Source organism: Castanea sativa, chromosome 12, assembly GCF_040712315.1.
Source record: "Castanea sativa cultivar Marrone di Chiusa Pesio chromosome 12, ASM4071231v1".
NCBI classification, from domain to species: domain Eukaryota; kingdom Viridiplantae; phylum Streptophyta; class Magnoliopsida; order Fagales; family Fagaceae; genus Castanea; species Castanea sativa.
Window position 1 is genome coordinate 7,145,114 of NC_134024.1, and position 119,480 is coordinate 7,264,593.

At 34.1% G+C, this 119,480-nt stretch overlaps 10 protein-coding genes and 1 pseudogene across 13 annotated transcripts; 8 read left to right on the forward strand and 3 right to left on the reverse strand.

Annotated features, from left to right (window-relative positions):
- The first annotated feature begins 726 nt into the window (after positions 1–726).
- LOC142620004 (sm-like protein LSM5) lies at positions 727–8,024 on the forward strand. Of its 2 annotated transcripts, XM_075793436.1 has the most exons (6): positions 787–840; positions 2,153–2,190; positions 3,483–3,564; positions 3,684–3,807; positions 7,243–7,315; positions 7,576–8,024. In XM_075793436.1, exons 3-6 carry the CDS (start codon positions 3,531–3,533, stop codon positions 7,606–7,608), a joined length of 264 nt encoding a protein of 87 aa, XP_075649551.1. In that variant the 5' UTR covers positions 787–840; positions 2,153–2,190; positions 3,483–3,530; the 3' UTR covers positions 7,609–8,024. The 2 variants fall into 2 exon arrangements, with proteins under 2 accessions (XP_075649550.1, XP_075649551.1); XM_075793435.1 differs by lacking the exon at positions 2,153–2,190 and having other exon boundaries at positions 727–840.
- A 5,520-nt stretch (positions 8,025–13,544) lies between these two features.
- LOC142621343 (uncharacterized) lies at positions 13,545–14,533 on the forward strand. Its single transcript, XM_075794663.1, has 3 exons — positions 13,545–13,671; positions 13,766–13,818; positions 14,092–14,533. The coding sequence occupies exons 1-3, from the start codon at positions 13,608–13,610 to the stop codon at positions 14,221–14,223; spliced, it is 249 nt and encodes an 82-aa protein (XP_075650778.1). The 5' UTR covers positions 13,545–13,607; the 3' UTR covers positions 14,224–14,533.
- A 5,916-nt stretch (positions 14,534–20,449) lies between these two features.
- On the reverse strand, positions 20,450–25,339 carry LOC142621176 (protein phosphatase 2C 57). The gene is made up of 11 exons (XM_075794494.1): positions 24,920–25,339; positions 23,779–23,907; positions 23,545–23,647; positions 23,139–23,249; positions 22,556–22,635; positions 22,372–22,425; positions 21,592–21,708; positions 21,354–21,408; positions 21,185–21,217; positions 21,041–21,087; positions 20,450–20,697 (listed from the first exon to the last, which is right to left on the reverse strand). Exons 1-11 carry the CDS (start codon positions 25,240–25,242, stop codon positions 20,574–20,576), a joined length of 1,176 nt encoding a protein of 391 aa, XP_075650609.1. The 5' UTR covers positions 25,243–25,339; the 3' UTR covers positions 20,450–20,573.
- A 6,069-nt stretch (positions 25,340–31,408) lies between these two features.
- Positions 31,409–31,774, forward strand: LOC142620102 (uncharacterized). Its single transcript, XM_075793529.1, has one exon. The coding sequence runs from the start codon at positions 31,409–31,411 to the stop codon at positions 31,772–31,774; it is 366 nt and encodes a 121-aa protein (XP_075649644.1).
- Positions 31,775–34,904: 3,130 nt separating this feature from the next.
- Positions 34,905–35,312, forward strand: LOC142620104 (putative mitochondrial protein AtMg00860). Its single transcript, XM_075793530.1, has one exon. The coding sequence runs from the start codon at positions 34,905–34,907 to the stop codon at positions 35,310–35,312; it is 408 nt and encodes a 135-aa protein (XP_075649645.1).
- Positions 35,313–46,501: 11,189 nt separating this feature from the next.
- LOC142618704 (protein PLASTID TRANSCRIPTIONALLY ACTIVE 7) lies at positions 46,502–49,123 on the reverse strand. Its single transcript, XM_075791693.1, has 4 exons — positions 48,915–49,123; positions 48,612–48,668; positions 48,435–48,494; positions 46,502–46,947 (listed from the first exon to the last, which is right to left on the reverse strand). The coding sequence occupies exons 1-4, from the start codon at positions 49,116–49,118 to the stop codon at positions 46,612–46,614; spliced, it is 657 nt and encodes a 218-aa protein (XP_075647808.1). The 5' UTR covers positions 49,119–49,123; the 3' UTR covers positions 46,502–46,611.
- A 6,924-nt stretch (positions 49,124–56,047) lies between these two features.
- Positions 56,048–61,711, forward strand: LOC142619555 (RNA-binding KH domain-containing protein RCF3). Its single transcript, XM_075792693.1, has 8 exons — positions 56,048–57,020; positions 58,374–58,847; positions 59,147–59,395; positions 59,887–60,147; positions 60,482–60,552; positions 60,743–60,851; positions 60,938–61,064; positions 61,178–61,711. The coding sequence occupies exons 1-8, from the start codon at positions 56,340–56,342 to the stop codon at positions 61,195–61,197; spliced, it is 1,992 nt and encodes a 663-aa protein (XP_075648808.1). The 5' UTR covers positions 56,048–56,339; the 3' UTR covers positions 61,198–61,711.
- Positions 61,712–63,135: 1,424 nt separating this feature from the next.
- LOC142618428 (uncharacterized) lies at positions 63,136–67,256 on the forward strand. Of its 2 annotated transcripts, none has more exons than XM_075791367.1 (6): positions 63,136–63,275; positions 63,632–63,806; positions 63,899–64,033; positions 64,558–64,668; positions 65,565–65,669; positions 66,876–67,256. In XM_075791367.1, the coding sequence occupies exons 2-6, from the start codon at positions 63,663–63,665 to the stop codon at positions 67,038–67,040; spliced, it is 660 nt and encodes a 219-aa protein (XP_075647482.1). In that variant the 5' UTR covers positions 63,136–63,275; positions 63,632–63,662; the 3' UTR covers positions 67,041–67,256. The 2 variants fall into 2 exon arrangements, with proteins under 2 accessions (XP_075647482.1, XP_075647483.1); XM_075791368.1 differs by having other exon boundaries at positions 63,139–63,275; positions 63,644–63,806.
- Positions 67,257–68,908: 1,652 nt separating this feature from the next.
- LOC142618647 (uncharacterized) lies at positions 68,909–76,050 on the forward strand. Its single transcript, XM_075791615.1, has 9 exons — positions 68,909–69,022; positions 70,079–70,312; positions 70,566–70,839; positions 71,466–71,616; positions 73,717–73,939; positions 74,038–74,129; positions 74,491–74,626; positions 75,219–75,550; positions 75,770–76,050. Exons 1-9 carry the CDS (start codon positions 68,976–68,978, stop codon positions 76,018–76,020), a joined length of 1,740 nt encoding a protein of 579 aa, XP_075647730.1. The 5' UTR covers positions 68,909–68,975; the 3' UTR covers positions 76,021–76,050.
- Positions 76,051–85,371: 9,321 nt separating this feature from the next.
- LOC142619816 (uncharacterized) lies at positions 85,372–91,315 on the forward strand. Of its 2 annotated transcripts, none has more exons than XM_075793108.1 (3): positions 85,372–85,530; positions 86,690–87,623; positions 90,594–91,315. In XM_075793108.1, the coding sequence occupies exons 2-3, from the start codon at positions 86,704–86,706 to the stop codon at positions 91,057–91,059; spliced, it is 1,386 nt and encodes a 461-aa protein (XP_075649223.1). In that variant the 5' UTR covers positions 85,372–85,530; positions 86,690–86,703; the 3' UTR covers positions 91,060–91,315. The 2 variants fall into 2 exon arrangements, with proteins under 2 accessions (XP_075649223.1, XP_075649224.1); XM_075793109.1 differs by lacking the exon at positions 85,372–85,530 and adding an exon at positions 85,683–85,836.
- Positions 91,316–92,831: 1,516 nt separating this feature from the next.
- LOC142621134 (receptor-like protein 14) lies at positions 92,832–100,249 on the reverse strand (annotated as a pseudogene).
- Positions 100,250–119,480: the final 19,231 nt, after the last annotated feature.

Consider the following 119,480-nt stretch of genomic DNA (forward strand, 5'->3'; position numbering starts at 1 on the left):
TATTAGCATTAATTTATTCTTGATTATAATATCTATTATTGAATTTTTAAAAAAATACAAAAAATTAAAAAATTAATGCTAATAATGCATCGTTGTCAACTTTTAGTATTAATATTCTAACTTTTAAAAATTATTGAACAAAAAACTTTGGCCATCCTTAAGTTTGAATCCTGATTCTGTCTCTGATCCCATCTGATCTGCATTTTGTCGAAGTATGAACTACCAAGTCATCCTTGGGAGCTAGTTGTTAATATTTGTTGCTTAGCTTTTGGGCTTTTTAGTTTTCTATTATTCCTTTTTAGGGTACCCAAAAAGAAAAAAACCCATGCATAATAATAGTACTGTTTCATAATTCATATTAAATATTATAAATATGTACTTGTGTAATTTTTAAGGCAAATATGTATTAATAAATTTTAGTTAACTTAATTGATGAAATCTCCTCATCGAATAAGAGGCATACAGTTCGAACTCTACCTCCAATTAAAAATCGATTGATATTTTAATTTGGTTGACAAAAAACAGTTGTCATGGAATAAACACTGTAGTTGAAGCCGTACTTATGTCTGTCTATATCTATAAAAAAAAAATTAAAAAAAAACAAAAAAGACACAATCTAATTCATGGGCTTGCCTCTTGGGTGGACTGTGTGACCCATATGTTGAGAAAGCCCAAAAGTTTGTTTGGTATTTTCTTTATAAGGGTTTGTTTGGGCTAAAAGTGAGAGCCCATGTTAGAGAGTAGAAGCCAATATAAGGAAACGAAGTCCACTCTCAAACTCTCTCTCAGTCTCACCCGTCGATCACTCACTCTCAAACTCTCCACCGTTCGACACCGACTGTAAGCTCTCTCTCTCTCTCTCTCTCTCTCTCTCGAAATGGGTATTTGAAAGATTTGATTTTGATGGGTATTAGGAACTGAAATACATGAATTTTTTTATTTTTTTATTTTTTTGGTTAATTAGGAACTGGAATATAATTAGGAACTAGAATTGATGTACTGTATTATAGGTTGTTTTGTGTGTGTGTGTGTGTGTGTGTGTGTGTGTGTTTTTATATTATAACTAGTTTGTATGTTTCTATGATGAAGTTACATGTTCTTGTTGACAGCTGATATTTGAATGTTTGGTTGAAATTATAGTTTTTTAGTTAAAAACAACCATCTTTGTAAAGTGACACATGCAGTACATATAGTTTTTTAGTTAATAGCTCCTGTCTTAATTCTTATTACAGTGGAGGAAACATACTTCATGTGACATTGCATCTGTTTGTGCTTTTGAATTCTTTGAATTGGTTACCCATATTTTTAAGTCTGCACGAAAAGTGGGAACTATCCCACATAATCAAAATCCCACCTGCAGCACCCACAGAACCCAAATACAACCAATCTGCATAATGACAACCCCATAGGCTTCTTATAAACGCTCTAGTAATCACTTGCGTCTTCATCTCCTGCAAACAAATTATATCTACCCGTCACATTTGAATAATCAAGCGTTACTAGGGAAATGGCCATGGAGAGTGGGGGTATGAAGTTACTCACTTGTGGCGTTGGGTGATTGCATCCATATATGGGGTGGATAAGGGTAGACGGGCCGCACAAGTTAGTACAGGTATGCACGGGTGTAGTTTGTGGAGGAGTATTGGAACAGTTTGGGATAGTTCTTTTTTTGATGATTCAACAGTTACAAGTTGTGGGATTTGAACTCTGCCTGTTTTAGTGGGAAATGCTAGGAGGTGCCAATTGAGTTATGAGGCTCTTGGTAGAGCAGGTTGGGATAGTTTCTTCCAACATGTGGCTTTCATGGTAGGTGAGGGAAACCAAATAAGATTTCAGTATGATCTTTGGAGTGGTCATCTTCCTCTTAAGTTTATTCTTTCTATGAGCATGTCTCTGCCAGGATACCTAGGGGGGAGGGTGAGGATATCTTGATTTGGCAGTTGAATTATAGTGGTGTATTTGATGTGCGATCCTTTTATATTGCTTTACTGAAAGCCCCTTATGTTTCTTTCCCTTGGCAGAGCATTTGGTGTGTAAAAGTACCTAAAATGGTATCTTTCTTTTTATGGATTGCTGTTAGGGGTGGGATTTTTACAATAGATAACCTTGCTAAGAAGAACTTGCCCTTTGTTAATTGGTGTTGTCTATGTAGGTGTGATGAGGAAATTGTGGATCGCCTTTTGCTTCATTGTAAGTTTGCATATGCTTTGTGGAGTGAGGTCCTTATTATGTTTGGAGTTTAGCGGGTGATGCCGGATACTATTGTTTCTCTTCTTTTTGCTTGGAGGAATTGGTTGGGAACTTACTCTTCAAATGTTTGGAATATGGTACCAGCTTGCCTTATGTGGTTAGTATGGAAAGAACGCAATGTCCGAACTTTTGAGGACATTGAGATACCTATAGATCTGTTGAAGAACCTGTTTGCTAGCACTTTGTTTGAGTAGTCTCGTATTTGGGGTTTTACGCATTGTAGTTCCTTATCTCTATTAGACTTTCCTTTTGATTTGATTGTATTTATTTCAAGGGCAGTGAGTTTACAATCGTAAACGCATTGTTCTTTTTCATCAATAAAACTCTTATTACCGATAAAAAAAAAAACCCGTTGGAATTTGAGATTCCACAATCATTACTGATAGATGGAGGAGAGGGGGTTGATAGGATGACATGGTGATTAAATGGGAGTGGCAATTTTGATATTTGGTCTTACTACAAGGCCATTTGTGGCACTAATCTTTCTTGTCCATGGAAGAGCATTTAGCGAGTTAAGGCCCCAAAAAGGGTGTTTTTCTTCTTGTGGACAGCAGCGTGGGGTAAGATTCTCATTCTTGATAATCTAATCAAGAGGGCTTTCTCATTAGTATGTTGGTGTTGTATGTGCCAGTGTAGTGAGGAAATGGTGAACCATTTGTTACTCCATTGTGATGTTGCATATTTTGTGGAGTGAAGTGTTTAGGATGTTTGAGATTTAGTGGGTGATGCCATTGACTATCCCAACTCTATTATTTGGTTGGAGAAATTGGTTTTGGAAACATTCCTTGTATGTATGGAATCTAGTGCCAGTATCTTGATGTGGATAGTATGGAGGGAACGGAATAGTCATACGTTTGAGGCTGTCAAGGGATCTCTTGATCAATTGAAATCCTTGATGATACGTATCTTAATTGATTGGTCTTGGGCATGGGTTTTTACACTTTGTTATTCCAATTTTGAGTTCCAAAATTCCCTTAGATTTTCTCCTTGATATTCTTGTAATTTTTAAAGATACTTTGTGTTCACCACCGTGACCATATAGTACTTTTCATTTTCAATAAAACTCTTCTACTTATATATAAAAAAAGAACTATAGTATTTATCATGCACCATCTACTTTTCTTGATGCATCTCTTTTATATCAAGGGTAGAATAAATGTATTAGATTAGTTAGTGGCAAATGCATGCATGCTCCAAAACTGATGGTTGTTACTTTTTGTTTGTTTTGAAAGGATTTCTAGGAGTAACTCTTGATAAAACTCCATTTTCGATCACTCTCCATGGCCAACAATCCTTCACAACTGCTCCCATCAGGTCCTATTCTGTGTGTGTGTGTGTGTGTGTGTGTGTGTGTGTGTGTGTGTGTTTTCTATTATCTTTCTCAAGAGAAAATCATTAGAATATTAAAACTTTAATTTATTTATTTTCTTCAGAGCTAATTGATAGGTGCATAGGGTCGAAGATATGGGTGATAATGAAGGGAGACAAGGAGCTTGTTGGCACTCTTAGGGGCTTTGATGTCTATGTCAACATGGTCCTTGAAGACGTCACTGAATAGTATGCCCCTCACTCATTTCTTTTTTTTCTTTTTCTTTTTTTTTTTATAATTCTCACTCATTCCTTTCTTATATTCTCTATATATAGGCTTTTTTTTTTGTGCTAATTTATACTAATGCCATTGTGTATAGCAGTGGTAATTTAGTTTCATGTTCACTGATTTTGGCTATTACTGTTGGTAGAGGATTAGGCAAGAGAGAGAGAAAGAGAGGTCAAATTGGTGATTGGTTTTACCTATCAAAAAACTGTTGGTTGGTTTTTTCTTGTAAGAAGGTGAAGGTTGTGTTGGTTTGGGCTTAGTAAATGTAAAGGGACCATGAGAGGCAAGGACAAATTTATGGAGTGTGTTGGCTTTGTAACTGAGGGTGCCTGTTGGTGAAATGTTCTATGTGGGATGGGGATGTAGTCTTGGGGTTTGTCTCACTATATCACACCAGTAAAGTAATGGTTTTAAGGAAGTTGGGGTGATGGTTTATGCGTATTTGGCAGTGAGGTGGCGCATTAGGCAAAGTGGTTGATTGTTAGGAAGATGACAAGTTGAGGCAAGCCCCAAGGTAATGCGTTTTTGAGTTGTTCAGGATCAAAGTAGAAGTCCTCTTTGATAAGTAAAACTAAATTTATTAGGAAGATGAGAGAGTTTTGATACACAGAGTGTATAAAAAATGATGGATTGTATGATATATTATTTTTTATTGGTAAGTTACACATGCATCTGGTCACTCTTCACTTTTCTCTTACAATGGAAGGGGGTGTGATTTGAGCTAGTGCTCATTGACAATTGTATGATATATTGTAAGTATCTAATAGGGTCAGTATTCTTCAGGCTGTGGCATGTGATAAAAATCAAGTCTTAGAGCATTTGTCATTTTGTAGTGTGATATAACTTTTGTTCTTGGTTGGAGTACTTTGTTTTTCGGAAGTCAGTCATTGGATTCATAAACTTATTCAATTGCCTTCCACAAAAATTGTAGAGCAGTATGATTTATTTTAGTCCCAATTGTAACATATCAGTATGCTTAAGAAAAAATTTTGTTCCTTTTTGGTAAATTCACCTTACCTCAACCCTTATAGACATTCTAGATTGTGACATATCAAGTTTTAAAATTTTTGTATAGATGTCATTGGAATATAAGAGTAAGAAGGAGAATGTGAATAGATTCACCATCGTGTTGATAGACTGTTTCCAGAGATACTGCTTTAACATGTAGAGTTGAAGATTTCATTGAAACTTAGTAGATTGTGTCATGGCGTAATCTTGAGCATGTAACTTTTATAGTTTGACAACTCTTAATTTGCCAGTTCATGTGGGACAAGGGCCTTCTAAAAGATAATGGAGGTTATAGCCAATGAACTCTAGCTTAAATGTTACTTCCTCCTTCCATAATCATGGGTTTAAGAACCAATTGGTGAGTGTAACTTATTGTTCTAAAAAAGAAAAAGATAATGGAGGTCATAAATAGCTATCTAGGTACTATCCATCTGCTAGGGGAGTTTACAAACAAATATAGATTTTTGGTATCAGTCTCCCTCTTTATGGCCCACCATATGATCTATTATGTGAATAGGCGAATACTCCTTTCCATTATACATGACTTCAAATCCTAGCAGGATTTGGAGGGGAAGGATACTCACTCTATGGTAAATATACAGAATTCCATAGTCAATCTCATAGATTAATATAGAATTATGTGTTATGCCATATTCATTGTTTTGCTTGGCCTTTTTGGCAAATCCTGTTTGGAAGGCATTTGTTTTCAGTTTTCCTCAATTATTTGAGTTTTTTCCTGTTCTCCTTCTCTTCTGCTGCTCCTCCCAATTCTAAGGTTTTCACCTGTTATTGTTGCCTTCAAAAATAAAGACTGCAAAATTGCTTTCAAATAGGAAGTTTTGTGACTGTCTCATCTCTTTTGTGCATAAGATGCCAAAAGGCAGGCAAAACAAATGATCTTACTTCTTCTTGATCTTGTCTAATAATTGAAAGTATTTATTCCAAGCGGCAATTTTCAATCTGGCCCCTGTGGAGGATGTCATTCTTTTCTAAATTTTTGCAGGATCGTGTTATAGTAGGTGGTTTTGCAATTGCAAGAAGTTCCATTCTTGGTTAGGGCCATTGGGACCCTTGTAAAAATTTATTGGTGCACGGAGTTATCATTTTCATATGAAAGTTTACTTATTGAAATTTTTTTTTAAAAAAAATGCAGGGAAAAGGAGCACAAGTTTTTAGGGTATCTTTAGATTCCCTAGAAGAGAGTGCATGTGGTGTTTTTTTTTCCTGGATCTTGATGCTTTAATTTTATGGTGTCTTTCTGGAGCTTAATAAATTGTATCTGTGTTTTCCCTTTTTCTTTTTGGCATGAAAGTAACTGTATTTTTATCCCCATCATTGAGTTTAGTGACATCCTTTTCATGACACATCTTTCAATTTAGTTGGCTACTTACTCTTAGTGAAGTTTAATACAGTAGAAAAATAATTTTTAAATGTGTGAATAGTGCCGTGAGACCTATTTTTTTGTGTGAATAAAGTAGTTGTGGGTCCTGTGAACAATGCATGAATAGTGCACTTTGTCTCCTAAAAGCTGAAACGTGTGCATAAAAAAAAGGAAAAAAAAAAAGAGGAAAACGCAAAACAACAGACGCAGGAAAATAATTCCTATCCAAACGTATACTTCATTTTCCACTTTGTCCAAGCCTTTGGTGTTCAGATGTCAGGGAGATAATGTGATTGAAACATAAGGTCCCTTGATTAAAAAGTTGTTATTGAAGGTAATCACTCAAATGCTGCTAAAAAAATTTAAGGTAATGTAGATTGAGTCTGAAGTATTAAAATTTTGTGGGAGGTTGATAGTATTTGGACAACCACATACTTTTTGTGTGGGTGAAAGGGAAGCAGGTTCTGAGGTGGGATTCTTAACCTGGGGAATTTGATCTTTGGATGAAAAACGGGAAATGTAGCCTTTGTTTTTGCATTTTGTGGATGTTTAGGACAGTGCTCATTTCACTGAAAAGTGCCTTCTCTTCCTCTGTGAATTTCTATTTTCAACAAACAATGTGAATTTCTATTTTCAACAAACAATATGAATTACAAGGATGAATGTCTAAGGCTGACAAAATTACAAGGATGAATATCTAAGGCTGACAAAATTACAAGGCGTGGAAAACATAGCACTATCATCCTGAGGAAAAAAAAGGACTTTTGAAAGATTTAGCTATTTATATTGTCTTTGTTATACAATTTGAAATTAGTTTCTGTATCTTTCTTCATTTTTATTCTCTTAAAAGAACTTTTGTTGATCTAGTATGTTTAGCTTCAGTCAGTTCAGCACTTCAGTGTGAGCTTCAGTTCCTGTTCGAGATTTTAAAATTTTGTTTTCATTTGTTAGCGAACAACTATAGAGGTCTTATTAATCACTTTATGGTTTGAATATCATGTCACAGTGAGATCACTGCTGAAGGGAGACGGATAACAAAGCTTGATCAGATTTTACTAAATGGAAACAACATTGCCATTGTAAGTGAGATACAATGATTTTTTTATTCATTATGCTTGAGTGGTTTAGTTTTGTTTTCAAGTTTGCAGAATGTATTTCCTCTATCATTGATACAAAGAATGTATTTCCTCTATGTTTTTTAAACTACTTTCTGCAAGCCTTTAGTAAGCTGCTTATTTGCCTATTTTGATTAAATTTAAATGGAGCCATAATGTGAAAAATGGGAAATATATGTTTTAAATATCTAAATTGCCTTTCTAATACTTTTGTTGGAATGCAGCTGGTCCCTGGTGGTTCACCTGATCCAGAATGAGTGCAGCTAGCCTCTACTCTGTTATTGATTTCCTCCTCCTCTACTGTGGTTGGGGTCAGATTACTCTTCTGTTTTAATGAGAATTCTGACCACCAAGATGCTCTTTTTTCCACCACTTTGTTATTCATTAGTTATCATGATTGTTGGATAATGGTGGTGGGTCTATCAATGATTATAGATTATGATGGATTGTGTTTGTCCTAATAGTTAGTTTGTATTGCTAATCATAGTTAGTGTGCCATGAGCTCTACTCTTGCTTCAGATGATATTGTATGGTTTCAAAGACAAAAGTTAACTTTATCTGCTGCCGGTTAAATCAATGCTTAGTAGACTTCTGTTAATTGTAATGCCATTTGAGCATAGCTTGTTGGCTTTAATGATATTATTCTGGTCTGAAGTTGTGATGTTTGTTGAAACTTGAAAGACTTTTTGGAAACCTTTGGATTCAAAGTTTCAAACAAACCTCTTCAGGGCTACTAGTTGGTCTAAAGGGTTTGGTTGGATACTAGAGGTTTCATCCAAATGCGTTCTCAAATTGTGAACAGTGACTGATATTGGGCAAAGAGCTGGTCATCCAAGGCTATGATCTTCCTGAGTTAACTGTCAATTGCCAAAGTCTAAGAGAGCATTTGGTTTGCAGTTTGTTGTCAATAGCCCTTGTTTGCACAACACATGAAAGAATACCTTTCTATATATATAGAGAGAGAGAGAGAGAGAGAGAGAGAAATTTAACAGAGTTTTAGGTGGATGATGAGGCTATGGATTTAAGATCTACAAGTACATGTTTAACTCACTAATTAACAAGTAACCACAAAATGTCATTATAAGTAATAGGAAAATTCAACACTTTATAATGTGACATGGTGTCCAAACCAAACTAGAAAATATTAAAAAGTTAAGGGGTGCAATACACTGTATGTAACTACAAAAAAGAACTAGATGAAGGGAAAAAAAAATTAAATGGATTGAGAAAGTGAGCATCATAGTGAGCATAAAGTGATATGGGAAGGGATATTAGAGTATTTGCAACAGTGTAGCTATATAGTTATTTTAGCTATAGTAAAACACAATAAAATAAAGAGAGTTGCAAAAGTAGAGCTAAAGATAAAATTTTTACCTTCATTGCTACCGTACACATCTATTTATGGATGTGTACGGTAGCTGAAAGCCCAAAAAAATAAAAAATTTATTCTCCAACAAGATTAAAATAATATATGTTTGTTTATTTTTTTATATTCATTTATTCTCTAGCCAGATTAAAATCTTCTTTCCCTCACCTCTCCTCTTCTCTCTGCAAATTACCACCATCACCTGAGCATGAGAGACCCATCAATGGAAGCTTTATTCAACACAAGATTCCAAAGAAATCAAATCCAGTACCTCTCTCTTCTCTAAATCTATAACCCAGTAAGACAAGAATTAAAAGAATTTAAAAAAAAAAAAAAAAAAAACCCTGCTGTGAAAACAACTTTCCAAATCTATGAATATTAATCATTATTAAATGAAACAATATAAAAATCCGAAGACAAACAAAGAAATCTGGCTTTTCAGATCTATGAATACGAATCATTGCTTTGAAATCTGGTTTTGAATCATACCCTGCAGCGTGGGTTGCCTTTTCAGATGCTCAGCGACAGCGGTAATGTTGTAGAGAGAAGTGCACAGCCAAAGATAGAAAGTAAGATGAGAAAAATAGAAAATTGAGTTGGCTTTTTTTTTAATAGTCGGATATATTATGTTATTGCATAGATATATTATTTTATTGTGTTGTTTATATATTTTATCATGTTGGAAGTTAAAATAAAATTATTGATGTTGGATGTTTTGTGAAGTGAGTTGGTGGCGGCGGCGAGTGGTTGTAATTGTTGTTTATTATAGTGTATATATTATTTTATTGTGATGTTTATATTATTTTATTGTGTTGAAAGCTAAAATAAATCTACTACTGCAGAATGTTTTGTAAAATAAATACGTAAAATAGATAAAATAACTTTTTATAATGCTATATTTTTAGTTCGGTGCTGTTGATGATCTTAGGCTTTACTTTTAAGGTTGTACAGAGAAAGTGCCGTAGTACCCCTTAGTGATATGACTCCCACCTTCCATATCTAACAAAGCCAGTGGGGTTAGATAATTTCCCTATTTTTGTTCTTTTCCTAGTGCTGTTGTGTACATCTATCTCTATATATGGCTCTATCACTCTATGTGCTTGGGGTTTCTCCATGACATAAATACTTACAAAATGCAATGAAAAAGAAAAAGAAAAAAAAAAAAGGAAGAAGAAGAAGAAGATGAAGAAATCAAGAAAGGTTGGACAGTGGAAGAAAATGAAAGTATTACAGTAAGCATCCTAAATGAACAGAACCAACCACTTTGAGCAGTCTATGTAGTGACTTCACAAAGTGCCCTTCAGTGCACTTATCTCTCTCTCTCAGTCTTGCCCTTGTCAATACTTGGTCCATAAAACGAGATATAAAAACAAAATAAATCCTAAAGATACAACAAATTTTACCTTATAATCTTTTACATGTTTATGAATATGATTAGTTGATATCAATAGTATTATAAATGAATTTATTTTTTTGTGATTAATGACACATCAATTTGTAAAAGTCATGTAGTAAAGTATGTATCATCCCTAATATCATTCAAAATTAAACTAAATGTGCTAATGTAAATGAAACTAGTTGATGGGCTCATACTACTAAATTTGCAGTAGTATCGCTAAAAATAAAAAAGATGAGCCCATAAATGAAGTCGCACAGTGCTAAGAAAAGACTAAGGATAATGATTATATTGAATAACTAAGTTAAAACAATTCAAGATGGAAATGATTTTGAGCAATATTACAAATATTACATTTTATTATTTAGGTATTTTAAACTGATGTATCAACTTTTAAAATAGAAACAAACAATAATTAAGTATTTTATGTATCATGTCGTTGATGTGGCACTGGTCACATTCATTTTTTGCATCAATTATATGTCTTTTTCTTTTCTTTTTTTTAATCAATAAGTTACACGCACCCATTAGGTTTTAAATCTACAACCTGACCCTCCACTCAGAACTTTTTAGGAGATGATATGCTAGTTAAGTTAGAACTCATTCACATTTATAAGTCTTTTAAAGTAAAATTAGTAATGCTAATTGTCTTATAACCCAATAGAGATGTCCACGGTTCAAATATTCGTTATTCTCCTCAAAATTACCGAAAAAGGAAAAAATATATATCATGACACTGAATACACCAACCACCATATTGTTATTGCTTAATCACAATTAGAGGCTAGACATGGAGGGGCAAACCCCATATTTCATCTTTATCTTTTTTTTTAATTATTATTAATCTCAATTTTCACAAAGCATAGCACATGCCATTCGTCACATTTGCGTTTGCACATTTTTTAGCATTGTACGAATGTAACTGACCATATCAGTAAACTGTTTCTCTCAACAACCTAGAACCATTGCCAAAAAAAAAAAAATGGAGTTTTTTTAGTAAGTTTTACGAGAAATGTTATGTTCACAATATTTTTGTAATAAATTTTAAGTGTCGGGTTGCTATTGGCAGCTACTAATTAGCAAAAAAAAATTTCAATTATAGGTTTAAATTAAAACTAATAACAACTTATGACTTATAATTTATTGTGAAAATGTTGTAAATGTACCATTTCTTTAAGTTTTATTAGTCAATCACTACCTTGTAAACATCATAATTACCAAAAAAAAAAATTATATGTGGTCTCCAAGAGGACTGATTAAAATAAACTTTTTTTTTGTTTGCTTGTTTTAATGTATGGTTAAGGTAAAACTAATGTCGAGAGTTCAAAATGTTTTTGTGTGTCCCAACTTTTAGCTAGTGCTCCCACTAATGGCCTCCAAGGCTCCAACAAATTCAACTCTCCTAATACTTTATAATTTGATTTCATCTGTAGCCCACTCTTCATGTTCATTGTCTCTAGCTATTGACTAAGAAAAGAAAGTGTGTGATGAAAGCCGAAATATGAGGACCAAAAGCACCGCACACTAGTGGTGTTTGGTACCACGGAAAATGAAATCTAGGAGAAGTTTTTTAGGATAGATCCCACTACCTAATGATCAGAGAGCATAAGATAGGTGATGAATGATGATCTCTTCAGAAATATAGTCCATGTTTCTTATTGCTTCATCACTGTCCATATATTGTAGTATCATTATTTTAATCTCATAGCCTTTGGAAGTATTTTCATATACAAGGCCAGACAAACTTAATGGAGTTTTGTATGCCACATTCATATCCTATTGTGCTTTCAATTTATAATCAAATCATCCAAACATGTGGCGGGGGACAAGGGAAAGGGCCCCTGGTCTTTTGAATACCTTCTTTAATATTCATGGTTTATAACATTTTACTTTTACAAACCATCACCTCCATTTGTAATAGAATAAAAAATTGACTAATCTGACAATTGTGACAATCAACGATGAGGGTTCACCTTAAAAACCCAGCGATAGAGGGTCTCTTCCTCCAAAATCTGACAAGACCCAATTTGATAGAAAAAACCTATTTCTACCCAAATTTCCACCTAGATTGGTGGAGATCTCATGATCTTTGGTTAGATCTACCAGAATCTTTCCTCCTGATCATTTCTTTTAGTTTTGACCAAAACTAACCACCACCGTGGACAATTGACCTTGACTGACTTGTTATTTCTCTTCGGTTGATAGCAGGTCTCATTTTCTATAATCTAGAGGAATTAGGTTGAGTCCAAATTGAGCCCAAACAAGTCTGGATCTCATTTTCTCCATATTATAATCCTAAAATATGAAATTAGGAATGTTTGTATCCATGTTCTTCTTAATGTTATTTTTATTGTTAAAAATATTATATTCCAAGACCCCAAGCTTATCCTAATCTAATTGTAATGTAAGTACCAAAATCCAAAGGTTAGCAACTGCATATAGTATATACCCTACACTAAGCTAATAGTAACACATAATTTAGTACATTAATAAAGATGCGCTAAGGACTATCTTGTACATAGGCCGCTAGGATACATCACGTTAATTCTTTTACTTCTATTTTCTCTCTTCAATATTTTATTTTCTTTGTTCCATTTTAACATTGTAGGATAACATTGTCTTATATCTTCTTATGTTATGTTATTTATTGCTATCTTCTTATATATTGTTATATTAGTAGGTTCTAGTTAGCTCAACTAATAAAGTCACTGATAGTTGAGTAAGAGATCTGATGTTTAATTCCCGCCCATATTAAAAACCGATTAGTATCTTAGTTTGATAATAAAGAACTATCAATATATTAAGTGATAGTCAATCGCTACTTGCGTTCATAATTCATACACGCTGCCGATTTGTTTCAAACTCATGCATATTACATGTGCATTGAGGTGGATCAAGTTTGAACAGGTGACCACCTTAGCTAGAATTTATTTTGTCATTATATAGCTAGGCCAACCTTTGAAAAACCTTTCTGACTCTGCTGCTAATCCAAACAATATTGACATTGCCGTTTTCAAAATTTTATCAAAAATTGTATGCTATAGGAAACCTAAACAATCCAAATGAAAAAGATAAGTGATGAGCCTATGGCACATGTTATGTGTGTTGAGACTAGGGAGAATGAATGCATATTGACTTGTAAAAAAGGTGAAAATACCCCCTAAAAGCCAAGCTGAAAGTGTCTAGAGTTTAAGAGTTTAAGCCATGCAAGGTACTGTTTGCAGTGTCCACATGCGTACAAGTTCTTCTCTATTGATGCAAAATAAAATAATGCAGTTGACTTTAGGGTTGTGGCCTTGAAAGTTAATGCATATTATCATCATTCTGTTGCTCTTAGCTTGGTGGGGGTGCACCATGACAGCATCTTTGATGATGGCACATTTTGTACCACCGAGTAAGCATAAAAGCAGGCCTTCCCTCCACCATTTTTCACGCTAAAGCCATAGCTCACATTCCTAAGTATCAAGCAAAATAACAAGAAGAGAGGATCGGCCATGAATACTCCTAAAATCAAGGCCTTTCTTCTGCTTCTTCTTGTACTGCTCATACCCTTATCAGGTTAGCTATAGTTCTCAATATTATTACCTACACCTTTTCCAAACATTAACTAATTAAGTTATTGCTTAATAACAAATGCTCTCTTTCTTTGCAGGCACGGTTGAAGGCTTCAAGGATGGCATGACTCCCAATCACTCGCGTCACAAGGTAGCCTAGCTATTACTCATGCAAACTTTATAAGCAATGAAAGTCACATTATTAAGACAAAAAGAGCTAGAGATAAAGATGAATAACCTGTTCTTTTACAATTTAATGTTACACTCATTTATAAGTGAGTGCAATTAACTAGTTACATTTTATGATCTTATGTAAAACTAAGATTTAGTTGGTATGTCATACTTCTTCACCTCTCCTAGACACTACACAAGTGAAATTATACTTCTTATATTGCTAACAGATGTTAATTATTTCTTTGTTAAGGATGGTATCCGAGTGAACTTGAGGAAGCTTCCAGAGCTTGATGCACTGCTGAACGATTATGAAGGTGCAGGACCCAATACTAGGCATGACCCTAAGAAAAAACCTGGAAATGATGGTGGCAGGAACCCTTAAGTACTGCCTTTTGGGCCCTAACCTTATAATAGAAACTACTGTCTCTCTGTCTCTCTCTTGAGGTTTTGATAATGTATGAGGAAACGCTAATATATAGCATTCTAAATGAGTTTCTTTATTAATATATATATATATATATATATATATATATATATATATATATATATATGTGGTATCGAACCCTAGTAGTGGGTGTAGTAAGGTCTTAAAGTATGTAGGACCTTTCTTTGTATATCAGATGTTTCCCATGTCTGCAGTTCTGCTGCTATTGCTTATTCTGCTATAATACAAATAAAACAAGTTTATGCTATTGTGACAAAATTGTCTTCCAAATCGATTTAGATGAATCTCCTAGGCTACTATGATACTCATGAGCGGGGCAAGCTCTTCTATTATGGTTCATGGTTTCTTGGCTATATGGTTCATCTGGGGTTGGTGGAGAGATTGAGCTTCAAAAGATAGTGAATGGTCTTATTATTACACAAATTCATTACTCCCCAAGAATTTCAATTGTTCTTATATTCATCATTATTGGAATTGGGTTCAAGCTTTCCCCAACCCCTTCTCATCAATGAACTTCTATTGTATATGAAGGCTTGTAGGTCTTAACATAAGGTTAAAAATTTATCTCTTTCAAAGTGGTATTTCACTGAGGGCTCAGGCCCTAGAAGGGGGTCTTCTTATCAATTGTTTGATAATTATTAACCCCAATCTTAGTAATTTTATTCCTATTGGTGAAATTATCAATATCAACCCAAGCCTTAATATTGATCATCTCAATTCATTGGGTGGCAATTCATAAAATTATTTGCATATAGTACTAAATAATATATCTCATTAAATTATTTAAATAAAATACACAGTCTTTAAAAAAGTTAGTTCCAGCTGCAATGAGTGATCAGCTTATGGTCAACTTAGGTGCTCAATATTACAGCTCCAATGAGTGATCATCTTCCATAAAATAAATAGTCAGCTTATGGTCTAGAGGTTTAAAACTGAATTTTCAAAGGCCATAGGAGCTTTCCTTGTATATCAGATACTTCGTATGTATGCAGTTCTGCTGCTATTGCCTATTCTGCTATAATAAAAACAAATCAAGTTTCTGCTATTGCTGTATGCCTGTAACACCATAAAATATACAAAAGACCTTATTACCAACAAAGTTTTCTTTAGACCAGTTTAGTTTTATTTGACAATTCATAATACTATTTACGTGTACTCTCTCTCTCTCTCTCTCTGTCTATATATATATATATATATATATATATGTTTCATTAATTTATTTAAACAAATCATATGACTCATGAAATAAGATATGCAACTAAAAGTTTTCATTAATATTTTATGAATTGCCCTACATCACGCAAGAGGCCATGACCCCACCCCCTAGCTCAAAATTTGTAAATAATTTTCATGAATTAGCCCCTAAAAAAAAGTTTTTTTAAAAAGATTGTAGTATCTCATATAAAAACAAGATTACAAATGGACAATACAATTTTTATTAAAGTTCCACTCAAATTCATTATTTTTGTAAAGATAACATGAGAGGTTCTAATAAAATTATATTTAAGGCATTTGTTTTCTTAAATTTTTTTTTTAAGAAATCTGGCTAAAGAAATACATTGTCATACCCAAAACAAAATGTTGTCTGGTATTCACACGCACTAAAATAGCTAAAATGCTATTTTTTAGCACCCAAAACAATTACCCACTACATCAAAGGTGTCAAAAGTAAAAAATTTTAATACCTAATTACAAAAAACTATCATCTTTGGCATAGTTGGGTGTTAAACACACAAAAACATTATTTATATGAGAGAGAGAGAGAGAGAGAGAGAGAGATTAATACCTAATTACAAAAAACTGTCATCTTTGGCATAGTTGAGTGTTAAACACTTAAAAACATTATTTATATGAGAGAGAGAGAGAGAGAGAGTGTGTGTTGTTGTGTGTTTAAAGTATTTGATATCAACATTGATATAATGTGTATTGTAAAATGAGGTATTAAAATAGATAAGGTAGTTTTTTGAGTTGCTAAAAGCTAAAAATTTTAGCACCTTTGATGTGAATGCTCTAATGAGTTTTTAGCTTTAGTCAAACAAGTTCTAACAATTTTTGAATTATGTGTTCAATATGCTCAATCTTTATAATAACCTTGAGTTCTCAATATTTTTTTTTTCAATTTATTGATATTTTCTTATTTCTACTATCTTGTTTATTTTTGGGACAGAAAAAAGTGCAAATTGATATGAGATTAGTTCAAAAGAAAATTGAGTTTTTTTAGAGATTGATTCTTCATTTGGTGTATTTTTTTTGTTATTAATTTGTGGGTCAAACAATTGTTATATATGCTATGTACTTAGTGCATTCTTTATTTTTTCAAAATAAAATTTTAAAGTTCAAGAAGTTAAAAGTTTAGATACATTTAAATAAGTTAAAATTATATTACATATACCATATAAATAAATGATTAGATTATATTTTTTCATATAAAACTTAAAAATTGTAAATTGGTTCACGGCCCAATAGACTCAAACAATGGTCCAACAAGCCCACAACAATAGGTTTGTTAGAGAGTGAGTTTAATATTGAACGTTCAACAAGTCAAGTAAGAATCACTACAGGTTAGTTTAATATTGGAGTAAACAAGAATAACAAGTTGAAAAGAAAAACACACTTCGGTCAAATCCAAGGATAGTATGTTCTTTTATATATATATCAGACTTATACAAATATTCAAGTTTTTAGTTACACAAAGGTTTTCTCTCTTCTTTTTTTCTCTGGTCCCCCTTCTGTAAGGGAATCATTTCCCTTTTATACTCTTTTCCCTCCTCTCATCTTAGCCTTCCACCTATTGATCAAGTAACTAATCTCCTTGATAGTTGTCCCATCAAAACCTTCTTGAACTCTTTGGTGGGTAGCTATAAGGCTAGAAGTCATTGTTCAGGCATTACCTCTACATTAATGCGGCTAGTTGGTTAGGTGCAAAGTATTCAATGCGGTGGTAGCAGTTTTATTCCCAGATATTTCTCAATTCTTTGTTGACTCTCCTCTCTCCAAAGTTTATCATCTTTCCAAGCATGGTTGTCCCATTCCTAGTACTTGTTGGGTGATTGGACTTCAAACTTCCACTCTGTTTCCCAAGGAGGTTTGTCTCCTCAAACAACATCACTTGCTTGTCTTGACTAACTCTCATCTTCGGTCTAATGACCTACTTGCCTTTACTAATATTTGTTTGTCTAGAGGCTCTTTGACGTCCTTGGGCGCGGCCCGCGGCCCACGGCCCAATGCCCTTATCCTAGCTATTTATTCCCACACTTTCAATTACTCAATAATAATATATTACTTATTTGAATTGATATGAACTCAATAATATATGACTTATTTAAATTGACATGAAAGATTATATTTAAACAAAACTTATATATTAAAAATATAAAAAATAAAATGAATTAAAAATCTCTATAATTTTAATTTAGTTCTCTCACAAAATATGGAAATATGCAATCATAGTTTTAGGCAAATAGCAAACGCATGGTGTGTGTATATATTTCTGATGATTTTAGTTTTATACAATTTCATTTTGATCCTACAATTTGGCCCTTTTAAAAATGATTTTTAATTTCTTCATGTGAATAGTCACATAATAAATTTGAGGAAAGAGACTTAGAAGTAAACTCTATCCTTGTTAGTACAAGATATAATTACATAAACAAAAAGAAAGGAATAGACAGAAACAATTGGCATTCAAGATATACTTGGCTAGAATGGCCATGCACGACGTTTTCTAGTTGACCAATCTTAATTAACAGTGAATTTTCCGAAGTAATTATTACTCAAATATAATAATTACTTTGGAAAAATGATTATTATATTTGAGAATCATTACTTTGTTCAGAATGCTCTAGAGAAGATGTATGTATATATACTATATAGTACAGTCAGAATTGAAAACAAATGGCCAGTTATTTTGTGACTACAATGCAAAGTCAAAATATGATTACAGAAAGAACAAAGCACCTACAGTTGTTTCTGTAAGAGCCAAGAGCCAAGAGATCAGAAAACTCACTTTTAAAATTTAATGGCTTTTTTTTTTTTTGGACATTTTCTGTAGTCTTTGTTCTCACCGTCCAAACATTTCTTTCTTGCAATCATTCCATGTTCTGACTGCTTTGAGAAATTGGGTTTCAGAAATATCAAGTCAAGAATATACATCCTTATGCACCTTGTAGTTTTCTACTTTCTACACAACACAAAATATTTAAGTATCTATTATTAGTGCCTAGAAGATAGTGGAGGTGGGGGGTCCCCAGTTGATAGAAGCATCCTTTGGCAAGTTAGTTCCATCCACTTTCATCAAAACCATTTAACATTTGATTTTTTTTTTTTTTTTGTCCAAATTGGTGGTCAAAACATGGAAGATTTTGTACATCAATAATAGGTAATATGCCTACTTAATTGCTGTTTTCAACTATGGACTAGAACAACATATGACAATAAAATAACAGAAACCATGCACATGATATGATTTTGGGAATTTAAAGATAGTCTTTTCAACAGAGAATCCAATGGTCTATTTGACTGTGACTTTAAAAATATCATTAGGCATCAAACTTCTTAATTACCAGCAAAAGCTGCGAGACTCATTTCTTTTTAGAAGTGCTCCTCAGTGCTGACTTTGTTTTTTCATCCTCTTCTCTGTTACAACATTTTTATTGGAACTCATTTATCTAACACAATTCAACTTCACCATTACACTATGGCTGATCATAGCACACTTAGATTACTGGATACCTCTAGAGCATGTCTAGTCTCTTTCTATGGATAGATTAGTCCTCTCTAATCGAAGGCACAGAATATCAATAGCACAATTACTCTGTGGTTTCTCAACCGAGTTAGAACTGCATACATAGTCTACGCACAATCATGGATGGAACTTTTGTGAATTCGACTTGATAGTGACATCTACTCCCTTAAAAATTAGGTGGCCTTAGTGACAAAAAAGAATTCCCACCCCCCTTTTTTTTCTCTCTCTTGAACATGATTTCTCATGGAACTTGGATTAGTCTCCAGTAAGTTCTATTTGACAGGATAAAAAGCTCCCTCATCTCACATTTCTTGTGAGAAAGAATATAGCCCTTTTCTTCTTGCAAAAATCATGGTTCCCATTTCACCAATTGATTCAAGTAAATGTCCAATCATTAAGGGAAGGGTTCAGAGGGTAAACAATGACCAAGCTTTCTATAGATTGGTCCCTATCCACAAAGTAAAAGGTCCAAAACTAGCTGTTTATTTGTTGTGCTTATTATTTTCCATGTCCATTATTTTTTGGATGAATTACACAAATTTGAACAAGTAACAGTAAAGACAAATAAAGAACAATATGTACACACAATAGAGATAAGAATTTACATGAATTTGCCTACATCCATGGAGAGAAAAATCAACTCCACTATTCTCGATTAATATATCAGTGCTCAATCTCTCACATAGCTGCCTCACAACAAAGGCTCACTGACTGTGATTACTCTCTTTGTTTCACTCTAAGTTCTTTTAAAAGTCTTTTCCTCTCCCGCATATGGGAAGACCTTATGGCCAAAACCACCAAAACTTCTATTCCTTCATGAACACGATATATAATATTACGCCTTGATAATGAATACCAATTGTTTCTTTGACAATGAATAGATTTTAAAAGAGGTAGCCAAGTCAACTTCCATTTTATACCAAGAAAACCAAATAGGTAACCATGTCAAAATAAGAACTTGAAACAATTCCTATTAATTACTCTAGGTATTGTCCTTATGTTAAGAAACTCTGATACTTACGTGTATGTTGGTCCAAATCCATGTTTTCCTATAAAAGAATGAATTATCCATGTTGTATAAATCTTTTGTCCAAACAATGAATAGACTTTTGGATATTATAATTGTTTCTTTCAGTTCTCCTACTGGGCTTAATACTGATGCATCTTGATACTAAGATGTTCTTTCCAATCAGTGAGGAGATATAACAGGATCAGTCCTATTAATGAACTCGATCAGCTCATTCTGGTGAATGAGAATAGATTTTCTGGGCAGGTTTTAACAGACCAGGAATGAATGGTCAATCCTTGAGATGCATCTCTCATAAATCCTGACTTAAGTTTAGCCATCACTATGTTGCAGTAATTACAATTACTGAACTTCAGAAGTTAAATATGACATTAACAAAGGTCCTAGCATTCTTTTTAGACTATTCTGACTTTCCCAAACTAACATTATAAAGGTATAAGACATGTACATTTAAATTATACATACAAAATGTGTGGAAATCTATGTTGATTTATTTACATTTTGAGAGGTTTAAGTTTATAAAGACAGCTGAGATGACATCCAAATTCCAAGTGACACGATACCAATTGTAGCAAAAGCTTGGCCCAATTCAAATACAAACTTTTGTTGCTGAAGTGGCAAACTTTGCCAATCTGTCCGCCTATGCACAAGTCAGAACCAAGGCAAAATGAGAAAGATTAACAGAAATAGTCAGAAGATGGTAAAATTCCATCTCTAAATAATCAAACAAAGTGAATAACTATACACACAGTATTACAAGAATAATAGGTGCCAACAAAAATTTTGGACCATATTTTGAACTTTAGCTCATAAACAATTAAACCTCCAGTTGGAAAAGAACATTTAACTGTGAATCTTGAGATCCATTGTCATTTTAATGATGTATAAATTTTTGGTCAGAGGATGAATCAGATTTATTAGTCAACTCAAATTGGCTTCACCAATAAATTATAAAAGTTATATATGAACGAATAGGTGCATACCCTAAATCAGCAATGATAATGCTAATATTATCTTCTGATCGTCGATCCTGCAGGGCATATGCATTTTTAGGTCATTATAAGTTCCCAAGTAAAATACCTAACCAATCTGTGTAGATTAAAAAAAATGATCATTTAATGCATTACCAGAACTGCTTGAGCCAGTGCTTCACAAGCTAGCTGAAATCAGAATAAGAGGAAAGTTAACACTGCCCATGATTAAAATATAAATGAAAAGAAAAGAATATGAAATTTATACAGACTTTTAGGTTATAACAATGCTATGGAACTAGTATAATAAGTACTAACACAATACCTGAACATCTCCATGCTGTCGAAGTTGATTTCTAACAAAATTAACTGCATCTGAGCTGAAAAGCAATAGCAAAAACGTTAAGCAACTGTATACCAGCCAAAAAAAAAAAAGCAAAAGTGCTAAGTGATTCTCCTCTGTTAATGTTATCAGACAAAGGAAGCTAATTAAAAAAATTGCAGGTGCTTTTAACTTGACCGCCTAATGAAATAGCCAAGAGTAAAAAGGAGGCCCAACAGACCTGTTCATGTAATCCCATAAGCCATCAGATGCTAACAGTACAAACTCTGCATCTGACCCAAGAGTTACTTGAAAAATATCAGGACATGCAATAACCAAGTCTGCATTGAATTGCACACTGTACAAAGTAAATGTGTTAACTGTCAAATAAATCTTATCAAGTCTGCCGGATTCTATCAACTGCTATCATACTAAAAAGGGAGTATCCAACTTATGCCAAAACTATTTTAGAAACCTCATGAAATAAGAACTTAGAAAAGATACATCCAAATCATTATGGTGGCAACCAAATTCATAATTTTGAATCATTATATTCAGACCAAGAAAAGATACATCCATATCATTTGATAAATTTAAATGGTTTTTGATTTATGGGGAATAACATGAAAAACTGTTTAGGAGAAGAATGGTTCCTCATCCATCCACTCTAAGGGGGAAAAATCAGATATTGGATTCTCAACCATTCGATTGGTAACCCTCAAGCACAAATTGAAGCTCCAGGAGCACTCAAATAATGACCAAATTACATATAGCTTGTGGCCTTTTGGGACTAATGCCTTGTTGTTGTTTGTGGCCAAGAATGGCCATATAGTTCATTAAGAGTTGACAACAGATTAAACTTTGTGTTTGATTTCACCCAATCATCTGATATGACTGAAAATGTGAGAACTTAACAATGAGGGCAATCCACTACAGACATATCACAACAACAACAATAAGCTGGTCTGAAGTATATGAGTGGAAACACACACATTATGAAGAAATATATGAGATTACCTACCGAGAAACAAATTTTTCAGACCATCTCCCTTCTACTACTCCTTTCTTCAGCATCCTTTTTTGTGTTAAAACACACAAAATCATCAGCAGATGCATATAGTGGTAGGCCATACATTTTAAGTTTAAAGGAAAGAATCATAATTGATAATTTTGTTCTGAAAAAGAAGATAGGAGAAAGACCGAACTCATTTTTCTTTGTCTTGAACCGCATGTCACCAAAAGCACGAGATACAGCAATGTCCCCACAAATCCTTCCATTGCCAATCTGTAGACACCATAAGAACACTTGTTACATGACATGTAATATGGATTAGATATGAACTCCAATAAAACACTGGAGTTTATATTAATAATCTAAAAAATTTGAAAGATATGAGGTTTTAATTGCAGAAACGTCAAAACAGTAAAAGCCATGTAAAGATGCCAATTGAATTAAACCGAGGATTGTCAACCAAGAATTGACATCTTAAATGTCTATTAACATTCAGGTGCTCCAACTTCCTAGTATATGGCAATCTGAGAATACAGAAGCTATATAAATTTCACCTTAGGTTATTGGACTCAGGTTCCTATTGTAAAGCTAAATAAAGTTGCGGAGAGGAGTATTGTTGACCTCAAATTCTTGGAACAAGGCAAAATCAGTGAAGATGAGATGTCAATTCAAAACATCAACCACCCCGGTTTACTAAGGTAAATGGATTTTTGCACTTCCGTAGCAGTTTCAAAACTTTCTTTATTATTTGGAAGAAAATGAACAGAAAGACACACCCATCCACCTGCATCTCTAACTCTTTTGATTTCTTGAAGTGAGGCTCTGTTGCTTCCATAAGGCCTATGAGGATTGGTTAAGACTTCTGTTTTTCCAGAACGAGATAGAGCCTGCATCAACGAGTTCACCAAGAAAACGTGAAAAATCATTAAAATAGTCTAATCTCTTCTTTCATTAAGCTCAATCTAATTCCTGAAAACTTATAAGAGGAAAAAAATTCTTGGAGTCAGCTACTTTGACCCTTTTTTTTTTTTCTTTCTGTTTTTGGTTGTATTTCCCTTGCTTCTCGTATATTTTAATGGAATCGAGTTTGAAAAAATATCTATAGATAATTCTAAATTCCTCAAAAAAAGTGCTGGAAAACATTCATGGGCTCCTAAATTAATGCTAGGGTGGGATACATACCACACATGAGTCACCAACATGTGAAATAAACAGTGTGTCATTGCCAAGGAACATAACAGTAGCTGTTGATCCCGATTCGTCTTCCTCCCCAGCCATTTCAAGCCTTTACAAAATGAAACACCATCTAAACCATCAATGCAATGATATTGAGTATACAATCATATTGAGACTATATGGTTTCTATGTGTTAGGCTGACCAAGACAGATTTTTGCCTAAAACATTTATTTGCCTACCAATTTAACAACTTTGCATCAGCTTTTGCAAAAGCCTCCTGTAAAGCCTCTCTAATGGTTTTGAGATCTTTTCCACTCAAAAGCAACCCGCCTTGTAAAGCTTCAACACACTCTTTATAAAGCTCATCCCTGTGATTGGTACATAAAATCAGATAGGATGTTGCAAAGATAATTTAATTGAGAATAAATTGCTCCTGATTATATTCCAGAGCATTCTTTATAAAAAATCCAGGCATAAGCAAGGGGCTCAAGTATGAATTCAGCATGACATGTGATGATAAAATTTTATTGAGTGGATATCATACCTCCAAACAATAGTGTTGTTTAAACCCTATACAGAATAAGATAGAATGTTCCATTTATCCACACCATGTATAGGTCAAGTAACATTTATTCTATTTGAGATACTTGGATATAATTTGAGGAGTCCCTCCTAATATAAAGAGGATACATTTAATTTACTTATTTAATGAAAAGGTCAAGAAAAATTCTGCAAATCAACTCAAAATTTTCAAATCCTAATTGCAATGCTTACACCAAGAGCCTTGTAGTTCAACTGACACCTCTTGGTGTTTCTAACGGAGACGTCCATTTATTATACCATTTGAATTTTTGCCTAATATCCAAACTGATATGTAGAACTAAAATGGTGTTTCTAAGACATGTTAAATACATGGTTTCAATGCTACATATTAGTTTGGATATTACACACATCTCTAAGGCAAAAATTCAATAGTATTCATGCTATACAGAAATCGTGTCCTAGAAAGACTATTTCAATTCTATATATCAGTTTGGAAATCAGACAACCAAATCTTTAAGGTTTGGAGATCTCTAACACAAAAATTCGCATAGTATTCATTTTATGCTGAAATCTTGTCGTAAAAACACTATTTTAGTTCTACCACTTGCTCCAAAAGCTTACACTTTTAGGAAATGACAGATTTAATCATTAAAATACCATTCTAACAAGAAGAAATCAAGAAAATACAAACAAAGCATGGAAACCCACCAAGCCCATCAACATAAATGCTACTCCAATATTGCATACAATATAAAAAACAAAACATTAAACCATACAAACAAGAAAAGAAACCTAATATTCTTCTACTTTACTACACAAATTTCCATGTAGTCTAACCTGAGGAAGTTGACTGAAGACAACCCACCATGGCCATCAAACACAGCAGCAAAGTAGAAGCCATCAAAGCCATCAGACCTGACAAGAATATCATCTTCCATCTCTTCCCTGCGACCCTGCAGAGCCGTTGATCCCCATCGAACACCGGCTACACCACCAGTGAGTGATGATGGTGCATCTATAGCAAGAGCAGAGCAACATGGGGCTCTTGCTTTGGTAGTGGTACTACTACTAGTATATTTCTTAGGTGGCTTGAAGCTAGAGCTACAGTGGATCAGCTTTGTTAAGAGGAACTTCTGTAACTGTGGGGTTAGTAGTGCCATTAAACTGAGTTTGAAACACTCAGTTGGATGTGGGTTCAAAGTGCTTGGAACAGTTAGTTGTGAGAGAAGTGGGGGTGGTTTGGTTTTTGTGGAGGATAAGAGAGAGTGAAGGAAGGCCTTTAACTGATTTAACGGATTGGATTCAAGATGTGGTGGAAATCACAGAAGCCTCTGATTTTGCCAAGTCAGATGTGACCCAGTAGTTGGTGGGTCCAATAAAAATTCACTTTTTGTTTGTGATTTTTTTTTTTTTTTTTTTGGGGTTTTTGGTAAAAATGAAAATGTTTTGATAGAGAAAATTACATTTTCTGAAATGGTGCTTGTTTCCAATTTGAGCTCCCAAATTGCCACAAATTTTTACCCTAGGATCATTTTTCATGAATGAAAGCTTTTGCTCATATAATTATAAGGAATTTTAATAAATATTAATAATTTTTTGTGCGGGGCATATGATAGAAAATATTTTCTGACTTACTCAGATTCACAACTAAACAATCAAAGGGAAAAACAATCAATTTAAAAAAAAAATAAAATAAAATTTAGAAATCATTTAGTATAAAAAAAAAAAATGAAGAGTGGATAAATTCATTTGATATTAAAGGAGGCTGAGATTCAGATATATTATTGGGAAATTGTCAAACATGACTATTTGCTTTTCTACAGAATGCTTGGCTGTGGTTTTTCTTACTCTTTTTTTTTTTTTTTGAGAGAAATTTTTCTTATTTCTTAGAAAATTATAGGCAGTTCTTTTCTTCTTTTTTTTTAATAAGAGAATTATATAGGCAGCTTAGAAACCACAATTGGTTCATCGTATATTTGATTTACCCACAAGCTTTGCTTCTGAAGAAAGAACATGATGAGTACTTCTTTAAATAGTACTGCTTCAAGTTGATAAGAAAATGAAAATACCTTTTATAATCCTTTCATTAAATCTCAAAAAATGAGTTTTACAGTGCTTATACGAGACTGATTGAATCCATCATCGATTCATAATCTTATTCTCTTCTATTGTTTACGAGAAAGAAATTTCATTTGATCCAAAATTCGTAACTCATTAGGAAGCGTAAAAGAAAATCTGTGTTAGCACCAATTTGCTTGGCCAAAGAAATGACCAGTTATTTGCACCAGATGTTATGTTTCATTGATAATCTGTATAATATGAAGTGTAATATTTATTGTTGTTACTGTTGAATCACATCAGTCTAGTATTTCAATATACTTCAATTTATTTATAATAATTAGTAAATTATCCGTGCTATGCACGGATAATATTATAATGTTTTATATAAATTTGTTTTTGAAAAATGTTATATATATATATATTATAGCATATTTATTGTAAAACTTTATTAGTAATGAGTTCATCATAAAAAGTAACAATTATAAATTGCACACACATGTCTATTATAATTATTTTGTTCAAGTAATGAGCAATAATTAAAACGACTTTGGAGTAATGTATAATAAAATTTGATAAAAGCATATTAATTCATTCTATATTATTGATTTTTATTATGTGATGTAATAAAAAACTACATTACGAAATCTTTTTTTTTCTTCAATACTTTGTTATTGCAGTATGGTGACGCTTGTTATCATCATCAGTTTCTTCATCTTCAACGTTTGAAGTTTAGTCTATCTATATTTGTTCAAATTTTGAGCTTTCATCATTTTTTTCCTTTTATTGCATCATTTGTGTTAATCACTAATGAATTGGCACCGGAAGATTCTTGATTGAATCTTACAAAGTTTGGACTTTGTTGCTAAGATTTTTTGTAGGTATTTGCATTCACATTAGATTTCAATAATGTGACAGTTTTTTGTAAAAAAAAAAATTAATTAATTTTGGAATAGTGCAGCAAAAAGAATTAATATAACATATTGGAGTGTGTATAATTTTTTTTTTCTTCCATATCTTCTGGTCATTTGAAGGTGCATCAAAAATCTTAGCAACTATGTAATTTTCAAAACCATCCATTAAATTGAATTCAATCAAATGAAGTAGAAAAATCCATTTTTTTCCTTTTTTTTTTTAAATCACCTGGTAATTCTTCTCTGATATCAATAGTTTTACAATAATTTAAATAAGTTGTACATCAATTTGTTTTTTAGCAAGATCTCGATCAAATATCACGAAAATTATTTTGTCAGTTGCATCAAAAACTTCAATTTTAATCTTGTATTTGAAGTAGTTTGCAATGGTAAATATATATATATATATATATATAGTTATAGTGAGATAAATATATTATAAATATTTGGAGAGTATGAAATTAATGTGAGTGTCTCTAACTTTGGGATAGAAATATTTGTTTTTGTTTCACATTTTGCACACCAAAATGATCATACTTGTAGTTTGACATTCCTTTCATAAATCATGCACAAAATGTAATATCAACTCATTGTTGTATCAATGTTACTTATTGTTGCAATACCCTAGTAATTCACATCTTGCAATGAACTTTGAAATTAATATGTATTGATAAGGATATTTTCAAAGGGAGATAAACTCATTGCATACAAAGAAGCTGACAAGTTCATTAAGCCCGTCAGCTTCATGTACGTGAGAAGTAGCACAACGAGTCCATAAGCCGACGACGTCGCCCCAATACTCACGGCATCCATGCAAGACGGCGAAAGTAGAGAAGTCAACGGGATGAAGAACATGACGAGTCTAGTGTGGCCTTGCTTGACCTCCATGAATATTTATACAAGGAAATATCTTGTGTCTCATGATTAACCCTAATCAAGGGAATCCCTATAAGGAGAGGATCCTGCAATATACACGTATTAATGAGGATCATCCTTGCAAGGAAAGACCCTCTTCGCCAAGAAACGGATGTCAACTCTACGATACTATAAAATCTCAAAGCCCTCATAAACCAAGGTACGCATAATTCACCCTAACTCTAGCACTCTAGAGTTGTGAAAGTTTTCTAATTTGACCTTCGAAGGGTATGTGGCCGGTACCACACCGGTACTCTCTATAGGGTCTTCATCTTTTTGTATTGTACAGGTTTTTGTCTAGAGTACATGAGCATTGTGCAACTTACTGATGATTTTCAGCATCATCAGTTAGCGCCGTCTGTGGGAACAAAACTTTGTAAGCCATACTACCACTTCCCGAACAAAGAGTTACATGGTACTTACTCGCTCGATGGTGACCACCAACAACAATTAAGGAGACAAACCACGTACCACCGCCCTCAAGAGACAGGTTCAAACTCTTACCACGGCCGTAGAATGCCTCACCAAGCAAAACCATGATCTAGAGGATGTTGAAAATCTAGTTTTATATCTCATAAAAAACACACAGCGGAAGCAACAAACACGAATCTACTTCATCCATGATTGATAACATACACTATGTAAATTTCAGAATTTAAGAACAAGAGAATGTACCTTGGTGTGGTGAAATTCAAAAAAAAATATTAGAAGTACTTGGAAACACTTTTAATCTTCACTTCAATTATACTTTACGCCTAAGAAGTGTGATATTTCAATCAGTTTCCAAGGGAGAATAATCGAGTGACTTCTACCCACACATACACACCATTTCACAATAATGTATCATCTATAAAATTCTGTATGTTTCTTCCTTTATATCTAACTGATTATCTAATTGGACTAACTATATAAATATAATTGCACTCTAGGTCTTATTAATAGATTATATCCCAAGACTTTATTATACATGCAACTCCTTCATAATATATTCGTAGTAATACAAAGTCATGAATGTAGACTGCCCCTTTAAAAATTACTACATCTTAATCCTTGAGTACCCGATTTAATTTTTTAAGTTATTCATTATATATTTATGAAATCCAATTTTATAAATATATACTTTAATATCTCCTTACTAAAGTGGTTAGGCCCAACACTCTGAATAACTAAATCCAATAAACTTATCTTAAGGGAATATTTTATATCTCCGTTAAGAGATTATGAATTTCATCTTGAGAATATATGTTCCATCAACACTAAATGTGGTTGTCCAACGTACTGAGGTTTTGATCGTGACTTTAGATCTCACTCTTGATATATCAAAGCAACCTACACCTCATGATTAGATTCTTATTCTCTCAGGATTAAGAGTTTATGCAAATAGAAGTCGTGAGATTTATTATTCATTTGACAATCATTAGGAGAATAATAAATCTCACAGCGGTCCAATTCAATATGTCTTAACTCTTAAAATATATCAACATATCAACTAGAAGTCTCCACTTCCATGATCAAGACAAATCATCTTAATTGATATGTTATAGTCTTTGCAGATGAAATGCCCAATTTCGTCATCGACTACGAACCAAAATTCGAAATGTACAAAGAACTCGTGATCTATATCTTTTGTGACTAACACATAAATCACATACTATACATCTCATGGACTATATGATAACGTCCAAATATTCATGTTACCATTATTTTAGATAATAAAGAAACAACTTTATTAATCATAACATTAAATCACACATAATGTCATACATAGCATCATACAATAGAATTTAAGGGCACTAATCCTGACAGAGGAGCAACTAAATCAAAAGAACATAGGGCTTAACACTCAAAAGGAGGACCAAGAAGGCACCAGCGCTGAGAGAAGGGACCAAGAGGGGCCGGAGGGTAGCAACGCCCCAACCAGACAAGAGCAACAGGATACAAGCCGTCCATTTACCACATATACAACTCCACCATACATGGTCGCGAAAATGCAGATGATGAAGGAACGGATGGATTTCTTGATGAATGCCTTCAGAGGACAGATGTCTAGCGACCTTGACGAGTTGGTCCATCGAACTAATTCACCATTCACTACATTCGTCACTTCGTTTCCCCTTCCACCAAAGTTTTGCATGCCGCAGGTAGAAGCCTATGACGGATCCAAAGACCCCTTAGATCATAGGTAAAAAGGACCAAAAAGGGCCGGAGGGTAGCAACGCCCCAACTAGACAAGAGCGACAGGATATAAGCCGTCCATCTACCGCAAATACGGCTTCACCATACATGGTCGCGGAGATGCAAATGATGAAGGAACGGATGGATTTCATGATGAACGCCCTTAGAGGACGGGTGTCTAGCGACCTCGACAAGTTGGTCCATCGAACTGATTCACTATTCACTGCATCGGTCACTTCCTTTCCCCTTCCACCAAAGTTCTGCATGCTGCAGGTAGAAGCCTACGACGAATCCAAGGACCCCTTAGATCACCTGGAGTCTTTCAAAACCCTGATGCACTTGTAAGGCGTGATGGACGAGATCATGTGCCGGGCCTTTCCCACTACGCTGAAGGGCCCTGTTAGGGTTTGGTTCAGTAGGTTGACGCCAAACTCCATTAGTACCTTCAAGGAGTTGAGCGCCCAATTTCCCTTGCACTTTATCGGGGGGCATAGGTATAAAAAGTCCACTGCATGCCTGATGAACATCAAGCAACGGGAGGATGAAACGTTGAAGTCTTACATTACCCGCTTTAACAAAGAGGCACTCTCAATTGATGAAGCTGACGACAAGATATTCGTGGCTGCTTTCACAAATGGGTTATGGAAGGGGAAGTTTTTGTTTTCCTTATATAAAAACAACTCGAAGACTATGTCAAACGTGCTTTATAGGGCCACTAAGTACATAAACACAGAAAACGCGCTACTTGCCCGAGAAGAGAAGCCCAAGAAGAACGGCTGGACAAGGGAAGGAAAACAACTAGGACTAGAAACCGATGGGAGGATAGGCGCTCTGAACCCCCCACTAGGAGGTTCGCAAGCTTCACCCCGCTCAATGCCCCGATCGATCAAATTTTAATGTAGATCAAAGATGAAGGAGTCTTGACGTTTCCTAGCAAGCTGAAGCGAAACCCTAGTAAGAGGTCCAAAGACAAGTACTGTCGTTTTCACTGTGATCATGGTCATGATACATCCGACTGCTATGACTTAAAGCAATAAATAAAAGCTCTTATCAGACAAGGAAAGTTGCAGAGGTTCGTCAATAAGGAAAGAACAAATGGGCTACAAGAACAGGCTGCCCGAAGGAAGAACAAGCGTCTTAGGCTGCCCCTAGGAGACATAAGAATTATTGTGGGAGGAACTACAACTTCTGGCTCATCTAAAAAGGACCGAAAACTTACCTAAGGATAGTTTAGAACATCCAGCTGACGGGCTTCGTCCCAAAGATGGCGCAAATCGACAACCCCATCATTGGATTCTTAGAGGAAGATGCTCGACGTCTCCACCACCCATATGACAATGCACTCGTCATTAGCGTACGGATAAGGGACTACAACATACACCATATCCTGGTTGACAACGGAAGCTCTGCTGACATCCTCTACTACCTAGCATTTCAGCAAATGAGGATTGAAAGAGAACGGCTGGTTCTGACCAACGCTCCGCTCGTTAGGTTCAGAGGAATAATAGTGTATCCTCTCGATGCAGTCACATTGCTCGTAACGGTTGGTGACTGCCCACAGCAGATCACTAAGGACATAACATTTTTTGTGGTCGACTGCTCATCTACCTACAATGCCATCCTTGGATGACCCACCTTTAACTCATGAAAGGCCGTGACTTCAACTTATCACCTAATGATTAAGTCCCCACTGAGTATGGAGTTGGAGAAGTATGTGGGGATCAAGTAGCGACGCGCAAGTGTTACATAGCAATGTTGGAGATGGACGACCATCTACAGCCCATGAGCATAAAAGAGCAGCGAACAGTTGTAGAACCCGTTGAAGGATTGGAAGAGCTATCCCTCGACAACTCCAGGCTTGAGCGGACGACCGGGATCGGCACCCTCGCTAGTCCACCAATCCGATAGGTGCTCACGACATTCCTAAAAGAAAATCAGGATGTCTTTGCCTAGAGCCATGAAGACATGCCTGGGATCGATCCTTCAGTTATGGTGCACAGGTTGAATGTGTCACCATCTTTCCCCCCTATCAACAAAGGAAGTGCGTGTTCGCCCAAGAATGAGACCAAGCTATAGCAGAAGAAGTCCGCAAGCTGCAGGATGCAAACTTCATTAGAGAAGTATATTGTAACACCCCATAATTTTGATACCAATTTAATTATTATACATAAATTATAAAAGATGTCTACAATTAAATGGATTAAATTGATTTGGGCCTATGATATTAAAAATAAGATAAATATTATGGGATATGAAGCCCAAGTGAGGTGGCATAAGTAAATATATGGGCCTTGATAACCCTAACCTTTTACCTATTAAGTTACACGTGTATGTACATAAGAGAGTTCCTTTTTGTTTTCAGCTGCCACACACGATTGAGCTATTTCTTTTCTTTTCTACGGCTATGCACAAGTATTTCAGGTATGGTTTGTCTTGCTGTAATTTTAGAAAGTTGAAAGATTTAGAGAGTTGGAATTATTTTATGGCTAACAATTGTCCCCACGCTTATAGGAAGACATGGGTCTTTGCATCTGTTATGTTGGTACCAAGTAAAATAATTGGCATTAGGTTCATGAATCTAAACATACTGTACATCAACTCCATTTAACAAGAGAGTGGGCAGCCTCATTGGCTTCTCTAGGGAGCCACCTATAAGACCAAAAAAAAAGGGAGTTTGGCTTCTCTAGTCGACCTATGACTTATTACAATATTACAATAGGAATTGTATGTATATAGCCGTATGATCTTCCATAGGCTTTGAGATTGATTAGGTAAGAATAGTATGTATAGCCATATGGTCCTCCATAGGCTTTAAGATTGATTTGACAGAACTATAAAATGTGACTTCTACTATTTGATTAATAGATATAAATATTAGGTTGATTCGATATGTATATATATCATGTGGTTTCTAAGGAATAGTAGAATATATAGGCTAGACTTATAGTGAAATGTTTGAGTTTTTATAGAGTTGCAGTACAACCATGCTTATTAATAGATAGAAAGAAAAAAAACATGAAACAAAACAATTAGATTAAAGCTAAAAGTGAATAGGAGAGTTACATAAACAAATGTAAAATTTTGGAAATATCAGTGTTGTCTAAGATTATATTGTCTAAGTATGAAAATAGATTTTAGGGGGAAATTCGTGTATTGATGGACCTATTTTTTTGGTGTTGCTAGGCTCTAATTATACTGATTCATTGTGACTCAAGGGTGATTGATTCATTTTATTTTTGCAACTAAGAGGTAAGTGGTGTTTACTAATTTTAGGGATTTTCCCAAAACAGTATTGATTATTAAACTATTCTATATCAAAGAAATATGTTGATATTCTATATATAAATCGATATTTTATAAATGTTTGATGTACACATTGACTATTTGTTTTATGAAAAACTTGTGGGACAACCTAAATTTATTTAAACTTGTATGTGTGAATATATCTTTATATTTTGAGAATTATGAATGGATTATTTTTGTGAGCATATTGAAATGTGTTTTGAAAACCTATGGCAAGTCGTGATTAAAAGCTCAGTATTGTATTTAGTCCTTAGCAAGAGACAATCATACTGCAACTAGTCCTTAGCAAGGGACGGTCCCAGAAAATGGGACAGTGCACATTTGATAGCTCCTTAGCAAGGGAGTATACTATTAAGGATCAAAAAAGGAAGCTCCTTAGCAAGGGGATGCACCTTTAGGTTCCAAATGAGACATCCTTAAGAAAAGAGATGAAAATGAGGTTCTAGTCTCAAAAATGGGACAGCACAACACTGTCAACGGGGTGTAAACGTTAACCATGAGAAAAATCTAGGAAATTGTTTATATGATAGTGTTGATATATATATTATGATGACTCACAATATAAAGATATTTTCTTTTATGTGAACTATTTAATGACAAAATATTGATGAGTTACAAGTTATGAATTTGTTGTAAGAATTATTTATTTGAAAGGTTTGTTCTCACACCCCAATGTTAGTAAATTCCACTTATTGAGTTATCTCACCCCTCCCCCTTCCATTTTCCCTTACAAATACATTAGAGGGATTATTGGAGTAGAGATTCTTGGAAGACAATAGTCACGAATTATTTTGTGGAACTGAGGATTTTATTATTATTTTTATGGCATTAAACTTTGTATTGGAGAATTATTTTGAGGATGTTTTGTCTTTGGTGGATTAAAGCTCTGACATTTATGATGAATTTTTTTTTTAGGTTGCTGGTTTCTTTTATTTAATATTTTTTTTATTTATGGATTATTCAGATTAAATAGACTTTTATTGCTTATGATTTTGGGGCGTTACATATACTACCCCGACTAGCTGGCCAACATGGTGATGGTCAAGAAAGTCAACGGGAAGTGGAGGATGTGTTTAGACTTCATGGACCTGAACAAAACATGCCCCAAGGATAGCTACCCCCTACCGTGGGTTGACGTCCTAGTAGACTCTACAGTCCGACATTAGTTATTGAGCTTCATGGTAGCTTTTTCTAGTTACAATCAGATCAAACTAGATAAAGCTGATCAGGAGAAGACTTTGTTCGTCACTAGCCAAAGCCTCTTCTGCTACAAAGTAATGTCGTTCGGCCTTAAGAACGCGAATGCAATATATCAGAGGCTAATGAACAAGATGTTTGCATATTAGATTGGAAGAAATATCCAAGTTTACGTTGACAACATGTTGGTAAAAAGCCGAAAGGAGGATGGCCATTTGGATGATCTTAAGGAGACCTTCGACATCCTCCGCTCTTAAAACATGAAGCTCAATCCGAGCAAGTGTGCATTTGGAGTGACGGTTGGAAAGTTCCTAGGGTTCATGGTGTCTCAAAGAGGTATTGAAGTCAACCCCGATAAGATCCAGGCAATAATGGAGATGGCACCACCAAGGAATGTGAAAGAAGTGCAAAGCCTCAACGTCAAGGTAGCCGCGCTGAATAGGTTCATATCAAGGGCGACAAACAAGTGCCTACCTTTCTTCCGCACACTGAAAAAGTCTTTTGAGTGGACGACCGAGTGTCAACAAGAATTTGAGGAGCTGAAGGCCTACCTATCTTCACCACCATTATTAAGTCCCTCAAAACCAAAGGAAGAACTATTCCTCTACTTGGCTGTATCTCTAGCTGTCGTCAGCGCAGCCTTAATCAGGGAGGAAGACAGGGTGTAGAGACCTGTATACTACACTAGCCAAGCACTCCGTGGTGCGGAGGAAAGATACCCACCGATGGAGAAGCTCGCCTTTGCTTTAGTCACCGCTGCCTATAAGCTCAAGCCATACTTCTAGGCCCACACTATGGTCGTCCTGACTGACAAGCCTCTACAGCGAGCAATGAATAATCCTGAAGCTGCCTGGTGGATGGCACTATGGGTAATAGATTTAAGTGAGTTTGACATACAATATCACCCATGAACTGCTATAAAAGGACAAGTAGTCGCCGACTTCATTGCAGAGTTCACCAATGTAGAAGGCCAAGGGGCAGAAGAACATCCTTAGTGGAGCGTCCACACGGATGGATCGTCTAACATGCAAGCTAGCGGAGTCGGTGTAGTGCTCCATTCCCCAAAAGGATACGAGATCGAATGCATGGTTCGTCTCGACTTCCCAACAACCAACAACGAAGCAGAATACGAAACCTTAGTGGCGGGGCTAAACCTTGCGAAAGCCATAGGGGTAACAAGTGTGGTAGTATATTGCGACTCTCAGGTTGTCACCATTCAGGTAAACGGTGACTTCAAATGCAAAGGGGAAAAGATGAAGAAGTATTGGAGCAGGTGCAAAAACGAATAAGGTGAGCTGCAGGCCAAGTTCGTCCAAGTTCTTAGAGAAGAAAACGAGAAAGTTGACAGCCTTGCCAAAGCCACCTCAATGGAACACATGCTTGCCCCTAGTAAGGTACTCTCTTTTGTTCAGCTCTCATCTTTGATAGATGATATCGTTGTGCAGGAAATAGACTCAATAAGTAACTGGACTACACCAATAGTTTCCTATTTGAAAAACAGCACAATACCTGACGGTAAGGAGGCCGTGAGAAACTGAAGGTTCAAGCAGCACGATTCGTTCTGATAAAGGATGTCTTATACAAGAGAAGTTTCTCCCGCCTGTACTTAAGATGTTTAGGCCCTAAAGAAGCGAACTATGTCATGAAAGAAGTCCATGAAGGGATCTGCTTGAACCAGTCGGGGTCACAGTCATTGATGCACAAACTGATTCAGACTAAATATTACTGGCTCACTACGCAGAAGGATGCACAGGCTTATGTCAAAACCTACAACAAATGTCAAAGGTTCAGCAACATTATCAAACAGCCGACAAAAAAGCACACTCCAATGACAGCTCCATGACCTTTAGCTCAATGGGGATTAAACATCATGAGCCCATTCCCAATAGTAATGAGATAGCTGAAGTTCCTAGTGGTCGGCATAGATTACTTCACCAAATGAGGAGAAGCTGAAGCTTTGGCCACCATCACAAAAAAGAACGTACAAAACTTCGTCTGGAAAAAAATCATTTGTAGGTACGAGATTCCTAGAGTCTTGGTCTCCGAAAACAGAAAGCAATTCGGCAACGACTCCTTCAGGGACTTTTGCTCACAGTTAAGGATCAAGAACCACTACTCTTCTCCTGCCCACCCACAGGCCAACGGGAAAGTTGAGGTCACAAACCGATCCTTGCTCAAAATTATCAAGATTCGGCTTGAGGGGGCAAAGGGTATATGGCCAGAAGAGTTACCAAGCATATTATGGGCATACAGGACAACAGCCAGAACGCCTACAGGAGAGATGCCATTTCGGTTAGCATACAGCAGCGAGGCAATTATCCCTGTTGAGGTCGGACTCACAAGCTATAGAGTGGACAACCATGACGAGAGTAGAAACGACGAGGCCATGCGTCTACAGCTTGACCTAGTGGATGAAGTCAGGGCAACAACTGCACGAAGGTTAGCACGATACCAGGATCTCATGGTCAAGCACTACAACTCCAAAGTTAGACACAGAGACTTCCAAGTTGAAGACCTCATCTTGAGGAAGGCGATGGGAGCTACTAGAGATCCCTCTCAGGGAAAACTCGACCCTAATTGGAAGGGACCCTATAGAATCACTTCATGGCAGAGAAAAGGTACCTACCACCTGGAGACGCTGGACGGGCAGAAGTTTTACCACCCATGGAACACAGAGCACCTGAAAAGATACTACTAGTAGACGACGGCACAAAGAACAACATTCCTCATTTCCAGTTTAGTTTCTTTTAATTAATTTTTATTATCTACAGTACTTTTTAAGCCCAAAGGGCAACTTTTTATTCTTTCAAGAACAATTTTCTACTTATGCACGCATTTATCACAATAAGAGGAGTTATTCAAATATGACATGTGTATGTATATGTCTTTACAAAACTACATATGTGATTAGGTCTATAAGTGGACGAGTTCATCCCATGAGGATGCCTTGAGATTACCTAGTCCACAAGCGGATGAGTTCATTATTGGGTCCACAAGTGAACGAGTTCATTATTAGGTCCAAAAGTGGACGAGTTCATTATTAGGTCCACAAGTGGACAAGGTAATCCCATGAGGATGCCTTGAAATTTCTAAGTCCACAAGTGGACAAGTTCATTATTAGGTCCACAAGTGGACGAGGTCATCCCATGAGGATGCCTTGAAATTACTAAGTCCACAAGTGGACGAGTTCATTATTAGGTCCACAAGTGGACGAGTTCATCCCATGAGTATGCCTTGAAATTACCAAGTCCACAAGTGGACGAGTTCATTATTGAGTGCACAAGTGGACAAGTTCATCCTATGAGAATGCTTTGAAATTGCTAAGTCTACATGTGGATGAGTTCATTATTAGGTCCACAAGTGGATGAGGTCATCCCATAAGGATGCCTTGAAATTACCAAATCCAAAATTTGGACGAGTTCATTATTAGATCCACAAGTGGACGAGTTCATCCCATGAGGATGCCTTGGAATTTCTAACTCCACAAGTGGACAAGTTCATTATTAAGTCCACAAATGGACGAGGTCATCCCGTGAGGATGTCTTGAAATTACCAAGTCCATAATTTGGATGAGTTCATTATTAGATCCACAAGTAGATGAGTTCATCCCATAAGGATGCCTTGAAATTTCCATGTCCACAAGCGGACGAATTCATTATTAAGTCCATAATTGGATGAGTTCATCCCATGAGGATGCCTTGAAGTTATCAAGTCCACAAGTGGGCGAGTTCATCATTAAGTCTAAAGGGGACAAACGGATGCATATCACAAGATAGAAAATCAACACATAACAAGAGCTTACTAGAAAGCGACGGGTATAATATATTAAATAGACACCATAAATAATAAAAATGTGTTTACAACAGAAGCCCAAAAATAGAAGGGCACTTAACATCGTCTGAAAATAAGAAACAAGAAAATTGAATTTTTAAAAAGAAAACTAGGCTGAAGGGACATCCTAAGCAGGAAGGTTCTCGTCATCTTTAGCGGGAGAATTATGGGCGTCTTGAGCAAGGTTCTCGGCATCTTTAAGAGGATCTTTAGCAGACGAGATCACGGGAGTAACGGGTGTCTCCAGGGCAAGTTGAGCAAGCACCACACCGTCATCCTTTAAACCCTGCTCAACGGGAGTAGAGTCTTCAGTCTCCTCATTGACGGTATCGCCATCAGCAGGGGTCGTCGGCAATGGATCATCCATGGTGATGTTGGATAGGTTAAGATTTGGGTAAACGGACCCAACCTGCCTCAAGCAATCGTCAAACCTGTCACCATAGTACACTACACACGCATCAATAAAGGGCTGAGAAGCCCTGAACTCCGCTATGGCATCGGCCCTGGCCGTCTCCACCTGCTCAACAAGAGCCATCAGCTCATTCTCCACGCTCACCTTTGCCTCTTCTACCTTTCTTCGAAGACTGGCTTCCTCCGTCAGCTTCTCCATCAAAGTCATCACCTCCTCATTAAGAGTACAAACGGCCGCCTTATATTGCGCTTGTTCATTGGTCAACGTTTCATTTCGCTTCCTAAGACGAGTGATCACCCCCTCCTCGGCGATGCTCCTATCTTGAAGTACCTTCATACACACCAACGCCTGAAAACCAAACAACCGTCAGCTAGTGAATAAACAACGAGATGACAGAGAGTCTAAGAAAAGGACGTACCCTTGAAAGGTCAAAAAGACCCGACGCCCCCAGGTCTTCTGTCTCTTGCTCAGCACAAGGGTCCAAGTCTGTCTCCTTGATGATTGACTTAGCCATCTCAACAGTGTATCCCTTATGCGTGAGAAGACGGTGAGTGGTTCCCTGGGTGATAGGGCTCGTCGCTGTCATTAAGCTTTTACCAGCTCCATGTCTTGGTTTGGAAGGTGACAGCTTCTTTGACTGCTCGTCGCCTATGAGAGTGACCGGTCCTTTTTCAAGTGGACATTCGTCCTTCCCTTCGCTCTTCGTTTGGGTGCTCCCTTGCTGACAACTTTGGGAGCCGACAAGGACGCCCCCTCCTTCTCCTTCCCCTTCTCCTTCTGCATACGCACCGCAGCTGACTCCCTTGCCAAATTTCTTTGCCTAGCTGCCTCCATTTTTGCAACCGAAGGAAAAACGTTAGGTAAATGAATGTAAGTATTAAGTAGATGGAAGAAGGAAGCAAAAAGGTAAAAATTTACGTTGATGGGAGTATTTGTTCAGTCTACGAGCCTCAGGTGTCAGCATAGGACCACCACAATAAACGTGCAGTGTATCAAGTGTGATCCAATCTCTGCACTTTCGCTCGTCAAACGAGATGTTAAGAACCTAACGGATAAAAGCCTCTTGCTCGTCAGTTATGCTCGGACGAACACTAGTTAAGAAAAATGGAAGCAAACGACTTTAGAAGCGTAACAAATAAGCAAAGTAAAAAATGAAAAGACTAACGATACCAAACCTGAACCCTTGACAATACCCCAAGTATTGTCAAAGCCACGGGGCATCGTCACCCACTCTTCTCGTCAGCATACCCAACCTATCCCTTGGACAAAAAATTATCTACTCTTCCAATTCCTATTGGAGTCAAGCATGTCCAACACTAGCCTAAGTACTTTCTTCCTTGCCGCAAAGTGGTATATCCCTTGAGACAAAACGATATATTGAGGTCTATAGCACCAAAAAAACTTGTCAAAGGTAAGTTAACGGTTCCCACCACTAAGACGACCCCAAAGGATTTCAGCCCCTATGAAAATCCTCCAAGCATTGGGTGCAATATGGCTGACAGATAACCCTAGGAAATTAGCCAACTGATGGTGTAGTGCCGTTAGTGGCAATCTCAATCCTGCTGCAAACATGGCGTCATACATGCTGACATCCGCGGTCTTCCCCGAGTAACACTTTTCAAACTTCCCAGGCAAACGGATTGGGATATTTTCAGTGATTTGATAACGATCCTGAAGCTCCTTAAATATTACGGCCGTCATCTTTAAGTAAAAGTCATTGACCATCCACAGTGCAGGAAGAATGAAGGGCGGGTTCCGTCGTCCTTTTGACTCCCTGAACCCTTAGAGGATGTTCCCTCATCATCCTCACTCTTGTCCTCATCATCTTCCTCTACGTCCTCCTCTTACACTCCGTCCCTTTCTCCCTTATCGCACCCATTCTCCATATCTCCCTCTACTTCCTCTCCGTCAGAATTTTCCCCTCCTTCATCAGGAGAATGGGCAGACGTTTCCCTCTCTGACGACCAGGATAAGCCCTCTTCAGGCCCATGACCTAACGGGTAGACTTCGTCGTAGCCCGCTCCCGCACGAACGGACGACGACTTCTCACTCGTCGCCTCTCTATTACCTGACATCTATTCACCTAAAAGCGACAGAGATATTCTAAGAACCTATTCGAGGAGTCTTTCTATAGAAGTGACGACTGACTAGAAAACAAAAGGTAAAAAGAAAAAGAGAAACATGAGAAAAGAGCTTACAGGATTAGCTGACGACTCTGTAGAAGCGACGGGATCTGCAAGTTAATGGCAGCAAAGGTGACGTAACAACAACTCTCCCTCTTAAAAGACTTGTAAAGATGAAATAGAGAAAAATGAGAGGAGGAAGAGAACTATTTATAGAATGAAAGAGCACGGGAAACAAAACGACATCGTTGTTCAGAAACGAGGCCAACCAGCCTATGCCACGTGTCCAACATTTAATAAAAGTTGCTCAGAGAAGTCATTAATAAGCACTCTTATTTTTTTCAAACAAATAAATAATAAATGAAAGGAAAACTACACTCCATAACCCTTCGGCTAAGGCCGACGGAGTCATGGAGTAAGGGGCAACTGATAAGGATAGTTTCAAAAGGAGATAAACTCGTTGCATACAAAGAAGCTGATGAGTTCATTAAGCCAGTCAGCTTCATGTACGTGAGAAGTAGCACGACGAGTCCGTAAGCCAACAACATCGCCCCAATACTCGACAGCATCTATGCAAGACAACGGAAGTAGAGAAGCCGTCGGGATGAAGAACATGACGAGTCCAACGTGGCCTTGCTTGACCTCCACGAATATCTATACAAGGAAATATCTTGTGTCCCACGATTAACCCTAATCAATGGAATCCCTATAAGGAGAGGATCTTGCAATATACGCGTATTAATGAGGATCTTGCCTGCAAGGAAAGACCCTCTTCGCCAAGAAACGGATGTCAACTCTACGCTGCTATAAAAAACCCCAAAGCCCTCATAAACCAAGGTACGTATAATTCACCCTAACTCTGGGACTCTAGAGTTGTAAAAGTCCTCTAACTTGACCTTCGGGGTATTTGGCCAGTACCACACCAGTACTCTTTATAGGGCTTTATCTTTTTGTGTTGTGTAGGTGTTTGTCTAGAGCACGTGAGCATTGTGCGACTTACTGACGATTTTCAGCATCATCATGTATTTTTTTCTAATGTAAATAATATGATGTGTTTGTTTTTTATGCAAATGATGAGTATAATTTGAAATGATTAACAAACATGTTTCGTAGGATCTCATTTAATGCATTTTATCTTTACTATTCAATGTATAAGATCATGTTTTTGACAATTCCTATCATTGAATTTTTTTTTAAATAAAATATTAAGTTAATGGTATTTTGTGAGATAATATATGCTATTTATTAGACTTTTTTGTTATTATAAATTTTAGAAATATGCATTTGTCAATTATTTCAACAACCTCAAGGATCTCAAGATTTATATATATTTTTTGTTGCATTGGTTGATGACAAAGAGAATTTTCCTACATAAATTGTATAGAACGTTGATTTGAAATTGGGGAAAAATGAAGACATGATTTCATGAGAATGAAATTTTCTAGAAGTATCATCTATATGTGGGGGAGGCAGAAAAGAGTTTGTAACTGGGTAAGAAAGGCTTTAATTTACACGTGGGAATGATCATATTTGGTTCATAATATATAAGGTAATAACTGGGCTTGGGTTTTTCATAAGATTTGATTTATTTTTAAAAGGTAGTCTATTTTGTAGAGAATAACTTTTGGTCTAATTGTCAAGAGCAGCCCATATTGTATATAATAGTAAAAAGAAGTTACTATGATCTATTAGGTAATAGTAAAAAATGCTAAATTTATATAATTGTAAAAATAAGTTACCATGATCTATTGGGTAGTAGTAAAAAAAATTAATGAAAAGAGGTAAAATAGGCTAAATGCAACATTAGAGCGCCACGTGGCAAGACCTCATGCACTCTCGCATGAGGTCTCTGCTTTTATATATATATTAAAAAGTAGCCCATATTGTATATAACAGTAAAAGAAGTTTCTATGATCTATTGGGTAACAGTAAAAAAAAATTTAATGAAAAGAAGTAAAAAAAAATTTAATGAAAAGAGGTAAAAAATGCTAAATGCAACATTAAAGCGCCACGTGGCAAGACCTCATATACTCTCACACGAGGTCTTTGTTTATATATATATATATATATATATATATATATATATATATATATATATATTGATAGTAAAAATTAGTTACTATGATCTATTAGATAATAGTAAAAAAAATTTAATGAAAAGAGGTAAAAAAAAAAAGTTAAATGCACGTGGCAGGACCTTATGCACTCTCGCACGAGGTCTCTGCTTTTATATATACTAGCATTATACCTGTGCGATGCACGGCTTTATCAAAATTCATGTGTAAACAATTTTTATTATTATTAATTTAAATTAAATTAAATAATAAAATAGATAATAAAAATAAATGAATATTTTACTCTTAATTTACATAATGAAAGTATATTATGTGTGAGACTAAGGTATCACACACACACACACACACACATATGTATATATCTAAAATAATTGAATGGAAGATGGTAGATAACTATATAACTAAAATAAAATAATTTTGAATAATACATTGAGCTTTAAGGCTCCCGTAATCACCAATGCATACTTAAATGGAAAAACCTTGAGATATGATGAGAATTGAAAAGTAATATCGAGTAACATCCCTTGTGAACAACAATCTATATTATTTGATCTCAACCTCTATCTTTCTATTATCAACAAAACAAAATAAGTCGTACAAACTAGCCGTACATATATATATATATATATATATATAACAATTTAATGACCACAGTCATAATTTATAATTAATAAATTCTATATTTGATTTTAAAAGAAAAAAGTTTTTAAGTAAAAGCAAATAAATGAAATCAAGAATTAGATATAAATCATATGTACTAAAAGCAAATTTAGTAAATTGAGCTGGTGATAATATGAGAATAACAATTAGTATTTTAAGAAATACAAAAGGTTAGAATAGAGTGACTAATCATATATGGGCAACTACTAACTAATATACAACAATTTTGGGCCCAAAAAAAACAAAAGTAGATTTAATTAATTAAAAAAATGTCTAAATAAGTGTCCTCCTTTGTTTTCCATGTCAAATTGATAAACAATACTATAATTATTCACCTCATAAAGAGTTTTTTGTTCTCTCCACATATCTGATCAATCTCGTTGCATAGGAAACCTACAAATACCTAGCAAGGACTCAAAATCAAATTATGTATATTAATTATGTATTTTACCTACCACATAGAACGCAGCGAGAATAATGGCCCATCAGCATCAAATTCATAAATATATAGAAATATGAATAAGAATCATGCATTATTTACCTCAAAAAAACCATGACTCACAAAGAACAACAAATTTTATTTCAAAGTGAGACTAATAAATCAAGAAATAAGCATTTTATTGAGAGACTCAAAACGTCAAGGATATGGATTTTATGAATGGTTGAGGAAAATTGGTGGCGCTCCATATGTTGTTCTTTCTATGGTTTATATATTATTTAGCATTGGATGTTAGCAGCTCCAACGGAACTTAGCTAAAATAATCCAATTAAATATGTTCGTTTAAATGTGTGAATAGTAACATGAGACCCATTTGGCAAGATTATTTTTGGTAAGATTATTTTTGCCAACTTAGGGTTCGTTTGGATACAGCTGAAAAATTGAAAACTAAAAACACTGTAGCAATATAATTTTTTAAATGTGTGAATAGTACCGTGAGACCCATTTCTAATGAAAAAGTTGCTAAAAAGTGATATTTGTGGGTCCTATGAACAGTGCACGGGTGTACTGTTCACGTAGAAAAGTTAAATATTACAGCTACTGTTCATGAACAGTGCATGAACAGTAGCCGTAACAGTGAAATTTGTCGTGCAAAAAAAAAAAAAAGGAAGGAAACGTGAAACTCAAAACGCAGACGCGCAATAAGCCCAATCCAAACGGGTACTTATATTACTATTCAGATTATTTTTACTACTATTTATGGGTCCCACTGCACTTTTTAGTACTATACATGAGTCCCACTATACTATTTTAGCTAACTTTTACCTTTATCTACAATACTTTCAATAAAAAGTTTTCAGTTTCAGTAAAATAAGAGAATCTCAAACAGACTCTCATATTGAGGATATGTTTCATTCAATTACTTTAAGGATATGTTCATTATCTATTGTACTTTTTATTAATTGATATATAAATAAAAATTATCTAAGCTAAATAAGAATTTCAATTTGACTATAACTCATTCATCACAAACCGAGCACTACATGCATATATATCTAGAACTAAATTAATTTTGATTTAAATGAAGATACTTTTTTTTATATAATCTAAATGAAGTTACTTTTATCTTAAAAATCTTATCTCGTATTTATAGCTTTTCCAATTCTAGAATCTCTCACAACTCCATAATTAATTAACGTTAAAAAATTACATCAATTATAAAATATGAAATAGCTGGTATGTGGTAAACTTTTTAACATCAATTATAAAGATGAAGTAGCTAATATGTGGTAAAAGAAGTTTACGTAAAAATCAAATAGGAAAACACAAATTGCTACTTTATCCCAAAAAAAAAGATTTGATAAGAACAAAATTTGGTGTAGGCATGTAGCTACTTAGCGCAACCACAACTTCTAAACTTTTACTGTAATTTGGTGAAGTCACTTGGAAAATTTTGGATTGTGATCAAATTATCAACTTAGAAATTATAGGAGAAGAAGATAAGGACAAAAAAAAATGTTAATTTTAAAAAAAATCTAACAAAATTTCTACAATTTGGTAAAGGCACTTAACGCAACCACGAAGTCTAAGCCCAACATTTATTAACTTTTACTGAAATTTGGTGAAGCTACTTGGAAGAATTTGAATTGTAATCAAATTATCAACTTAGAAATTATAGGAGAAGAAGATAAGGACAAAAAAAAATATGTATATTTTTTTTAAATCTAACAAAATTTCTTCAATTTGGTGAAGCCACTTAGCGCAACTACAGCTTTTAAGCCCAACTTCTATTATATTTGAGAATATAATAAAAGTTGGGCTTAAAATACTTTCAAATAACAATATAACAATATAAATAGGTTAATTTTAAAAAATATATATTGCATAAACTATATTTTGTTAGAAAAATAATCACATCATTTTTAGAAGGGTTTGGACTAACACTTATAAGTCTCATTTATTATTTTCATTTTTCACTTAAAAAAAAAACAAATTGTCAAATTTTCCTACGCACTGTGCGCTTCTACTACTGGTAATATTAATAGTTCAGATGAGTTTGCTGATACCAGGTAACACTAACCCAATAGAGCTGGATGGTTATATTTCCCAATTCCCATATGCATTTCCAAAGAAATTTATGTTTCATGTACTATTTGCCCAAATTTTCAAAATTCACCATGAATGTAAGCTTCCTAAACTTAACTCAAATGGCACTTCCTCCTTCCATAAGAATATGTGGATAATAAGGTCGTGGGTTCAAAATCGAAACCCACTGGATAAATGTGTACCTTACCGGGGGAAAAAATGTAAGCTTGCATGCATAAACAAGAAGTAAACAACCATTGGATGGAAAGATAAGAATACACTGACAGTCTTTAAGGAAACTAACAATTACAACTTTCAGTAACATAATGTATCAATTTAACATTATGTATAGAATTCCTTCATATAATTAGGCCCAGGCTTATAGGGATCAGATTCCTCATATGCATCTTTTCGGTAAGCCCCCAAATCGTTCACACGATTACTGAGCACGTGAAGGGCTGCTTTTTTCTTACCTCCATACTCATCTGGGTTGTTCTCAACGTAGCTATTGGCCTCGGCAGCTACCTCATTCACAAAAGCAAACCGGTTCTCCTCTGATAGCAACAATCTTTCAATGTCCATAGTCATTACCTTTCCCGATTCCTTTATCTTCCTCTCCTGCTCCTCAAGGAAAGGAACCCGCTCCATTTGGTAGCGCATTACGTCATCCTTCTTCGTCTAAAACAAAGAAATTACTGCATGAGTACTACTAGACAATGCTAATGAGCATGTGAGAGAAGGTTTTCCAATAACATCATCACAAAAATTATTGTCTTAGCAAGTCTATTAAATCGTGATTCAGTCACAATTTCATTTCTCAAGCAGATAAACAATAATGCATAAGAAGCAGCTGCTGCAGTACCAAACTGCTCGCCTAGTATCTTGCCGTAGCTATATTCAATTGTTACAACTAGTGGGGGAGGAGGGATTCAAACTCTGATTCCCCTTATAAAAGAAACCAAACAATGCCACTGAGCTACAAGGCTGTTGGGAGTATCCTTCCCTTAGCTCTAAATAATGCATTATCAGGATTAAGAGGAATAATCAAAGGATTTCTGTTTGATTATAGGGAATACAGACTAAAAGCTAATGTAAGGCACTCCAGTTAAATCAGTAGTAGGAAAACGCCCTTTCCTTCTGGTGTCAAGTTGAATTTTATAAGAACAGCATCCACACCAGAAGTTTATTTCCGTTAACTTATGTTGAAGAATAAAATGTCCTATCTTGCACACGAAATGGCTAATTTGCAATCCAATTCAGTTGTTAAACATCTAAATTTTTCTGACTGGAACTCTTAAGACTTTCTCTGATTCCCCAACTCCCAAGTCCTGGTGGTAGGCTAGAATTACTTCCCCCTTTGTCATTCATGCAAGGTCAGAGCTTCCTGTCATACTCTCATCAGTATTTAGCTTGAACGGTAAAATACCCATCTAGCCATTCTAGCCAATAATCAAGATATAGAAAAATACACATTACCACATTAGAAAATGTACAAGCCACCCATAATTCTTAACAACAGTATGAAGAGTTGCTTCCTTGTTATTTGAGGTATACAGCATGAATCACGTGTTCCAATTTAATAAGCAAGAGCAAGAGAAAACTCTTATCAATCCCCATTTAAGCCTCCCTTCATCTGTTAGATTTTATCTAAAATGATAAATCCACTCCTCAAGCTTTTGGAACCCTGAATCGTGACTACTTTTTCACCAATGCAGACCACCTTTAAACAGCAAATTCTACTCCCCTCCTAACAATCAGCACCTACCCCTTAATTTTACTACAGAAGATAATCGTCTCTAATCTCAAGGTCTCCACCAATTGCTACTATTTCCTAGCAGAGTTAAAGTTACCAATGCACTAACAATCCATTACTACAACAACAAAAAAACCTTAATCTCAAAACAACAGGGTCGGAAATGATTCTCAACAGACTAATTAAGGGTTTTTTTTTTTTTTTTTTACAAATCCTCATCTCTGTCATTCAATGATATCCAAACTAGTGTCTTTTTAAACTTTTTCTACTAGTGTTACTTCGGGTCATCCTCTAAGCCGCGACACACATAGTTAGTCAAGGTCAATCACATGTATTCTTTTCCGTCATTCTATCATATTATCTATAAAAAACATAATTAAAATATAAAATAATAGGGAAATTTTCTAAGTACCAATTTCCTTCGCCGCCACACTCGCCGGCCACGACCATCCTTTTGCATTTTCGACATTACCTACACATGATTTACACATGAAACTAATAAATTACATTTTTTTAAATTTAAAAAAAAAAACAAATTTTACCTTAATTTAATAATTTCTAACATAAACAACAAAACTAAAATATTAACCTGCGAGCGAATAGAACAACTCAGCCTCCATGAATTTCCAGCTCCTATCTCAATTCTCTACATTTCCGATAACAACAACAACAAAAAAAGCAACTAAGGACTTAACCTAGTACCAAACAAAAAAAAAATCTAATGAATGAGAAATTAAAACACAATAAGATTTCGAGTTTTAATGTTACAACTTACTTAGATTATAACATTAACACTGAATATATATATATATATATATATATTTATTTATAAGCTTTCTAGAGAAACAAACAGAAAATTATTTCTAGGAAAGCGAGGGAGAGAGAAAATTACAGGTGGAGCTGAAGAAGAAGAAGAAGAAGAGAGAGTGAAGAAGGGTAGTAGTGTGGAAATCGCCATTGCTGGACTCTTCGTTATCTCTCTGTGTCTCTCTCTTTTGCTTTCTTTACTTATTGCCACCGAATTCTTGCCTAAACTACGACAATGCCATCGCCGGTTGGGCTCGGGTATTTGACCCGTAACTTTTAAAGGTAACATTTGCGAACCGGACCCATTTTGTTCTTAATAAGGTGGATCATATTAGTTTTTTTTTTTTGAGAAACGTGGATCATATTAGCTAATATAAGAATCTACTTTTTTTTTTTTTCTTTTTTTTGTTTTTGTTTAACCATGTTTCAAAACACCAACGTCATATTATCTATTCTAAATTCTATTTCTTTAAAAAATATTTATTTTTCTCTCTTTACACGCTACATTCATCGTCTACTCTCCATCAATTTGTTTTCACTATCCGTTCTGATTTGTTTATTGAAATATAATATTTTGATATTGTTTATGGATTTTTGCTAAATACATATATAATACTTATATTTACTCATCGTGGATTGAAATAATAAGAATCAAATCAAAACAACATAATTTTTGTGTCTTTTAAGAGGAGCAAACCATAATTTTATTGGAAAAACCAATTGGAATCGGTCTAATGCTCTGTTTGTTTCAATCGAAAATCTTGTGTAGAGATAATTTTTCGTATTTTTCAGTGTTTGATAGCATAAAAAAAATAATCAATAGAAAACTATTTTTACTCAACATAAAAAGTATGGCTTATTTTTAGATATTATTTTCCACCTTTTTTTTTTTTTTGAAAACAACACTATCTCATAACAAGCTAAATAAGGGAAGTTTGCAAATTGTTTTTTAACTCATTTAGGGTATGTTTAGATGAGGTGAAAACAGGGAGGATAAAAAATAGGGAGAGGAAAATAGGGTAGAAAATGATATTTTCTATGGTTTGGTTCTGGAGAGAAAAAAAAAAGACAGAAAATAGGGAGGAAAATAATCCATCCGGGCCCACATTTTTTTATCCTCCCAATTTGGTAGGAAAAGAAGTTGAATGATGTAATTTACACAAATACTCTCACTTTATTGCACTCACCTGCCCCTCACACTTTCCCACTCACCTGTGACCTAATTTTGCCTCTTCATCCTTATCACTTTCTTAGCACCTTCACAACACAGCAATGTAACAATGGTTAGATAATTTTTTTTTTTTTTTGAAAATATCTTCCCAGTCTACATATTGTCATGTGGATAAAGTTTACATAATCAATTTTTGTTGCCCATAAATTTAAAATTATATATAATAATAAAGAAAAGTAATATAAATATATATGTATTTGTGTTAATTTTTATATTATTGAGTGTAAATATATCTATTTATTATATATTATATAACAAAGACATAATAGTCAATTTATATAAATTATATTTTCCATCCTCCCCTTTTTCTCTCCAACGAAACAAAAAAAATTTCCACCCTCTCACTTTTCCACCCCTCCAACCAAACACACATAAGGGAAAACTAAATATTTTATATCCTCCCACTAATTTTCCATTCTCCCTACATAGGAAAATTATATAGTTTTATAGAAAATACTTTTTGAAAAATGACTCATTTTCTAAAAAACATGATTGCAGAAACAAACAGAATAACCTAGAATGACCATAATTTACCCTGAAGTGGAATGAAAGGATTTCTTGTTCCAATTTTCTTAACAATGTGGTATTTTTCAACCATTTCGACCATAACAAAAAGGAATCCACAAGAATGCTTGAAACTACTACTTACGTTGTGGGTTGGTTACATGGTATTATAAAAAAGGAAAAAAAAAATCTCTTTCCTCTAACTTAATCTCTTACGAGCATACATAAGTGTTTTTGGAATATTGTAACTTAGAAATTTTACTCATTTGTATAAGATTTTGATCGAGATTATTCACAAGGTCTTGATCAAAAATACTATTGTAGGGGTCAATGGGCCAAAGAGTATATATTGGGCCAAAGGCCCAATCCGAGGACACTAAATGGTCCGAGGATGTGAGAATATCAATTCAAGAAGCAGTGTTGATGGATAAAGAGGCGGAGACTAATCAAAGTCATCTCGGGAGGTTTTCCGAGGAGGAGTCCGTCCTCGGCTATTTAAAGTCGAGATAGGAAAGGGTTACCCGATGTCCAAACACGATGATCTAAAAGATCCTATAAGTGAGGATATGCATGGTGGGTGTACCAGATAAGAAGAAGGGCTAGGAAATATCCAAGATAAAGCTGCTACCACCGCATTGAATGCTCTGTAGCTAAACCTCTGGCCGCATTAATGCGGAAGTGATGCTTGAGCATCAGAGTTCAGCCTTACAGCTACCTCCAAAGACTTTAGGGATTGACAAGTATCCAAACCAGTAACTTGATCCATACGTGGAGGATGGAGAGAGGAAGAAAGATGATATAAAAGGAGGAGAAGACATTCAGGAAGAGGGGATCGAAAAGAGGGAAAAGAAAACATTGTAGACATTAAGATATATCTGTAACTTGTCTTTAAGAAAGAGAAATACAGAATCCAACCCCCTCGGCTTGAGTCCGAGGACAATTTTTGTTATATAAACTATCCCATTTGTATGATGTTGCAATTTAGCTCATCATCTTTGATATTTAAAATCACTAGAACCTAGATTTCAAGCCCACTCTTTACAAATTCATTGTATTGGGCTTTTTGGGCCTATCCCAATCTTATTTTTGGGTTTAGGTGCAAATTATGACCTTACAACTATCACTATGGGAATCTTTGTATTACCCACTTCAATTAATGTAATTTAGTGTTTGAGATTTATTACTCTATCTGTATTATGTTATTTATCAAAGTCCTCTTAATTTAGACAATTTTGAACTTATTTGAGGATACCAAGTTAGTTTAAGAAGTATTTTGGGATGAAATAGAGGGTTTTAGACAGCCCATGAAATAAAAACCCAAGTGGGGGATCTATAGATGTTCATTCAAGAATATTGATTTATATTCCAATCTCAAACTCACTCAAAAATCAAGTAGTTTTATACAAATAGAAAGCAATAATATTTCTGCCAAATCAATTTCATGCCATTGTTTCAAAAGATTCGAACTCATGACCTACCTGACACCAATGCCTTTACCTTTAGGTGATTGATCATTGATTTCAATTAAACTTTCCTCAAAAGAGGTTTGTATGCACATCTTCTTTTACACGCAACATTATCAAAGTCAAACTAATAAGAAAGTAAATGAAAGTAAAAAAAAGAGAATATTTATTTACTATTAGTAAACAAAGTATAGTATTTAATCTGAACTTTATCATAAAACATTCTTAAACACCTCTTAGCAATCCAAATAAATGAGTTAACAATTTAAAGCTATTAAATAGTATGATATCCTTTCTCAAAAAAAAAAAAAGTATGATATATTAAATATTTATATATTAAAAATAAAGGGTTTTTTTTTTTTTTTTGGGAAAGAAAAAAAAGGGACTTGTTTCATGTATTTGATTGCAAGTTTGCACCTTTGAAAAAAAATTATAAAATCATTAAGTTTTTTTGAATATTCATCAATATTTGGTAGAATAGTAATAGTGGTAAAATGTGGTGTGCTAGAGGTAGCAACAGTGACAATGGTGATGACTTGCCAACAGCGTTGGTGTCGATGATAGTGGTGAAGGTACTGACGGTAGTAATTGCGGTAGCATATTTCATATTGGACAAAGTCTTACTCTAGACGTATTTTAAGGAATCTCTTCAAATCTATTAGGTGATGATTTGTAAAATTATCCACATGTATTATTTAATAAATTACACAATTTATTAAATATGTCATATAACTAAAAGTACAACTAGGTGTTTTTATCACTTGCCACATATTAAGTTAGGGGTAAATTTTTTCCTTTCAAAGTGGCGGTTTCAGAAATTTTTCTCAGGGTGTTTCTTAAGAAGTATAAATTATACAATTTAATAAAAAGAGAAATTCATATATTGACAACAACAACAATAAAAAAAAAACACACAAATACATAAAGTTTACAATTATTTTCTACGAGTTTTCATATTTTGAAATCGTTGCATGATAGTTTCATTATCAATGCTACAAGGCATAAGCTACATCTCTTTCAATCACTGGCGGTTGCACGTTAGAGTCAGGGTGGTCACAGGCCACCCTGGCCTAGAAAAAAAAACCATTATTATATATAAAATTTAAAAATTTTATGACTTTCTTACCTTAAAAAAAATGTGTGACCACCCTATATTTTTTTTAGGTCCAATATAATTAAACTTTGGACAAAGTCTAGTAACAAACTTGGTTGTAGATTAAGGCTACAACTCTACTCAAATTTTTTTTTTATTGGATATGAATTTTAACAATTCTACAATTAGATTATATTTTTTTTATATCCTCCATGCTTGCAAAACTTTAAGAAGATTAAAGATAAATAGGTTATGTTATCAATCAAATGTTTAATTTTTGAGTTTTTGTAGTCTAGAATTATATACAAAAAAAAGTTTATGGATCAAATAGTGAATAATATCTGATTAACATGAAACTTGACATGTGTTTTAAGCACATAACAAAAATATACAATTCAACAGTTAAATTTTCAAAATATGTATTCATATTAATTTGTTTAGTGAAAGTTGTAGTTTTAGGCTACAATAAGTTTGTAGTCAAATTTTGGTTATTTTAACAATATATTGAGTCTTTACCAAAAAAAAAAAAAAAAAAATTAACTAAAATTTTAAAAGAGATATAGCGTGCAGCATTGATAATGAGATATAACTATCTTTTTTATTAAATACTGTATAATTTAAGTTTTTTAATGACCACCCTGAAAATAATTTATGGAGCCGCCACTGCTTTCAATATACATAACCAAGCAATCATTTATCCACTGAATGTAGTACAAATTATGGAGCAAAATTTAATTTTATTGGCATAAAAAAAATGAGGGTGTTTCTAATTTTTTTTTTTGAAGGGTAGACAAATAAAAAATTTTAAATTATTATATATAAATTTTTTTTAGGTCAGGGTGGTCCTAGGACCACCCTGGTTTTTTCAGGTCAAGGTGGTTCTGGGACCATCCTGGCCTTAAGGTGGCGCTACCCCTACCCTTTCACATTTTTTAAAAGTTATTTTATGTTAATTTCAAAAAATATTTTTGGTTAATGATTTTCTGGGGTGTTTGATGGCAGAATTTAGGCACATAGATTTGAATTTGAGTGATTAATATTCAAATACTTTGTTTAGATAATTTACAAAGAGTTAAGGATTTGAGTTTGATAAATCGCCAATAATTTCAAACCCTAAAATCATTAAATTTGAAATAACTTCTAAACTCATAAAATGTTAGGAATTCATATTACAAATCTAAATCCAAATTTAAGTATCCATATATAGATTTAAAATTAAGACATTTCAAATTCATTACTTCAAAATCTAAATCAAAATTCAAACATAGGCAATCGAAAAGTATAATTCAAGATATTTCCTCAAAACCAACGGAATGTTTCTTCCCCAGTTCCTCTCTCTTTATAACTTACTTTTTAAATATTGAATTCCAAAAGTACGTTAGTTAATGTTGATTCATTCAACACTGTTTTGTAATTTTGGGCACTGTCACTATGAAAGCTAATAATCTGTCACTATTAAAGCATAAAAAAGGGTACCCCATCATGTGGAACTAGCCAATCAAAATCGTCAAAAGCAGCCCTTCCAACGCATTTTGCCGATGATCTGGCTTTGCCTCCTTTTGTCCACAAACCCATTTTCTTCTTATCTCTTTTGTCTTTGTTTACTTGAAAGTTTTCGTTGGTAGGTACAAGTTGAATTACACCGAAACCACACCCATCTCTAATTTTTTTTTTTTTTTTAAGATACAATAAAATTTTAATATATAGTATCTATTTTGTAATAATATTTTTATTATCAATTTTGGTATAAAATGAGTAAAAATTTTAAAATTTTTTATTTAACGATAAGAGACTTATCAATTAAATTAACACGCTTAAAGTGGTATTTATTTATTTGATCGAGAGTTCTATTCATTTGAAGACTAATTTGACTACATGGGTATGGGCCATCACCCATGGCAATGGCATTAATTAAAGTTTCACTTTCTATGTCTGCTAAGTCCAATGAAGATTGCTTATTTGTATTTGGTTTTGATTCTTCCCAGTAAGCATGACAAAAATGCAGTCAATTTTCCAGCTATAAATAGAAAAAGCTTGAGTTAAAAAAAATAAAAAATAAAATCACATAAAGACAGTGTGATGCATATTCAGAAAAATCCAACTCTCACTCAAAACTTCAAATATGATCAATTTTTAGTTATCATTAATGATGGATGGACAGATGACTACCTTTTTATTCTTTTAATAGCTTCTGTAACTGGTTATTTATGCCAATCCAATCATTTTGATTCATGAAGTATAAAGGCAACAAAATGGAAGTAAAATTTACACTATAATTATTTTTCTCATAAAAAAAATATATTATTATCAATTTATCATTTATTACCACCGATCGCCCGGTTAAGATATCTGTTAACTCAACTACCACCTCATAATATTTTCAATTATCAAACTGCTCAAAAATTTAAAAAACTAACTCGTAGAGCCTACTGAATATCAATAATGCCATAAATACAATAAATTTTGCAGCAAACTTCATAACTACTATGATAAGTTATAACTAGTACAAAAACCCATAAAAAAGAATCTAAAAACCCAAAAAAAAAAAATCAGAATCTAATAAAAGTCTCAAAAATTTTTTTTTTTCTTTGTTGAGAAGAATCTAAAGTCTCAAATAGATATGAAATTTGTGGTAACTACACATTCTATTTTATCAGTCAGAGAATGTCATGATCATTATTAAAACCATTTTCCATGCTGACGTGGCATGGAAGAGAAAAAAAAAAAAACAGAAAAGAAAGAAAAGTCACTGTGACAGTGACACTGACACAAGTTTAAAATTAGCAACTTTTTTTTTTTTTTTTTTTTTAATTTTTACTTTACCTCTAGTAGTAGAAACCAGAACACAAGAAACGGTGTCGTTTGTCGCCAAATCTACCCACTATAAATTATTGCTGCAAACACACAACACACACAGCACAGCACAGCACAGTAAAGTAAACCACACTTCAAAGTTCAAACTGAAAGAATCTCTAAAGTAAAACCACACTTCCATTTTCTAGGGTTTCAAAGTTTGAAAAGAAAATCCCATTTTTCCCAAGAAACAAACAGAGAACAAAGGGACAAAGCAGAAAGCAAAAAAAAAAACCGAGATTCGAGAAAAACCCTAGCTCCGAAGCACAGCGAAGACGAAGGTTGAACAAATCAAACAATGTGTGGAATCTGAGTGTGTTTGTGGTTTTTGAGCTTTGGAAGTAGTAGAAAAAACCCTAGAGAGATATGGAGAGGTCAAGATCTAAGAGGAACTACTACTATGACCAGGACTATGATTCCGAGACGGTAGGTAGGACGAGACCTCGGTACAACCACCACTACGCGGCGGCGGCGGCTCCGGCTCCGCAAGGTCCGCCTCACCACCGTCACAGGGGCGGGTCGGGTCGAGCCGCGAAGCCACAGCCGGACCCGTCGCTGACCGTGACGACGTCGTACCGGATTCTGTGCCACGACATGAAGGCCGGAGGGGTGATCGGGAAGTCAGGGAGCATCATCAAGTCGATCCGGCAGCACACCGGCGCGTGGATCAACGTGCACGAGCTGATCCCCGGGGACGAGGAGCGGATCATCGAGATCTCCGACACGCGCCGGCGAGACCCGGACGGGAGAATGCCGGCGTTCTCGCCGGCGCAGGAGGCGCTTTTCCTCATCCACGACAGGATCCTCGAGAGCTCCGACGAGTTCGTCTCCGGCGCCGGCGAGGAGGGTTTTGGGCTGGTGATGAGTGGCGGGAAGGAGAGGGTGGCGACGAGACTTGTTGTGTCGAGAATGCATGTGGGTTGTTTGTTGGGGAAAGGAGGGAAGATCATTGAGCAAATGAGGATTGAGACAAAGACCCAGATTAGAATTCTGCCTAGAGATCATAGTCTACCACGTTGCGTTTCAATGTCGGAGGAGATTGTTCAGGTTCTCTGGGAACACCATATACTTCAAAAAAAACCCAAATCACAAAAACTAAAAATTTCAATTTGATTATGATACTTTTGTTGAGAGTACTTGCTACTTAAAAAAACCCAATCAAGATTGGATCTTTGGACGGTTTAGATTGCCATGCTACTAAGTACTACTAAATACTACTACTCTTACTACTACTACTACTTGCTTACTGTGAGTAAATGTCACTGAGAGTGTGTGTGATTATTGCCTTTTTGTAGAAGACCCAAAACAGCACACCAAATAAAACCCCATTGCTGTTGCTGCTGAGACTTGGAAGTGGCAGGAGATATGGTGTGTGAGACGGCCAAATTTGAATTTTAAGAGGACCCCATTGATTATATTAATTGCTTTTACATTAAGACCAAAAGAACATAATTTGGTGTCTTAATGGTGTTTGGGGGTATTCCAGAAAAGTATATTGTCTGTTTTGATGTTGAGTTTGGTGCTTTTTGGTAGTTGGTGTATTAGTTTGTGCTGATTTTTGGGTATTTTGTGGTTAGACTATGTAGCAGTGAACTTGGTCTTGAAAAGGTAATTTTTGAACATCAGAATGTGTTTTTTTTTTGGATAGTTAAATACTGGGGGACAGGGAGGTGGGGTTTGAACCAGACATGCGGCAGGTTGCCATTATCACTGGGCTATCACTTGAACCCCGAACTTCAGAAAGTTAATGAAGAGTAACCTGATGATATTGCCTTCTTAAATGACCGAAATTAAACAACCATGGGCAGGTTTTTGAAATGACTAGTTACATGACAGTACATTAGAAGGGAATGAAGGGAACAAATCACAGTTTTGTCAGATTCTAAATTGGTCTGGTTGAAGTTGTTTCAATATGCCCAATATGTGAACATTCATAGCTGCATTTTTTCACCGTTATGCTTGAACTGCAGATTATATTTCCTTATTTCGTTATAAATTTCTTTGAAGAATTATCATGTTGAATATACCTTAGGTTTAATAGTCAATGTTGTAGTCTGATTTTCTCCAAGGTCATACCTTTACATTTCTTTGAGTATACCAGCCTTGTTAGGTTCTAATTCTCTGCCTACAATATTCTGAGGACTGAGGTTTATTTCTGCATTTATGAATACTAAATACAGCTATGAATGTTCATCACCAATTTGGACTTTTCTTTTTGAGGGGGAAGGGAGAGTTGTTTTATGTCATTTTGTGGGTGTCTAATTAGGGTGTTTAATTCATCTAATATGACCATGCAGAAAGGCATTCGATATAAGAAAACTTTCTGAATATTTGATATACAACCTTTTCCTATCAATAAAGATATCGGAGTTTAAATATGATTTCGTTGTTTCCCTGCAGGTTGTAGGTGATGTGAATGCTGTAAAGAATGCTATAGCTATTATTTCATCACGCCTAAGGGAGAGTCAGCATCGTGATCGCGGTCATTTCCATGGACGAATGCATTCACCAGAACGATTTTTTCCTCCTGATGATGATTATATGCCTCACATAAACAGTACAGCACGTCGTTCGTCCGATGGTGCCAATTTTGGACCACGATTATCTGCCAACAATATCAGAAACAACAACTATGCCTCACGTTCATCTGGTTTTATTGAATCTGGGGTTGCTCCCATGGTTGACCATGTGCAGCCCTATTATGGAGAGGACATTGTGTTTCGAATACTTTGCCCCATTGACAAGGTGGAAAGTGTTGTTGGAGAGGCTGATGGAATCTTAGAATTGCTTCGAAATGAAATTGGGGTCGATGTTAAGGTGACTGATCCTGTTGCTGGTTCAGATGAGCAAATAATTATCATTTCCTCAGAGGAGGTACTTGCCACTTCTCTATCTTTTGAAGCAATGTGGATAATTAATGTAAAAACCTCTGGAGTTCCATAATAATCTCGTAGTGCATATCTTGGAAGTGATGGTGCTCTTTTAAGTTTACTAATTCTGAGTTTCAGGCCGTTGAGTTCTAAGATAAGTTTGAAACAAGTATAAACCTCTTGTTACAACAAAATGTTAAAACATATATATATATATATAGATATATTTCTTGATGTTGATTTGCTTGTGTAAATAATATTATACTTTAGTAGGTTCTAACCACCCATTATTTCTATACTTAGGGTCCTGATGATGAGATGTTTCCAGCCCAGGAAGCTTTGTTGCATATCCAAACCCGCATTGTTGATCTTGTTCCAGAGAAGGACAACATTATAACCACTAGGTTACTTGTCCCGTCTAGTGATATTGGATGTTTGGAAGGAAGAGATGGATCATTGTTGGAGATGAAGAGGTTGACTGGTGCAAATATACAAATACTGCCAAGAGAAGAACTTCCTCTCTGTGTATTAGGAGCTGAGGAACTTGTACAGGTTTGTCATTGTATTTATACCTTCTTATTTGGTTAGCCGTCTGAATTGGTTAGATGACTGGGATTCACATAATGATGTAAGTTGAACAATAGACTTTATAACGATAATAAGTTCTAGGTTAAAGCACACTAATGGTGCCGATGGTGGCTCCCTCATAACTGGGTTTGGATATCTTTTTCGGTTATTATTATGGACTGTTAGATATGAACAATCCAGGGACGGAGCAAAATTAATTTCATCTAGTTATGCTATTAATGGTAAATGTATTGTTTTCTGATTTTGCTTCTTTCCCTTGTGTATGCGATGTGTATTTACATCTTTACATTTATGGATTAGGGCATCTAGATTTTACTTGTCTGTCATATATCATTTAAAATGTTTTTGCCAAAAAAACTAACGGAAAGGTCCCAACCTGTGCCCCACAAGGTCAACAAGCAAAGGCTGGTTGGCAGGATCGGGCATTTTTAAAGGCTCTTTTGTGTCATCTGCAGATTGTAGGGGAGATAAAAGCGGCTCGAGATGCTCTTGTTGAGGTGACATCAAGACTAAGGAGTCACATATATAGAGAGTTCTTTCTAAAGGATATGACACCACCTTCTGTCTCTGCACCAGGCCCTGTGGGCAGCGGTCTAGGACTGGAGGCATCATCTCCCAATAACGTAGCTCCAGGTCGTGAAGGTCATAGTGGAGGTGATCCTCCTACTGCAACATATCAGAATGTTCAAACTGTGGCAGCAGCTCAGCCATCAAAGGTAACTTCATTCCTTGATAGATTGAGAAAGTCTCTGACTCTTTAAGTCTGTGTGTGGATACTACTTCTCTTTTTACTGCCTTTTCTTTATCAATGGCTACCATGTATACAATTGTTGGGCTGTCTACCATTCTTTCCTTTGGCAGTCATAGAGATAAATGAAATTTTGAGCCAGCCAAACTATGTGTTGGTCTTAATCATGAAAATGTCTTTGGCAAACAAGACTAGTTAACTTTCTGGTTACTGCCTTATTATGATTTGAATTGACAGCAGATTTTTCCGTTCACATGAGCTCTTGATTTGGTATTATAATACTGTAACCCTCATTTTTGTAGGAGTCTGGCAGCGAAATACCAAAGCAAAATGATAGTGACCGCCGTGAAGATGTGCCAAGTGGGTTGAATAGGTACTGAATTGTGCTTAATTTTATTATTTGGTCCCTGAATGAATCTATTTCAGCTTCATTTTGTTATTTGGTCCCTATATGAACCTAAGACTCATTCAGCTGGTTGCTTTGCTTATGTTCTTTTTGAATTTGGGACTGCTAGTCATTGATTTCCCACCTGACCTGACCCTGCGTATGTTCAATTTTTTAGAATCCCTGTAACACTTGTAACTAGGAGTACACTTGAAGTTGCCATACCAGAGCACGCAATTCCCAAACTCATCATGAAATCAAAGAACATGCTTAGTCAGATTAGTGAGGTAAGTCAGACTGGCTTTATTGCAATTTATTTACTTAAACTCTACCATGTGGAATGGCATTTTGACGTTTCTTCTTTTGGGAACAGCTTTCAGGAGCCAATGTAACCCTGGTAGAAGATAGACCAGATATGACACAAAAGACCATTCAAATATCAGGTACTCCAGACCAGACCGAGAGAGCCCAGAGTTTGCTTCAGGGATTTATTTTGAGCAGTAAGTCCCTCTCTGACACACACATACAACGGTATTTTGTGTACATGCATGCCCAATTCTTGGATTCTCTGGTAAATTGAAGTGACAGTTACACACCTTTTTTCCCTTTTCAGCTCAAGAAGATGGCCCTTAAGTTATTATGGACAACATGCATATGGAAAGGCGGCTAAACAGGAATGGTGCCATTCAGGCTTCATCTGTGATCTGACTTCCCATAGTTTTTTAATCCCAGAGTGCAAGGGGCTGGGGCCGTGGTCCGCGCATGTTTTGTATATTTTTATCATCTGGCTGCCGTTCAAAAGGGTATTAAATTTTCAAATTGAAAGAACCATTCCACTGTAAATGTCGACATCTAAGGGAGCTTCAATTGTTGTTTTTCTGCAATGTTTCAATTTTCCTGCATGAGTATGGGGGAACTTAAGTAGTTTTTTTTCTCTTTTCAATTGTACCTGTATCCTGTAATGCTCTAGCGTGAGTGGTGTCCACCATCCAGCATTCGGATTTGCAAGTTTAAAATTTTCCCACAAAGCCTGAATGGACACTCCCTAGAGTAAAGCTTTGCAAGTTTTGACTGAAAGTTAGTCAATGAAGTAATCTTTGTAATGATTTTATTTTATTTTATTCGATTAGTTTCGTCCTTATTATAATATATTGTACTCTATTTTCTTTCTCTGTTTCATTGTCAAGCAAAAGAAAAAGGCAAACTTTTATCAGCGATTGAGAGAGGAGGGTAAACAGGAGTGATGGATAGCTCATCAATTACTTAAAACTACAAGGTTCATGATTCATCCCAGATACTTGTGTGCAACTCCCTTCCCACTCTCAAATTTAGCAAGCAAAATGCATCCCCTGACAATTTGATTCTATTTGCTAAATTGCTCTACTGTTCATTTCTATGATTGTTTGTGTGGACGCCTTTTCTTTATAGTTATCTTTTCTCTCATGATTGCTAAGATTAGTCCTGAATAATGCAAGTACCACAATAGAACCCACGATTTGCCCACGCAGTGAGTTGAGTGGAGTAAAAATTGTGGGTCAATAACTCGTTACGTGGACGAGTTGTGGTACTAGCATTATTCTTAGCCATGGACATTGATGGAAAGATCATAATAAACTCGTCTCCACGTGGCGACTTGTGAGCAGTAGAATAAAAGTGGTAGGTTTACAACTCGTCACGTGGGTGAATTATGAGTTTTGCTATGATATTAGCATTATTCTTAGCCATGGACATAGATAGAAAGATCATAATAAAATCAAATTTAGTGGAATAAAATCAAAATGACCAAAAACGAAATCAAGTCCAAACTTTAAGGATTAAATTATGTAATCCAGACTATCATTATTTTCCTTTTATGATCTAGGGTTTGGATTTAAAAAAAAAAAAAAAAAATCTTGCTCATGAGTAATTTGAAGTTTGATTGGGTTTGGGTTTTACTCTTGCCTAATTTTTTTTTTTGGAAAATGATTCACTCTATTTCATAGTTAAGATTTTATTTCTAGATCTAACCGTGTATAGACTATCACGTCACCTAAATTTTAAACAATATGGTATTAGATAGGCCTTTTCTTCTTGTTGTTGTTGTCGTCAAGTTCAGCTCGATAACAAAAGTAAAATGTTTGAACCAAGCCTAACCAATGTTTGAACTTAGCCTAACCAATGTTTGAACTCGATCTTGTTAAAAAGCCTACAAGCTTGAATTTGGCTTTAATTCTTAGACAAGTCGAGCTCAAGATCAATATAAAATTATTAACCTTAAGATCAAACAAAGTGCATCATCAAACCTATATTAAGCTCAAACGGTTTGGACAAGTGATCCCAACTCTCACTTAATTAAATACCAGGTAATATGAGTTTAGTTTTCAAGTTTCTATCAAGCTTATTATCAAGCCCATAAATGAACTTAGACTTGCTTATTTTTAATTGAGTCGTACTGTTTACAAGCCTACTTGGCTCTTGGTTTATTTATTTATTTATTTTTAGATTGGATTCATGGGACTTGTAAAAAAAAAAAAAAAAAACAACAACAACAAATAAATTTTAGGGGGGTATTTCAGACATTTCATGACCAAAACCCCATAATCCCCTTCTGTCTCTTCCTCTGTGAACTCTCCAACACACCCAAACATAAACCCTAACCATTAACCCCTCTCTCTTACTCTCTCCGACCACCGTCTCCACCGCCGTAATCTCTCTCTCCGTCGCGGCATTCGGTACGTCTTTTTTCCTCTTTTCTCTTATTTTCATAAAGCCTGTGTTTGGTTCCCGAGAAAGCACACATTCTCCACTCTTAACGGCCCTTAAATTCTACTTTTAATCTCAGTTCAAAAACCCCATTTCTTCAATGTGGAATTTTCAAACCCAACGCTGTCTGTCTACTCAAATATTGAATCATTTCTAGGAAAATTTTTGTTTAGAATGGCATGAATTGTTATCATTGTAGATTAGATTGGATTATAATTCAAAGCATTTCAAAGGAAAACTTACATTTCATGCTATATTTTATCTCTGTTTCAATGGGTGATCAAAAAGTCTTTGTCTTTATTATTGATTGTGTTGTAATGTGAAGGAGGAGATTCAGTTAAAGAGGGTGGTTTTAGATGGCTTTTATGCAATATGGCAGAAATGCCCTTCGAAAGGTTATTACGGACACTAGTGGCCGGAGCAATGATCGTGTGGTGAATCCGGTGCTATATTCTGGTCAAGGACTTAGATTTAGGAAGTTGGAAGTTGTTTTAACCACGGTGAGTAGAGGGGTTTTTAAGAATTTGCTTGTATGTTGATTGGACTTTTCTTTTTTGGGGTGTTAAGTATTGATTAGTGTTGATGAATTCAGAGCATAGAGAAGCTTGGTAAAGCTGGTGAGACAGTGAAGGTTGCTCCTGGACATTTCCGCAACCACCTTATGCCCAAGTTGCTAGCGGTTCCAAATATTGAGAAGTATGCTTATCTTGTCAGGGAACAGCGCAAGGTTCTTTTCTGTTGCACAGATAGGCCTTATTACATTACTTGATTTCAATGTAACTATGCTTTACACCCCTATGCATTGAACATGTTTATGTGTGTGTAAATTAATGCATTGGAGTTTTTTAGCAAACATGTGTGGACACGCACACGCGTATGCAAATATGCTTATGCCTTTGCAAAGTTATGAATCTGTGGTTAGGATGGAATGTTCTTGCGTTTATGCAGTCAGCTGGTAGTTACATTCTGCTAGCATAACTCATTACATATCTTATTAGTTACAGTAGATATGCTCTTGGATATTTAAGGGTATGTCTTTTCTGATGCATTTGACAATACATGCTCTCTCTCTCTCTTTCTCTTCCTTCACAAGCTCTCCTCTCCTTGCACTGTATGTATTTCGTGATTTTAGTGAAGCATGAGCTGATTGTTTATCTAGAAATGAAAAACCTTTTACCCATGTTATTTGCCCAAATCCTTTCTTTTGTCATGTAATAAATTGTTGATGATATGCCTCTCATCTTGCCTTAGATCTACCAACATGAGGAAGAAGAAGAGGAGGTTAAAGTAGTTAAAGAGTCTAAGGAAGATAAGCTGAAAGAATTTGAGAAGGCAGCAAGACGTCTTGATAATTCTAAGCTGGTTTGCACCTAATTTTGATGCTTATGGTTTCCAATCAGAACAGTTTATGGCATTTCATTTGATTCTGAATATGTATATCCCTTTTCTTCTTTCAGGGTTAGAGTTTGATCTATCTATGATTCTTTAATTTGTGTAAAAGTGAAAATTATGATATTTGTTAACAAATGCTGATATTTGAGCAATACCCCAGTGGTTCTAGCACCTCTTGTGGTGATTGGGCTCTGGGGTTCAAATGCACCAGCCTGCCTCCCCCTAATTACCTATCCAAAAAAACTTGATCAAATTGATTTCTCACAACTGTGTTAATGAAGTAAAAATATGTTGCTTAACAATTAAGAAGTTATCTCAAACACTTAACAAAAAAAAATTGAGAAGTTTTATGTATGTTTTTGGAGTTATCATTTAAGGGATAAACTATAATAGTTTTTGGCTGCCCTTCAACACTAATAGTGCTCACCTATTTTCTCTTATGATTGTAGGTTTTGACAACAATCCAAACCATTCAATACATAAAGTTGTCTTATATGAAAGATTACAAAGTGAAAATTGTGAATTGGATATTTCTTGTCATAAAAATTTCAATGTTGATCTTTTACTTGCTATACCATTTACTATACAAATATGAGTAAAGATATAAGTAAATTTACCATTTCAGTTTAAGAAAAATTTCAAAGTTGTATACCTTTATAGTTGATAGACTTATTTGAATGGTTTGAAGTTATTAATAATCTAACTATTGTAGGAGAAACTGGGTATGGTCCCATTAAAGTTGATGGGACACTGCACTATAACAGTTTATTCCATCATTTAAATAGTAGAGGTATCTAATACTATAATTAAATGTTGATTGCATTAAATTTAGATCTGGGGTATCTGACATGTTTAAGAATTTGCAGGTATTGCGGAGGTTCATCAATGTCGAAAAATTCCGTTTACGTGCCTCAAAAGAAGAGCCTATTGAGTTGCGTTCACCTATTACAAAGGAGGATATCATAGCTGAGGTTTGGTTTTTGTTTCATATGTTTGATAAATTATTTAAGTGAACTAAGTCTTAATCCTAATTAATTATGGACTCAGCTCTGTGGATCCTTGCTAACTAATTGAAATTGGCCACGTATATTTTTTTCGCCACGCTTCACTATCCAAACTTTTATTGTCTTCCTGTTTAACACATCACTGCTTCTGCCCTGTTATTTGAGGGTTTCACTATCATTTTCACTTTTTAAATTTGAATTAAACCACTCTTTCTCTCGAATGCATCGTAAAAGGAACTTTTCTTAGCTCTTTTACTTGATAAGAGCTAACCACTTTGAGTGGATGACTTCATCAATCTTAACATTCAAATTTTGACTACGTGTATCTAATGAACATGTTGCACTTTAGCATCCAAGAATTCATACCATAAAATATAGCTGGTCTTATTGATAATGTTTAATAAATTGTTCCCATGAAAAAAGAAAAGGCAGCTTTGTGGTTATAAACCTTGGATTCCTCTTAACTTTCGAGTACTAATTTTCCTTAGATGGACCTGCAATTACTTTAATGCACCCTGAAAGTTCTTGAATTCTAGGACTGAAATCAATCTAGTGACTATTGATCTGTAAACTTTTCAATGTGATTCACTTTGTGATTCCTCTTTAGACATCATTTTATTCTTTTGAGTTTGTTGGATGTATGTTTTAGACTTCCTTTTCTTGCTTTGTGTATACAGCTGGGAAAGAATTTGCACCTAGTCCTTTGACTGGAAAGGTGGCTTACATTTAACTTAACCAAATAATTTCAATGGTTAACTGATCAAGGATCCACCCTGCTAATTATAAAGGACATAGAAAATCTGGATGGTCTGATTTGAGTATTTTTTGGAAGTTAATATTTGAACCCTGTATGATTTGAGAACTTTACTTTTTTTTACAATAGAAAACCTTTTTGTTGTCTTAACTCTAAACCAGCAGGCAAAAGGTAGATACTTAATGTGATTTAATCATGCTAGTATTTAGGCCTAGACAATACAGACCAACGTGTGGTCCTTTAATTGCTGGATGTGCTATGGTTATTGAGTTGTGCAAGCTACTAGTTGACAGATTAAAGGTGTTTGTGGAGGCTTGAGTACTTAGATTCAAATAGCGTCTTCTAAAGACAGTGTAAGTCTTGTATTGTCTGCTTTGTTTTATATTTGTCCTACTGATATGTTCTCTTCGCCATTTCAGGTAGAAAGGCAGCTTAGTGTGCGCATCACACCTGATAACGTGCATCTACCTTCTCCTTTGACAACTTTTGGTGAGTATGAGGTGCCACTACGCTTCCCAAAATCTATCCCTTTGCCGGAGGGGAAGGTTCAGTGGACTCTTGCAGTTAAAATCCGGGGTAAATAAAGATGGTCTTGTTAGCTTAATGAGCACTCTGGTCCCAGGTTATTCTGGGATGTCGGTTTTGTCTTTTGTAATTTGGTAACTAGTTGCTGTAGTGATAAAGCTTCGTGTTTTAGCTTTTAAGTAAAAGATGTTCTGAAAGTTGCCCGTTTGATTTTGTATTTTTTACCTATAAATTTGTCTGATAAAGTGACAAAGATTGTCCATTTTCTCTGTTGACATTTGGTGTCAAAAGACTAAATTTGGTTCTTTGGTTCCCCCCTCTTTTGGTTCAGAAAAATGCACATTTGTTTATATATATGAATAAAACAATCTTATTCAACAAGATGGAAAGAATACAAAAGCGTTATAAGCATTACAATTTGAAATTTAGACCATCTTCAAATTCTAAAACAGAAAATGGAACATGTCCAAACACAATCATTCAATCAAACAATGATCATAACAAGGATTGATTGATGTTATAGATTGACTGTTCAATCCCATCCTAAGTTCTGTTTCCACAACAAACGCTGACATCACCGTTATGGTATTTATTTAAATTATTGATGTGGCAAAATTCGAATTCTTAGTTAAAATTGTAGAAATTCTATGGTGGAGTTACCTAAGAAGGGTGATCAATTATATGAGCCAACTCGAACACAATCTATTTATTGAGTGAGTTAAATAAGCATGTTGAGTTGGGTTAGGCCGAAGGTTACTTATTCCAACATGATTAAATATTAATGAGTAAAAATGTCTTAAAAGAACAATTTGAGAGATAACCTAGAGATTTAAAGCGAAGGCAAACCAAAAGTTAATAATATAATCGAGACAACTAGCCACGTCAGCAAGTTAACCATTGACCAAGGCTATTAAATGAGACCCATCGACCAAGACTTTTGACCTCCAACATGCTGCATTGGCTTGGCTCAAAACCAATATAGAAGCAAGGTTTTCACCATCAATTCTGTCAAGAGAAAAGTATTCCATATAATGCATGGCTCAAAACCAATATAGAAGCAAGGCTCTCACAATCAATTCTATCAAGAGAAAAGTATTCCATATATTCGATACATAAGGAAGGTATTCAACTACATGAGCCAACTTGATTCCTTGAACACAATCTATTTATTAAGTTAAAATGACATGACCTACATAACACCTTTAATAAGCATCATGAGTCGGGTTAACATAAATGTAATCCATCTCAACCCATGTTAAAAAATACACCCAAAGTATTTAGCATATTTTTATATTTTGTAAGCATGTAAACTAGAATAATTATTATTATAAATAAATAAGTTCTATAGAATTTCTATTTTGTTATAAATTCAATTAAAGTGCCAATGACATACAATCTAAAATTTTTTAGATCAACCCAAGGAAATTCTACTCAAATTTAAAAACAAAATAATCTAATAATAAATTAAATGATATATATTTTTTTTAGTAAAAGAGTTAGGGGCTTTAGTTTACAAATCTTATGATTGATAAATTCTATACTCAAAATGAAAATTTAAGTCAAACAAAAATAAATTTTATTTACCTACGTTATAAGATATTGACACGAATAATAAACAAGATAGTTTCGGAATAAACATGTCATTACAATTGAACCAATTATTGAAATTCATTTGCACTAAACACTATTCCGCAAAAAATCTTGTTGTGATCGTGTCTTATTCGTGGGACATCTCTTGACAAAGGACAAACAGTACCCCTCCAATTTTTACCTCAATAAAATCTATTTTTTCCTATAATTTTTTTTTAAAAATTTAGTTTTTTCAAAGATGGGCTTAATGAATCCAATTCAAGGTGGGCTCCCAAAAATCCTGAGCCCATGATCTGATATTGAACAATCAAGTGACTCGCTGAGTCAACCCGGCCACACCGTTTGCCTCATAACGCTAAGCCTTTTAATTTCATCACCTCCTCCTCAGACTGCAAACTTCTACAATGGCAGCTTCCCTTCTCTCTCTTTCTCCCTCTATCAACAACAAAAGGTTCTTTATTTCTCTCTCTATTCAAATTTTCCATGTGGGTTTCTTGAAATTTACACTGTGGTAGAATTTTTCTTGTGTTTTGTTTGAAATTTACACTGTAGTAGAATTTCTCTGTGTTTTATCTATGAGTTCAATTTTTCTGTCACTATTTTGTATTGGGCTTTGCTCCTTCTAGCTATATAACATTATATTATGTTTCTTTTTAACTGAGTTTTTCTTCTGCTAGCTATGTTACTGGAATTATGGTGTTCTAAAACTGGTTGATGAACTTTTTTGAGTTTTTCTGAATGATAGAAAAGAAATTTCAACTGTAGAAAGACTTTTACTTGAGTTCCATATGAGATATTTAATAAAGTCATACCCTTTATGTTGGAGCTAGTGCTAAGTTCCAGAGTAGCCTTTTTTTGGACAATGACCGAAGACATGAGGTTTTAGTCATTCAGATGGAGAAAATTGATGTTTTGCTAAAAGGGTATTTATTTGTAAGTATGGTGTTGGATGCAATTTTTCAAGGTAGTGCTAGTAAGGTCTCTCAAGGTGGTGCTTTTATATAGTTCAATCACCCAATATGTTTTCCATTTTGACTATCAATTATGTCCATCAATTGAATTTGAAGCCATACAAATTTATGTACAAAGCTTTGGCATTTTGGTCAAATAGAAGAAAAGACCTCAGGTTGTTGATAAGACAGTATCAACTATTACATGGATTTTTATTTATGGAAAAATTAATGGTGATCAAACTAATGGGAAATGGGCATGTACTTCATTCACATTTCATAGAGCAACACAAAAAGGTGGGGATCAAGTTATGGGACTATTAATTTGATTCAATTGATGGAAAGCCAAGCCACTTGTGTATTTACATTTATGAAGAACAACGAGATTAATAAGCCTAAAAAAAAAACGTAAGTTAATCATTGTAGTCAGTTTTAATCTAGAGTCATTTCAGATGGTTTATTCTAATATTATGAACTATAATTTCCTAAATTTATAGCTGACTTTGATACATACTTTTGCTGTCACGTTCATTTTTTTTCTTACTTGAACATTTTAGGATGAGTCAAGTGTTTCTACACATGCAGTCAGACCAATTGCGGAAAGCTATAACATGCTTTTCAGTTTGTCTCCAAAAACAGAAATGGAGCATCAAGCTTTACATGTTACCCTTCAGAGCCATTGCCAGTCACCATGTCTCGAAACCTTTTGCATCAGTTGGCTCATTAGAAGCAGAAGTGGCCAGCCAAGAAAATCATGCTCCTGGTGTTTCAGCTCCAAACAACATTCAAAGGTGGGATAACTCCAATACTTGCAATTACTTATCAAAAAACTCCAGTACTTGCAATCGCTTTCTTTTATGAGCATTGCTGATTTAATGCGTATTGTTGTTTCTTGGACATCTAAAATTTTAAATTGTAAACTTTTATAAAATGATACAATAAGTTTATCTCAAAATTTGTGGATATAAGATCTAGCATAAGGCATTCTATACATGTGAAGTATCATGATCAGAATCATCATTAACTGATATTTATGATTATCAGGTCTAAAATGTCTTTTGACCAGACAGGTTATCCTTTGGATGACATGAGTGATTTTGAAAACAAATTGCAAGAGTTATTTGGTGAAGTCAAAAGAATGATTATGAAGGGTAACAAAAGTGATGCCATAGACCTACTTAAAGCAAATTATGAAGCTGTGAAAGAACAGATGAATGCAGGTACGAAAGGCATAGAAGAGGCTGCTCTTCTTGATGTCATTGCCCTTGGTTATATGGCTGTTGGGGACTTAAAGTTCGTTGGTTCCCTACTTGCTATGGTAATTGTTTTTTCCTTATGCACTGTACTATCACTCTGATGTCATATTCTTAGGCTGTGGTGATTTCCTACTAATAAGTTTTCTCTCTGTTATGGTAAAAGAAACCAAAAATGGTAGGATAATTTTTTTTATAAAAGTTTTAAGCCATTTATTCGTGCTAATCCATTATAAAATTAAAGACTTGGGATTTTAGGGCTTTCTGTCAGACTTTATTAAGATAAGAAGAGGCTAAGAGCCGTATTCTTTTATTTTATATATATTTTTTAATTTTCTTTTTTTAAGGAGAAAAGAAAAGAAAACCCAATTGAATGATGATTAATGTGCAACATAAACATGTACCTCATCTTGTTCAGAGAGTAGGCATTGTCCCTTTTTGCGTGTTTTATTGATATTGGAAGTATTCTCACTCCAACACTGAACCATTTTTAGGGCAGATTTTGAAATTATACCTAGCAGTTTTTATCCTTCTAATTCATTAATTTATAGCAGATTATTGCTTACCTTTGTACATCCTAGATCACTATGGGAAATAATGTATTGGGTGCAAATTCCTAAAGTTTTTGCATTTTTTTAATTATCCTTTTAAAGCCTTTTTCTTTTTTGGGTGCATTTTTGTTGATGGCCAGTTGACTGAGGTTGTTGAAAGTCTAAAGGACAATGAACCATTTCTGGATTCTGTGCTTGTGCATATGGGAAGTATGTATTCGACTTTGAGGAAGTTTGAGAAATCATTGCTTCTGTACAGGAGATCCATTGATATTCTGGAGAACAGATATGGTAATTGGAGCCTAAAGGCCCTAAACTTTCATATAGTTGTTGTTACTTGTATTTGCTGGTGTCCAAAAAATTGAATCACAGATTAGTTGTCTGTATCTTTTATTTGTTACTCCTACAAAACACAAGGCTAACATCTAGTGTGGAATCTATATATCTGTAAAACTTTTACTACAAAATGCTAAAGTAACTGCTTAAATCTTCTATTACAATGAGTCAACGATGCCTTGAAATGCTAACATTTTTTGGTTATTTTAAGCACAAACCATTTTTCAGTAGTATATTTTTAAGCCCAGATGCCATCCTTGTTTATGAAGGAAGGGTTAGCATTGACTCACTTTTCACATATCCACCATGTGTAAAATTTTCATGCGGGATCATTTCTGTGAAGTTAGAATACTTGCTGAGATCCATTGGGATTTGCTCTATCTCACTTACCTTGAATGATGCTTATACTTGCCTTGCTAGCGGTTTTTGAGCTATTTATGTTCAAACATTTGTCACTTTGCAACAATTTGAAATTTTGAGGATCAACTATATTCAGGAGATGGGGATTTATTGAATAATAAAAAGATAAATTATCTTAAATCATACTTATCAAGAATTATCTTAAATCATAGCCAAAAGAAAAAGGAAGACTAAATTATTGTTGCATTTTCTTGACCTTGATTCTTATTTACTTGCAAAGAAAACTTGTTGCATTTACCATTGAAGATTTCCTGGTATATATGCTCACAAATGATTGTCCAGCTGATATAGAAATGCAGACAGCAGTATTCACGTTTATACCCATTTTTGCAGTAAAATGTGTTAGAATGTCAAGGGTTTTACTGGGACATCATTCTTTGTTGCAAGCCTCAATAGTAAAACTAGGTGGGAACTAAGTTGATAACAAATTTAGCTTAAATTTTTCTTCCCTGCTTGTCCAATTCTCATACTTCCTGAAAGGTGCCCATGTACTCAATTCAACCCACTGTCCCTGGAAAACATAAGAATGAACAATTCAATATGAAAAATCAGCTAAATTCTAAAAAGTTCTTAGGCCAGCTACTTAGAGTTAGCAAACATTTATATCCAGTGCTAAATCCTCCGCTAAACCATGGGCTTTCTATTCTCTTCTCATTGCCTCACCCCTTGCCCGTTGGTCCTTCCTCTCTTCATTACCAATGATGAAACCACCTTAGGCTGACTGCAAAAGTGCCAACCGTAAATAAAATTGATCATCAAATTCAAGAAATCCCAATATAGATGCAATGAGCAACAATCATGTCATAATATTCAGTTTCTCAAATGTTTCCAGAGATTAAATAAGATGCTTCCAGAGATTAGATAGTGGCATTGAGGACGTCTTTATTTTATTATGCATTGTCATTGAGTTAATAGTGTGTACAATATTGTACAAGGGCAAAGCTTAGGCATAGTTTTTACTTTTTACGTGCTATACCTTAGGTTCCCCAATTGAATTCGTATTAGTTGTTTTAATGAAGGTAGCAAAAACAATGCGGTCTTTTCCAAGGACGATTAAATTTAACCATGTACTTGATTGGTCAATGCAACCACATGGTTAAACTTAATTAGAGAACTTAATGTACGACACCTAAGGAACTGGGCCTAAGTTTTACTCCTTGTATAATGACTTGAAGACTCTTCCGTTTCCTAAAGAAAATGATAGAGAAAAGGAAGTATGATGGGCTCTTAACATGCTTGAGTGAAGTTGGAGCTGGCCTAATTTTTCAAAAGGCTAAAGTGCAAACTACACTCCTAATGTTTGGAGGTCTTTGAATTTTACACTCTAAAGTTTCAGAATATGGATTTTACATCTTGAAGTTATATTCTGTATTCTTAAACTTTAGGGCATAAAATCCATATTCTTAAATTTTAGGGTGTAAATTTCAAAGATCCCCATGTAGTTTGCATATTAGCCTTTTCAAAATTTGTGATGGCAAAGATATTATTGATCATAAATTTCTATTTTTAGCCCGTTATATCATTCTTTAGGCTGCTGTTGTCACTGTTGCATTTTTTATATTTATTTTTGTCCAAAGCTTCATGTAAAGTAGCAAGTCAGAAACTCAGAGGTTGTCTTTAAACCTTTTCTTCTAGGGAAAAATAGCATTTATCTTATCACACCATTGTTGGGGATGGCAAAAGTACTTGGAGCCATTGGCAGATCCACAAAAGCAGTAGAAACCTACCATCGTGCAATTGCTATCTTGGAATTGAACAAAGGTGCTGAAAGCGAGGATTTGGTTGTAGCTTTATTTGGTCTTGGAAATATTTTACTCAAAGAAGGAAGAACGACTGATGCGGAAACTCATTTTGTTAGGTTATTATCTTTTATATATGTTATTTTCTTTCATATGGACTGGAGTCAACTGAGCTTAGATTGATTATTCACTTTTATCTTATATTAATCTTCTGTAGAATTTTAAACCTATATAAGAAGTTATATGGAGAGAATGACGGAAGAGTTGGAATGGCAATGTGTTCCTTGGCCCATGTTAAGTGTGCAAAAGGTAGCTCTGTAATCTCTCTCTCTCTCTCTCTCTTGCAAATAACACTTTTTCTTGCACTTGGATAAAAAGTCTTGCTGTTTCTTCATTTTCTACATTGATGCCTAAGGGAAGAACAATTTGGCCCTAATTCCTTGTCATCATTAGAAAGTGATTATGGTCAATGATTTGAGATAAATTTATTTTTTTGGATGGTGAGAGTCCTCATTTTGCGCAAAATTCTTAGTCTGATGAGCAAATGTCCTATGATAATAATCTAAGTTCGAGGGCCTTTTATCAATAAGTCTCAAGGTCATCAAGTTGTGTCTGTTTCATAACCACTCTGACTCTCAAACAGTTTAATTCTTATGCCGTTTTTACACAGGAAACCCTGATGAAGCCATTCAATTATATGAAAATGCTCTTCAGGTTATCAAGGATTCAAATTATGTGGCTTTAGATGACAGCATAATGGAGAAGATGAGAATAGATTTGGCAGAGTTACTTCATGTTGTTGGAAGGTAGGTAGAGTCAGATTCTCATTGGAATTAAAAATGAATATGTAGATATCAAAATTATATATATTGTAGGTATGATTTAATAATTTTACCCCCAAGAAATTAATTTATGCATTTTTATTTCTTTTCATTATGTCATTGTGCTACTTTGTTAGTGATAAATGCTTCGACTGTGATGAGAACTACTCCTTTCAATATTTAATAGCACTAATTGGAAGGTGTAGAAAAACCATCAGGAAATATCATTGTATCTGAATGATTTTTCTCTGGATATATGAGTTTGAAATGACTTCCAATTCAACAAAAGGGCATGCTTAAGGCCTATAATTGCTCTTTCAAAGCTTGTCAAGCAAAACATCCTTTTCTTAATTTTGGATGAGATGTCAAATCTTGAGACCTGATAATTGAGCTTTAATATGGTTTTGCTTAGTTACCTTTTTTAAGGATAGCTGGAATGTAAACAATCTAAAATTTATGGGCTACAGTTCTGAAACTTCAGTAAATAAGAGAAGCTCCACCAAGTAATTCATTTTTTGCACTTGTGGTTCTCAACCTCACTTAGTTTGCTTTCCCTTTCGTCTCTTGTTGCTCTTAGGGGTAAAGAAGGCCGAAAAATGTTAGAGGAATGCTTGTTGATCACTGAGAAGTATAAAGGAAAAGAGCATCCCAGCTCAGTGACACACCTGCTGAATCTTGCAACGTCCTATTCACGCTCAAAGAATTTTGTGGAAGCTGAACGCTTGCTCAGGACTAGTTTAGAAATCATGAGGAAGACAGTGGGGCCTGATGATCAATCCATCACCTTCCCTATGTTGCATCTTGCTGTTACTCTGTACAATCTAAAGCGGGATGAAGAAGCTGAGCAACTTGCGCTGGAGGTTTTGCACATCCGTGAAAAGGCATTTGGAAAAGATTCTCTACCTGTTGGTAAGCTTGTTTTATTACTTTTTGCTTGATGAGATACTTGGGTCATTTTATTTATTATCCTCTCTATTTAGGTTGGATATGGTCATGATTACGAATTAGCCATTACTTCACGTTACCTAATCTGGCTGTGGCCAACAATCTTGACTAGTGTCAAAATCCATTAACCACTTATACAAGTCTAATCTGTGTCTATCTGATGTTCTCTAATTTGTATGGCAGGGGAGGCTCTGGACTGTTTGGTGTCCATTCAGACTAGATTAGGGAAGGATGATGGTGAGTTGTTGGAGCTACTCAAGAGAATTGTGAGTATCCAAGAGAGAGAATTTGGCTATGAGAGTGAAGAGGTCATGGAAACCCTGAAAAAAATTGTATACTACTTAGACAAACTGGGTAGGAAGAATGAAAAGTTTCCACTGCAAAAAAGATTGTCCATACTTAGAATGAAATATAAACAAAGGATTCAATATTAATGGCTTATCATCTTTGAATATTTCTAAGTCTCTAATTTTTCTCCCTGTTGATAGCAAAATGTATCTATTTAACCATATCATAAGCGTACTTCATTTTATGTTTTTCTTGTGGTCTGTTAGACTGGTTTATGTGCGTACTTTGGATCTATAGGACTGTTGTATTGCCATTGCAAGAGCAATAGCAAGACACCGCCCAAGTCCTAACTTTTGAGTTGGAATGGGTTCTTACTTCTCAGCACCACCCACAACTAAAGACTCAAACTTCATTAGCAAGTTTATGATTATTCAAACATCAATTTTATTGGTTGTATACAAGTGGTAAAATGTAGTGCTCTAGAATTAAAGTTTCACTTCTTACAACAATGCCAAAGGGGCAACTTGAGTTGGATATCAAAATACCATTCTCATTACAACAAGTACTTGGTGTATAATCAATATACTGGCAATTCCATCTCTTTCAACTCAAAGTTCTGCCTGCTTACTACAAATCAAGGTTTCAAAATTTATCCAATTGAAACTCATGTTAAGTTCTAATTGAAAATGTATCCAATTGACTGCAATTCTAGTGATTTGATCTTTTGACAAGAGGGTAATCATAAAATTTTCAATTACATTATCGTTTAGTTACAACTTGCAAGTGGGGATTAAAATTGAAATTGACACTCTCAACCTCTTCCAAGCCACTAGACAGTAGTCTAGACTATAAAACTATTGGTATTATATATATTTTTTGGTTTTTAGCTTCAAAACTTTTTTTTTTCAAAAGTCAGGTTGTTGGGGCAAGTGCTGAGTCTTTATTACAAGGTTAATGCCGTGTCCTATCCAGCTTCTCAGCTATAAATCTAGACATGGACCCTACATGGTTGAGACTTTACGGGCACATTTTGTTGCCCTAAAATAAATCTCTTTAATTTAAGAACGGCTAAGGACTGAAAAGGATGGGGTGTGATACTGTGATTGATGGAATGGTAGTTGAATTGATTGGAGATTTTTTTTTTCTTGTGTTTTTGACTTGTTGATAATATGTGGCCCCAATGGTGAATTGCTAAACAAGGCCTTTCAAAGCCTATTTATCACATCCAAACAACTAAAAATAGTAAAAAAATTTAGATGAGTGTTTATACAATCATCTATATATATATATATTGCGATATTATATAATAAAAATTAGGTTTTAAAAATCATAATTGTGAGAAGTGGTTCAACAAATATGTTACACTTACACATTGTATAATACGTGTTTGCCGTATAACTCATTAATTATAAAGATAATTTACTTTAAATGAAAAATTAAGATAATTTGTTTGATAAACTCTATTACCTAAATTTAAGAAATTTAATTCTATTTTCAGAAGTTTCATGAAATTTTGAACTAAAATTTAATATTTTTAAAAATCATTTTGATCACCTATTATAATTCTATGTTTTATTTTTTTTTTTTTTGTGTGGAAAAGGATAATAACTTAGATTAGCTGTTAATAATTCTATTACAAAAAACTGTTAGCCTCATCAAAGGCTAACAACTAGACCATCACAGGCGGCGGTTCAACAAAAACAACAAAAGAGGGAACAACACTTGACCCCAATCTCGCTAACGCGTCTACACATTAGTTAGTTTCACGGAATGTGTGTTGTATCCGTTTGTTAGGAATTGCTCTATACAGGCTCCTGAAATCCAACAACAATGGTTCCATTAACAAGTTTGCATTATCACTAGTTATCATATGAACAACACTCAAAGCGTCCAATTCAACTATCAAATTGTTAAGCCCCAGGACCTTGGCAATAATAAGGCTGTCTCTAAGTGCCCATAACTCTGCAATAAAGCTGGTGGTAGTTCCCAAGGCTTTACTATATCCTTTGATTCACTTTCCAGAGTGGTCTCGAATCACGCCTCCTCCACCTGCTCTGCCCAAATTGCCTAGAGCAGATCCATCTGTGTTTAGTTTAGCCCACCCATATGGGGGTTTCTGCCAAGACACAGGTATGCAAGTTTTGGAGAGGGGGATCTTGTTCTTCATATGCTCATGATGAAAACGATTTTCCATGGGATACCCATGGACTTTGAGATGACTTCCGATTTGCAGTTTACTTGTAACCACTCCGCCAGTGCTTTATTAAAAGAATCCTAAAGATAAGGGGGAAACTCTAATTTCAGCCAAAGCTCAGATGCCATAATGCAGCCTCAGTGCATGTGGTCTAGAGATTCACTTCCTTCAGTACATGCGGGGCATATAGGACTAAGGTTTAAACCCCTTGAATCCAAGACTTTGCATGTGGGGATGCTATTATGGAGACAAAGCCAAAGATAAAAGAGAATTTTCAAAGGGGCATCTAACTTCCTTACCCACGACATAGTATTAGTCACCGGGTTCAAAGGGTTTGAACCTCTTGCTAAAAGATACGCTAACTTAAGTGAGAACGAGCCATCTTTAGAAAAAGTCCAGGCTAGAGAGTCCTTTGTATTTGGATTGCTGGAGAAGGGGGTGACCTTAATAGCTTCAATTAGATCTCTAGGGAGCTTGAAGGAAATATTAAGCAGGTTCCAACCAAGAGAGGCATTGTGGCATTGTTGGACTGTGAAGTGTTCTTTTTCCCTCGTAAGGGGGCTTTGAATGAGGCTTCAAAGGGTGCCCATGGGGAGCCAGAAGTCCTGCCACAAGTTCACGGACTCCCCATTGCTAATAATCCATTTTAGGCCCCTTACATACATAGGGTCTCCAACCTTGCAAGCTACCCAGATTTTTGAGCAAGGTCGGTTCCTTCCTTCCTCAGTCAACCTATTGGGGGTTAGGTATTTCTTAGATATCATTATTACCCACGGAGAATCATTCTCATTTGCCAATCTCCAACATATTTGGCAAGTAGAGCTTGGTTCCTGTATCTCGTTTAGGGCTGTCCAAGGACTCGCCGGACAGACCCATCCGTTGCCGCCGACCGAAACATGACCTGCCGCTGACCGAACCGACTGCTCCGGCGGTTGGCGACGGATTTGATTCTCCAAAATCCAAGATCAATGGGTCGGAGATTGGATCTCCTCCTCTCAAATCCGAGAAACCCGATCCGACCGACCCATCAATTTTCTGGCGAAAAAGGTGTAGATTTGGCAAGATTTGAGATTTTTTCGGGAAGATTTAAGCTAGATTCGGCAAGATTTCGCTAGATCTAGCCATGATCTTGTTGAAAATGGCCAAGATTTTGCTAGATCTAGCGAGATCTGGCCGGATTTCTACCGTTTTTTTAATTTTTTCGCCGGAGTTCTACCGTTTTTCATCTTTTCTTGGCTGGATTCTTGCTGTTTTCGAAATAATCAATCCCGACCGATCCGCCCGAACTCTGTGGAAGCTTCGACTAGCCCAATCTGATCAACCTCTCCGGTTAGCAGCGGGTGTAAATTTGGGAGACCCAATCTGGTCAGGTCAGTTCCGGGTTGGGCACAAACCCGACTTGGACCGACCCGTGGACATGCTTAATCTCATTTGGTACAAACCCAACCCTCCCCAATCCTTAGGCAAGGTTACAGTGTGCCAGTTTGCCATGTGAAGTTTCCTTTTTTTCTCTGTCATCCCCTATAGAAAGTCCCTAATTAATTTGTCGATGGCATTGCACAATTTTATAGGCAAGGCATGACACTGCATTTAGTAATCAGCTATGGGAGAAGCTGTTGATTTTACTAACACTAACTTCCCGGCTTTAGACAGCAGCTTGGATTTCCAACCAACCAGTTTATCTTGGGTTCTTTCAATTACAAAATTAAAAGCATCACTATTCCTCCCTTGGTGAAGCAGAGGGAACCCCAAATATCTTCCCAAATTCTGAGTTGCAACCATCCCTAGCTTTCTGCAAATTGTTCTCTTTCTTCCTTCCCTCTTCTATTCTTTAAAGAGTAGATAAGTTCTTGTGCAATAATGACGTAATCTGAGCCTTTTCTTCTAGCCAAGAAAGCAAATTGCATGGTATTATAGCAAGAAGTGCCAAGCACATTATGCAAAATATAATTTTATGCAAAAGATTCATCTTACGGAGTACATGGTTAATAAAATAAAAATTATATTTTGCATAATGTGCTTGGCACTTCTTGCTCTAAGTGGCTCATCAATTCAACATGTCTACAACACGTAAAATCAATGTGTTTTGGCCACGTGGCTTATTGATTACTTTAGTTTTTTTTTACAAGATAAAAATTCTACTCCAGCCTAATCTAAATGTATATGTATGTGAAGTTCCTTCCTAGAGACTTAAACCTCGACCATTACTCCCCACACCCCACAAACACTCATACTTGTAGAGTGATTACTGCACCAAGAGTGCACGATGGTAATTGATTACTTTAGTTGAAAGTTAGAAACTCTATTAAAATTTGAAGTGATTCACTAATTATCAAGATAATTTTGATAGGGTTTAGGTTACCTTCGGTATTTTTTTTTAACTGGAGGTCTCTTTTTATTTTAAATATACAATGACAGGTGGTAGTGGGTTTTAGTGTCCATTTGGAAAATATTATTTTCTCTAACTTATTTTACTATTCAGCTTATTTTTGCTACTATTTATGAGTCACATTGCACTTTTTGGTACTATTCATGAATCTCATTGTACTATTTCAGCTAACTTTTACCTCTATCTACACTTTCAGCAAAAAATTTTCACTTTCAGCAAAAAATTTTCAGTTTCAGTAAAATAAGCGGATTCCAAATCGACCTTTAATCTCCTCCTTTTATTTAATTAGTGGATGATGTGGTAATTTCTCATTAAAATAAAAGGACAATCCACTTAAAATGTACTGGAAGTAGGGGTGTCAATTCGAGTTAGCGTGTTGGGTTCGTGTCGTGTCAAGGTAGGGGTATTCGACTAAATGGCTCAACTCTAATCCAACCCATTTAATAATCGTGTCATGATCCTTCAACCCTAACCTGACCTTCCTAACCTGACCTTTTAATATGACAGGTTGACCTGACCCAACCCATTTGACACGCTTAATAAACGAGTCGTGTTGGGTTAACATGAATGTAACACAACCCATTTCAACCTGCATAATATTTAATGTAACATCCATCGAGAAATAATTTTTTTTTTACATCCCAAAAGTAGTGCATACACTTTATGTCTTCAATTCACATTCAAAATAATATAGTTCAACAAAAATATAACATGTATCTAGAAATAAGTCTTTACACTATAAAAAAATTGCATACACTTCAACCCAAATTTAAAATAACATAGTTTAACAAAAATAACATAGTTCAACAGAAATATAATATCCTTGGAACTCACCAAATGCTAAGTATCAATATTGAAAGAATTGGAGCAAATAGTAGACTAATCTTGACTATGACTACGATTATCATCCATAGAGAGAGAGAGAGAGAGAGAGAGAGAGAGAGAGAGCAATGATCGGTTTGAGACTTTGAGTTTGAGAATTGGGCATGAGACTATAAGATAGTAGAGTGAGTAGTACGACCGAAATTAAATAATAAAATAAGATATTTATAAGAAGGTTTAGAGATTTAGGGTTTGTAGGGTTTAGAGATCTAGGGTTTTGTAATTACTCACTTTTCTTTTTAAATTTAAAATATATGTTGGATATAAAAGGTATTTGACAAATCTAAAATAAAATGAATATTATTTGTTATACAAGTTAAACAAATTGTGTTAAGTGGGTCAGTTTGGGTTGACATAAATAAATTGGCGTGTCAAATGTGTCTATTGTGGGTTATGTAGGTTGACCCACTTATGACATGTTTTTTATCGTGTCGTTTTCGGGTTGACTCGTTTATGACCCAAACCTATTAAGGCACAACCCTAACCCGCAAAAACCTGTGTTGGGTTCGTGTCGTATTCGCGGGTTGGGTTGAACATTGACACCCCTGACTGGAAGTAAGCCAAATAAACTATTTCATTTAATTTATATTTAATCCTTGCTTTATTGGCCACACTACGAATGTGAGTTGTACCCTAACTATCGTCTTATATAAAAAATAAATCCATCTATAAGACAAGGTATCTCACAATTTCCTTAACATAAAAAAATTCTATGGTCAACTAGATAAAAGATACGTAACATTTAAAAATTCAATGGTCATTTTTTTTGATTTTGTGTGATTTACATGAACTTGTTACGTAAATTAGAATTTTAAATGACTAGACTTAGTAAAACAATGAATATTTCTAAAACGTTTCAAAGTAAAACATTTGTTTCTTTAGAAAAATAACTTGTTTTACTTATGCGAATACATTTTTTTTAAATAAAGTTTCAACATATGCTTATCATTACCTTTTATCATCAAACCAATACGCCAATTTGTTTTTTGTGTAGGTTGAGATTGAATCATAAATCTCTTACTCAACAACAAAAAACTTTATTAGTTGAGTTAACTAGAACTCACTTATGTGATAACGAATCTGTTTGATTAATAGTTTTTAGTGTTTAAATACAGAAAACTATGGGCCAAAAAAAAAAAGCGTTTGTTAAGGATGTTTTTTACTGGAGGGTTTGAGTTATGTTGCCTAGTTTAGGATATTTAAATACTGAATTTAAAAAACTCCTCTTACCAGTTTTCAATTTTCAAACAACACTACTCAATGACACTTTTGTAAATATGTTGAAAACTATGAGGTACACTTGGTTAGATAACACATAAAGCTTCATTTTTCAATTTCAATCAGGGGACCCACTTGTTTAGTGCTTGTCAACTTAAAACACACACACACACACACACACACACACACACATATCAAATACACAATTATGTTTTTTTCATGCATTGAAATATGTTATTTGAAACATAGTATTAAATACATTTTTTACTTTACGAATATCATAAACGTGTGTTTTACAACACTTTTTAAATCACAGTTTTCACATTATTTTAAACAATGATAGTAGAAAACTGTTTTGAAAATATTTTATGTTGTTTGGTTTTACATGGATAATCATTAATATTTTTTTCATATGCAACAATGGAAGTTTTCCTAAATGGCACAAAAAAAGAGAATTTTTGTTACATATTTTTCAATTTCAATCAAGGGGCCCACTTGTATTGTGCTTGTCAGCTTAAAAAAAACACACACACATACCAAACACACAATCATGTTTTTTCGCACGCTAAAATATGTTATTTGAAACAAAGTACTAAATACATTTTTTACTTTATGAATACGGAGAAAATAGTAAATTGGCAATAATTTCCAAACAATATAATTACTAGTTATTGTTTACAAACTATATTTTTTACTAGCATCTCAAGTCTAAAAAACTCAATTTTGGGCCTAAAAATCGAGTCTTTGATGGTCAATTTTCACGTCTGATGTGGCATTTTTTTCACGTGAAAGCTACCTGAAAATCAAGTTTCTAAGACTCGATTTACCAACAAAAAAATTCCAGCCTAAGTCTCTTAACATCCCTTCCCAAAAATACACAACAACCACCAAAACTCACATCCCACGTCAAAATCCATCCACCACCATAGAAGTGGTTGAGCAAAACCCACTGCACAAAAAAAAAAAAAAAAAAAAACCCAAAACCCACCGCACAAAAAAAAAAAAAAAAACCCAACTGGGTCGCGCGACCTGGGCGTGCGCGGCCTGGGTCATGCGACCTAGGAGCGGCGGCCTGGGTCAGCTAGGTCGACGACCATTGTGCAGATCAGCGTGGAGGAGGAAGAAAGGATCATATGAATAGGTAGTGAGGAAGAAAGAAGCAGATGGAGAGAGGTAGTGAGGAGAGAGATGTGAAACGCAGAAAAAATAAGGAGGAGGAAGGAGGAAAATAAGAAGGGGCCAAAATGGGCAATTAGCCATAGTTGCTGAAGAATATAGTTAGTAGGTATTGGTTCGAAAGTAAATATAATTCTAACATCTCGAGTCTAAGAGGGACGGTTTTGGGGGCCAAAATCGAGTCTCAAAGACTCGATTTTCATGGTTTATCACGTCTGATCTGGCATTTTATCCACGTGGTATCCATCTGGAAATCGAGTCTTAGAGACTCGATTTACAAACCAAAAAAATTTCAAGACCCTCCCCAAAAAAAAAAAAAGAAATCCCAAAAATCGCGACTTGGGTCGTGACTGGGTCGCGACCTGGGTCGCACCCTGGGTCGCTCGCCTGGGTCTCGCGGCCTGGGGTTGCGTCGCCTGGGTCGCGCTGCTGGGTCGGCGACGATGGGCCTGTGGTGGCTGAGCTTGTGCCGAAAGCAGATGAACAAATGCACAGAGGAAATGAAACTCAGAAAAAAGAAGGAGAAGGAAAATAAGAAAAAACAAGTTTATAAATCGAGTGTTAGATACTCGATTTCCAGGTGGAGTCCACGTGAAAAAAATGCTACATCAGACTTGATCCGACCATGAAAATCGAGTCTTTGAGACTCGATTTATAGCCCAAAATCGACTCTCTTAGACTCGAGATGTTAATAAAATATATAGTTTATAAACAGTACCTACTAATTATAATGTTTAAAAATTAATGTTAAATTCTCATTTTAGCCTAAGAAAGGTATAGGATATAAATCGAGTCTTAGAGACTCGATTTTTAAGTAGTTGCCACGTGAAAAAAAGCCACATCAAACAGAATTAGACCATAAAAATTGACCATTAAAGACTCGATTTATAGGCCCAAAATCGAGTCTTTTAGACTCGAGATGCTAGTAAAAAAATATAATTTATAAACCTTAACTAGTAATTATATTGTTTGGAAATTATTGCTAATTTCCTATTTTTGCCTATGAATACCATAAACGTGTGTTTTATAACACTTTTTAAATCACAGTTTTCACATTATTTTAAACAACGATACTAGAAAACAGTTTTGAAAATATTTTATGTTGTTTGGTTTTACACGGATAATCATTAATATTTTCTCGTATGCAACAATGGAAGTTTTCCTAAATGGCATAAAAAAAGAGAGATAATTTTTGTTACATATTTATATAATATAACAAACATGTTAGTGCTTTTGGTAGTTAAAAAGAAAAAAGAAAAATAAAGAAAGAAAACATAGTAATGCTTTTCCCTTGTCAGTCAAATAAGTGAAAATATTTTTTGGTTAATTTTCAGCATTGCAACCAAATATAAATATAGAAAAAAGAGTCAATTTTCTAGAAAAAAGTTTTTGGGTAATAACAAATAACCAACCATGAAAAAATCAAAATTCGTTTCTATTTTATTTCTATTTTTGATAAGTTGATGGTTTTTTTCCTTTCTTTTTTGAGAAAGATTATTTGTTTATCACTGACTTCAACTTCAAATAAATTCTCTTTCTCTAAATTAAAAAAAAAAAAATATTCAGAAATATTCTTTTATAAATGAGTTTTCTTTTTGGTTAAAAAAAGAAAACAACAGATTCAACAGTGGTGTAAGTGCCAAGAAACACTAACAAAAAAACACCAAGAAACAAAAAAACAAAACAAAAAACAGTGACGACTAAGACTTCAGACCTGAGACCATCATTTTTTTTTTATCTCCAGAGTACATATATGATTTTAGCGGCAAATCAAGAAAACCCTTCTCTTTTGATAAGGTAATATAATCTCTCTTTCTTGATCTCATCAAAATTTTTGGTTCATGTTCATGTTCATGTTCTGTTCCTTTTTCTTTTTCTTATTTTAAATGCCTTCTTTAACTCTTTATGCTTTACCTTTTTTGTATTGTACTTAAGGATACCGAATCTGCTTCTGTTCATTTCTGTATATTTGGTTTGTTATGAAGAGGTTGTGTCAATATATGTCTTGTCTTTTGAGCCTATAAATTTGCATCAGCTTCTCGTTTCACCTTCTGGGTTGGCAGTGAAACCAATTTGATTGCTGCCTTTTCTTTATTTTGAGAAGTGGGTGTTCTTTCATTTTGTTTATACTTATGTTTCTGTGGTTACTTTCAAAGTGAATTCTATGGATTTCTTGATGTGGGTCTTGGACTTTAGGGCCTGTTTGCACTTTCTGGAACCTGGGTTTTGGTTAATACAATAATACTTCATAATGGGTTTGTTTTTTAATTATAGTTGTCTATCTACAGGGTCAAACCTATAATTGCCAATATGATTTGGGGGTTTATGCTATATACTTATATATTTGGTTGTCAACTATGCTTGTATGAGGAATTTGGTATTTGCTTCATGTTTCTAATTGACCTACTTTATGAACATGGCTTGCTTTTAAATCCGAATAAGAACAATATCACTCATTGAGAAGTTGTTTATGTTGGTAAATGTAGGTTAATCAAGGGTGTGATATTTGTTTTGTGTTTATACATCAAGGTTAGTGTTATTGTCAGCATGATTTGCATAATTTTTTCATGTACAGTTCACTTCTTTAATGTTTGGTAACTAAACAAAAGCAGCTCCTAAAGGTTTCCCAGAATTTTTAGTTTGTGTAAATTTATCTCTAGCATCCTATTTCTTATCAGTTGAACCGTATTTTAGTTGTGCTGAATTTGTCTGGGTCATATATTCTGTGATCTGAATTCTGTTTATTTTGTGGAGTACTAGACTATTGGGATCCATGACCCAAGTAAATGAAGTAATTGTGAATTGTGTTGAGGCTTTGCTGAGTCAAGCTTAGTGTCTAACAGATTTATTTAGCTTTGAGCTTTCAAATGTCTTGATTATATGGACTAGAACAAATGCTTTACTGGATATAGTTGCCTATATGAGAATCTAACTTTGCTGCTGTTTAATCCATCAGAGATTGGTAACATAATGGCCGCATCAGAAGCAAGAGCAACAAGGCAGCAAACAGCTAACTATCGCTTTGCCCAAGAAGATTCCAGGAGAGCTCCAAATTTTTCTTGCTCCCCATCTTCTTCCTCAAAATCAGAATCTGATGTTTCACCTGATAGTGCTGCAAATGGACCTGATCATCCCTCCCCAATGCGCACACCTCATAAATCGTATTCTGATCCACCAACCAACATGAGGTGGTGGTTGAACCTGCAACCAAACTTTGGACACCCCAAAGATTTTACTCATGAACAGCTAAATGCCTTGGAGGCTGAGCTTGAAGTTTTAAGTTCTGGATTTGTTTATAAAACTACAAAAATTAATGAGGATCATCAAACAAAGGAAGAAGTTGGTAATCAAACTGTTAAAGAAAACAATTCTTTTATGGAGAAACCTTGGGATTTTTCTGTCAGTTGTTTGAATAATGAAAATAATACTGTAATGGGTGAAGTCAAGGATGTACTCAGTAATGATTCACAGAAAACTCTTAAGAAGAAAGACTTGGGGGAGTTCTGGTACTTAGATGACAAATTCATGGGCTTGGATTCTTTCAACTGCTTGGTCCATGAACAAGCTAAGAAGCTTTCTTCTGATCTGGGATCTGATTGGGTGGGAGCTGAGAAGACTGAAATCTGGTGGCGCACTGCTGGTCAAGATGAGTTGGCTTCGTTGGTTGCTCAGAGGTCACTTGAACATATTGAGAATTGTGATCTTCCAAGGCCACAGGCCAAGCATTTTAGGAAGGGGCCATCTGCTCATACAGAGCATTTCCACCATGATGAGAGTTTTGCTTCATCTTTAGATCAGACAGTTAATAAGGGATTCTCCAATCTAGAGAACCATGCATGGGAAAGTTCCACTACAGATTACTCACAGCAGAATTCGGACCAACATTGCAGGTAATGCTGTAGATTGTTACTTTATAGTCCTTTTTGTGGTTTCAGAATCAGCAGCACCATCATCAGTGCTTCTTTTAGGTAGTGTATTGATGCTTAAGCTATCCACTGTGTCTTACTTACTATACTTTTGACCATATGAAGTAATATATGATGGGGTGCTACCCAAATGGAAACCTCACATTTTCACATCAATTATTAGTAGTACAGACTACAGTGTACTCATCTAGATGATTCAAATTGTTTTAATAGAATTTAGGTATTGATAACCTTAATCTCATGACCATAATCAATGTGTAGTGGTGTAATCAAGTCATTTTTCAAATAGGATTATCATTTAATTTAATCTAAGTATGTTTTTTTTTAATCATCAATCAGAAGGATGAAAATTTATTGCAAGGTCTTTGATTGTTACAAGGGTCCACCATTTTGCTGATGTTGTAGCGAGGATGTCCCCCCTCACAGAATGATGAGAATCCGCAAGTAAACACTATATAATAATTTCCAAATGAAATATGAAGGATGTAATTTATTTATTTTGAGCTGAAGTTGAGGGAAAAGAGAGGGGGCGGGGGGGTAGTTTACTCTCACATGCAAAGCCACAATAGACTTGTTGTGATTTGATGTACAACCTTCTGTCATTTACATGCATATGCTTTCTTTATCTGTCAAAAAAGAAAAAAAAAAAGATCCCATTAGACTGTTATCTACATCTTTTAATGATAAATTGCTGACAACTAATACTGCAGAAATTCAAGTCCAAAGAATGTGTTTCCTATATTATGATTGCAAGATCCAACCCAACCAGTACAAATTTTTATGTTTTGTTAAGTTACCAAATCTCCCAAAAGCTTAAGTTGTTAGGAAAATGGTGAATCTAATCATTTAGCCATACTTCTAACACTCCCCTTCCTTGTAGCCTAAACTACCCCTTAATATGTGGAGTCCAACGCAAATTAAGATGTTTGTTCTGATCCCATATTAAACAAATTCGAACTCAGAGAAGTGATGTGTACCTTTCGCCGGTCTGTGTTTAATCCCGATTATGTTGGTCACGGAGTAGTGCTGATCCTCAATCTCAATTCCTATGCGCTTACGGACAGTATCTATGTCTCTCTGTTCCTGTCTCTCTATTTTTCTGTATCTGCCTCTCTGTATTTCCGTGTCTCAATACCTCTTGGACCTTTCACCGTATTTAATTTTGACCGGTAGTAGTTCTCTCTATTTCTCTGTATCTGCCTCTCTCTATTTCCGTCTCTCAATACCTCTTGCACCTTTAGGTTACCAGTGTCGGTTGCTCTAAGTTTGGCAAGGGATGGTGATGGTCGGCCATACGAACTCTGTCTCCTCTGTATCGCAAGCTCTTTTTTTTTTTTCCTCTCTATATCGCTTTTTGTTTTAGTTGCAAACCTTTTTTTATTTTATTTTAACTGGTTTTTTTTTAATTTATTTATTTATTTTATATATATATATACACACACACACGCACAAAGACTATCAAACGGTGTTAAAGTTGTGAAACAATATAATTTATCGCTTTTTAGTTGTGAACGTGGCTGAATTTTAGATGGGCATTTTTCCTATATGACAGCACCTCCTTAATTATAGGAAAAGGATTCTGCTATTATATACGGCTGAATCTAGTAGTCCCACAAAAAAAAGAAAAAGAAAAGGGTGGGGGGGGGGGGGGGGTTGTTGACAGTCACATTCCTGTGTTCTAATTCTCCCACCCCCAGCAAAAAAAAGGCTTTTTACATACAGCCTGTAGTTGTCCTTAATATAGTCAGAAATCTTCATTAGTTTGTTAAGTTATTAAGTTGCAAGAACATGAGTTTATGTTTCTTGACACCCATTATGTGGGCAAAATATTGGGATCCCTTCTAACACTTTTTTCAAGTGCTTTTTCTGGGCTATCTGTCCCAAGCAAACAGAGGGAATTGTACTAAACTATTTGATTTGACAATAGCCATAGCTTTTTTACGTTCCTTAACCAGTGGGAGCTTTCCCCCCTTCTTCCTTTTCTCTCTTTTGTGGGCAGTAGGATTTGAACCACTGCATCTGCCCCATGATGACAGCTACTTTTCACTGTGGGAGGTATTTGAATTATTATCCATGCCATCATGTGCTGTGCACCTCTCTTTTCTTTTTGAATTTTTTGCGTACTAAACTAAGCCTTCTACTGTCTCCAAGATCTTTCTTAATTGTCTATATGGCTCATCTTGAAGACGACCCCTACATAGTGTCCATTTGGATAACTTATTTTGGGCAGCTTACTTCTAAAAGTGGAGCCCATTTTAATAAGTGAGGTTATAATAAGTTGTACCTAGGGAGGAGAAAAAAGAAAAAAGAAAAGAAAAAGAAAGAAAGAAAGTGAGGCTTTAAAAAGCTGTAACTAAATAAGCTGCCCAATAAGCTGTAACCAAGCAATCATTCTTGCAGCTCTCCTGGAACATATAATTTAATTTACTGTTAATATTATATTATTGTGACCATGAGTTAATAAAACCAGTTAGATGATCTGAAGAAAGAGATAACTGATTGCTACAACAAAATTTGTTTTATCCATCTCTCTGTTTTATCTACTGTGTGACAAATTCTTCATACTTTAAAGGGGTCATTAATTACACTTAAGTGACCCAAGTATCTGTATTATACTAAATTTCAGTCACAGTATATGTCCTGTGCCGTAAATCATGCTGGATTATTTGCCAAGTTTATGAATATATCCTTTTTTTCTTTCCAAATTATAATGAACTCTCAGAAATTATATTGTTCCGACTGGTTTCCTTATTTCATAGGGATGTCTCAAAATCCCATAATTATGCCTGTGGTAAGGTTTTAAATGTTAATGCCATTACTTTCCCTAGTGTCATTGCCTTCTGTGTACCTTTTGTTACTTTACTCATGCTGTAAAAATTATTGTCATATTGAGTTCAATTTATCGATGAACAATGGTTCATATGTTTGCTCCAGCCACAGTATTGGTAATAGTACTACCAAGGTTGAGCCAGACGATGATCCTAGCAAGACAGAGTTGTTGGAGGCACTATGTCATTCTCAAACACGAGCAAGGGAAGCTGAGAAAGCAGCAGAGCAAGCCTATGCTGATAAGGAGCATGTTGTTGCACTCTTTTTCAAACAGGCATCACAGCTCTTTGCTTATAAACAGTGGTTCCAATTGCTGCAGTTGGAGAACCTGTGCCTCCAGCTTAAGAACAAAAACCAACCTATCTCTGGTCTTTTTCCGTCTGGCTTACCTTGGTTTCCACACAGGTTCAGACAGACAAAGAAGGATCATCACAAGGCTGGAAAGAGAAGGCATAGTAAACGAAGGAGTGAGATTAGAAAACGTGCTGTTGCTTTTGCAGTGGGGTTGGGTCTTGCCAGTGCTGGTTTGCTCCTTGGTTGGACCATGGGATGGTTGTTTCCATCTCTTTAAATTGATCCTTTATTATGGCTGTCAATAGCACTCGTGCCATTTGCTATCATGCTACAAACGGAACTTGCTCTTCATGATCATAATTGGGCCGCATGGGGATGCATGTTTCAGATTGGTGACTTTTGTTTCAAAATTCTGTAAGTATTAATGCAGTTTGGATTTATTTGCTGTGTATATTAAGTACATTATTTGTACAAATCATGTGATTAGATATAAATATGTATATAATTGAGTAAAAAAAATTTAGATTGGATTATCTGTCTTTTATTTATTATTTACTATGCATTTCCCAAATGGTTTGTAAGCTACCTAATTTAAATATCTTAGTTTGAATGCAATTTCTTTGTCATCATCATGTTCATAATGTTCACTTACCCTGATGTTCTGTATAATATCTCTTGGCTGGATTTTGGAGTCAGTTAAAAGCTTGTTACAAGCTTAAGAGTCCAATTCAAGCTTTAGCAAGAGCTTGAATGCAATTCGCTTACATCATTGGCTATATTATTATGCTTACCAATTTTACAGATAATTCTTTGAGAGGTTATGAACTCTTGTAAAAACCATCTAGCTGGAGTTGGCTTGTTTGATTAGAAAACAAGCAAATTAGCTTATTTGGCAGCCAATCCCAGTTGCTTTTATCCATTTTGTTTTTTATAATTCAATAGTTGGGGGAGGGACATTCGAACTTTGAGGTACTAGTTGAGCTAAAAGCTAGCTCTTGGCATTCATTTATCACCATCTCTTTGCTTACGCAAATGGTGGGTGTGTTTCTCTTTAAAAATCTTTTATGCGCAACATAAGCAATGATAGACAGCCTTTCGGACCTTTACTGAAAGTTGTAATAAAATTCAATGGCGTGTATGCACTAGCTGTTGGCCTAGATAATAGACTTGTATATGTATCAAGTATGGATGTATTTTGTAAAGGACTTGTTTCACAACCACATTTAGTCACAGTTCCATACTTAATTGAGAAATTTTTTTTTTTTTGAGGACAAACTGACCTCAGTAGGGTTCAATGGCAGAGCTAGGAGCTAGGAATTTAGAAATTTGTGTTTTGGGCTGAATAAAAAAATAATTAATGATTTTTTTTTTTACTATGTCCCTACTGTGTATATTAGTATAAAGAGTACTATAAAACAGTTTGAAATGTAAATTAAGTGCTTTATAACCTTAATATGAGTATTTTTTTAAAAAATATGTTTATAAAACTTGACAACTTGCGTAAATGTTGACAAAAAAATTGGATACATTTAACCTGTTTTTAATTTTCAATATTAGGCACTAGAAAAGTACAGAATAAAACAATAATACAAAAACTAAATATCTTAATTTAAATTTCAAATTATAAATCTTAAGTACTGTAAATCTTTTCTGTATTCCTGTTATTAATTGAGAATATTGTTAGTATAATTGTGTTCATTAAAATTTTATAATGTCCCAGTCCAACTAATTTAAGTAATTGGTTGTAATAAAGTTTATATTATCTTTAGCATCACTCTTAAATAATAGTATGAATTAATCAAAGTAATACATCATATTCTTATTATATCAATAAAATATTTCTATAACTCAACAATTTACATTGTATGATTTAATGATTTTTCCCATTCAAGACATATAATATAGTTCAAACTAATTTTCTAAATGTAAATAGAATCATGTGCAATCAGATAAAAATAAAAATTCATCAACAACAAAATAGGTATTAGACATGAGCCATATACAAACTTTCTGCAAATTATTTTAAAATGAAATGATAACATACCCACACTGTATGGGCCATACAGGACATTGGCTTGTTACAAAATTACAATACAAATGAAACAAGTGTAAGTGAAATCCTTGCTTCATAATAGAGTAACCATTGTTCATAACCAAAACATACATATAATTCTGGAAGAAGAAAAAAGAAAAAATACATATAATTATTTATCAATACCCACACCAAATAAGATTCCTACAGAAAGAGAGTCTATCTAATGAAACATGCGGTTTGATAACCTTTTTAAGGTTTTGGAAGCAAAATAATAACACCAAAACATACGATCCTCAACCAAGTTGAAGCACTGTTGCCGCCAATGAGGATTAATGTAAAGAATACTCACTACACCCAAGAAGAAAACAGTGAAAGATACCAGAAAACTTGTAGAGAAGACTGGAAGATCTACTTCATACCATTTTCTGTCACTTGCCTTGGAGGAGTTTTGTGGTGATGGCGGTGACCCCTTTACCACGCTGCAGCTTTTCTTTAGTGGTGGACCACAAAGAAATGGATTTCCTTCATAGCTACTCTCGTTAAATGTTGCAAATTGTGCTTTCATGTCTGGAAGTTTACCTGATAAATTATTGTGAGCCACATTAAAAACTTCAAGAAAGGTCAAGTCAATCAATGCAGTAGGAATTTCTCCACTCAAATTGTTGTGCGAAAGGTCTAAGCTCTCCAATTGAGTCAAATTTGAGAATGTTCTAGGAATGGAACCTGTCAACTGATTGTAAGACAAGTTCATTGCATGAATTGAAGATAACTGTCCTAACTCCGATGGGATTTCACCTGTTAGCTTGTTGAATGACAAATCCAATCCAGACATGATATTAAGGATGGACCCCTTGTAAGAGTTAGACCTATATTTTGTAACAAAACCGATCTCAACTTGTGCACCAATACCCGGAAATGTCCTTTGAATTAAAACTTCCCAATTGAGAAGACGTTTATGCGTTGGGGAAAATTCAAAATTATGATTTATGGGCCCACGATACAAGTGAGGTGAATGGTCAAAATCTATAGCACCTAGCTTCCCAAAGGTTATGTTGCAAAAGCAATATGGTATTGTCCCAGAAAAAAAAGTTCCTAGAAAGATCCATTATGCCAATATCCTTCAACCGACATAACTGCCTCGGAATAATACCACTAAAATGGTTGCCACTCAACAAAAGTATATTTAAGCCAGAAGCTCTATCAATTTCATCAGGAATGCTACCAACAAACCTATTATCTTTAATGTCTAATGTCACGAGAGATGATGAATTAAAAACAGCTTTGGGTAATGTTCCTCTGAGTCTGTTCCCTCGCAAAAGTATGTGCCTTGCATCCTGTACATTGAAGCAAGAAGGAAATGATCCTGAAAGCAAGTTATGAGAAAGGTCTATTATATAGTAATCTAGTTTGCATGGAACCCGACCTTCAAAAAGGTTGTCACTCATGAAAAGAATGTATGGTCGTGTTTTCAAGGTACTGTTTCCTATCCATTCAGGAATCATACCCGACATGTAATTGTTGCTAATATCTATGGCCTTCGAGCTTATCAATGGTAGAGTACCATTGAAATGATTGTTGTTCAATTCTAAAGACTGTAGTCTGGATAGGTTGGCGAGCTTTGAGAAGATTTCACCATGAAAGTTGTTAGATAATCTTAAAGACTCCAAGGAGGTCTGATTGGCAAATGATTTCACTGGCAGCTCTCCAGAAAAATTATTGAAGGAAAAATCCAATCGGTTCAAATTAGTCATGTGACCAATTGAGGATGGGAGATTACCTTCAATATGATTTCGGGACAAATTCAGGCATTCTAATTTTGGAACCATCTTTCCGATATTTTCTTGGAGTTCCCCATCTAAGTCATTATCTGAGACATCCAACCAAAAAAGATAGTTGAGATAATGGTGGCAAATGTAATTGACCTGTGAAAGAGTTACCCCGAAGATTTAGCAGTTGTAGCCCCGTGTTGTTTTCAAGCAACCAATTGGGGATGCTTCCTTTCAACATATTGTGAGAGATATCAACTTCTTCCAATTCATGCTGGTCAAAGAGAAACTTAGGAATGTTTCTAGCGAGCTTGTTTAGATTACAATTGGACAGCACTAGGACCTTTAATTGAAATAGAGGGTGCCAACTGGGATTGTCAGTCTCTATCTCAAGTTTGTTGTCGTTGCTCGGAAATTGAATCACCTTCAACTTAGAGTGATTAGCAAATAAGCCGAACGAGAATAAACCCTCAAAAGAATTTTCGCCAAGATCAATGTACTCAAGGGATGTCATGCTAGATATTGAAGATGAAGGCACAAGTCTACTGAACAAATTTCCAGATATATCAAACAACTTCAGAGATGTCAAATTATTTAGGCATGGAGGAAGGGTCCCTTCAAAATAATTAGAAGCAAGATCTAATTCTTCAAGTTTTTTCAACGCACACAAATCTGTAAAAGACCAATAAGATTAGCAGTGCCTATCCAATGTGTCACCGAAAGAATCAACAACTCAGGTCAATTGGTATACAAGATTAAAATAATTTTCACGTCCAAAAACAAAAAGCGGATGGTCCATTGTTGTGCTTCCAAGTTGCATAGAAAATTACAAGTAACTCTAAAATAATTGTAAATGTCCAATTTCATAGAAAATTCTTACCTTGAGTGGATAAAGTTCCATTGAGATCATTATGAGATAATAATATAACCTTGAGAGAAGATAATTCCCCAATATATGGAGAAATACTTCCAGTGAAATAATTGAAGCTCAAATCTAAAATCTCCAAACTGCTGAAATTTACCATATCTACCAAGAAAATTGACCAGAGATGGTGTCAAGAGAATATCTATAAAATGGCTCATTGGGAATACGAACATACATTGCTAAAAATAGATGACTGAATATTTACCCTTGAATGGTAGGCTTCCATAAAGTAGATTAGAATTCAAGATGAGGACCTCTAAGCTGTTTAGATTGGCCAGTTCTACATCACCAGTGAAGAAATATGCAATTTGTTAGATTGAAACTAATAGTACAGAGGGAAGATCTAATAGAACGGAACAAATTCTATATTGGAATAGACAAAAGGTATACTACTTCTATCGCTTGCATATATCAAAAGCATTTTGCTCTTTTTAATATGAAGAATGAAAATGTTGGTACAAGTAAAAATTGCTTATATAAGATTTAAGCTTTGTCTAAACTTCTTCATACGTGGTTGATGAAGCAAATTCAAATATGTACATACCTTTGCCAGAAAGAGGCCCTGCCATATACGTGTAACTTAGGTCCAGGGATTTAAGAACTGGGAGAGCACCCAAGGATCTTAAATTTTCCTTGTCAAATTGAGTCCGACTTAAATTTAAGTGCGTTAGCTTGGTCAACTTAGACAAACTATTGGATTCTGAAAGAAATATACACCCTATTGTTAAATTCATGAACACAATGCGAAAAGAGTGACATATCATGTTATTCATTAGCATATATAGTAATCATAACACGATAAAAAATCACTAATTAACTGAGCTTATCTGTAATTGATATGTTTTCCGGTTTAATCATTACCACAACCTATCTTTCCCATCTGTGAAGTTTTATGATTGTAAACCGTATTTAAACCTTGAAACCTATACAAGGCATGCACACTAATCATATAACTATGATGTGTTGCCATGTATATCTACCTTTCCTCTTTCGTAATAGAAAAAAGCTATAGCTACTACAAATTTAATCAACAAATGTGATTTGTTTCAAAATATAATAAAAGTAATATTAGGAATACTACCAATTTTACTACTATTACCACTATATAGGCTTTACAAAATAACAGTCATCAATCACAAAAAAAATAATTCAAAAAATAATTTATTATATTGTTTAAGTGGTATCAATTGTACTTTTGTTACATCAGTTTGTAAAATTCTTGTAATAAAGTTTATAGTAACTTTAGCATTTTCCATATAATAAATATATTTGAATTAATTTTTCGTAATTGGCGACACATCAATTGTAAAGACTATGTCATAAAATTCAAAAATTCTAGGACCATAAAAAATCACAACTTTTATTAATATTGTCTACGTGATAGACTGTAAGTGATAAAGAAAAAGCTATGGGTTCATGTGAAAATAGTCAACAATCAATCTCAATGTCACATTGGATAGTTGTAGCTTAAGCAAAATGCTAATATCCCTAGCATCACTCCTTTTAATAAGTTTAATGACAATAAATTTTACAATATTTTTCGCAACTATTAAGGTGACAAATTATATTTGGTGTATAATAAAAGTAATATTATTGGTGGTACTATCATACTAAATACATGCATGTCCATGAAAACAATAAATGGGTCTTTTTTTAATACTTCAATAGATGTGTACGACTTGAAATAAGTAATACTATAAGTCGAGGATAAATGGATTTTTTTTTTAACACTTAGATAGATGTGTATAACGTGGAATAAGTAATAGCTTAAGTCTACAGAGTCTTTTCATTTTTACACTTCGATAGATGTGTATGACTTGGAATAAGCAATACTATAAGTCGAGGATAAATGGATTTTTTTTAACACTTTGATAGATGTGTATGACTTGAAATAAGCAATAGCTAAAGTCTACAAAGTCTTTTTTATATTTTATATTTTATATTTTTTTACACTTTGATAGATGTGCATGACTTGGAATAAGTAATACTATAAGTCTACATGTCTTTATTTTTTTACACTGTATTCAACTTAGAATAAGTAATACTATATATAAGACTACGACAAATAGTTTTTTTTATTAAGAAATATTAATGGATATCCTAAGGGCAATGGTTTAGGAACTAATTTTAGAAACATTTTAAGAGAAAATAATAAAGTAATTAATTTTTTTGATAGCTTTTTTATATTTTCTATAAAAGTTGTGTTTAAACTTTCATAATTTAATTTATTACCAATTGCTCTAAGAACACACATTAACATAACCATTTTTTTAACACTTCAATAAATGGGTCTTTTTTTTCAACACTTCGATACATGTGTTCAACTTGGAATTGCAAAAACAATGAATAAGTAATACTAGTCTATGATAGTATTTTGGAGTTTTATAAAATAGGGACAAATTTGGAAAGACCAAGCTATGAAATGACAAGGGGGTTGGCTTTAGATTAGACACTTTAATGGTTGTATACTTTGATAAATATTCGTAAAATATAATATTTGAAATTAGAAGAGAATAAGAATTCAATAGTGAAAGTGAGAGAAATCAAATTCTGCATATCTCACTCAACCAAGAGTCAAATGAGATATAGGCAAAATCTTTCGGTCTGAATTTGTTGATTCAATTGCGATTCTCACTTCTCATTCAATCAAAAGTGCACTTGGTGAAGTGAGATAATCATCTCAATCGAGCCAATATTTGGCGAGAGTTAAACTCTATATATGTTTTTTCTACAGAATTTTTCGGGCTTTGTTGACCTATTTGACATGGTTTAATTTACCTAACGGTCAACTAATTTTTGAAATGGAAAACCTAATTAGTGTCCTTTCATGGTGCCAATTTATTTGAAACCTCACAACATCCATAAATAAAGGAGAAGTTCATTATTTTCTGCAAAACACATTTTTCATAATAAATTCTTGAGTATTTTCATAATTGCTTTGGGCAGATACTCAGACTTGGTTGAATCTTAGTATGGGGGTAAAATGATTAAAATATGCATTTGGGCCTTGGGCCTGATTTGGTGGTACAAGTCTGTCCGAGCAGAGCCTTTAAAGCCCATAAGTCGACTCGTGCTAGATAGATTGGTGAGGTCGTCCGAGGAGAGGCATCTCCTTGGCCAAGTAAGCTAAAGACCGTATGACGTGTCATCATGCATTGAGAGAGAATTCTGGAAAGTCTGGTGGGTAAAGATGTGTTTCATATAGTTGTGGAGAGAAGTAACGTATGAGAAATATCAAGGAAAAAAGCTGCTACCACCGCATTAAAGACCCTGCACTTATCTCCCTGGCCGCATTAATGAGAAAATGACCTTTGAACAATAAGGTTCAGTCTTCCAGCTATTGTTTGAAGACTGAAAGAGGGTGGTGGATGGGACAAGTATCCCAATTGATAATTTGTGCTACACGTGGAAGATAAAGAGAAGAAGGAGTGATATAAAATGAAAGGAAGTAGGAAAGAGAGGACTTTTTCTGCTTCTTGATTAACATACTTCATTAAAAAAAAAAAAAAGCAATCCCAATCATCCTCGGCTTGTGTCCGAGGAGAATTTCTGATATTCTTATATTCTAATTGCGTAGTTGCGGCAATCTAGCCTGCTTGTTTGTTATCCAATATCCATGAATCTAGATTTCAAGTCCACGCTCTACAAATTTTATTGTATAAGGTTCTTTGGGCCTCGGTCCATCTAGTGGTTGGACCGAGTACGAATTGTGCACTTACACTTAACAAACTCTTTGAATAAGGGCAAATCTAGTCTTAAAGAAAAAATTTTATACGGTTCAAAGCCTTCAATATGCTCATCCCTTCCCTACCATCCCTAACAAAAACTAATTCGCTGTCAAATTTCCAAATTAATAGTACTAGTCACGCAATGTGCAGAAAATTGACGATTTAATTTTTTGTTAAGCATAAAATAAAAATATATAGCATTTATCAATATATATATATATATATATATATATATATATATATATATATATATATATATATATATATATAGTAGATGAGATTTATAAGTTTTAGTCAGAAACTCTTTTTTAAATAATATGATTACTTTTTAACAAAATAGAGTTGATATAATATATTATATTTTCTAAGTTAAGCTATCTATATTTGTTATTTGAAAGTGCTTAAAATTTTGCATTTTTTTTTTTTGGAACCTAAGTGCATTGAAATGGACTAAATTAGAATGAAGTGGACCAAATGGACTATAATGGATAGAAATGCTATGATGATGAACATGAGCATAACAACAAAAAATGTTAAGTTTAAGCTTTTAGACATTATATAGATATAAAAAGGGTTCACATTTTCACGTACCTTCATTTCCTAGCCAGCCACCAATTGCACTGACAGAAAAATCAAGACTTCTTAGCTCCTTGAAAGGGAGCAACAAGGACACATTTACCAACCAAACCTTTTGATTTCCATAGTAATAACCGCTGAGGGAGAGCTCAATCAGATGATCTGTGGTCTTGCTACACTTGACCCCCTCCCAATCACAACATTCACTCTTTGTCCCATTAACCCATGACGGAAGAAGGTCGTCCACGTCATTACTATAGGATTTCATAAATGCCTTCAATTCTAACAGGCCTACCCTCTCTTCCTCAATACAACCTCTGTGCATATGAATTTGAACAAAAAGTATTGAAGCCCAAAGCAAAGACATTACTAAAGGCCACTCCATTGAAAAAAGATGTGAAACACCAAGACTCAATATGTCTAGCTAAACCAGCTAATGTGTAGGCACCCAATACAAGAAAATTATAAGTTTCTTGGCCCCTTATATAGAAAATTTTAGACGGTAACTGCTCACATCGAAATCCATAATTTATAGGTGAAGTCTTTGGGGAATCTCATGGAAATATTATATATGTGTAGATTGGGTTTGGCTGAATCTCACTAGCATGTTTAATAATAAGAAAGTCATTCTGGTAAAGCACTCATCGCATGCACTTTCTATTTAATATCTTTCTGTTTTAATGGATGCAGTCAAATCTCATAACTTTAGACTACTTGTAAAATAACCTAAGTTTTTATACTAATTTGTTGCTGGAAAGGAATCAAAGGATCACCGAATGGCAATTTCACACAAGTTTCTTAGTAAAAATATTATGGACTTTAAGAAAATTTGTATTAATATAAATGATAGGAAAGAAGAATCTAAAAATAGACACAACTACACATAAGAGAAAACATCAAGAATTTAATTACATGATTTGGCAATAGCTTGCTTTCATAGGTAGTAAAGAATGAATTCACGTATTAAAAAAAGATATTACAAAGTGTTTACACACTCAAAAAATGACTAAGAAATGGCAAATCTGTTTATAGTCTAGACCCTTTCAAACTAATTCAAAGTCTATCCTTATGTGAGAGGACTTTTAACTCAAAACAGCCAAACTCTTTGTGGTGGCGCGACACCTAACCCCCTCCCAATCACAACATTCACTCTTTGTCTCTTTAACCCATGACTGAAGAAGGTGGTTGGTGTAATTACTATTGGATTTCATTCAATTCTAACAAACTTATCCTCTCTTCCTCAATGCAATCTCTGTGCTCATGAATTTGAACAAAAAGTACTAAAACCCAAAGCAAAGCCTTTACTAAAGGCCACTGCATTGAAAAATGATGCGAAACACCGAGATTGAATATATTTAGCTAAACCAGCTTATGTGTAGGCACCAAAATACAAGAAAATCATAAGTTTATTGGCTCCTTATATAAAAAGTTTTAGAAAGTAACCTTTCACATCCAAATCCTAATTTATAGGTTTAGTCTTTGGGGAATCTCATGCACATATTATATATATGTGTATGTTGGGTTTGGCTGAATCTCACTAGCATGTTTAATAATAAGAAAGCCCTTTTGGTAAAGCACTCATCGCATGCACTTTCTATTTAATATCTTTCTGTTTTAATGGATGCAGTCAAATCTCATAACTTTAGACTACTTGTAAAATAACGTAAGTTTTGATATTAATTTGTTGCTGGAAAGGAATCAAAGGATCTCCGAATGGCAATTTCACACAAGTTTCTTAGTAAAAATATTATGGACTTTAAGAAAATTTGTATTAATATAAATGAAAGGAACGAAGAATCTAAAAATAGACACAACTACACATAAGAGAAAACATCCAGAATTTAATTACATGATTTGACAATAGCTTGCTTTCATAGGTAGTAAAGAATGAATTCACGTATTAAAAAAAGATATTACAAAGTGTTTACACACTCAAAAAATGACTAACAAACGGCAAATCTGTTTATAGTCTAGACCCTTTCAAACTAATTCAAAGTCTATCCTTATGTGAGAGGACTTTTAACTCAAAACAGCCAAACTCTTTGTGGGGGCGCTACACCTAACCCCCTCCCAATCACAACATTCACTCTTTGTCTCTTTAACCCATGACTGAAGAAGGTGGTTGGTGTAATTACTATTGGATTTCATTCAATTCTAACAAACTTATCCTCTCTTCCTCAATGCAATCTCTGTGCTCATGAATTTGAACAAAAAGTACTAAAACCCAAAGAAAAGCATTTACTAAAGGCCACTGCATTGAAAAATGATGCGAAACACCGAGATTCAATAAATTTAGCTAAACCGGCTTATGTGTAGGCACCCAAATACAAGAAAATTATAAGTTTATTGGCCCCTTATATAAAAAGTTTTAGAAAGTAACTTTTCACATCCAAATCCTAATTTATAGGTTTAGCCTTTGGGGAATCTCATGCGCATATTGTATATGTGTATGTTGGGTTTGGCTGAATCTCACTAGCATGTTTAATAATAAGAAAGCCATTTTGGTAAAGCACTCATCGCATGCACTTTCTATTTAATATCTTTCTGTTTTAATGGATGCAGTCAAATCTCATAACTTTAGACTACTTGTAAAATAACGTAAGTTTTTATACTAATTTGTTGCTGGAAAGGAATCAAAGGATCTCCGAATGGCAATTTCACACAAGTTTCTTAGTAAAAATATTATGGACTTTAAGAAAATTTGTATTAATATAAATGATAGGAACGAAGAATCTAAAAATAGACACAACTACACATAAGAGAAAACATCAAGAATTTAATTACATGATTTGACAATAGCTTGCTTTCATAGGTAGTAAAGAATGAATTCACGTATTAAAAAAAGATATTACAAAGTGTTTACACACTCAAAAAATGACTAACAAATGGCAAATCTGTTTATAGTCTAGACCCTTTCAAACTAATTCAAAGTCTATCCTTATGTGAGAGGACTTTTGACTCAAAACAGCCAAACTCTTTGTGGTGGCGCTACACCTAACCCCCTCCCAATCACAACATTCACTCTTTGTCTCTTTAACCCATGATTGAAGAAGGTGGTTGGTGTAATTACTATTGGATTTCATTCAATTCTAACAAACTTATCCTCTCTTCCTCAATGCAATCTCTGTGCTCATGAATTTGAACAAAAAGTACTAAAACCCAAAGCAAAGCCTTTACTAAAGGCCACTGCATTGAAAAATGATGCGAAACACCGAGATTCAATATATTTAGCTAAACCAGCTTATGTGTAGGCACCCAAATACAAGAAAATTATAAGTTTATTGGCCCTTTATATAAAAAGTTTTAGAAAGTAACTTTTCACATCCAAATCCTAATTTATAGGTTTAGTCTTTGGGGAATCTCATGCGCATATTATATATGTGTATGTTGGGTTTGGCTGAATCTCACTAGCATGTTTAATAATAAGAAAGCCCTTCTGGTAAAGCACTCATCGCATGCACTTTCTATTTAATATCTTTCTGTTTTAATGGATGCAGTCAAATCTCATAACTTTAGACTACTTGTAAAATAACATAAGTTTTTATACTAATTTGTTGCTCGAAAGGAATCAAAGGATCTCCGAATGGCAATTTCACACAAGTTTCTTAGTAAAAATATTATGGACTTTAAGAAAATTTGTATTAATATAAATGATAGGAACGAAGAATCTAAAAATAGACACAACTACACATAAGAGAAAACATCAAGAATTTAATTACATGATTTGACAATAGCTTGCTTTCATAGGTAGTAAAGAATGAATTCACGTATTAAAAAAAGATATTACAAAGTGTTTACACACTCAAAAAATGACTAACAAATGGCAAATCTGTTTATAGTCTAGACCCTTTCAAACTAATTCAAAGTCTATCCTTATGTGAGAGGACTTTTGACTCAAAACAGCCAAACTCTTTGTGGTGGCGCTACACCTAACCCCCTCCCAATCACAACATTCACTCTTTGTCTCTTTAACCCATGACTGAAGAAGGTGGTTGGTGTAATTACTATTGGATTTCATTCAATTCTAACAAACTTATCCTCTCTTCCTCAATGCAATCTCTGTGCTCATGAATTTGAACAAAAAGTACTAAAACCCAAAGCAAAGCCTTTACTAAAGGCCACTGTATTGAAAAATGATGCGAAACACCGAGATTCAATATATTTAGCTAAACCAGCTCTTGTGTAGGCACCCACATACAAGAAAATTATTAGTTTATTGGCCCCTTATATAAAAAGTTTTAGAAAGTAACTTTTCACATCCAAATCCTAATTTATAGGTTTAGTCTTTGGGGAATCTCATGCGCATATTATATATGTGTATGTTGGGTTTGGCTGAATCTCACTAGCATGTTTAATAATAAGAAAGCCCTTCTGGTAACGCACTCATCGCATGCACTTTCTATTTAATATCTTTCTGTTTTAATGGATGCAGTCAAATCTCATAACATTAGACTACTTGTAAAATAACGTAAGTTTTGATATTAATTTGTTGCTGGAAAGGAATCAAAGGATCTTCGAATGGCAATTTCACACAAGTTTCTTAGTAAAAATATTATGGACTTTAAGAAAAGTTTTATTAATATAAATAACAGATACGAAGAATCTAAAAATAGACACAACTACACATAAGAGAAAACATCAAGAATTTACTTACATGATTTGACAATAGCTTGCTTTCATAGGTAGTAAAGAATGAATTCACGTATTAAAAAAAGATATTACAAAGTGTTTGCACACTCAAAAAATGACTAACAAATGGGAAATCTGTTTATAGTCTAGACCCTTTCAAACTAATTCAAAGTCTATCCTTATGTGAGAGGACTTTTGACTCAAAACAGCCAAACTCTTTGTGGTGGCGCTACACCTAACCCCCTCCCAATCACAACATTCACTCTTTGTCTCTTTAACCCATGACTGAAGAAGGTGGTTGGTGTAATTACTATTGGATTTCATTCAATTCTAACAAACTTATCCTCTTTTCCTCAATGCAATCTCTGTGCTCATGAATTTGAACAAAAAGTACTAAAACCCAAAGCAAAGCCTTTACCAAAGGCCACTGCATTGAAAAATGATGCGAAACACCGAGATTCAATATATTTAGCTGAACCAGCTTATGTGTTGGCACCCAAATACATGAAAATTATAAGTTTATTGGCCCTTTATATAAAAAGTTTTAGAAAGTAACTTTTCACATCCAAATCCTAATTTATAGGTTTAGTCTTTGGGGAATCCCATGCGCATATTGTATATGTGTATGTTGGGTTTGGCTGAATCTCACTAGCATGTTTAATAATAAGAAAGCCCTTCTGGTAAAGCACTCATCGCATGCACTTTCTATTTAATATCTTTCTGTTTTAATGGATGCAGTCAAATCTCATAACTTTAGACTACTTGTAAAATAACGTAAGTTTTTATACTAATTTGTTGCTCGAAAGGAATCAAAGGATCTCTGAATGGCAATTTCACACAAGTTTCTTAGTAAAAATATTATGGACTTTAAGAAAATTTGTATTAATATAAATGATAGGAAAGAAGAATCTAAAAATAGACACAACTAGACATAAGGGAAAACATCAAGAATTTAATTACATGATTTGACAATAGCTTGCTTTCATAGGTAGTAAAGAATGAATTCACGTATTAAAAAAAGATATTAGAAAGTGTTTACACACTCAAAAAATGACTAACAAATGGCAAATCTGTTTATAGTCTAGACCCTTTCAAACTAATTCAAAGTCTATCCTTATGTGAGAGGACTTTTGACTCAAAACAGCCAAACTCTTTGTGGTGGCGCTACACCTAACCCCCTCCCAATCACAACATTCACTCTTTGTCTCTTTAACCCATGACTGAAGAAGGTGGTTCGTGTAATTACTATTGGATTTCATTGAATTCTAACAAACTTATCCTCTCTTCCTCAATGCAATCTCTGTGCTCATGAATTTGAACAAAAAGTACTAAAACCCAAAGCAAAGCATTTACTAAAGGCCACTGCATTGAAAAATGATGCGAAACACCAAGATTCAATATATTTAGCTAAACCGGCATATGTGTAGGCACCCAAATGCAAGAAAATTATAAGTTTATTGGCCCCTTATGTAAAAAGTTTTAGAAAGTAACTTTTCACATCCAAATCCTAATTTATAGGTTTAGCCTTTGGGGAATCTCATGCGCATATTGCATATGTGTATGTTGGGTTTGGCTGAATCTCACTAGCATGTTTAATAATAAGAAAGCCCTTCTGGTAAAGCACTCATCGCATGCACTTTCTATTTAATATCTTTCTGTTTTAATGGATGCAGTCAAATCTCATAACTTTAGACTACTTGTAAAATAACGTAAGTTTTTATACTAATTTGTTGCTGGAAAGGAATCAAAGGATCTCCGAATGGCAATTTCACACAAGTTTCTTAGTAAAAATATAATGGACTTTAAGAAAATTTGTATTAATATAAATGATAGGAATGAAGAATCTAAAAATAGAAACAACTACACATAAGAGAAAACATCAAGAATTTAATTACATGATTTGACAATAGCTTGCTTTCATTGGTAGTAAAGAATGAATTCACGTCTTAAAAAAAGATATTACAAAGTGTTTACACACTCAAAAAATGACTAACAAATGGCAAATCTGTTTATAGTCTAGACCCTTTCAAACTAATTCAAAGTCTATCCTTATGTGAGAGGACTTTTGACTCAAAACAGCCAAACTTTTTGTTGTGGCGCTACACCTAACCCCCTCCCAATCACAACATTCACTCTTTGTCTCTTTAACCCATGACTGAAGAAGGTGGTTGGTGTAATTACTATTGGATTTCATTCAATTCTAACAAACTTATCCTCTCTTCCTCAATGCAATCTCTGTGCTCATGAATTTGAACAAAAAGTACTAAAACCCAAAGCAAAGCCTTTACTAAAGGCCACTGTATTGAAAAATGATGCGAAACACCGAGATTCAATATATTTAGCTAAACCAGCTTATGTGTAGGCACCCAAATACAAGAAAATTATAAGTTTATTGGCCCCTTATATAAAAAGTTTTAGAAAGTAACTTTTCACATCCAAATCCTAATTTATAGGTTTAGTCTTTGGGGAATCTCATGCGCATATTGTATATGTGTATGTTGGGTTTGGCTGAATCTCACTAGCATGTTTAATAATAAGAAAGCCCTTCTGGTAAAGCACTCATCGCATGCACTTTCTATTTAATATCTTTCTGTTTTAATGGATGCAGTCAAATCTCATAACTTTAGACTACTTGTAAAATAACGTAAGTTTTAATACTAATTTGTTGCTGGAAAGGAATCAAAGGATCTCCGAATGGCAATTTCACACAAGTTTCTTAGTAAAAATATTATGGACTTTAAGAAAATTTGTATTAATATAAATGACAGGAACGAAGAATCTAAAAATAGACACAACTGCACATAAGAGAAAACATCAAGAATTTAATTACATGATTTGACAATAGCTTGCTTTCATAGGTAGTAAAGAATGAATTCACGTATTAAAAAAAGATATTACAAAGTGTTTACACACTCAAAAAATGACTAACAAATGGCAAATCTGTTTATAGTCTAGACCCTTTCAAACGAATTCAAAGTCTATCCTTATGTGAGAGGACTTTTAACTCAAAACAGCCAAACTCTTTGTGGTACTATCTATTATAATATTATTTTTAAATTCATTCTTTGGTCGACAAAAGGAATAACTTTGGTAGTAGATAATTAGCAATATTGTTCATAGTAAACAAGAAGTACTATCGCTTGTTTAATAGGAAATAGATTTCTCTCAAAACTAAGAAGACATAGACCAAATCAAATTTGGAATTTGAGGCTGATGTTGGCTCAAGTATATACGCAAGCGAGGCAAATTTTGGGCCCAAACTTATAGGCTTAAGTCTTTTTTTTGGTCGAGTGGTATTCTTATATGTTATATACTTATATTAATTACTCAATTGGAATCTTCCTAAAGTGTGGTTTCCCCAACAATCCCACTTTATAAGTACTAGAAAAGTGTAATTATCTCTTTAGAAGAGATAAAGTGAAATAAACAATAGTAAACAAGTGGGAAAAATATAAGGTTAGTGAAGTTGGCCTGAATTTTAGGTCAACTGAGTTGTTAAGTGAGTTTTGGCTTGATCAAGATGTTAGGCAAGTTTCAGGCAAAGCTCTCTGTCTGAAATTCTGATAAGTTGGCTTGAAATCTGCTCGACCAAGATATCAAGCAAGTATTAGGCGAGATTATGGAGATTAATGGGTTTCATAGTTTTTTATGACCTAAAGTTGTACCACTTGATATAGAAGCATTAGTGAACATTGGTAGATTGTTTCTAATTAAATATTTTTTTAGCCGTTATTACCTATGACCTATATAATTATATATGGTTTTAACTCCCATTTTCAAAAGAACTTTTGATTTTCTCCTAAAAACATTAGAGATCCTACATGTTTTCTCCAAAATTATTATTTGTGGAACTCAATAACTTTGGTTGTATCTTGAGAACAAGTTTGCAATAACATTTTAGTAACCTAATGTGTGAGCAAATATTTTCTTAAGGAAATATAGTTTCAATGTACTTCAAAGCCACTAAAGTTTCTATTTATTCTTTAAATTTTCTAGTTTCTTTCATTGTTCATCCCATAGTTCTCCAACACAGATGAGGTGGTCAGGTACCATCAAGTTCCCCAAACCTGTTTAATCATATTCTCTCCAAATCACAACATTCACTCTTTGTCTCTTTAACCCATGACGAAGAAGGTGGTTGGTGTAATTACTATTGGATTATTTTCTTTTTTAGAAATTGTACTGTCATCCACCCAAAACATATTATCAAATAAACAATTATTAGCAAAATCGAATAATTAAATTTCTATATATATGCATTGTTATAAAATAATAATAAAAATTAAAGTAAAATTGCAAAAGCTAAAATTTGTCACCCATCTGAATATTTTCGTTTCGCTAATCTTTGCTTTCTCTGAATAAATGGCATCATAAAGTACTTCTAATACTACTATTAAGAGTACTTTGTCCACCATAGAGGGTTAAAAAATAAACAAAAATTAGTAAAGTCTCATTGTTCAACATCTAAATTGAGCACCATAAAAAATCATGATGTGTAATAGAATAAATTCCAAATTACAATAAATACCAAATTATCCAAATCATGCTTTGTAATACAATAATATTATATTTTTATATGCTATATTTAATTCTTTATAACACAATAGGATAAAATTTAACAATTAAAGAGAATTAAAAAAAACAATTTAAAAAACTAAACTAAATCGCATTAACCTAAAGTAGGGTTTAAAAATATATATATATATATATATAATATTTTTATATGCTATATTTAATTCTTTATAATGCAATAGGATAAATTTAACAATCAAAGAGAACAAAAAAAGAATTAAAAAACAAAACTAAATTGCATAACCTAAACTAGAGTTTTAAAGAAAATAAAAATTATCAACCTAAAACAAAGATACAAGAAAATTTTAAAAAAAAAATCCACCAAAAAATTGAGAGAGAGAGAGAGAGAGAGAACCTTTTTTCTGTGAGATAAAACTATGCATAGAATGGAAGAGGGTAATGATGAATTTATAGTAAGAGGGTGTGAATAAGAAGAGACAAAAATAAAAGAAGATGAAGGGAAAGAGGAAGAATGATATTAATGTAGAAGGTAGTAGGGAGGTGTAAAGATAAGGGGGGGAGAAAGGTTGGAGAAGTAGTGAGGAGATGAAAAAGTTGGAGATGCTAATATCTATATATAGATATAGATTGTATTGATAATATTTTTAGTATAATATGAATTATATGATATACTAGTGTGTAGCCTTGTGCATATGCACAAGTACAATTAAAAACAATCACAATTATATGGTTTAAATTATATCTTTTTTGGAGAAGAAGTTCAAATTATGATGGTATTAGCTTAAACTTTTTTTAAAAAAACTTTAAATTACTAAAATATGTATTGGTTTTTCATTATATATATATGATTTAGAATAATTGGATTTAGACTCTTTGTTTTTTGCATCAAATAATTCACTCGCTACAAAAATTAAAAACTTAGATGGACACGTGGTGAAAAATTGGACTCCAATTGAAATCCAATTTAGAATCTAATTGGATTTGGACTTTTAGATTTTTACACTCAATAATTTACTTGGCACAAAATTAAAAATTAAACGGAACATGTGATGCAAAATTTAGAATTCAGTTAAAATCTAATTGGATTTTCTTTGAACTTTGGCTATATATATACTCACATGTAACTTGTGCTTGTGAACGGAAACATTGAATAGTAGTAAAAACAAAATTTGATTGCTATTACTAATGTTAATATTTTTATACTAAGCTTCTCCACATTTTATTGTGAAGATTGACAGATACAACCACAAATGAGATGTAATCTCACATTTACAATATTAGATTTTCTTCCAATCTCATAACATTTATAATATTAGTATGCAATGAATGAATTATTGTCAGCAATCCTAACATCTATAATTTGCTAGCTTGAGTCTAGAACTTTATTATCTCATTAAACGCCGAATATCCATAGAAATATGTAATAAATGAATTAATATCAACAATCCGAGAGCAAACACTATTAATTAATTTTTCCTACAATCTCTCTTTTAAGTTTTATTTTCCCCTTTTTTTCAAATTTTTTCCCCCCCATTGTTTAGAGGGGGAGGGGGGAGATGTAATTTAAATAATAAAAAATGTCTCAATCTTTTTATTTGACAAAAATTCTAGAATTTTTTTTTACTCAAATAAAGTTGTGCTTTTTACACTTTTCCGCCTTCCCATCTATCAAACCATTCCATGATCTACTATTCCTAAGCTTTAAAGTTCTTAAGTTTTTCATGTTGAGATAAAATTTTTAATGATAATCATGATATGTGAACGATATTATAACTCATTAAAACTAATTACTAAATATGGATCTATACAAACTTTAAGAGTATCATCATATTATGTTCAATCACAAATATTTAATAATAAAATCTGCACGTAGTTTTGGTGTTGGCTTGTGAGTGTATTTCCTTATCTCATCCCCTTCCCCTATATATGTGTGTGGGTGTGTGTGTGTGTTTCTAAAAAAAATAATAATAATAATAATAATAATAAAATCTATGAATTACCAAATCCCAAAAAAAAAAAAATCTTTGAATTACAAAGGGATGCCCACAAGTCTAAAAATGTTACAAATTAGGCAAGCCTATCTCCTGTGTAATCAATTGACCTCTTGTTTTTCCAGCACATTATCATCTAAATAGCTCCAAAAAATCTGTATTTTATGACCTACATTTGAATCTAAATTATTATAGAAAAATTTCTATGAACAAAAAATGAGAAAACACCTTAAGGTGCAAAATTTTAATTACTTTCAAGTAAATGTACTGAACATCTAAAACAAACTCTAGTGCAAACATTTAAACAAAACTTTGATAATGCAATAATTTCTAGTGCAAAAGCTCAAAGAAAAAGGGAAAGAAATTCTACAATTGAATTTTAATAAGTCCAAATTTTAGTGACAAAGCTGATGACCCAAAGAAGCCAAATACCTACTACTTTCAAAATAAACTCTAATTTTTTTTATAGCATTGATGAAGTAAATCATCATATGTTGTAATGATGTTCATCATATGTGGTTCAAAATGCCCAAAGGCACCCACCCAAAGCAAATTAGTTGCAAATTAAAGCCTTTCATGCTGGGTTAGTGAAGTTTTTTAAGCCTTGGGTTTATGAACAAAATGTAGCCTAAATTTCAAAAGATATTGAGTAAGCATTGCATTCTTTTCGCCCTTCAATTTCCAATGACAATTTGTGTTGTTTTTCCAAATTAAAAATGTCAACCTTGTCACACCAACACTTATGTGAACCAAGCTCATGCAAGTAAAGAAACTTCAAATTGTTAGCTCCCTATGGACAGAGTTAGGACAAGTGGACTTAATGCCAAAAGTGAACTCTAGGATTAATATGAACTACTTATGCAGACTAATATAAACCACCAATGCTAATACATCAACTGGTAACTTAAGCAAATGAATCAGTAGGAAGTCTGCATTTGAAGCACAAATCTAGCAATAATAACTTCAAAACTAACCCAAAAACTCAATCCACAATGTAGAAGATAACAATTCCCAATATGATAACGGGAACCAATACATGCAAATATTAATAGATATATAAGAGATTAGAAATATAGTAATATACTTAACACCAGCATCACCAACACAACCAATTGACATACCAGCAGCGAGCCTTGCAAAATCACAAGCAAGACCAAAAGATATATGTGCACAATCATAAAAAATGTACTTTCACTTGGCCTTTGGATTAAATTATGTACAAATGATAACATCAATAGCGAGGCTGTAAATAGTATATAACAACATTCCAACCATAACCTGAACAATGACTGTCATCTCCAACTCAAGCCTCATCACACCCATCAATGCCATTCCCAACCTACATACTCACCAATGATTAAAATACTAAATTAAAAAGTCCAAAATAATAAGAAGCTACTTAATTTTATTTCTCCCCAAATCTTATAATTTTGTGGTACAACGTAAGAATGAGAATCTATAAGATAAAATGAGGAAATTAGCAGAAGGGGGGAAAAAAAAAGCAACTAAACTAATTTATGAAATTTACAACTGAAAATTTTCTCTGAGCCCAATTAGAAATTCTCCATATGAATAATATCCTTTGTTCTCCTGCACACCTACACCAAAATTAGAATTAAGAAGCAATTGATGACAAAAAAGTCAGTTCAAGGAATTCTTTCGAATACTTTGAGGATTATGAACATAGAGGCTTTGGATCTTGGAGTTCCAAAAGCTGAGGTTTTTTAGGGATTATGGGAGCAAAGATTTGGATCATGAACGTAGAGGACACTGATGATTTTTTTATTATTATTGTTCATTGGTTTTTTTCTTTCTTTTTTTGGAATGAGAGGTTCATTGATTTTGGACTCTTTGATTTTAGCTGTCTATTAACTCAATTGGCATACTATTCATTGGTTTTTTTTTTTGAAATTAGAGATTCATTGATTTTGAACTCTTTGATTTTAGCAGCCTATTAACTCAATTGGCATAAAAAAATAAAAAAAATTTAAATGGAACACGTGGCATAAAACACATGGCACAAAATTAGAAATCTAATTTAGAAATCTAATTTGAGTTTCTTTCATCTTCACCTATTTTATATATATAGATTACACGTTTATTGCCTTAAGGTTAGGTGAAGGTTTGCTATGCCTATGTGTAATGAAAATTTATATGAATAGATAATAGAATAAACATATGCTGTTAGCACAATAATGTTTGCTAAGATTTACAAACTATATGGATAGATATACACACACGCACAAATATGTTGTTACTACAGTGTGGACAACATATTCTATTTGGCCCACCCAATGATAAAATCATAACTCTGCCAATGTTGAGTAATATATAAATTAACCTTAGTTAATTAATATAATTACTCAAGTTGAGTAATAAGTCAAATTACATGCAAATCATATTAAGGCACAATCAAATCACCAAACTAAATTAGAGTGCATTGGAAAATAAGTTTGATGAGGTGATTTGATCACGATGGGAAAAACACTCATAGACAAAACCCCACCGAGTAAATTTTAAGACACCACTCCTAAAAAATCCACTAAAAAAAAAAAGCATTTACAAATATAAGGAATTTTATCTTATAGACCTATCTCGAAGTAGCTACCTTAACAAAATATACAATTTCACTTTCAATAAAAATATGAAGTTAAGTTGAAGTAGTTTTGTATATGTTTAATAGGAAAAACGTTTAATACAAACTGTACACCTTTTTTTTTTTTTTTTAGAAACACAAACTGTACACATTGATATGTACGTTTTAGAATATTTTTGTAACGTCTATAACAAACAATAGTTTAATTTTATATACCTATAATGTGTGATACAGTTCACATAATTTTACTAACTGTGATTATTTTAGAAGCCACATGTGGTAATTTAGAAGTCTATGGCAACCAAGGTAAGCCATTCTAGAAAGAAACCAGCCCACATCAGTCTTTCCTAGAGGATCTAGGCCTTATTGTCAGCAAGCCCAATCCACATTCACCACCAAGACCCCAAAATATTGCCAAGCCCACCATCCAATACACTGTCCTTGATGAGGGCTAGGCTGAGTTTTGATTCTAAAGCTTGGTCCAAGCTTAAGAAGTCCAATTCAAGCTTTATCATACTTTGAGTGAATCTCTCTTACACCAGTGGCTATATGTTGCTTGCCAAATTTTCATAGTTTTCTTTGAGAGGTTATGAACTTATGATACTGCAAACAGAGTTATGGCCTTCCTGATGAGCTAATTTATGTTTATCTTAAGCTCTCGGAATGAACGTCATAACTTGAAACTATTTAAAAAAAAAAAGCTCAACCTCTTGTAGAAGCCATTTTAGTTGGAATCAGCTTGTTTGAATAGAAAACAAGCCAAAATGAGCTTATCAGCCAGCAGGGGATAAAATAAAATTTTGCTTATTTGCCAGCAAATCTTAGTTGCTTTTATTCATTTGTTAATATCTGCTCGATTACTCAAATGGTGTGTTTGTTTTTCTTTTTTATTAATCTTATGCGTAGCATAAGCATTAAGCAGAGATAGACAGCCTTTCATGAAAATTGTCATAAAATTGAACTGGCATGTGTGTATAATATATACATGCCACACTAGCTGTAGGGCTTTCTTCGACGCAGTTTAAGGACTCCATAAAAAATTTTTAATAATTAATTAATTTTTTTTTTCAATAAAAAGAAAATTACACAGTAAGTTTTGTCTTTGCACACAAATTTTTTTTTTTTGGGCAAAATACTCTTTAACTACCCTTGAATTTAGTTGAAAATATAAGGACCTCCCTTATCTTCTACGAGCTTCCTTAAATTATACTTTAGTTCTTGTCAAAGGAATCTGTCTTATAAAAAAAATTAACTGATCTACGTACCTTATAATTTTTTTATAAATTTAGAATTATGCTTCATTTTGAATAAAATAAAATAAAAAATAACATGTGCATGGAAATTTAATACTTAAAAAGAGTTCCATTTCTATTGGTTAAAGAATGGGAGGAGTAGGGTAAACTTACTAGTTTATACAACTTAATTTTGTCATGCATTGGAGTGGGTTTCAAAAAAAAAATAAAAAAATAAATCATGCATAGGAGTGTGGATATCCACATTTTTAAAAATATTTCTCATTATTATAAAAGTTGGATTTAGTGAAAATCCAAATAATCTCAAGACATTTAGGGGTGTTTGGGAGAGTAGTTTAAATTATGTTATTTAGGTGTTTTTGATATACGTGTGAGTGAAAAAAATGTATGAAAATGTGTGTAATGTTGTTCAAAATATGTAGTTGTGTGTTTAAACACACTTGCCAAACACCCGATATTTAGAAGGAGTTGAAATGAAATGGTCATTCCTTTGTAATCATTCAATTTCTCCTTATTAGACTTCCAAATGAAGGAATTAATGAAATATTCTCTTAAAAATCCAAATCAATCATTCTCAAAAAAAAAAATCCAAATCAATCCATTTATTCCGTTCATTTCCCTTACGTCTTAAAGGGAATATTAGAGAAGGGATGAACATTTTATCCAAATATTTTGAATGGTTAAATCTGAAAGTGATATGTTTGCTGAAGGTAAAAGCAAAGCTGGCATCAGTTTAGCATGAGATGAGCTCATTTTTTTATTTAAACAACTCTTTTTTTTTTGGAGAATATTTATTTAGCATGCGTTTGCCTAACGCTTATGTTGCGTTTGCGTTTTAAGTGCTAGGTCCTATAGCACTGTTCATGACCCAACCAACAAATGAAAAATGCACAAAACAGACCCACGGAAACACTGTTGCGTTTAAAAAAAAAAATTCACTACAGTATTTTCAGTAATAAGTTATTAGTTTTTAGCAAAATAAGCGATATTCAAACAAATCCTTGAACAACTTGTTTACTCATTTTTTCCAAAAACAAAAAAAGGTATAAAAATGCCAGCAGCGAAAGAAATTAATTTGTGATGTGTTCAACTTAAATAGGTAAGTTAATATATTAGAGTAATATATGTATGAATGGATGTATATGGAGTTGTTTCACAACCAAATTTATCCAGTTTCATAATTATTTTGATAATAGGTTAATTGTTGTTGAGACTCTGATAATTTATCAGTTCAACAAAAATTGTGATATTGTATCTATTTCGTAGATGAAGTTAATTTAACAGTTCAACAAAAAATGTGATATTGTATCTATTTCATAGATGAAGTTAATTTATCCTTTTAAAAATGTTGACCTATTACCCTATTAGACTATTGCAAATTCAGAAATAGTAATAACACAAATTTTTTTGTAAAAACTCGTATGGATGAGAATATTGTATACTTTATGCTTGACATCATGATCACGAATAATAGCATCCCCACTAGTAGTGAGATTCGAAAGCCACTTCATGCCAAAAAAGAACAATGATTGAGCCATTTTAAACGTGTAGCATATGCTGGTGATCCTACACTATACACATGTGAATATGTGATGATGTGAAAGATGAGTTTGCGTGAGATATTTCTTTGAGCAATGCTCAAGTTTCTCTTCTTTCACATGGTGGAGTTTAGTGTTGTTGTTGTTTTTTTTTTTTTTTTTTTTTTAAATTATTTATTTATGAACATATGGTGAGAGTTGAGACTTACTATTTGAATGATGGAATGTGAAAGCGACAAGCCAAATATAACATTTTGTTACTACTTTCATGTGCTATGTCATATTTGCGATATCTATTGGCAGTTGCTACACTTCAAAACTTTAATAATAATTAGAAAAAAGTTTACCTCCAAATCAGCTCGGAGAAATCTTTCTCTAACTCATCATGTGGCAATTAAAGAGATCACATATATGTAGTTTTAGTATAAAAAAAATTAATGAATCATGTGACTCTTTCAATTTGTATTGCCAAATTGGTTTATGTGGCAATTGAGTTGTTGAAAAGATTATTCATATGTAATTTTAATTAATCACATAACTTTTATAATAAATTAGTACATAACTTATTTGGTATAATAGACATAAGTCTTATAAATTATAACACAGTAGATTGGAGAAAATCCTTCCAAATGAATTTAATTGGGAATGAACTTTCTATGCAAAATAGTTTCTCTGCCCCATGTATATATATCAATATATGTATTTGTGGGAATCACAAAGTGTGAGACAACTATGTATAATGGGTGTACAAGATATCTCCTCAAGACTTAACACGAGGGAATAACCTTATCAAAAATAGTGTGCAGTCCATGATTAAACAAATTGGCCATCCACTTTTTTTTATGCCCCAACCTAAACGAATTTCATGAAAATATATGCTTGGTGCTGGTTGAATGATTTCTAGTGGTTAAACTTATTTACCTTATATTTATTCCAACAACCAAAAGCCCAACCTCACATAATTAGGTTCACAGAAATAAGTCAAATAACATTTCTCTCGAGTTGGTTCTTTCATCCATTGTCGATTATAAAATTGATAACTTCTTCTTAAGTTCATTAAAATGACGCCGTATCAAATATATAAATAGTGTCGCTCTTATAAACAAAATGATCAACTTAACAAAAAAATATTAAAGCATAAAGATTAAAACAATATAAATAAATAAAAAAACTTTATTGGTGAAAATTATAATTTACCCAAACTCAAACGTAAAGGATTTATCATATATATAGGTGTAAAATTCTCTATTGTTTGATTCTAGAAATAGAGAAAAAAGACAAAGAAGAAAATAACATGCAATGCTATTCCCAATGAGACTAATTAAGAGTCCGTTTGATTATGCGATTTGAGAGTCTTTTAAAATGCTGTTTTGCAACTACAACTCTCATAATTTTTAACACTCATTTTAAACCAAAAACAACGTATCGAAGTAGCTTATACAAACGTGCTCTTAATATGCCTTACCTTTTAGTGATGGATTTGTAAACAAAGACATTGTTATATATAAAGCCCCAAACAAAGATATAATGATTGGGGGGTAGGAGCCAACCTCGACCTTGAAAATCCTTATTGAAGGCTTGACTGTATCCACAATAATAATTCCATCCACCCCCAGATAGCGGACTACCTAACGCGGATTCAATTTCAACGGTGGATTCCTTATCTGCCACGTCCTTACCTTCAAAAATTGAATAGTGACGACCCACCAAACAATAAATAATATGTCAATATAAATATAGATGTTTTTCTCTCTCTTTTAGAATTTGGATTGCACTCTTTATTTTCCTTCTCTAGATTATCTTTCTAATATTAGAGGATGTAATTTCTTTTTGCTGAATAGGATCATTGTGAATCTGAGGCGTTATCCATTTCTGACAAGGATATGTATATCCAGAATCTTTTAATGTAACCATTTATGTAAGGAAAATTCTAAGGACACTAGTGACTGGACAATAAATTTATATCATAGGTAAAAAAAAAATTGTTAGAACTATTAATAAGCTGACAATTAGTTGTCACATAAAAAAATATACATTTTTTTTTATTTTTCTGTATTTTAGAAGTAAATACATTAATTTGTAATTTATGTTGTAAAATTTATAATGAATAGTAAATTACACATGTGATAAATAGACTTACTTGATATAGTTGTAAATAATAATATAATCATATAATTAAGATATTTCCGCGGAATCCTATTTTGATGTGTAAGTGAATCATCATAAAGTAAGGAAGTGTCTTGACTACTTAGAAATTACATAGATGTGAGTTTAGAAATGATACTTAAAATTATTTGTTTAAATTAATTAGAAAATTTAAGATATAAACTTTAAGAAATTGTAATTAAATTTTACTTTCTTTTTAGGGATAGACAAATTTTCTTTCCTACTTGATTCTCTCTTGTTTACACAAGTTTCTCCCTTTAAAAAGTAATGGAACAGAGACAAATTTTACTCACCTTATCTTGTCCCACCTAAAATATATGTGTGAGTATATATATATATATATATATATATATATATATATATATATATATATATATATTCTGTCATAATCCCCAAAGCTCTCTCTCTCTCTCCTAACCTTTTCAAAACTAACCTTCCTTCTTTCTTTCTTTTTTTCATATCTACTCCATTAATGTTGAAAGTGACTTCATTAAAGATTGTAAAAACTACTTCCAATTTGCCCTAAATTCAACCTGCCTCGCATGGAGTTTGCCCACCTAAAAGACGAGACATGGTGAGTACTCAATTTCCATGATTTGCCATTTACTCTGTTTTCTTTTATTATTATTTGATTTTCATCCAAAAGCTCATTTTCAAAATGTCAAATTCGTATTGAGACTTTAAAAAAAATCCATATGAAACATCAAAATCTTAGATTCTAAGAGTAGGTTTTGCATGATTAATATTGCTAATTTATTTTACTATTCAGTTTATTTTTGTTACTATTTATAGGTCTCACTGTATTTTTTGTAGTATTCATGAGTCTCACTATACTATTTTAACTAATTTTTATTTTTATCTATAGCATTTTTAACAAAAAATTTTTAATTTCAACATAATAAGCAAATTTTAAACAAATCCTAATTCTCACTTATTTTGTTGTCTATTCCCATTATGTAAGA

Coding starts and splice junctions, on each gene's coding strand:
- LOC142618704 (XM_075791693.1), bottom strand. CDS start 49,118: ATGTTACCTTTAAAAGTTACGGGTCAAATACCCGAGCCCAACCGGCGA. Junction 48,495..48,611: donor GTTGTTCTATTCGCTCGCAG/GTTAATATTTTA, acceptor AATCATGTGTAG/GTAATGTCGAAAATGCAAAA. Junction 46,948..48,434: donor TGTGGCGGCGAAGGAAATTG/GTACTTAGAAAA, acceptor TCTTTGTTTTAG/ACGAAGAAGGATGACGTAAT.
- LOC142621176 (XM_075794494.1), bottom strand. CDS start 25,242: ATGGCACTACTAACCCCACAGTTACAGAAGTTCCTCTTAACAAAGCTG. Junction 22,426..22,555: donor TTCAAGACAAAGAAAAATGA/GTTCGGTCTTTC, acceptor AACACAAAAAAG/GATGCTGAAGAAAGGAGTAG. Junction 20,698..21,040: donor ATTATCATTGCTGATTTAGG/GTATGCACCTAT, acceptor ACTTGTGCATAG/GCGGACAGATTGGCAAAGTT.
- LOC142618647 (XM_075791615.1), top strand. CDS start 68,976: ATGGCAGCTTCCCTTCTCTCTCTTTCTCCCTCTATCAACAACAAAAG. Junction 69,023..70,078: donor CCCTCTATCAACAACAAAAG/GTTCTTTATTTC, acceptor TGAACATTTTAG/GATGAGTCAAGTGTTTCTAC. Junction 74,627..75,218: donor TTACTTCATGTTGTTGGAAG/GTAGGTAGAGTC, acceptor TGTTGCTCTTAG/GGGTAAAGAAGGCCGAAAAA.
- LOC142621343 (XM_075794663.1), top strand. CDS start 13,608: ATGAATACTCCTAAAATCAAGGCCTTTCTTCTGCTTCTTCTTGTACTG. Junction 13,672..13,765: donor ACTGCTCATACCCTTATCAG/GTTAGCTATAGT, acceptor CTTTCTTTGCAG/GCACGGTTGAAGGCTTCAAG. Junction 13,819..14,091: donor CCAATCACTCGCGTCACAAG/GTAGCCTAGCTA, acceptor TTCTTTGTTAAG/GATGGTATCCGAGTGAACTT.
- LOC142619816 (XM_075793108.1), top strand. CDS start 86,704: ATGGCCGCATCAGAAGCAAGAGCAACAAGGCAGCAAACAGCTAACTAT. Junction 87,624..90,593: donor AATTCGGACCAACATTGCAG/GTAATGCTGTAG, acceptor TGTTTGCTCCAG/CCACAGTATTGGTAATAGTA.
- LOC142618428 (XM_075791367.1), top strand. CDS start 63,663: ATGGCTTTTATGCAATATGGCAGAAATGCCCTTCGAAAGGTTATTACG. Junction 64,034..64,557: donor TTGTCAGGGAACAGCGCAAG/GTTCTTTTCTGT, acceptor ATCTTGCCTTAG/ATCTACCAACATGAGGAAGA. Junction 65,670..66,875: donor AGGAGGATATCATAGCTGAG/GTTTGGTTTTTG, acceptor TCGCCATTTCAG/GTAGAAAGGCAGCTTAGTGT.
- LOC142620102 (XM_075793529.1), top strand. CDS start 31,409: ATGGCGCAAATCGACAACCCCATCATTGGATTCTTAGAGGAAGATGCT.
- LOC142619555 (XM_075792693.1), top strand. CDS start 56,340: ATGGAGAGGTCAAGATCTAAGAGGAACTACTACTATGACCAGGACTAT. Junction 57,021..58,373: donor TGTCGGAGGAGATTGTTCAG/GTTCTCTGGGAA, acceptor GTTTCCCTGCAG/GTTGTAGGTGATGTGAATGC. Junction 60,148..60,481: donor CAGCAGCTCAGCCATCAAAG/GTAACTTCATTC, acceptor TCATTTTTGTAG/GAGTCTGGCAGCGAAATACC.
- LOC142620104 (XM_075793530.1), top strand. CDS start 34,905: ATGAAGCTCAATCCGAGCAAGTGTGCATTTGGAGTGACGGTTGGAAAG.
- LOC142620004 (XM_075793435.1), top strand. CDS start 3,531: ATGGCCAACAATCCTTCACAACTGCTCCCATCAG. Junction 3,808..7,242: donor CTTGAAGACGTCACTGAATA/GTATGCCCCTCA, acceptor ATCATGTCACAG/TGAGATCACTGCTGAAGGGA. Junction 7,316..7,575: donor ATGGAAACAACATTGCCATT/GTAAGTGAGATA, acceptor GTTGGAATGCAG/CTGGTCCCTGGTGGTTCACC.